The sequence below is a fragment of the Hyla sarda genome, chromosome 10 (genome assembly GCF_029499605.1).
Source record: "Hyla sarda isolate aHylSar1 chromosome 10, aHylSar1.hap1, whole genome shotgun sequence".
In the NCBI taxonomy this organism is placed as follows: Eukaryota; Metazoa; Chordata; class Amphibia; order Anura; family Hylidae; genus Hyla; species Hyla sarda.
Genome location: NC_079198.1, coordinates 70,386,578 through 70,494,077, shown reverse-complemented (window position 1 = coordinate 70,494,077; position 107,500 = coordinate 70,386,578). Strand labels below are relative to the sequence as shown.

The window sequence follows — 107,500 nt, the reverse complement described above, 5'->3', positions numbered from 1 at the left end:
GAAAGTCTATGTTGAAAATCTAGATTGTGAAGGCCATGGCAAAACCTTCAGTTTACGTCTCTTGATGTAATCCCCCGTGGATTTCGAGGTGTGTTTAGGATCATTATCCATTTGTAGAAGCCATCCTCTCTTTAACTTCAGCTTTTTCACAGATGGCATCAAGTTAGCATCCAAAATTTGCTGAAATTTTATTGAATCCATTTTTCCTTCTACTCATGAGATGTTCTCTGTGCCACTGGCTGCAATACAACCCCAAAGCATTATTGATCCACCCCTATGCTTAACAGTTGGACAGAGGTTCTTTTCATTAAATTCTGTTCCCCTTCTTCAAATGTACCTTTGCTCATTCCACCCAAAAAGTTAAATTTTAACCTCATCGGTCCACAGAACTGTTTCCAAAATGCATCAGGCTTGTGTATATGTTCATTTGCATAGTTCAAACGCTGATTGTTGTGGTGAGGACGTAGAAGAGGTTTTCTTCTGATGACTCTTGCATGAAGACCATATTTGTACAAGTATCTCTTTATAGTGGAATAGTATACCACAACTCCAGTGTCTGCCAGATCTTTCTGGAGGGATTGTGCAGTCAAACGTGGGTTTTGAATAGTTTTTCTCACAATCCTGCGAGCTGTTCTGTCTGATATTTTTCTTGGTCTTTGAGATTTTGCTTTAACTTCCACTGTTCCTGATGACTGCCATTTCTTAATTACATTCCGAACAGAGGATATTGACATATGAAAACATTTTGCTATCTTCTTATAGCCTTCTCCAGCTTTGTGAGCGTCAACTATTTTCAGTTTCAGATTTCTTGACAACTGCTTAGAAGAACCCATGGTGCTGATTGTTGGGGCAAGGTCAGATGAGTCTCGACAACACCTGTCCTTCCAAGATGATGATTGAGAACAATGCATGACACTGGCAGGTCTCCGCTTTGAAAAGGGGGCAGTGCATGCAATTCTGCGGATGCCATTTTTTTGTTTTCTGTTATTTTGAAAGTGTAAATGATGGAAATAAAATCTAACTTTTGTTGACATATTATAAGAATATCTAATCTGTAATTTTATGCCTTTTGGAGATTTTTCCATCTTTCCTTGGCTTCTTTATGCACATTAATACAATTTTTTTTCCTGGGGTGCCCAAACTTTTGATCCCCACTGTATATCAAAATCTGGGCAGAGGAAATGCATTCATCATAACATCAGGCAATTCTGGATCAGAATTGCCAAATAAGTCCTACTAAGCCCTCTCCCAGATGCTTCACACCTTTCCCCAGGAGTAATCCTATCATTACTCACCTCTTGAACCCCCCCTTTTCTCCTCTTCTCCCCTTCTCCCACCAAAGTACAAACATCTATTCAATCTCCAATAACAGAAGTACCTGGAATACAACCTTCAGATACTGTCTCCATAATTTATGGTTAATCTGTCTCTTTGGATTCTGAAGCAGCACCAGACACTGCCCCCTCAGTGGCTCCAGGGCCATTTCCATCAACCATTGCCTGCTTTTCTACCCAGCGATCATGGCTCGAATGAATGACTTCGGTTATACCCTTCTTTCCACCATTCTTCTTTGCAATGCCATAAATTTTACTCATAGTACTTGAAGCCTTTTGCTCACTTTTTGCTTGTACTATATTCATTACTCTTTCTATTTTTCCCTTTCTGTCCTCCCTCCACATTAAGGGCCACCTATAAGGCAGGGAAAAGGGGCAGCTACCCTGGGCCCAGTCTGTTGTACTTGAGTCTGTTGTACTACAAAAAAAATGCTTGTTCAAGGTTCACTCATAAGACTGCATATATTTGCTGCTTACTCCAATGTGGACCGCTTTTCACCCCCCCCCCCCCTCCGTGATCTCTAAGTTATCCCCTATCCTTTGGATAGGGGATACGTTATGTTTCACTTCACTACTCCTTTAAATGATGGTAAGTTTATGGTGTAAACACAAAAACCTAATAAGTTAGAGAAATCCAAAATCCCAATGGATTGCTGGAATATAGGTGAGCATATGGATCCAATAAATCATAATGACCCATGATGACTGCTGGAAAATAGGTAGGTATAAGGATACAATATGTCATAATGACCCAAAACATCTCATAACATCCTAAATCCATATAAAACATATGTGACCAAAACTTCTAGTTCCATCTTTGTCCACATAACACATATGTGACCAAATATGGAGGGTATATCAACCCCAATATGCCACAAAGTAAAGATTAAGGTCAGGAACCTTTATGCCTTTATGGTATGAGAGCCTACATATTGGAGGCTACTAATTTAGTTAGTAAAACACATATTCAGGTATGTATTAACAATATTTCCCTAGCGTCATTAAGCAGCACAATGTGGGGTGTCTCCACCCCTGTGAGCTAATTAATTAAATCAAATTAAAATCATAGGTACCTCCCATACAATGACTATAAAGCGCCCTTCTCACATCAGGACAGTGAGATTTTTTTCTGTCCTTATGTGAGCATGGACGCCCCAGAGCTCCCTTGCTAACCTTTTTTCTTTCTTGCAGGGTCCCTCTTGCGATTCCGGTGTGGGCCGCCATTTTGTTGTAGCCAGAAGTCACAGGCTGAAGCTCTAGTGCATGCGCACGCTTCTGGTTACAGGCCCCATCTTGTTGTAGTCCAAGGACCTGAGTAAAACGTTGCTGCATCACTTACGGTGCCACTGGAAGTTCATTTTGCTTGTGGCGCAGCAGTGAAGAAGCCAGGGAGTTTTCTGCATACCATTCTTAAAGACCTTATTTATTTAATCCAGGGGGCCTATTTCTGGTGCCTATTTAAACCCCTCCTGTGTATAGGCTAAGTTTCTTGGAGCCAGATAGTTTGGTATTCTGTGATTCCAGTATACTGCTATATTGCTTGGAGCTTATATTTCTTCTATAATTGTAGATTTCTTCCAGAAGGGTTTTTTCCTATCTTTAAGCTTGATATAGATGTTTTTCCTTATACTATATTCTTACCTAATAAGGTCCTTCTGAGATTTCTTCCATCGTTTATGCCAAAAGTTCCTTCTTTTGCAAATGTTAACCACGTAATTTCTCTCCCACAATTTTCTCCTGAGCCTAGAACTGCTCAGACAGACTTTGCAACCCTAAATCTGGTAAGATGTTTAAAGGGTAACTCTCATTAAAATTAATTTTTGCTATTGCATTCCTTATGGTAAATAAAAAATATTTCTAATATAATTTGTTTTAAAAAATGAAGTTTTCTATGTTTTATTTGTGCTTAAAAAAGCTCAAGAGCACATTTCCCCCATCTTATACACAGACTTAGGACCGAAGCCCAAACACAGGAAGTGCAGCCTGGAGTGCTGAGGGGTGTGTGTCCAACAACAGCATATGGCAATAAAGTGTAAGAGGAGCTATGATTGGATGAGGCTCGACACACACCCCTCAGCACTCCAGGCTGCGTTTGGACCTTGGTCCTAAGTCCGTGTATAAGATGGGGGGAAAATGTGCTCTTGAGCTTTTTTAAGCACAAATAAATCATAGAAAACTTCACTTTTTTTTAACCAAAGTATATTAGAAATCTTTATTTACCATAAGGAGTGCAATAGCAAAAATTAGTTTTAATGAGAGTGCCCATTTAAAAAGATTTATTTAGAGAGAACTAAATCCTTCAGAAGGTCAGAGAATCTTATTTTACATCAGGGGTCTAAGAAAAGTGCTAAGGCATCTAAACCTTCCATCTCCAGATGGATCTGTGAATGTATAAATTTATGCTATACCACCTAGGGGTTGGATGCACTGGAGTTCACAAGGGCACATTCTACTAGGTCCACCTCTTGGGCAGAGCGGAATTCTGTTCCTCTGGAACAGATATGTCAGCAACTTGGAGTTCTCCTTTAACATTCCTAAAACATTATAGGATAGATACTTTTCTGTCTAGTGAAACTCTTTTTGCTAAGACAGCCTAAAATTCTGCTATGCAGGAGTGCCCTCCCTAGGGGTTATTCTTGCTAGATCCCCAAATTGTGCTGCTGAGGGACGCTAGGGAAGACTAAATTTAGTAAGTTAATTTGTTTTCCCTTAGTCTCCTCAGCAGCACAAGCTACCCTCCCTAGTTGGTTTATTTGTACTTTATAATTTACTCACTGTCCTGATGTGAGCAGGGCGCTTTATAGTCATTGTATGGGAGGTACCTATGATTTTAATTTGATTTCATTAAAAAATCCCCAGTCCTAATTAGCTCACAGGGGCAGAGACACACATTGTGCTGCTGAGGAGATTAAGGGAAAACAAATTAACTTACTAAATTTAGTCATATCTCAAGGATCTGTATCAAAAGACACAAATAACTTCATAAAAACACAGCAAAGCAAGAGCCCTTATTAATACCCAGAGGTGCTTGGCTCTGTAATCTGAAGATCCATTTGGTTTCTTCTTTAAGTAACAAAACATCAATATTCCCTTCCGGGGACCCAGTTTAAGATGACAAAGACCAATAAAATTGAAGTTCTTGTGATCGACTACTGTGGATGGCCCGCTTAGGTCTGGTGAGTGGCGTATCCGCTGCTGTCTTATGTAGTTTTACCTACATAAAATTTTGGACATCCACATTGCCCATATATATATTATTTTTTTGATGCAGCAATTTATGAATTGCCAAATTGTCGCATGATGGCCATAATTTGATTCATATAACCACCATATGTGCCTACACCTCACTTCCTTCATTTCATCAGTAGGATTTGGAATAAAGAGGAGAGCATTCCTATCACTCTGATTGCGGGGATAACCACGCTGCCAAAAACGCTGATATAAGTTATTACTTTCTTGAAGAAATCGATCTTCTTTTGAACAATTCCTTTTTGCCCTGATATATTGGCCAACCAGAATACTCTTTTTCAGAGAATCTGGATGCCAACTATCCCAGTGCAACAGCGAATTGGTGGAGGTGGATTTGCGATAAATGTCAGTTTGTACAGTATATGGTTACGCTTATCTATATAGATCTTCAGATTAATTTGTACTCTTCTTCCTTAAAGGAGTAATCCAGTGGTGAAAAACTTATCCCCTATCCAGAAAGAGCCTCATACTTGGTACAATCGGATAAAGGAGCGAAAACCCTGCCTATGTAGGCCTCTCTGGCCATCACAACCAAATTACTGCCCTTATCACTGGGCTTTATGATAATTGTTTAATTCTCTCTCATGGACAGTAGTGCCTCTCGTTCCTCCTTGTGCAAGTTAGAACCAATCCTGTCCCATCTAGGACAGATAGTACAGATCTCCTTACTACCTCTATCTACAAAAGATCTCAAAGTTAGGAAACTGAACTGCGGTTTCATCTTAGATTTTGTTTAAAAAAAAAAAAAAAATCGAAAAAGGAGCCTTAATTATAACATCTACACCTTCAGTTTCTAGGAGATCATGCAAGGTATTTCTAGCCCTTTCTTTGCGTTGTAATATAGTCCTGAAATAGTCTCATGGAGTGTGCCACTTGTGAAATGCCAATTTTTTTAATATATATTTTTATTGATTTTTATTCCAACAAAAAACAGAAAAAAGAAAACCATTCTAAAGGACCCACCCTCTCCACACCTCCAACATGACCATAACATAGGAAATGTCAGAAAAGTTGAAACATATAGAAGTAGTCGGGGAGAGGCAGGCCCGCTGAAAACAACCGCACACAAAGACGTGAAGTGCCAATTTGCGTGCAAATAAATTTATATCTTTGATCCAAGACAAATGATCAAATGTAGGTACGGGCGTAAAGGATAATCATCTACTGATGAGATATATCTGTTTCACAGAGCTGATAAGATATTAAATATTTTAGTTTGGACGGAGTCCTCAAACCAATCAAGGATGCAAACTGCAGAATGCGCAAAATAAAATAAAAAAAGATAGGGGTCCGGGAACGCTAAACCACCATCCGACTTGGGTTGAGACAGTGTCTTTAACTACCCTATGATGAGCGTTAGACCATAGGTAACGGTTAAAAAAGACTCCGGTTCCTTTAAAAAAAAAAAAAAAAAGTCCTCGGGAGCACCACTGGGAGAGTTTGGTACAGGTAGAGCAGGTGGGCTGTATTTTAATTTTAGTACATTAATTCAACTATCCAGGAGAAGTCCTTCTGATACCACTTGAGAAGGTCTAATTTAAAGCGGGTGAAGAGGGGAGTAAAATTAAAGGGGTACTCCAGTGAAAAACTATTTTTTTTTTTTTTTTTTTTTTTAATCAACTGGTGCCAGAAAGTTAAACATTTGTAAACTTCTGCTTAAAAATCTTAACCCTTACAGTACTTCGCTGCTGTATGCTCCACAGGAAGTACTTTTATTTTTCAAATTTCTTTTTTGTCTGACCACAGTGCTCTCTGCTGACACCTGTCAATTTCAGGAACTGTCCAGAGCAGGAAAAAAAATCCCTATAGCAAACCTCTCATGCTTTGGACGGTTCCTGACATGGACAGAGGTGTTAGCAGAGAGCACAGTGGTAAGACTGAAAAGAAATAAAAAAATAAAAGAACTTCCTCTGTAGTATACAGCAGCTGATAAGTACTGGAAGGATTAAGATTTTTAAATAGAATTTACAAATATTTGTTTAACTTTCTGGCACCAGTTTAACCCCTTAACGACGCAGGACGTATATTTACGTCCTGCGCCGGCTCCCGCGATATGAAGCGGGATCGCGCCGCGATCCCGCATCATATCGCGTGGGTCCCGGCGCTAATCAACGGCCGGGACCCGCGGCTAATACCACACATCGCCGATCGCGGCGATGTGCGGTATTAACCCTTTAGAAGCGGCGGTCAAAGCTGACCGCCGCTTCTAAAGTGAAACTGAAAGTATCCCGGCTGCTCAGTCGGGCTGTTCGGGACCGCCGCGGTGAAATCGCGGCGTCCGGAACAGCTGATCGGACACCGGGAGGGCCCTTACCTGCCTCCTCGGTGTCCGATCGACGAATGACTGCTCCGTGCCTGAGATCAAGGCAGGAGCAGTCAAGCGACGATAATGCTGATCACCGGCGTGTTAATACACGCCTGTGATCAGGATGAGAGATCAGTGTGTGCAGTGTTATAGGTCCCTATGGGACCTATAACACTGCAAAAAAAAAGTAAAAAAAAAGTGTTAATAAAAGGTAATTTAACCGCTTCCCTAATAAAAGTTTGAATCACCCCCCTTTTCCCATAAAAAAAATAAAACAGTGTAAAAAAAAAATATAAAAATAAACATATGTGGTATCACCGCGTGCGTAAATGTCCGAACTATAAAAATATATCATTAATTAAGCCGTACGGTCAATGGCGTACGCGCAAAAAAATTCCAAAGTCCAAAAAAGCGTATTTTGGTAATTTTATAACATTAAAAAATGAATAAAAAGTGATCAAAAAGTCATATCAAAACAAAAATCATACCAATAAAAACTTCAGATCACGGTGCAAAAAATGAGTCCTCATACCGACCCGTACGTGGAAAAATAAAAAAGTTATAGGGGTCAGAAGATGACATTTTTAAACGTAAAAATTTTCCTGCATGTAGTTATGATTTTTTCCAGAAGTGCGACAAAATCAAACCTATATAAGTGGGGTATCATTTTAACCGTATGGACCTACAGAATAATGATAAGGTGTAATTTTTACCGAAATATGCACTGCGTAGAAACGGAAGCCCCCAAAAGTTACAAAATGGCGTTTTTCTTTCAATTTTGTCGCACAATGATTTTTTTTTCCGTTTCGCCGTGCATTTTTGGGTAAAATGACTAATGTCACTGCAAAGTAGAATTGGCGACGCAAAAAATAAGCCATAATATGGATTTTTAGGTGGAAAATTGAAAGGGTTATGATTTTTAAAAAGGTAAGGAGGAAAAAACGAAAGTGCAAAAACGAAAAAACCCTGAGTCCTTAAGGGGTTAAAAAAAAAAAAAGTTTTCCACAGGAGTAGCCCTTTAAGATCAGAAATACGGGACAGGTCCCTAGGAATCTGGACACCTAAGAATTTAAATGGAGGTGGTTTGACACTTAAACAGGAAGGTGCTACACAACCTTTGGCGTAAAAAGAAAAACACTCATGGCCACACTGAGTAATTAATTTTATAGTTACTAAGTTTACCAAAGTCCTCGATCACTGACAGCAAGGGCGGGAAGGACTCCTCCAGAGAGGAGATATAAAAGAGCAGGTCATCAGCAAAAGCTGAACATTTACAATGCACAGCCTCAATCTGCACACCCCGGATTGCCAGGTGAAGGCGTATAGCCTGCATGAAATATTCCATCACTAGAACATCTAGTAGAGGGGAAATGAGACAACCCTGCCATGAACAATTTTTGATGACCAGAGGGGGAAAAAGTGACCCATTCATCCCAAACCTTGCTGTGGGGCAATTGTACAGCAATAAAATATGCTCAAGGACCCCCCCCTCTCCACGTCCATACATAGTATTTCAAAGAATGGAAAAAGCTTTCTGCCCATCAGCGTTACACTGACAGGCTGTGATGGGCCACCCTGGGGGCCTTTGTCGGACCCCCAGCAGCCATGGTAAGCACCAGCATGCCATGATTGATTGTGGGGTGCTGATGGTAAGACAGAGGGAGCTCCCACTGTCAACAGTCTTACATGTTGCTGTTGCTATTGACCACGACTATAAGGGTTTACCTGACAGGATTTTTAAAAAGTTTACTTTGGTCCTGGATGGAGCCAGTCTGTGTGGGCCAACTGAGCTACTGCTGCAGATGTGGGTACACTGGGCAATACTCAAGATAATCATGACTTGTGTAGCCGTCATGATAAGGGAACATGTATATGCCTATGACAGTCGTTGAGGATCATATATCCTGTGTACTTGCGATTCATGTATGGTTTTTTTTTGTACTTTTTCTATACTTTTACAAAACGTTAAAAATTCAGTAAAAAAATTTTTTTTTTAGCAAGCTAAGCAAGAACATTTAATAAATACACAGACTTTCAGAAATATAAAGAACTTTATTATTTTTCCTAGTTTTGCAAATGGTAAAACAGCACAGTCATGAAAAACCAAACAGGACGCAATTTAAACAGGAGGATCTGACCTATTCAATATTGTCAGATCACTTTTTCCACTGTTTCATGTCACTTTCTAACAGCCAGCCATTCATTATTTGTATTGTTTAACACCCAGGAGAATAAGTTATAACTTGCCTCACAATGCACTCAAAACAAAAAAGGAAACAAAATCATGATCTTACTATACTTCAGTCAGCTAGGGGGAACTGACTTTCTTCAATAAGTCACTTCTGATTACAATGCAGCTTTGCTTTGGCAATAAATGTACATTCATACATACCCAATATGGAGATGCAGAAACCCACTTCTACATTGCAAAGCCACAGCAAAAAACTGCATATTTAGATGTGCTTCCTTTTGGCATGCATTTGGCCCAACCAGTAGTTGCAGTTTCTATGAAAAAAAAAAAAGAAAAAAAAAACCCTACAATTGCAGGGTTAACATGATTAAAAAATTCCAGTTTACACAATGGATCATCTTGCTGCAACTGCAAACAGCAACAGCAGTCAAAATGTACCACTGAAGCATAAGTATGATGTATACTGAACCCACCATTGTGGCTTTGTGGTACAAACATGAGCAACAGCAGCAGAGATTTTTCGAAAGCATGAAAGATTACAAAAAAAAAAAAAATATTACTCCAAAACATGTAAAATCAGTGGTCAAGTAGGCAAATGCATCATTAAAAGAAAAAAAAAAAGAAAAGAAAAAAACACAATAAATAATACACCATGGAAATCAACATTATCTCCACAATTATATTAAGTGCTGTTCCTCATATGGACTTTTGCAAAGGAAATCGAAATAGCCCTTGGACAATCAGACTGTATTTAGAGCCAACAGCACTACTCCTAAGGGTACGTTCACACGAGCAGACCCACTGAAGGACCTCTGCATGGTGGCTTTACATGTGCCTGCTCAGAGCGGCAATAAACCGCTGAAGCGATGTGCAAGTCGCCGCGCATGCGCAGTGTACTCTCACACAACGCGGCCACTCCCCTTGCTCCATGAGCCAGGCAGAGAGCAGCTGCGAAGTGTGAATATACTGCGCATGCGCGCTGCGACTCGCACATAGTGTGTCTGCTCGTAGTGGCGTATTACCGCGCCGAGCAGGCACAGGTAAAGCCACCGTGCAGGAGTCCTTCAGTGGAGGATAAAATACATTGTGGGTCCGCTCGTGTGAACGTACCATTAAAAAAGTGGAAGGATACACTTTTTGAAAACGCCCGCAAGATTCGCATGGGGCTACGGAGTTGCCGGGAGTTTTAAAGACGTATCCTGCCGCACAATTTTTGTAGTTGTGCTTTGAAGTAGAAAGTATAACAATAGAACTAAGGAAAATGACGGGCTGAAACTATAAATGACTTGGGCTGCAGTTCAGTACACTGGAAAAAGTCGCATTCAGACAGCCATAATACATCTCTGAAGGAGCCATATTTTTGATGTTTAGAAAAAGGATTGGATCAGTCAAGATGAGGAATAAAAAAAAAGTTTGGAAAAAGTCACAATCCTGTTTTTGGCACCAAGACAGGATTCTGGAGGTGTATGACAACTGTCATAGTCTGAACACGGCCTCTACAGCAATACTGTGTGGCATATATCTAGGCAGCAGGCAACTGGTTGGCAAGGACAAAAATGGATGTTTTGCATTTTTGCTTCTCTACATGATTTGGAGATGTTCTATATAATGTAATTCGATACATTTTTGGAGTCTGGATGTGGAGACCTTCATTTATCGCTAAAAACAAACAAGAACGCGATTTCTCCTTGCCGGCTTGTCGCTGCAGGAGATGGGCTCAGACTTTCTATAGTAATCAACTCCTGCAACAAGGTGATGGCGTGGAGAAACGTCACTCAGCTGAGCATGTTTCTCACTTGTTTTAGTAATCAGCTGGGGTCTCATCACCCAGACCACAACCATAGCAACTCTAAAAGATGTACATAATAAGTTATAATAAGAGATACAAGTCATGGATTCCATGGAAAGATCTGGCGCTACACAGTGTGACAGACATAGTACCCTGATAAACATTAAGACATGTTACATGAATGCCACGGCTGCCAATGGTTATTGATGCTCATGCAACAAGGCGTGAATTTACAATGGGGGAGATTTAGCAAAACCTGTTCAGAGGGAAAAAGTTGCCCATAGTAAGTAATCAGATCGCTTCTTTCATTTTGCAGAGGCCTTGTTCAAAATGAAAGAAGCGATCTGATTGGTTGCTATGGGCAACTTTTCCCTCTGAACAGGTTTTGATAAATCTCTCCCACTTTGTTTTGCAGATCCAGAGGAGAAAATTTGAATGAGCCGGATGGTTTTGTTGCCAGACTGAAAACAGTGGTCTGCCAAAATTTGAGTTGACCCGAGTCACTATCAGACTCACTTCGGCTCATTCAAATGAATGGGGTGCAGCGTGAGTCTGGCAGGGATACGGCAGCAGGCTAATTTTAAATTCTCCAGCTGGCATATCCCCAAAACGTGGTGTGAATGCACCCTTACACAAGAATAAGATGGAAAGGACTAATGCCACTACAAGCCACAATGAAAAAAACAAACACACAAGAAAAACAAAAAAAAGTGATGTGGTGACATCTAAGTGCCAAGAACTAGAATTTAGCTGAATTTCACTGTTCAAATGCAAAGAAGATTTGAAACAGAATGTATTATTGGACATAATATTAAATCCGTAGTCTGTTAATGAGCATAAGTAGGTGCAGTTTACATCTTCATCAGAATGATCTAGCTACACATGGACATATAAAATACTACCAATATAGAGTATTACTATGAATTTTATTCCCTTTTAAAGGTGGTAGTAATGTAGTAACACCCCGAACTGTGTGAAATATCAAATTGCTAGAAGCTTCTTCCACAAAATGTCAGCAGTCTACTAACTGCCGCTCTAGAGTATTCAGGCCAAGGCCGCCTACTGTATGCCATAATGCGGCAACATTTTCATGTCTGTATCAAAACATATATCCCCACAAATCCTGTGACATTGGTTTGGCCTAATACAACTGCAGAACGTCCCGGTATTGCAGATTATAAAATGTAGCCACATTATGATTGACTATCTAAACCTGGCCCAAGACTTAACATCAGCCTGTAGTCTATTAAGCAGCAGAAAACCAAGAGTTGTATGGCACTGCCCAGGTTTGTTAGATTACTCCTTGAGCCAATGGTAATCTATACAATAATAAGATTATATTGGGAAACTGCTGCATGAAGTTCATTCTTCTAACAAATGTTTTGCATTTGACATTTCTGGAAAAGTGGCTAAAGGGGTTTAGGTTCTCCCAGCAGTATGACAGATCCAGAGGTGGTCAGAAACTCAAAAACTATCCAGCATCTATCAAAAACAATTTCGATAAGTATTTTAGGCTGTGTTTCCACATAAAGCAATTTTGGAATTAGGCAATGCCCTAGTTTTCCCACCTCATCTCCGGTATGAAAAATAACCACAAAAGGCAGTGAAACCAGAGGAAAAGAAGGCACCAGCCAGAATGTTTATCAGAATTTGCAGTTTTTTCTCGTTACAGTAGATCTGATGTGAACATTTTAAAACCCAGACAGTCTTTATATCAAAAAGTTTTTTCTCTTTTTGTGTATTTTTCTTATTCCATTTAACATTAGGTTGTCGGTGGTGAACTTCTATGCCGTCCCCACCATGCTAGAACAATTTAAATAGCCATTTCTTTAAAAGGTATGATGTTAGCTGAACGACTTGAAAGCACAAAACATTGTGACTATTCTTCCAGCAGAAATTTAACATCTTCCTGTGTACACCCAGAGTTAAATAAATCACGACAAACACACAAAGGTAACAAAAATTCTAACATTGCTTTGACAGGACAGAAATATACATCTGAAGAACAGTTTTTTTTTTTTTTTAGAGAAAAAAAATAAAATAAAAAATTCAACCAAAAATAAAGTTCAGTTTCTCCAAAATCATCAGGGTCCATTACAAAAAAAGTAATGTCAATAAATATGAGTGCCAACATAGATCGAGGATGTCACAGGGTTATAACTCAGTCTTCTGGTTCTCTTCTGGAGTTTTCTGCGTCGCTGAATCTGAGAGCAGAACGAAAAGAAAATAGACAAGAAAGAAAGGACAATAAGAATTAAATGGTCACTGAAAACAATATGGGAATTTACACACTGCATTGCTATCTGTATGAGCCCTTCAAATGTCATAGCATGACTACATTTATTGACCACTTTATGAAAAGACACTATTTGGTTGTAGAGCCTTGGACAGCCTTTGGCCTTCAGAACCACAGTACTGTTGGTTCTGTTGGTCCGTGCAGGTTATAACAGCATCTTGCAGTTGCTGCATATTAGATGGAGGTAATAACATTCTCTGTTCTGCCCCATAATAGAAATGCTCTACTACTGTGTTTCCCAAGCCCAGTCCTCAAGTACCCCAAACATGTCATGCTTTTAGGATTTCCTTAGTAATATGTTTTTCTGGAAAAATATATATTTTAGGTTATGGATACTAGATTTATGGGGATAAAACATTGATCCAGGGATTTATTCTGATTGCCATACTGGAGTCAGGAAGCCTCTTTTTTTCTCCCCTTTCTCTGGATCAACACAGTAGGGTTTTAAGTTGAACTTGATGGACTGTTGTTTTTTTCAACCTTATAAAAACCATGTTGCAATGTTACAAGGTGATCAAATTACGATCAGTGCAATTACGATCAGTGGATCCCAGACGAAGGAAGTCTTATTACTTCCGAAACGCGTCGGATTTTTGTCCTCTTCTATCTGTAGTGACGGCACTAGCAGAGACCGCGAACTACCTGGATCCCGGAGGATTACGGAGCGGTAAAGATATCCCGTCCGTGTCCCACAGTATATCTACTACCGACACAGTGGAAGCCTGATACCACAGTAAGCTTATCGGAAGAATATATCCAAAAGGATCTACAGGTATTTTTCTTGCACCCCCATTTTAACAGGGAAATTTAAGTAAAAAAAATAAAATGTAAAATAAATGACTTGGACTAAATGCCACATCATCTCCCCAACTTCGTTTTCTTCTGCACCTCAGTTTGGTCCCATCCCCTCCAGTGCCACATCATTCCTTCCCTTTTGTCAGTCCCTGTGCCACATTTAACCCTCTCATTGCCACCCCCCATGTCTCATCATCCCCCCACGTCTCATCATTTCCCCGTCATAGACCACCACTAGCCATACAGACATTAAGCATTTAGTGCCTCCCCCACCATAATTTCCTCGTCTCATCATGTCCCCCATTATTCCCCCCCCAGCCTCATAATTTCCCCCTGTCTCATCATCCCCCCCCCCCCATCATGTTCCTCCTATGCAGTGGTCTTCAACCTGCGGACCTCCAGATGTTGCAAAACTACATCTCCCAGCATGCCCAGACAGCCAACGGCTGTCCGGGCATGCTGGGAGTTGTAGTTTTGCAGCATCTGGAGGTCCGCAGGTTGAAGACCACTGTATGCTATTCTTCCCCTCCCTCATCATTCCCCCTTTTCCCTGCTTTTCATAGTTTTTTTTTCTATTTTCCTTACCTGGCTGCGCTTCGGCTGTCTTGTGGGCTGCAGTGAGTGAAGCAGATAAGTGACATCCTCTCCCGGCTCCTTGCGCGGCATCAGGGATGTCACTTTTTGGCGGCAACTACAGGAAATAAAGTGATGTCACTGATGCCGCGCAGAGAAGCCAGGAGAGGACGTCACTCATCTGTTTCACTGACCGCAGCCCGCAAGACCCGCCGCCTGACCTGACCTGCCAAAGAGCAGCCAGATAAGGAAAAAAAAAAAAAAATAAAAAAAACTTTAAAAAGCAGGGAAAAAAGGGGAAATGATGAGGTAGGGGGGGAGGTAAGAAAAATTAAAAGTAAAACTGTCACTTGTTTTCTCCCGCACTAGCCACAGGTACTGGTGGATAGTGCGGGAGACGCTGATTAAAAAGGCAGATCCAGACAAGGTAGGGCTCATTTTAATCAGAGTCTCCCGCACTATCCACCACACCAGTACCTGTGGATAGTGCGGGAGAAAACAAGTGACAGTTTTCCAGAGCGGGGAGGAGACGCCGCTGGTCACTGATTTAAAGTGGCCACGGCCATGCTGCTAATACTTAACAAGCAGCCGCTGCTGCTGCCGCTTTAAATCAGTGACCAGAAGATTTATCGGCGTACAACATGCAGGCAGGCTTTTTGCCTTAAATTTAAGTTTTAAAAGTGCGTGTTATACGCCGATAAATACAGTATATATTAATTTGGCACCAATACTGTTACATGCCTGACTTATAGATCATTCCTTTTCTAGCACAGTGCACTTTACCTTCGCTAACAAGCCACTACCTTTTAGGAGAAAAATGCATCACCTTGAGAAGTATAGTGCCGATATATATACACACATTTTAAGACATACTTAAAGCAGAAAGTTGCACCTATTTGACCATATTCTTTGTACTTACAGCACAGTGCACCTTATCAACTATTCAACATTTACAGTTCATCGATTCCTCTCTATATACACCACTACAGACAGGTAACTGCAGACTATTGCACTTTATCACGATATCATTGCTTTTGCGATATATCGTGCAGCACTAATGCATATTTATATATAGTTGTTAGAAATAGCCTGAACAGTTGAATTTCTCTGCAGATTCACTGGCACATAACATACATACTCACAGTCTCCCAATGACCAGAGCATTAAAATTCCTCTGCATGCCCCGGATTACCTGCTTCAGAACCTTCTATCTCTAACATTTTCTCTTCCGTTGGAGGCTCCTTTGCAGGCTCCGGTTCACTGGGTGGCTCTGCTTAAAATAAATATTAAAAAGTCAAAAAGTTAATTTTTTTCTGTTGTTCTTTCTGCTCGAAAAGGATATAAACAGTCCAATGAGGAATGTACTGTATGTTAACCCCTTACGGACTCAGCCCATTTTGGCCTTAAGGACTCAGACAATTTAATTTTTACGTTTTCATTTTTTCCTCCTCGCCTTCTAAAAATCATAACTCTTTTATATTTTCATCCACAGACTAGTATGAGGGCTTGTTTTTTGCGCGACCAGTTGTCCTTTGTAATGACATAACTCATTATATCATAAAATGTATGGCGCAACCAAAAAAAACACTATTTTTGTGGGGAAATTAAAACGAAAAACGCAATTTTGCTAATTTTGGAAGGTTTCGTTTTCACGCCGTACAATTTATGGTAAAAATGACGTGTGTTCTTTATTCTGAGGGTCAATACGATTACAATGATACCCATTATTATATACTTTTATATTATTGTTGCGCTTAAAAAAAAATCACAAACTTTTTAACCAAATTAGTACGTTTATAATCCCTTTATTTTCATGACCTATAACTTTTTTATTTTTCCGTATAAGCGGCTCATTTTTTGCGCCATGATCTGTACTTTTTTTTTATACCACATTTGCATATAAAAAACTTTTTTAAAAAAAATTATAAAAAATTTATTAATAAAATGTATTAAAAAAGTAGGAATTTTGGACTTTTTATTTTCGTTCACGCCGTTAACTGTACGGGATCATTAACATTTTATTTTAATAGTTCGGACATTTACGCACGCGGCGATACCAAATATGTCTATAAAAAATTTTTTTACGCTTTTTGGGGGTAAAATAGGAAAAAACTGACGTTTTACTTTTTTATTGGGGGAGGGGATTTTTCACTTTTTTTTACTTTTACATTTACATTTTTTTTTTTACACTTGAATAGTCCCCATAGGGGACTATTCATAGCAATACCATGATTGCTAATACTGATCTGTTCTATGTATAGGACATAGAACAGATCAGTGTTTTCGGTCATCTTCTGCTCTGGTCTGCTCGATCACAGACCAGAGCAGGAGACACAGGGAGCCGCACGGAGGAAGGAGAGGGGACCTCCGTGCGGCGTTATGAATGATCGGATCCCCGCAGCAGCGCTGCGGGCGATCCGATCATTCATTGAAATCGCGCACTGCCGCAGATGCCGGGATCTGTATTGATCCCGGCACCTGAGGGGTTAATGGCGGACGCCCGCGAGATCGCGGGCGTCGGCCATTGCCGGCGGGTCCCTGGCTGCGATCAGCAGCCGGGATCAGCCGCGCATGACACGGGCATCGCTCCGATGCCCGCGGTTATGCTTAGGACGTAAATGTACGTCCTGGTGCGTTAAGTACCACCGCACCAGGACGTACATTTACGCAATGCGTCCTTAAGGGGTTAAAGAGGGTTTAATAGTCCTACCAGAGAACAGAAGGAGAAAATATTTGATTGTCATTTACCTTGTGTGCCCTCTTTTATGGTTTTCTCGGCAGTCTCTGTTGCATTCTTCTCGCCGTTGTCCGATTTTGTAGTGTTACTTTTCGGTTTAGGCTTAGGTTTAGGTTTGGAAAATTTTGCCTTGTTTAGAAGGTACTGGATTTCCCTGTCTAACGCAGCTAGCTTTTGCTCAATATCTTTAGACAACAAGACTGGTTTTTCAGTGGCAGGTAACTTTGCTTGTTCTGCCAGAGTTTCATTTTTCCATACCTGATTACAAATTAAAGAAAAATAAGCTCATTATATATTAAGTTAAAATGATGCAAATCATTTAACATCTGCTAACACTTTTTAAAGAGCAGGACAACACTTCAGTAATTTGTGCAGTTGACTATAGAGCAGATCTGGGCATTGTACGGCCCTTTGATTGGCTCTGACCGGCCCGCGCTGACTGTTGGCAATACAATGCCCAGGTCTGCACCAGCCTGTGCACTGAGCTCCCGTGCGATGACAGGAAGTGCATAATATATATATATATATATATATATATATATATATATATATATATATATATATATATATATATATATATATATATATATATATACACACATATATATATATACACACATATATACATACATATATACACACCGTATATACTCGAGTATAAGCCGAGTTTTTCAGCACGATTTTTCGTGCTGAAAACACCCCCCTCGGCTTATACTCGAGTGAACTCCCCCACCCGCAGTGGTCTTCAACCTGCGGACTTCCAGAGGTTTCAAAACTACAACTCCCAGCAAGCCAGGGCAGCCATCGGCTGTCCGGGCTTGCTGGGAGTTGTAGTTTTGAAACCTCCGGAGGTCCGCAGGTTGAAGACCACTGCGGCCTTCAACATCATCCAGCCCCCTCTCACCCCCTTTAGTTCTGAGTACTCACCTCCGCTCGGCGCTGGTCCGGTCCTGCAGGGCTGTCCGGTAAGGAGGTGGTCCGGTGAGGAGGTGGTCCGGGCTGCTATCTTCACCGGGGAGGCCTCTTCTAAGCGCTTCGGGCCCGGCCTCAGAATAGTCACGTTGCCTTGACAACGACGCAGATGCGTCATTGTCAAGGCAACGGCTCTATTCCGGGCCGGAAGCGCGGAGAAGAGGCGCCCCCGGGTGAAGATAGCAGCCCGGACCACCTCCTCACCGGACCACCTCCTTACCGGACAGCCCTGCAGGACCGGACCAGCGCCGAGCGGAGGCGAGTACTCAGAACTAAAGGGGGTGAGAGGGGGCTGGATGATGTTGAAGGCCGCAGTGGTCTTCAACCTGCGGACCTCCGGAGGTTTCAAAACTACAACTCCCAGCAAGCCCGGACAGCCGATGGCTGCCCGGGCTTGCTGGGAGTTGTAGTTTTGAAACCTCTGGAGGTCCGCATGTTGAAGGCCGCAGTGGTCTTCAACCTGCGGACCTCCGGAGGTTTCAAAACTACAACTCCCAGCAAGCCCGGACAGCCGATGGCTGCCCGGGCTTGCTGGGAGTTGTAGTTTTGAAACCTCTGGAGGTCCGCAGGTTGAAGACCACTGAGGGCGAATGATGAGAAGAGGATGATGAAGGGGGGGGGGGGGTGTGGGGATGATGAAGGGGGGTGGGGATGATGAAGGGGGGGGGTGTGGGATGATTACAAGGGGATGATGAAGGGGGGATGTGTGGGATAAGGGGATGTGTGGGATGATGACAAGGGGATGATGAAGGGGGGATGTGTGGGATAAGGGGATGTGTGGGATGATGACAAGGGGATGATGAAGGGGGGATGTGTGGGATGATGACAAGGGGATGATGAAGGGGGGATGTGTGGGATAAGGGGATGTGTGGGATGATGACAAGGGGATGATGAAGGGGGGATGTGTGGGATAAGGGGATGTGTGGGATGATGACAAGGGGATGATGAAGGGGGGATGTGTGGGATAAGGGGATGTGTGGGATGATGATAAGGGGATGATGAAGGGGGGATGTGTGGGATAAGGGGATGTGTGGGATGATGATAAGGGGATGATGAAGGGGGGGATGTGTGGGATGATGACAAGGGGATGATGAAGGGGGGGATGTGTGGGATGATGACAAGGGGATGATGAAGGGGGGATGTGTGGGATGATAAGGGGATGTGTGGGATGATGACAAGGGGATGATGAGGATGTTAATGACGGGTCTGGATGATGACAGGGGGGGGGATGAGGTATTTCCCACCCTAGGCTTATACTCGAGTCAATAACTTTTCCTGGGATTTTGGGTTGAAATTAGGGGTCTCTGCTTATACTCGGGTCGGCTTATACTCGAGTATATACGGTATATTTTATATATATATATATATATATATATATATATATATATATATATATATATATATATATATATATATATTTTATAATATATCTGTGTGTGTGTGTGTGTGTGTATATATGCGTCTGTGTGTTGTCTGTGTGTGTTTATATGTGTATTTATAAGTGCCTGTCTCTGTATGTGTTGTCTTTGACAGTGTCGGGGGCGGTTGAGCTGCCCAATCTGGGGGACAACTACCCGGCCCAATCTGGGGGACAACTACCCGGCCCAATCTGGGGGACAACTACCCGGCCCTTCACATTTTTTTAGTTTCTAATGTGGCCCCATGGAAAAAATAATTGCCCACCCCTGCTATAGAGGGAGCTGTGCAGTCACATCCGATTTACATCACTCTGATCATGTGATCACCATGGTGCACAAAAGCAGCTTGGTCTACGAAACTAGGTAAACTACAAAAGGGACAAAATGTTTTGGCAGTCTTCATGTATAATGCATGGCTGTCAAGTTTTACAAGGAAAAAAAATAAATAAATCAACACACTATATTAATATTCCCTTCTTGTTACAGTGATTTTGAAACCTCAGTGGGCACTTCTTGCAGGGATCACTCATCATCAGGGATAAGCTTGGTACCAGCAGTTTCTGGGGTTGGGGTTAGGAGAGTATACTTATATAGTTTTATGCCACCGTAAGCAACATTTTTTATGCCCAGAAAACCCCTTTAACTGAATGGCACCCTAGCAGTTATGTTGTAGGGGTGGGGATTGGGGCTAGTTGTGTGACAAAAATCCAACCCTCCATTCAAACATTTATATGCCACACTCACTATTGACCAGAGCGGCATTTAAGGGGTTGAAAGATCCAAGCTGTTAATGGCATGTGTTAGCTATAGTTATGATGTGCTGCATATAGCGAAGGCTTAACTCCTGTACTCTTAATACTCCACTTTCCCACTTCAAATTCATGTATGTGAATTGGTGATACGGGCTTAAAGGGGTACTCCGGCCCTAAGACATCTTATCCCCTATCCGCTGCTGGGGACCCCCCGCTATCTCGCATCCAGCACCCACCTCTGGGAGCTGCACACGGCGCTGCAGCCTCGGAGTCTGCCGGGTCACAACTATGGGGCCGGAGTATCGTGACGTCATGCGCCCTCCCATAGACTTGCATTGCGGGGGTGGGGCGTGGCGTCACACGGTGGCGGAGTTGTGACGTCGTGATACTCCGGCACCGTAGTAGTGTCCCGGCAGACTCAGAGGCTGCAGCGCTGCACGCAGCTCCCAGAGGTGGGTGCTGCATACGAGATAGTGAGGGTCCTCAGCAGTGGGACCCATGCGATCGGACATCTTCTCCCTTATCCTTTGGATAGGGGATAAGATGTCTTTGGGCCGGAGTACCCCTTTAAAATAATGTCTCCTAAGAATCAATAAAATGTGTCACAAGAGAATGTAAATTAGAAATGATAACCCTTTATCTTACCCAGGTGTCATTTATGAGCTTTTCCAGTGTATTTAACTCAACTTCTGTGAATATGGGATCATCATCTGGGAGCATCCTGGCACTCCTAAAGACAAAAGCAAATCGTAACATTAGATAACACCAGTGCGGAGACTTAACAAGTCAGACAACCGGTCCAGCCTAGAAAAAAAATTATCCAGCTGTAAAATTATTCATACGGGAGCTCCAACATGACTTCTAGAAGTTGCGATTTGCACACACACGAATCAGGCAGACCCTCTGGGGGGGGGGGGGGGAGTAGTACAAGCACTGTTCAAGCCAAAATCTGTGGCAGAAACCAAAAACTTAAACTCTGGGGTTCTGCCATGGATGTACTGCAGATCTGCACAAGGATTAACACAACTGTTCAGCAGAAAACAAGCATCAATATGAAAGCTCCTAATACAGTATATTGAGGGCTATTAGAGCCCACTGATGCAATCCATTATAAACAGCATACACTTTTATACAGTTCACTTACTTCAGAAATATGGAAGAGTGATTAAGCAAACTATCCAGGGCAGACAGTTTGTCCGGCCACTTTCTCCTCTCTTCAACCTTGAAAAATAAAGACTTGCAGGACTTCTTCAGTTCACTTAGCTTGTCTTTGAGCTCCTGCAATAAATAAGATATAGCTCACAAATGGAATAATCCTCAAGGACAAACTCCACCTAGAGTTTGTTAAATAAGAAAAATATTGGAGGGGGTCTAGGAGACAAACATCTGAACAGTGCTAAAAAAGCAATCAATGGCTCAGTATTTCCAGAAATTGACAGGCCCCAAGTTCACAGCACCAAACTGTTATTAAAAGCGTCTGACAAGCAATTCCCTTTTAATATGACATGCATACAGAACAAATGTCTATTAACTTGGATATAGGCAAATTAGATTATCAAAATGGCAGGGTGTTACATTTTACATCCCAGGTGTTTATTAAAATATTAAGACATTTTATAGTCTAATAATGAAACCTCTTCACAAGTAACATCTCACCACATGGTATGGATTTTGCTCTTCAAGGTAACCTGAAATTGATCATTTAATCTGCATTTATGTCATAATAAAAGCAATGAAATGTCAGATGTTTAAGATTGATAACATTAGTATGGTGCTGTCGGCTGGAGCTCAGAAAACACTTAATTCTAATTCTAATTGAGTACCTTAGTGGTTGCTGTATATCCCTCATCTTCTAGCCAGGTTGAGGCTTGGCTAAGCTTGCTTGAGATCTCTGCTCTCTGTTCTCCTGTAGACACTTTACGGAACTCATCCTGTTGTAGTTTGTCCTAAAGAAGTACATGGACTGCGTATAATGGGTAGCTCAGCAACAAACGTACACTCACTGCTAGTATGAGTACCTGTCATCAAACCATATTTTACTATTTTGCAGTGACAGTCATTTTACCCAAAAATCTACGGCGAAAAAAATAAATAAAATCATTGTGTGACGAAATTGAAGAAAAAAAATAAATAAAAAATAAAAAAAAACACGCCATTTTGTAACTTTTGGGGGCTTCAGTTTCTACGCAGTATAATTTTCGGTAAAAATGACACCTTATCTTTATTCTGTAGGTCCATAAGATTAAAATGATACCCAACTTATATAGGTTTGATTTTGTCGTACTTCTGGAAAAAATCATAACTACATGTAGGAAAATGTATACGTTTAAAATGGTCATCTTTTGACCCCTATAACTTTTTTATTTTACCGTGTATGGGGCGGTATGAGGGCTAATTTTTTTGCGCCGTGATCTGGTACCATTTTTGTATTGATCGGACTTATTGATGGCTTTTTATAAATTTTTTCATGATCTAAAAAGTGACCATAAATACGTTATTTTGGACTTTTTTTTGCTTGTACACCATTGAGCATGCGGTTTAATTGATCTAATATTTTTTATAGTTCGGACATTTACGCACGCGGCGATACCACATATGTTTATATGAAGAAAAGAACCAAGATGGCACTCACCATATCAGAGGTAACGGTAATGCTTTATTTCGGTGACCGGCAGACTACAGCATAGGGAGGAGGAACGCCAGGAGCGTGATGATAGATAGCTATTTCGTGCACCAGGAGCACTTCTTCAGACCACTCCCCCACTGTTGTCAGTGCCGGCACTGACAGTGGGGGAGTGGTGTGAAGAAGTGCACCTGGTGCACAAAATAGCTATCATCACGCTCCTGGCGTGCCACCTCCCTATGCTGTAGACTCACCGAAATAAAGCATTACCATTAGCTCTGATGTGGTGAGTGCCATCTTTGTTCTTTTCTTCATATATCCTACACTGAATTCTGGATTGAGCACCCTGCTAGAGAATATACGGATTAGGTGTCCAGTGCATCACTATTGGGTTCCCTGTAGCTTTGCCGAGCGCTCCGTCTTTCACAGTCCACATATGTTTATATTTATTTTTATGTTTGTTTTTAAAAAGTGAAAAGGGGGGTGATTTGGACTTTTATTAGGGAAAGGGTTAAATCACATTTATAAACTTTTTTTTTTTTTTTTTTTTTTTTTTACACACTTTTTTTGCAGTGTTATAGCTCCCATAGGGGACTATAGCACTGCACACACTGATTTTATACACTGATCACTGCAAAGCCATAGCTTTGCATTGATCAGTGTTATCGGTGGTTGATTGCTCAAGCCTGCATCTCTGGCTTGGAGCAATCAATCGCCGAACGGAGAGGCCGGAGGAAGGTAAGGGGACCTCCGCTCACGTCCTAGCTGATCGGGACACGGCATTTTCACTGCAGTGGTCCCGATCAGACCCACTGAGCAGCCGGGAAGCTTTTACTTTCGTTTTAGACGTGGCAATCGCTGCCGCGCTATTAGCCTCAGGTTCCGGCATGAGTTACATGCCAGGACTGACCCGATATGACACAGGGTCACTGCACTACCCCGCGTTATATCGCGGGAGCCAGCCAAGGACGCAAAAGTAGATTTTTTATGCTTACCGTAAAATCTCTCTCGCAGGGTCCATTGGGGGACACAGACCTTGGGTATATGCTCTTGCCGCTAGGATGCGCTGACACTAGGCTCCTCCCGGCAGGCTCTACCCCGCCTACTGGCCCTGAGCTTATCAGTTTAGTCTCAAAGCAATAGGAGGCAACCGACATAAAAGGAGCAAACACCAGCAAAAAGTCAGAGAGAACCAGAGGAAAGAAAAAAAAAAAATAAAAATCTGAATCACCTCTCGGACAGAACAAACTAAAAACTCTACCCAAACTGTGGGTGGGCACTGTGTCCCCCAATGGATCCTCCGAGAAAGATTTTACGGTAAGCATATCAAAAAAAAAATAAATCTACTTTTCCTCGGTCGGAAACCATTGGGGGACACAGACCGTGGGACGTACCAAAGCAGTCCCCGGGGTGGGGAGAAAAAACACTTAACCCAAATCAAGCAGAGGAGGATGCTACTGCCGCCTGCAACACCTTGCGGCCCAAACTAGCATCAGCCGATGCAAAAGTATGCACTTGATAAAACTTTGAGAATGTATGCAAGGACGACCAGGTGGCCGCCGTACAGACTTGCAGGGCTGAAGTCCTATTACGGAGAGCCCAAGAAGCCCCAACAGAACGCGTGGAATGCACTGTCACCCGAAAGGGTGGCACTTTTGCCTTGCGACGGTACGATTCCGAAATGGCCGAGCGAATCCACCGAGCAATGGTCACCTTGGAGGCCGGAAGACCCTTACGACTACCCTCAGGAATCCCGAAGAAGGAGTCCCCTTGACGAAAAGAAGAGGTGACGACAAATAAATCCGGACTGCCCGGACCACATCAAGGGGGTGAAGAGAACGCTTCTTGCCATTGGAAGGAGAGGGGCAAAAGGAAGTTAGAACGATCTCCTCGTTTACATGAAAGGAGGAAACTACCTTGGGCAGGAAGGAGGGAGGTGGACGGAAAACCACCTTATCCTGATGAAGCACCAAAAGGGGGGGGGGGGGGGGGGAACGGCAGGAAAGTGACGCCAGTTCCGAGACCCTCCGGATAGAAGGGATAGCAATGAGAAAGGAGACCTTCCACGAGAGGATACGAAGGGAGGCATCCCTAAGGGGCTCGAAAGGAGCCTCCCTTAAGCCTCCAAGCACCAGATTGAGATTCCACGGAGGCGTGGGAGACCGAAAAGGAGGGGCCATGCGGGCCACACCCTGCAAAAAGGTGCAGACATGGGAATTAGAGGCCAACTGCCATTGGAAAAGGATAGAGAGAGCAGACACCTGACCCTTAAGAGAACGTAGGGTCAAATGTTGATCCAGCCCCGCCTGAAGAAAGGCAATAAGACGTGGAAGGGAAAAAAAAATAACCGGAGAGAAGTCTTGAGCCTCGCACCACCGAAAATAAGCTTTCCAAGTGTGGTGGTAGATCCTGGCCGAGGAAGGTTTGCGTGCCCGAAGCATAGTACGGATAACCCCCTCAGAAAACCCGCGGGCCTTCAAACCGCGGTTTCAACCGCCACGCCATCAAATGCAGAGACAGTAAATTGGGGTGGCAAAGGGGACCTTGAAAGAAGATCGGGACGAAGAGGTAGGCGCAGCGGCACGTCGTCGGCCCACGTCTGCGTACCACGCGCGTCTGGGCCAGTCTGGGGCCACTAGAATGGCGGAGACTCCCTCCAACTTGAGTTTCCTCAGAACCCTGGGCAGGAGGGGAAGAGGCGGAAACAAATAAGGGAGTCTAAAAGGACATCAACAGGATGACCAGAGCATCTGTCGCTAGGGCCAGGGGATCCCTCGATTTTGCTACAAAGAGGGGAACCTTCCTGTTGAGGAGAGATGCAAAGAGATCCACATCTGGGATCCCCCAACGATCGCAAATCTTAGAAAACACCTCCGGGTGGAGAGACCACTCCCCCGGATCCGCCGAGGAATGGCTGAGAAAGTCCGCTTCCCAATTGTCCACGCCCGGGATGTGGATTGCTGACTGAGCAGGGACCCGAGCCTCGGCCCAGAGGAGAATCTTGGAGACCTCCTCCATCGCCGAGCGACTCCGGGTGCTGCCCTGACGGTGATATATGCAACGGCTGTTGCATTGTCCGACTGAAACCGAACCGACTGAAATCGACCCAGAAGGAGACATTCCCAATGGAGGAGGCAAAGGAAGATTGCCCGAAGCTCCAGAATATTGATGGGGAGACGGGATTGCCCGGGGGACCAGTGACCCTGGACCGCCATGTCCCGAAAAACCCCTCCCCAACCCATGAGGCTCGCGTCGGTGGTGACGATCTGCCACTGGAGGGGAAGAAAAGACTTCCCCAGAATAAGAAGGAGAGAGTGGAGCCACCAGAGAAGGGACTGACGTATTGCCAGGGGCAGGAGAATCTTGCGATCCAGGGACAAAGGGGACTTGTCCCACCTGCCCAGAATGGCCAGTTGGAGGGAATGATAATGAAACTGGGCGAAGGGGACTGCTTCTATGGCAGCCACCATACGGCCCAGGACCTCCATGCAGAAGCGAATCGGGACCAGGGTGGGGCGCCTCAGGCGACGGACCCCCACCTGCAGAGAGCGCCTTTTGTCCAAGGGAAGACGAACCCGGGCTACTGCGGTGTCGAAAAGGAGCCCCAGAAAAATAAGGGACTGGGAGGGGAGCAGATGTGACTTCTCCCAGTTGATGACCAAGCCGAAAGCGGACAGGGTGTGAAGTGTGATCTGTAGGCTCTCCAAACTCTCGGACCGAGAGGGGTCCTTGATTAAGAGGTCGTCCAGGTAGGGAAGGACGGAGATCCCCCGGCTGTGAAGGATGGCAATGACCGCCGCCATGACCTTGGTAAAGACCCTGGGAGCCGTGGCCAGACCAAACGGGAGCGCCACAAACTGAAAATGACCCTCCGGCACTGCGAAACGAAGGAAACGCTGATGCGCCGGGAAGATCGGAATGTGGAGATAGGCGTCTCGGATATCCACTGAGGAAAGAAACTCGCCCTGGTCCATGGAGGCCACCACAGACCAGAGGGACTCCATCCGAAAATGACGGAGGCGTAGATGGCGATTGAGCAACTTGAGGTCCAGGATGGGACGGACGGAGCCTTCCTTTTTGGAATAGAACCCTCACCCGCGTTCCCCCGGAGGAACCGGCACAATCACCCCCTGGGAGAGGAGAGAACGCAGAGCCAACTGAAAAGCCACCAAGGGAGGGGACTGAGGAGGGTGGGATCGAAAGAAACAGTGTCTTGGGAGAGAAGATAATTCTATGCGGTAGCCTCCTGAAATAACGTCTCGCACCCAGGCATCCTGGACCTGAGACAGCCAGATGTCCTGAAAAAGAGACAGCCGCCCTCCCACCTGACGCGGGTGGGGGCGCCCCTTCAGGAAAAGGAAGGCTTACAGGTACCCGATTTGGCAGTGAAACCTCCAGATCGGTTGCCCGACTTCCATGATGGACGTGCCCTAAAAGAGGGTGCTCTGCGAGGGGGGGGCTGCGCCTGTTTGGAGGAGCGACTCGGAACCGCTGACCGAAAGGAAGTCAACTTCCGGCGGGGCTCCGAGCGCCGAGCCCTGTTCTGTGGAAACAGAGAACTCTTACCTCCCGTAGCCTCAGAAATAATCTCATCCAAACGTTTTCCGAAGAGGCGGGAACCCGAGAAGGGTAGCTCCGTCAGAGACCTCTTCGACGCAGCGTCGGCATCCCACACAACCACATGGCGCGACGAATTGCAACCAAGTTGGCCGAGGCAAATGCCGAACAGCGAGCGGATTCCAAAGTGGCTGAACAAAGGAAATCGCCTGCTTGAGAGAGCTGCTTCTGCCAGTTCTTCCCTGGAAGTTCCAGCAAGGTCCCCCTGGCGGAGCTGGGAAGCCCAAACTGACAAAGCTTTTGCCACCCAAGTGGAGGCAAAGGTGGGGAGAAATGAGGCCCCAACGGCCTCAAATGCGGACTTCGCTAAATTTTCCATTTTCTTGTCCGCCGGATCCTTAAGGGATGCTGCATCCGCAAGGGGCAGCGTAGTGGACTTGGACAGGCGGGAAACCGGTGGAACAACCTTAGGCGGAACCATCCACTTAGTGACTAGGTCCTGAGGGAAGGGAAAACGTGTTTGCACCTTCTTGAGTGCGTCCAGCACAGTGTCAAACTCTGCATGAGAGCTAAACGCCTTGGGAGCATGCCGAGATCGGCGACAGGAGACTTCTGGATTAGGATCCGAAGCACTGGGGTCCTCCAGATGAAAGGTGTCCCTTATGGCTGACACTAAACTGTCCACCACATCGGGCTTTGTAGAGTAATCCTCATGATCCGAGGCGGAATCTGAACCTTCTTCTACCGCCTCCCCTGAGGAGTCAATGGAGGCAGCCCTCGCCGGGGGTGAAGGAGACCTAGGATGAGAGGACGGAGACCTAGAATGCCGACCCGGAGAACGACTCCTAGAAGCTGAGTTACGCCCCAGGGCCGGGGAGGGAGAGAGACCTACGAAATGAGGGGCCGCCCTGGACCTGCTCCCGTGAGGAGCCGGAGGGAACTACCTTAGCGCACTTAGAAGCGCGGGAAAAAGCGGTTCCGGGGAAACAGAGCGTGAGCCCCTAGAGCCTTGCAGGGATGACCTCTCCAAGGCCAAAACCACCGACTTAGAGACCTTAGCCAAATCAGATATCGACCGGGAAGGGGAAAAAACCCACTCTGGAGGGGGGGCGGTTCCCACGTACTCTGCTGAAGCCTCCGGGGCTCCAGAAACGGATGGCAAAGACAGTTTGGAAGAGCAGGCGGAGCAGGAAGATTCAGTAGAACCCACTGGAAATTTGTTGGTCTTACAACCCACACAAGCATAGTAGGTGACCAGAGCCGTCTCCTGTCTGGGCAGTGGGTCGGGTCTGGGGTCGGACATAGCTGGAAACTAGTGACAGCTGAGTGCTGAGGAAAAAAAAAAAAAAAAAATAGAACAATCTCACCCTGTCTGTGTCCCAGAACTGGAAGCAGATGGCAGCCCCCTTATCCTCCGAGAGGAAAAGAGAAAGAGAGAGAGCAGGGTGGGGGGGGGGGGTAGGAGCCAGCCACTAGCAAGGCAGGCCGTCTCCCAGAAGCAGCCTATTGGCTGAACAGTAACCCCTGAGCGCGCACACCAGCACCTAGGGGTCACGGATTAGCCTAAGCCCCCATTGGAGAAGCTGGCGGTGGGTGGAGACTCGGCACACGCGGCCAAAGCTCCGGCACCACGACCGCCATGTCCCCGACTCAGCCGGAGGAAAAAGGTAGCCGTGCGATCCCTGCAGCGGTCAAGCACATCACATGCAGGGAGGACGGCGGCAGAGAGAGCCGCCGTGCGCGGCTCAAAATTAAAGTGACAGCCGCGCGATCCCAGCTGCGGCTGAAGAGACCGCATGCAAGGAGAGGCGCCGGCTGAGGGAGCCGCCGTGCACGGCTCAAAAACGAAACTAACAGCCGTGCAATCCCTGCAGCGACCGGTCGGACCGCATGCAGGGAGACGCCGACTGCACTAGTAAAAATACACGCGCTGGCAGGGGCGGGGAAGGAGAGGGAAACGCTGACCCGGCGCCCTGACTTATGGATGCCTGCATCGCGTCATGCTGCTACAGACCAGGACGAGCAGGGGGACCTGGACCCAACGGTGCTACCCCAGGTGCTGGCCGTTGGCAGGAAGGGGTTAACGGTGCATTTGTATATTATGACCCGTGCCCCTTAGCCGCATATGGGGGGGGGGGAACAGGTAGCGCCATGCTCCTGAACCCCCACCTGAAAATAGTGACAAAATAAAATGAATGAAAGAAACTAAAACAGTCCCTAATTATAAAATAAGAAAAAATAGAAGACCAGGTCTGGAGAAATCCAGACCTGTGTCTTGCCTCCTAGGACACTAAGCTTAAACAGGTAAGCTCAGGGCCAATAGGCGGGGTATAGCCTGCCGGGAGGAGCAGACTTTTTTTTTTGGTTTGCCTAGTGTCAGCGCCTCCTAGCGGCAAGAGCATATACCCACGGTCTGTGTCCCCCAATGGTTTCCGACCAAGAAATATACGTCCTTGGTTGTTAAGGGGTTAAGAAGCTCTGTATCATACCATACCCTTCTCTCATATTCTCATATTATGGGGGAGATTTATCAAAATCTGTGCAAAGGAAAAGTTGCCCATAGCAACCAGATTGCTTCTTTCATTTTGCAGAGGCCTTGTTAAAAAATTAAAGAAGCGAGCTGATTGGTTGCTATGCGCAACTTTACCACTGGACAGGTTTTGATAAAATCACCCCTGCGTAAGTAAGTGGGCATTCCCCAGCAGGCACGACATGACTGAAGCTGGCGAGAGCTGTGCCTCACCATGCCCTGTCCGCACTTCCCCAAGTTTGGTCTCCTGCCAGGCCGGGAGGAGACCAAACTAACTGTTTGATTTTCAGCAGGGAATAGAACAGAGCCACCTAGTGGCCTTTTTTTTCAATCACAATAAAAACATAAAGGTTGTGAATTTTAACAGCAAAGTGTCTTATAATTACATAAGGAACAAAAAGTTAGTTTAGTGACAGGTACTTTTTAAACCTCCCTCTTATCAAACCTATCATTATGTATAGTACCTGTGTCTCAAATATAAATGCTTCTAAACTATTTGCAGCTTTTTCTCTCTCGTGTTTCTCTAGGTCTCGTTCAGTGAGCTCCTGCAACCTAAAAAGGCAAGGGAAGAAATTACTCTTAATATTCATTTTTTTTTTTACAAATTCAAGAAGAGTACACTGCATCCCAAGTGTTAATCTAGAAGCATATGTAGTAGTCAAATCAGGACAAATCAGGGACATTTATCCAGTTTAGAAAAAAATAATATTTTCATACTCCCATTAGGATATTCTCCCCATTAGGAGTTAATACATGGGGGGGAAAAAATATATAAATAAAAATAAATAAAACAGCAAAAATCAGCTCACCTCCCTGTGCACAGCAGTTAGTCCTACAGTTGCTCAAGAAAACATTGCAACTGGCTTGCAAAAACCCTTATTAACAAAGATTCCAACGAAGAAAAATCTTGCACTCTGGGTAAAACTTACACATAGCTGCTTTTTGGGTTTTGCATCTCTTTCAAAACTCATTGATTTGACTAAGCACTGGAGTCATTTTCCTTGTGGTACTGCTGCAGGGAAACAGTTACTGGTACAGGTTTCCCCACAAGTTTTAGCTAATTGCTGAGGGTTCTAGCAGGGGACACTTGTGTCCTTAACTCATTGCCAAGGCATATTTCTAACAAGGAGGGATTGTACAAAGCAGAGAACCCAAATAAAGAGAAACCGGGATCAGAAAAAAATATATATAAAAAAATTAATAAAATAAAAGCATTGTCAGGTGGGTGTTAATTTCAAGACAGGGGTGTGAATATGTGAATATGAGGCTAAGGGGTCATGAATCAAGCTAAGACTCCCCTGAACCCAGTGTTCACTGCTCTTTTGGAAATTAAGTTCCAGCCTATTTGACTAAACATTGGGAAGGGAGATAAAACCTCCATGCAGACGAGACAAAAAAAAAATAAAAAATAAAATAAAATAAACTGTCTTGAAGGGGTATTCCAGGAAAAAAGTTTTTATATATATCAACTGGCGCCAGAAAGTTAAACAGATTTGTAAATTACTTCTATTAAAAAATCTTTATCCTTTCAGTACTTATGAGCTTCTGAAGTTAAAGGACAACTGCAGCTTTAGCAAATTAGGGCCCAAATGTAATAATATCACAAGTTATACAAGTTTCTAAATGGGATCAATTACCTGGCTGGTCCCGTTTCTCCGCTATGCCGCCACCGGAAGTCATCTCCTGGTTGACGCGTAGCGTCGACCTATTATTCTCTATGGAGCCGCCATCTTGGTCGACGCTACGTCACAAATGGCCATAATGCGCCGGGGGATTGCTTCACTCCCCCTGCCGCTCGTCGTGCCGGCCCCTCTCCTCCTATCTTATAAATATTCATAATGTTATTATGCGCTCAGCCCTGATTGGCTGAGAGCACACAGTAGGGGCCACTAGTGCTGGGCGGTGTCAAACGTGCCCCCCGCGAGTGCGACCGCTAGCGGGGTCCCTGTGCCCACTAACGGTGTCACAAGAATGCCTCCCACGAGCGCTACCATCACCACTAGCGGGGTCCCTGTGCCAACTAGCGGTGTCACAAGAATGCCGAGCGCGGCTCTGTTCCCCGTCCTTGTCAGCTCTCAGGGTACGGGAACAGATTTAAAAGCCTTGCGCCTTTAAGGTTGTTTTTTTCTATCTAAATCCTCTCTGATGACACGTGTCTCGGGAAACGCCAAGTTTAGAAGAGGTTTGCTATGGGGATTTGCTTCTAAACTGGGCGTTTCCCGAGACAGGTGTCAGAGAGGATTTAGACAGAAAAGAACAACCTTAACTTCAGAAGCTGATAAGTACTGAAAGGATTAAGATTTTTTTATTGAAGTAATTTACAAATCTGTTTAACTTTCTGGAGCCAGTGGATATATAAAACATTTTTTTTTCCTGGATAACCCCTTTAATTTAATGAATCAGCAACAAAAACCATGTTCCAGAAACCGCAATCATGAAGATGACTCCTATGGTTTACCCTGAACACCACTGATCAGACCTGACAACAGAAAAACAGGGGTGTATATAGGCATGACTAGATAGGGCTAGTCTTCACCTCTTATTTCACCCATACTCACTTTTTAACACATTTCTTCACTTGTTCTTCTGCAAGATCTGGTATATCATTAATTGTCTGATCTGCTCCTATTTCATCAACAAGTTTCTGCTTCTTGGGAGGAGGTGGTTTTATAGGCTCCTCTTCTGGTGTCTTTGCGGACTCTCCTTTCGCTGTTTCTTCTTTATCCTTAGTATCCTAGAGGAGTCAAAAAAAGCATAGATTTTAACAGTAGTCCAGCAGTTGATAGTTCTGGAAACACCTCAGTAAAACAGTATCAAGAGGTTATCAACATGAACATATATGGCATATCCACAGATTCTGCACCCACCTTCTTATTCAGGGAATTAATGAAGCGGTGGCATATCTTGTGGATAAGCCTTAAACATCAGTGTTGGGAACAGTACTTTGAATTTTGTGAGTTACCTTGTCCTCTACCTTTTCACCCTCTTTTTGCTCTTCTGCTTTTTTGTCCTCTGCTTTAGCGTCTGAATCCTTTTGCTCACTAGTTTGTGTTGTTGACTCCCGGTCATCCTCTTTTGTGGCCTCAGTAGGCACCTCCTCTTCTTCCTGTAAATATTTAAAAAATAACACTGAAGGGTTTAGGATCTGAGGAAGATGCAGCAAATTCATGTAAAAATAAAATAAAAAATATTTAAAAAAATTGCACCCCCCCCCCTTTATGCCAAACCTGCCACTTGCAAACAAGTGTGCTGTGCACTCCAGCAAAGAATGTGGAGCTACTGCACCCCACCGCATGTACCACATCTTTTGTGCCATTTAAATATTATTGTGGACTCCAGCCCAGAGCTTTCCAGGATTTGTGCCCGATACATGGACAGCCACCGAATCGTCTGATTTATTGAAAGGCATGCACCACTTAAAGGGGTATTCCAGGCAAAAAAAAAATTATATAATCAACTGGCTCCGGAAAGTTAAACAGATTTGTAAATTACTTCTATTAAAAAATCTTAATCCTTCTAATAGTTATTAGCTTCTGAAGTTTTCTGTCTAACTGCTCAATGATGATGTCACGTCCCGGGAGCTGTGCATGATGGGAGCTGGACAGCTCCCGGGACGTGAGTCATCAGAGAGCAGTTAGACAGAAAACAACAACTCAACTTCAGAAGCTAATAACTATTGGAAGGAATAAGATTTTTTTTTAATAGAGGTAATTTACAAATCAGTTTAACTTTCCGGAGCCAGTTGATATATAAAAAAAAGTTTTGGCCTGGAATACCCCTTTAATAAATCCAGCACGGCTGACAGGGCTAGGATTTTACACAAGACTGGCCTCTGATGCAATATATATATATATATATATATATATCTTGATTTACCTGAGAAGAGCCCGGACCTCAATACAGCTTTGGGATAAAATGGAGTGTAAGAACACACACACACACACACACACACACAATAGCTTAGCTTTGGAAGTAAAGTACATATGAATGTGACGTTTGTCTGACCTGGACAGTGTCTGTGGCATTCTCCTTACTCTCTGTGGTTGAACCTCCTCCAAATAAACTTGAAATAGTATTTCCCAGCTCTGTAGAGGGCAAAGCAATAAATTACTTAACTATACAGTATTATATAATGATACAAAGGTTTTTGACCTACAGACACAATTTAGGTACTTTATGTAGTCTTGAGGAAAAGAAAAAAAATTTATCAAAAACATCAAGTGCTCCTATTGATACAGTAGGTTTATCATTATCCTCCCGTTGTTATTTTCAGTTTCCCACTGGGTCTCCAGTCTAGTGGGAACATAACATTAAACTTTCACACTCGCAGTCTTCAGGGCATTCTCCTAGTCAACTTAAAAAAAAGGCAGAGGCGCCAGTGTCAAGAGTTCATCTAATTTCTCTTAAAATTACTGAAATTGCCAGAATTAGCCAACTAACCACATTAGACTATGTTCAGCATGCCTGTTTGCTTCTATAAAATTAGCTGGATAACAGTGGGGACAGACTAATCCCTTATGGACTATGACAAAGGAACAAAAAGAAGAGTGGTCACCATCAAAGAAATATATTTTCATACAGTTTAGTCCATGCAGGCAAAGCTCCACTTACTTGTCAATGTTGATTCTTGCTCAGGCTTCTCTTCTACTACAGTCTCAAAAACAGCTTCCACCTAAACAAACATGGGCATTAAAACAAAAAAAGCAAAAAAAAACACCACAAAAAATTTTTTTTTTTAGAATTAGGTAAATAGGTCTAGTATTTAAAAGGGTATTCTACTGTGGAACATCTTTAAACTTACCATTATTAATGCAAACACTCAAAAATATAGGAAAATATATAGTGAAATTCTGCTAAACTGACATCCATGAGATTGTCAAAAGTCGATTTTTTATGCTTACCGTAAAATCCTCTGGGGGACACAGAGACCGTTGTTATATCTTGCTGACACTAGGCATACAAAAAGAAGGTCGGCCCCTCCTGGCAGGATATACCCCGCCTACTGACTGAGCTAATCAGTTTAGTCCCAAAGCAGTAGGAGAGGACCGACAAAGAAACCAGCAGGCGTCTGAGGGAACCAGACAAATAATTTAAACACTACCCCTCGGACAGAAAACCAAAGCCATAGTAACCAAAAAACAGAAGGGTGGGTGCTGTGTTCCCAAATGGATCCTACGATAAGCATAAAAAAATAAATAAATAAATAAAAAAAAAGTACTTTTCTCGGTCAGCTCAATTTGGGGGGGGGGGGGGGGGGGGGTTCAGAGACCGTGGGACGTACCAGAGCAGTCCCCACGGTGGGAAAAATACCCAGGGTGGGCCAGTGTAGGGAGGACCTCTCCAAGGCAATCACCACAGAACGAGAGGCCTGAGCCAAGTCGGATATAGAATGGAAGAGGGAGGAAACCCAGGCTGGAGGGGCGGCCGAACTGACCGGGTCTGGAAGACCATCAGGGGTAGAAATAGCAGGGGGGTCTGGTGGAGCAGTGGTGCCGGCAGAACAAGAGGGTTCAGTAGAACCAGAAATTTTTGAGTTAAAGCTTTACAAGTGTAATAAGTAACTAAGGGCTAGTTATCTGTAGGGAGAGAGGAACAGTTCTGGGCATGGACCACATCTCCCAATTCTGTCCCTAAGGCAGCTGCTGAGAGTAGCATTTTTGCCCATTGAGAACTACGGCTGATGAAGAGGGCTCTGTGATTGGCCCTGCAATAACCCCCTATGCGCACGCACAGCACTGATTGGGGTGCAGTTTGCGCCCTTATGCCAGCTTCGGCGGCCCTGGGTGGGCGGAGCCAACGCGCACCGGGCCGCAGAAGTAATATACAGCCCAGTCCCTAATGGCGAACGCATATGCGCCGGCAGGTGAAGGGAGGGAGTGGGCGAGATACTGTCAGCAGCTACGCTGCCAAAACGAAAGTAAGAACGGGCGCCGAGCGCCCGTAAAGATAGATATGCGTCGCGGCTGCCTCTTGCAGCCGCAGTAATACTGTGAAACACCACGCACACACACACACGATAAACTGAAACATACATGTGCCTGCTCAGCCCCAGATATAATAAAGAACCCCCAATAAAGGAAAGGAGGGAAATCCCTCCTGGCCAGCCCCAACAATCCCCATATAGAAAAGTGGGCCAAAAACTGGGGGTCTCCAGATGTTGAAAGTCCTCCCTAAAGAAAAGAAAAAGAAAAAGAAAAAAAAAGGCGAAATACTCACCTTAGTCAGAAGAACTTACCTCATGAAGTCTTCCCAATGAAGTCTTCAGCTAGCTTTTGTCACCTGCATTATGACGGGCTACCATGTGTGAGCGAGGCGAGTAGGGAGGTGGGGGACCCAGACCCATGAGGTACAACCCCAGGCGCTGACCGTCGGCGAGAGGGGGTTAACAGTACATAAACGCGATGTCTGTGCCCCCTCAATCGCAATGGGGAAACAGTGAGCCACAGTTCCTGAGTCCCCACCTGAAAACAGGAAAGAAAAAGGAATAAAAAAAACTAACGTCTCCTAATCCTAGGAAAATAAATATGAGACCTGGTCTGGGGAGAACTCCAGACCATGTCCACCTCCTTAAGACACTAAGCTAAAAATTATTACCTCAGGTGCCTGTGGGCGGGTATACCCTGCTGGGAGGAGCCGACTTTTCTTGTTGCCATAGTGTCAAGCCTCCTAGTGACAGCAGCATACACCCATGGTCTGTGTCCCCCAATGGAGCCGATAGAGAAAGGCAGCCGCCAAAGGAGAACGAGGAAGACCGGATCGGAAAAACTGGTCCCGGAGAAAAGAAGCAAACTCTTTCCGGTAACCATCGGATATGACATCCCGAACCCAGGAATCCTGAACCTGTTCTAGCCAAATGTTCCAGAAAAGAGACAGACGTCCTCGCACCAGAGAAGAGGTGACAGGTGGGGGCATCCCTTCAGGAAGAGGAAGGCTTACGGTTAGCAGACTTGGCTGAGAAACCGCCAGTACAGTTGTCTTGCCTCCAGGAAGGATGTGCTTTGACATAAGGGGGCTTTCAGTGCTTGGGTGGGCACCTGCTTGGAAAGACGACCCGATGCAAAAGGACTGAAAGGGACTTAAAGAAGCAGTCTTCCGACGGGGGTCGGAACGGCAGGGTTTGTTCTGCCGCAGCAGAGAGCTTTTACCTCCAGTAGCTTTAGGATATGATCTCATCCAGCAGTTTCCCAAAAAAGAAAAAAAAAAATCCATCAGAGGAGTGCCAGACAGGATGCCTTGGCGCAAACCGAAATGGCCTTGGATACCCAGGCTGAAGCGAAGGTAGGTAACAAGGACAAACCTGCCGCTTCAAAGGCAAACTTTGCAAAGTTCTCTATCTTCTTGCCCACCGGATCCTTATAAAGGACGCTAGATCCGCCAGAGGCAGAGTAGTCGACTTGGACAGACGCAAAACCAGAGGATCAACTGCCGGCAGCGTTGACCACTTGGAAACCAGATCCTGAGGGAAGGGAAACTGAGCTTGTATCTTCTTGGTCCCCTGAAAAAGTCTATCCGGATGCTTCCAAGCAGCGTCTAGCAAGAAGTCAAATTCAGCATGAGAGCTGAAAGTGGCGAAAAAAAAAACTTCTGGGTCAGTATCCAAAGTTCTTGGGTCCTCTAGGTTAAACGTGTCCCTGATGGCTGACCCCAAACTGTCCACCATATCAGACACAGCAGAGTGCTCCTCTTGATCCAAGGTGGCGTCTGACCAGCCATCTGCTAATTCCCCTGGAGAGTGGGAGGGTGCGGAGGTCGCCTTAGACTGAGGCATTTGACCTGGAACGGCGAGTTGGAGACCTGGGAGGATCACCAGAGGAGCGGACCCTAGAGCGGGAGCACTGCTGGTGAGCTGGGGAAGAGGATTGAGATCTATAGGAAGAATGGCTATCCCGATTACGTGGCTCAGGAGAAGAGCCTGAAGAAAGCACTTTTGGGCGATTGTGAGAGCTGAAAGTGGGGGTCCGGAGAAACTGAGCAGGACTCCCTGGGGGAAGAGCCAGATCAGAAGTCGACTGGGAGAGGGAGAAAACCCACTCTGGGGGGGGGGGGGGGGGAGGCCTATAACGTGCGTTCCGGGGGGGCCTCCTGGGAAGCAAGTAGGGTAGGTGGATTTAGTGGAACCACCAGGCATTTTGGTCTTGCAGCCCACACAAGAGTAGTAGGTGACTATGGCAGTGGCCGCCTGTCTGGAAGAAGGTTCGGGCCTGGGGTCGGACAAAGGAGCTAGTTAACAGGGAGACTGCAAATAAGATGGAGCACCCAGGTCCTATGTCCCGCAGCTGGAGCTGAGAAGCAGGCTGAACTGTCCTGAGACCGGAGCTGAAGAGGCAGACATCTGAAGACAGATGGTCTGCAGAGGATGGAGGGGGGGAAATGTGAGCTGCCCAGACCCAGGAAGTGACCTCCACACCAGGATGGACCCCATTGGAGGAGACGGGGGAGGAGTAACATAGTTCATAAGGTTGAATAAAGACCAGAGTCCATCAAGTTCAACCTATAACCCTAACAAGTCCCTACTGAGTTGATCCAGAGGAAGGCGAAAAACCCTCATACTAGGAGGTAAAAATTCCTTCCAGACTCCAAATATGGCAGAATAAATCAAGGTTCTGTCCCTATAAATCTAGTATACATAACCAGAGATGTTATTATTCTCCAAAAATGCATCCAGACCCTTTTTGAACTATTTTACAGAGTTCACCGCAGATGAGTTTTTACCCCATCTTGCGCACTGCTCGCGAAAGTAAAGTGCGGCCAGCCGCGCTATCACATTCCTGCTGACAGGGACTGCGGTTGCACGCTGAAAAAAAGAAGTACAGGCTGCTGCCAGAAGTAAGCAGTGTCGGGGAGAGGAAAGGGGTGGGGTTCCCCCGCGACCCCCCGACAGTGCTGATAGTGAATCACTATCCCCAGCCCCAGAAATAAAGAAAAATGTCCCCAAATGCCCTGAAAGACAGAGAATGAGTGAGGGGGGGGGGGGGGGGTAATTGAGGAATATACTCACCCTACATTCAGCCACACTCACCTAAGAGGTTTTCAGCCAGCTATGGTCACCTGCATCATATCAGGCTGAGACAGTGGGAAGGGGTTAACAGTGCATCCTCTATGCTCTGTGCCCCTTAGCCGCATATGGGGGAACAGGTAGCGCCATGCTCCTGAACCCCCACCTGAAAACCAGAAAAGAAAAGAGAGAAAACCCTAACTGCAGGTCCTAGCTAGAAAAAAAAAAAAAAAAAAAGACCAGGTCTTGAGAACTCCAGACCTGTGGTCTGCCTCTTAATGACACTAAGCCAAGACTGATTATCTCAGAACAAGTAGGGGGGGGGCTGGTATATCCTGCCAGGAGAGGCCCAACTCTTTTTGTATGCCTAGTGTCAGCAAGATATACCCACAGTCTGTGTTTCCCACTGGAGCCGACTGAGAAAAGGGTTTTTATTTAAATATGCCCATTCTGCCAGATAAAAAAAAAAATAAAAAAAAACTACTCCCCTCCAGCACTCCTAGGGTGCCTCCAGTATTGATGCTCCAGTCCTCTCCTTTTCCTGCTCCTGGGGCTCAATAAGTCACACTGCAGCTCAGCAAATTGCTGACAGCGATTGGCTTAGCAGCAATATAAAATATTGGACCAGGGCTCCAGAAAGAAGACTGGGGCTGAGCTTAATTTGTCACACTGCCACTTAGCCAATCATTAGCCAAGGTGGGACACTGCTGTGATCAGTGATTCACTGAGTTACAGCACAACATATGTGCCCCCAAAAGCTGGAAAATAATGCCACCGGAGAAGTGATATCAGAGGCGCCACAGGATAACTGGAGGGGAGTAGAGGTTTATATCCGACAGAATGGGCATATAAAAAAAATACATACATTTAAAAAAACAACACACAACACCAACCTCTCGCTGCATAACCTGTTTAAGGAGAAGCACAATCTTCTTCAGACGCTACCAAACATCTACTCTTGTAAATTCCTGTTCATTCAGCACAGGACTATTTATTGGCATGGTATATTACTATGTTATTTGGACTCTTACTGGACAGCCCAATCATAAATTGTCACTGTCTAAAAAAAAATTACAGCGACATAAAGAGGATTAAGGATTGCCGAGGCAACTAAAATCATGGGGATGCCCACGACAAGGAAATAATTCTACCGCTGTACAAATCACTAGTCAGACCACACATAGAATACTGTGTACAGTACTGGGCACCAGTGTACAAGAAAGATATAATGGCGCTGGAGAGGGTTTAAAGACGGGCAACCAGGGTAATACAGGGAAAGATTATCAGAACTAGGGTTATTTAGTTTAGAAAAAAGAAGGCTTAGGGGAGACCTAATAACTATGTATAAATACTGTATATCAGGGGACCATTCAGAGATCTCTCCCATGATCTATTTATACCCAGGACTGTATTCATACAAAGGGGGCATCCACTACCTCTGGAGGAAAGAAGGTTTCTACACCAGCACAGATGGGGGTTCTTTACTGTAAGAGCAGTGAGAGACTGTGGAATGCTCTCCCGGAGGAGGTGGTCATGGTGAACTCTGTAAAAAGTTAAAAAAGGGGCCTGATGCATTTTTGGAGAACAACATCGCTGGTTATGTATACTAGATTTATAGGGACAGAACGTTGATCCAGGGATTTATTCTGACTGTCATATTTGGAGTCGGGAAGGAATTTTTAACTCTAGTATGAGTTTTTTTTTTGCCTTCCTCTGGATCAACTCAGTAGGGATATAGGTTGAACTTGATGGACTCTGGTCATTTTTCAACCTTATGAACTGTTACAAGTGTGCCAACATTACAGCTTACCCTGTCAAGGCTGAGTATTCCACTTTCATCCATGTTGAAGTGTGCCTTGATACCTTTAGATTCATAGTCAGCCTTTTTCAGAAAACTCTCCCCAACTCCACTGAGTTTAACAGTAGTAAGGTTCTGTGATCCAAAGATTCTAAAGTAACAAAAATGACATGTTAACAAGACATACCTATAAGCCCTATGGCAAAAGTATTGTTTAGATTGACATGTGAGGTAGAACTGAGTGATACGACTCACTTAAGATCTTCAGTGTCCAGGAAGCTCAGGTCACCATAGTTAATATTGAATTCAAAGTCATCAGTGTATCGATTAAAGGTGATCACTTTGCGCTGTGGGTAGGGTGCCAGCCTCTGGAAGAGAATTCTCTTGTTGTGCTTTAAGCTTTTTACATTTTCTTCCTCCACTTCGCGAGTAAACTCCACCTGAAGAATACAAGATTCCATGTAACATAAGAACTTCTAATTATACCTGACACTTACAACATGCCAGATTATAAACTTTACCTGTATTGGAAAAACAGCAGCATCTCTGACTACAAATGGCTTCACTTTAAATGCTTTACTCAGAGCAGCTGCCTGATAGACAGCTCCCATTGCAGCAGCTTCATCTGCATTTATGTTCTTTCCCAGCTCCTCCCTGTAAAAAATATATATATTTTTTTAAATAATAAAAAGTGAATAAGACAGACAATAAATATTGTTAAAAACCATATTTTCATACACTTAAATGTCATTTTCTCAGAAGAAAAAAAATAAAACACATCAGACACGTCAAATGTTTTGATCGGGTTGGGGACAGAGACCCCCACCAGTCACTAAGCACTGTTCTCTATATCTTGGTGCTTGTTGCATAAGAAAAGCTCCATAGAATTATCTCCTATGGGTCTCCTGCAACAAGCAGGAAGATTGGGAGAGAAACTCTCAGCTGAGCGCTTCTCAGTGGGAGTCTGCACATCCAGGCACTAAATAAAAAAACTTTAGTTATGACTCTATGGTATGTTCAAAGTTCTTTTAAATGGACTCTCTGCCAACAACCCTCTCCCAAGACTTGCAACCACAGCTGAACAGCTTAAGATTCAGAAATCGGACCCACAGCTATTAGTTGGCCGACTTTTTTTTTCATAAAGGGGCTCTCTTAATAAGACAACTTCTTTATTATGGCACTGAAACAGCAGTCTTGTTGCCCCATACTCACTTGCCCACAGCCTTAAGGAGCAGCTCTTGAACTTTAGGGATACGAGTGCTACCTCCCACTATAATGACCTGATCAATTTCATCCTATTAACGCAAAGAAAACAAAAACATTTTAAAATACAACACAACAAATATACAGAGGGTCAGGATAAGTGTGTTCTTCTCACCATGTTCATCTCAGCACTACTCAAAGCTTTCTGCACAGGAGAAGAAACTCTTTCCAAGAGATCCACACAAAGATCTTCTAGTTCCTGTCGAGTTACTTTGGCTTTAAAGTCAATATCATCCATAAGTCCTTCAATCTGAATACCAAGATAATATTGGACGTGTAAATACAATATATGATTGCCTTCCAGTTTTTTCATTTTACATAACTGACAAATAGGTTTGAAAACATTGTACCTGTGCCATGTGATCATTGTTGGCACTCAAGATGGTCTTCACACGATTTGCCTCCTTTAGTAACTTAGCCATTGCCCTGGGATTCTCTCGAACATCCTTTTTGGATTTCCTTTGTTCATTAAAAAGCTTGGCCAAGTGGTCTCGAAGCCTCAGGTCTATTTCAAAGCCACCAAGAGAACGGTCAAACCTATTTTGTATACAATTTCAAATTAAGTTGAGAGAAAAAAAAAAAAATGGGATATGTCCATGAGATTTTTTAGAACTTAAAATCTACATTGCTTAAATGGCAAGAAAACAATAAAGCACCAATAGGGACATTTATCAAAATCTGTGTGGAGAAAAAAAGCTGACCAGTTGCCCATAGCAACCACATTTCTTCTATTATTTTTTAAAAGGCCATTGAAAGATGAAAGCCGCACTCTAAGTGGTTGCCATGGGCAACTGGCCAGCTTTTCTTTTGCACATGCTTTCATAAATCTCCTTCTTGCCTAGTTTGGAGTAAAGCATGTAGACAGTCTTCGATCCAGTCTGGCTTTTGACACTGATCACATAGAAACGGTCCAAAGACAGGTTACAAAAACATTGGAAGGTCTGAAGTATAAAACATATCAGAAGAAGTTATCTGAAGAACCTATGTTTCCTATAAAAAATTTTTATACAGTTTACATATGGTAGTAGGGCTGCAAGGATTTAAAGGAAAACTGTCACCCTGATTACCCACACTAAACCCAATACACAGGGTTATAGCGTGGGTGATCAGGAGTGCAAAGAGGGGTCACTAACCAAATTCCATCCAGTGGCTCCTGTGATACTGCCCAACGAACGTCCCGTTCTCAATTCAGTTATCTGCGCACTGACTCCTGAAACAATCTGCCTCTATTAGTATATTCAAATTTTGCGCTGCGCTCTGAGGCAGTTAGTTTGCAAACAGCTCTCATGTCCTAGTAATGTGAGAGCTCTTCTTGCCAGAGCGCTCTGCTACTGTGCCAGAGCATATTCACTTCGGCCTCGGAGCGCAGCGCTCACGTGACATGCGACTCACATCACTAGGACATGAGCTGTTTGTAAGCTAACTGCGCTTGCGCTCCTGCCTCAGAGCGAAGCGCAGAATTTAAATATACTAATAGAGGCAGATTGTTTCTGGAGGCAGAAAGAAGCAGTGGGGCTGACAGCAATCGGGGCCCCGCCTCCTGCGCGCAGGTAACCAAATTGAGAACGGGACTTTCGTGGGGCAATATCACAGGGGCCACTGGATGGAATTTGGTAAGTGACCCCTCTTCGCACTCCTGGTCACCAACACTATAACTCTGTGTATTGGGTTTAGTGTGAGCGATCAGGGTGACAGTGCGCACCAGAAGCAGGGTACCACTGCAGTACTGACCCCAAAAGGAAGCCAGAGGAGCAGGATATAAGCTTTGCATCATAGGAAAGGCTACACAAGTCAAGGAACCGTCCCTTTTCACTGTCCTTACTGCGGCTGTTACCAGGAACATGAGCATTGTGGCTCTGCAAAATAGTAAGCTGGGATGATGGAGACTGACTGTTGCACCACACTCTCTAGGGGTATCTAATATACTGGGTCTCATGCATACACCTTATTAGTGAATTAAAACCAATTTCTATTTCTATGGGTGGACACTAGGGCTGCACGATATGTTTTGGGCCTAAAAATTGCTATTTCGATATGCGATGCGATATAAAAAAAAAAAAATTTCTCATGTCCAATCTCCCCCATTTCACCCCCCCCCCCCGTCACATTCTCTTCCCCCCCATCACAATCAGCCAACTAAACGATTATGAAAATAGTTAGTTGCAGCCTTATATGGTTGGTAAATTCACAGTAAGTGAATGCATAAGCATCCTTACAATCCACAATATCTGCAATTTACCAGAGAAATCTAATGCATTATGGGCCTGAGTGGAGTGGAGTTTTCTTTGTGGGTTTCAATTCCCTACAAGCATTTTCCCACGGTATTTACTAAGGTTTCCCTACATTTTACACTTTTCCCTATGTTTTGTCAGGTTTTCCAGAACTCACATTCACCACATTTTCTGTGGAAACATTAGCATTTTGGGATTTTTTGTAAATGTTGGGGACACGCAACCTTTTTGGTGGCCAACGCCGTTTTCCCAGATGGCCACTCCCCTTTTTCGGATTGTCTGAGTAAACAATGGAAAGTTTGTTGGTTTTTTAATTTTTTTGCCGAGAATTCTCCACAATGCTAAAATTCTGATGCACAACCTGACAAAACAGGTCGGGTTAACAATAGTAAATCAGGGCCCGTGTGTCTTATCTCCTTCATTTTTTTGTGAAAAACCAGCTCATTCCTTACCAAACACCTCGAATTTGAAGCTGTGGCTGAATGCCTGACTCTTTAGTCTTCGTTGTCTGATAAGTCACGATAGTGCATGTTGTACTCCTTGATCCCATATCATAAAACATAATATTCTGCAACATCCAAAAAAAAAAAACAAACTTTTTTTTAAACATTTCAAGCAACTTAAAATATGAAGTTACTCCTCTTTACTTCGAATCACCTGATTTTTTATATATATATATATATATATATATATATATATATATATATATATATATTATATATATATATATATATATATATATACACATACATACACATATATACACACACACATACTGAGAGTCAGGTCCATAAATATCAGGACAGCGACACAATTCTAACATTTTTGGCTCTATACACCACCCACAATGGATTTGAAATGAAACAAACAAGATTTGCTTTAACTGCAGACTGTCAGCTTTAATTTTAGAGTATTTATATCCACATCAGGTGAACGATGTAGGAATTACAACAGGTTGCATATGTGCCTCCCACTTGTTAAGTGACCAAAAGTAATGGGACAAATGGCTTCTCAGCTGTTCCATGACCAGGTGTGTGTTATTTCCTCATTATCCCAATTACAATGAGCAGATAAAAGGTCCAGAGTTCATTTCAAGTGTGCCATTTGCATTTGGAATCTGTTGCTGTCAACTCTCAAGATAAGATTCAAAGACCTGTTACTATCAGTGAAGTAAGCCATCATTAGGATGAAAAAACAAAAACAAACCCATCAGAGAGAGCACAAAAACCATTAGGCGTAGCCAAAACAACTGCTTGGAACATTTGTAAAAAGAAGGAGGCACCGGTGGGCTCAGCAATACGAAAAGACCAGGAAGACCAAGGAAAACAACTGTGGGGGATGACTGAAGAATTCTTTCCCTGGTGAAGAAAACCCCCTTCACAACAGTTGGCAAGAACACTCTCCAGGAGGTAGGTGTATGTGTGTCAAAGTCAACAAACAAGAGAAGATTTCACCAAAGTAAATACAGAGTGGGAGATTTATCAAAACCTGGTCCGAGGAAAACTTGCCCAGTTGCCTATAGCAACCAATCAGCTCGCTTCTTTCACTTTTAGAAAGGCCTGTGAAAAATAAAACAAGCAATCTGATTGGTTGCTATGGGCAACTGGACAACTTTTCCTCTGGAGAGATTTTGATAAATCTCCTCCAGAGTGTTCACCACAAGATGGAAACCATTGATGAGCCTCAAAAACAGGAAGGCCAGATTACAGTTTACCAAACGACATCTAAAAAAGCCTTCAGGCTGGAATTCCACTGGAGGTTTTTGCCCTGCGATTTTTGTTGTTTAAAAATGCCAGAAAAAACACCACAGTTTTTCCCTGCGTTTTTACCTTTCTGTGGAATTTTTTTTAATGATTTTTTTATGTAGTACTACTACTCCCAGCATGGAACAAGACTGTTCCATGATGGGAGTAGTAGTACCTGTACTGTAGACATATCGCCCCGGGTGACAGTCTGACACCCGATGCGATCGTTCATAATATAGCAGTGATGTGGCTCTATACAGTGCTCACATCTCTGCTCTATTCACATCACTGGCCGTTCATATTTCCCACCCAGAGCTGTGATTGGCTGCAACCATCTGGCCAATCACAGCTCTGAGGAAATGATGAATGAATGAGCGGCGGAGGATCGCAACGAACCTCGGCGATCTGTCAATAAGTACAGGTAACTACTACTTCCATCATGGAACAGTGTGTTCCATGCTGGGAGTAGTAGTACCACCTAAAAAAATGTATAAAAATAAATAAAAAAGTGAAAAACACGCACACACTACATTTTTATTATTGTTGGCTACATCTTTTGCGCTCTACCCGCTCATATAAATTGATCCCTGTTTAAAAAAATTTATAAACATGTCGTAATAAAGAAAGATACATTTCATTAGGCACAATTTTTTCCATCACTCCTGTATCTTTTATTAATTTTTTATGGTACCCTACGAAATTGTAATAAGAAAGGTATCTCCATCATTTTTTTGGATCGCTAAAGTCCAAAAAAGAATAAACACCTGCAAAAACGCAAAATTTAAAACCAACATGGCGTTTTTGCTCTCCCATAGACTTCTATGGGATAAAAACACCACGATTTCAGGGCAAAAAACGCCAAACTAGGTTTTTGCAGGAGTTTTGAAAATCCAGCCTCTGAGCCAGAAATTGCTGAAAAATGCCAAAAAGATTTTTAAAAAAATGCCAAACTGAAAAACGCCAAGTGAATCTGGCATGTTGCAGTTTACCATTGACTTACAGCTAACATCTGGACGCAGCGTTTTTCCACTGAAAACGCAGAGTGGGAAAATTGGCGTTTTTGACGGCGTTTTTTGCAAAATAAATAAATAAAACCTCAGTGGAGTTCCAGCCTCACAGTTCTGGAACAACATCCTATGGACCAAGATCAACTTGTACCAGAGTGATAGGAAGAGAAGAGTATGGAGAAAGAAAGGAACATGATCCTAAGCATACACCTCATCAGTAAAGCATGGTGGTGGTAGTGTCATGGGGTGGACAAGTATGGCTGCCAATGGAACTGCTTCTCTTGTATTTATTGATGATTTGACTGCTGACAAAAGAAGCAGGATGAATTCTGAAGAGTTTCGGGCAATATCAGCTCATACCCACGGTCTGTGTCCCCCAATGGAGCAGACAGAGAGAGTTTGATTTAGGATTGTTCTGTCCCATTACTTTTGGTCCCTTAACAAGTGGGATGCACATATGCAAAATTATCTATCTTTCCATCTCTCTATCTACATAAAACTCTTTAAAGAGACCATGTGGCCTGTCCTAACATGTCTGTTTTTTGTAAATACTTGCATATCTATAAAATAACCATTCAGGAACCTCTTTTCTCATAGCTTTGTGTTGTGCTGTTCCAGTTATTTTTCAGCAACTGGGTGTGATCAAAACTGTGCCCATTGGAACCAGTTTTTTTTCCTTTTTCTTTTAACCCTTAAGGACCAGGGGTTTTTCCGTTTTTTTTTAACTTTAATTTTTCCTCTTTACCTTTAAAAAATCATAACTTTCAATTTTCCACCTAAAAATCCACATGATGGCTTATTTTTTGCGCCACCAAGTGTACTTTGTAATGACATCAGTCATTTTACCCAAAAATCTACGACGAAACGAAAAAAAAAAAAAAAAAAAAAAAAAAAACATTGTGCGACAAAACTGAAGAAAAACTATTTTGTAAGTTTTGGGGGCTTCTGTTACTACGCAGTACATTTTTGGGTACAAATGACACCTTATCTTTATTCTGTAGGTCCATACGATTAAAACGATACCCTACTTATATAGGTTTGATTTTGTCGTACTTCTGGAAAAAATAACTACATGCAGGAAAATTTATACGTTTAAAATAGTCATCTTCTGACCCCTAACACATTTTTATTTTTCCGCGTATGGGGGTTAATTTTTTGCGCCGTGATCTGAAGTTTTTAGCAGTACCCTTTTTGTATTGATTGGACTTTTTGATCGCTTTTCATTCATTTTTTCATGATATAAAAAGTGACAAAAAAAATACACCATTTTGGATTTTTTTTTGCGCGTACGCATTGATCGTGCGGTTTAATTACCGATATATTTTTTATAATTTGGACATTTCTGCTAGAGGCGATACCACTTTTTTTTTTTTAATGGGAAAGGGGGGGGGGGGGAGGGGTGTTATCCTAACTTTTATTAGGGAAGGGGTTAAATGATCTTAACTTTTCTTCCACTTTTTTTTGCAACGCTATAGTTCCCATAGGGGGCTATAACACTGCTCACACTGATTTTTAACATTAAAGGGTACCTCTCATCAAATACACTTTTGATATATTTTAGATTAATGAGTGTTGAATAACTTTCCAATAGCATGTTAATGAAAAATATGCTTCTTTCTATTTTATTTTTCCCGATCAGTCCTGTCAGCAAGCATTTCTGACTCATGCTGGAGTCCTAAACACTCAGAGCTGCCAGCCTGCTTTGTTCACAGACAAACAGGCTGTGAACAAAGCAGGCTGGCAGCTCTGAGTGTTCTCCATTGTGAACAAAGCAGACTGGCAGCTCGTAGTGTTTAGGACTCCAGCATGAGTCTGAAATGCTTGCTGCCAGGACTGGTAGGGAGACCCCTAGTGGTCATTTCTTCAAAGTGGAAAATTAAATAGAAAGAAGCATATTTTTTAATAACATGCAATTGTAAAGTTATTCTGCATACATTAATCTATAATATATCAAAAGTTTTTTTTCATGAGAGGTACCCTTTAATCAATGGTTTCTCATAGGAAACCATTGATCGATGATTCTGACGCGTGACTGCTCATGCCTGGATCTCAGGCACTGAGCAGTCATTCGATTGGACACCAGGAGGCAGGTAAGGGGACCCTCCTGCTGTCCTACAGCTGTTCAGGATGCCGTGATTTCCCCGCATCAGTCCCGAACAGCCCGCTAAGCTAGCTGGGGGTAGTTTAGTTTCACTTTAGACGCGGCGATAAACTTTGAACGCCGCCTCTAAAGGGTTAATAGCGTTCAGCACCGCGATCAGTGCCACGCGCTATTAGCCACGGCCCGACCCGCTATGATGCAGGGCCACGCTGTGTCCTCGCGCTCTAGAATGAGAGCGGACTCAGGGCGTACAGGTACGCCCTTGGTCCTTAACAGGTTAAAGGCCACTGAAAAATGGTTGCTATGAGCAACTGCTCCACTTTCTCTCTGCACAGGTTTTGAAAAATCTCCCCCATGATCATACATAGACTGTATATACTTAATCATGTATACAAACAAACCTGAGCCGTTGAGTTTATATCTTTCCTTCGGAAAACGCCATAATTCAGAGCCACTGCAGTGTTATCATTTATAAGTTGGAGCACCTTGAGACCAGCTAGCTTGGCAGCTTGGAGAACAGCTCTGCGTTCTGCCTGATTGAAGTAGGCCGGGACAGTGATCACTATATCTTTTACTGGTTGCTCTAAAGAAAATGATAAATAAATAAGCATATATAATACTGTCTTGACTTATAGTTGGTTCATCATGTGTCCTTAAAACAACAATTTACACTACTCTAGACATCAAAGAGCAACAGAAACCAGATTAAAAATATTGCAAATGTGAATAGAACCTAAAAACTCTTGTTAGAGAACACATAGGATGCTGCTGGAAATCCTGGGCCAGTCCTACATGAGTGACAGCTTTCTCTATATAACTGTGCAAGTAAAAAAAAGTAAGGCTGGGTTCACACTACGTTTTCTCCCATACGGGAGCGCATACGACAGGGGAGAGCTAAAACCTTGCGCTCCCGTATGTCATTCATTTCAATGAGCCGGCCGGAGTGAAACGTTCGGTCCGGTCGGCTCATTTTTCCGCCGTATGCGCTTTTACAACCGTACCTCAAACCGTGGTTGACCACAGTTTTAGGTCCGGGGGAAAAGCGCATACGGCGCAAAAATGAGCCGACCGGACCGAACGTTTCACTCCGGCCGGCTCATTGAAATGAATGACATACGGGAGCGCATACGAAGGCATACGGGAGCGCGAGGTTTTAGCTCCCCCCTGCCGTATGCGCTCCCGTATGGGAGAAAACGTGATGTGAACCCAGCCTTAGTCAGTTTGGTCAGTTCATTTCGATCTAAGGGTGCATGCACACCACGTTTTTGCTATACAGTTACTGTATACGGTTTCAAGTTAAAAACCGTAAGGAACTGTATAGAAAACTGTATGCATTGACTTAACATTGTAAACCGTATGTCAAACGCATCATACGGATTAGTCCGTTTTGCATCTTATACGGTTTTGTCAGGTTTTTTTTTTTTTTTTTTTTTTTATACCTGTACTCAAAACCATAGTCTACCATGTTTTTTGGTTTGGGTGAAAAACTGTATTAAACTGTATACATTTGTTTTTTTTAACATATGAGTCAATGAGAACCGTACAGAACTGTATGTGCGTACGGTTCCATCTTGTTTTCACCATACGGTTTTTTGACTTTGCACAGTTTTTTTTCTTGGAATTTCAATCAAACAAGTGAAACGTTATTCAAAATGGAGTGAAAAGTTAAAAAGGTATAGGTTTCTTCTTAAAACTGATGCAACCGGACAAATTTTCAATCCGTATACGGTTTTCAACCGTATATGGGTTAACATTTGTACACGTTTTGATACAGTTTAGTCCGGTTTTGAGGAATCAGTTTTTCATCAAAAACCTGATACGGGTACCGTCTTGCAAAAACGTGGTATGCATGCACCCAAAGACAAGGAGATTAAAGGGGTACTCCTGCCCTGAGACATCTTATCCCCTATCCAAAGGAAAGGGGATAAGATGTCTCACTGCAGGGGTCCTGCCGCTGGGGGTCCGGCCGTCACGCCCCCTCCCATAGACTTTCATAGCGGGGGCAGGGTGTGACGTCACACGGGGCGGAGTCGTGACGTTACGATACGATACTCCGGCCCAGTGGTCGCCACCGGGCTGTTTGTGAGCTGGCACCGCGGCGTGCAGCTCAAACAGGTGGGTGGCGAATACAAGATTGCGGGGGTCCCCAGTGGCGGGACCCCCACGGTGAGACATCTTATCACCTATCCTTTGGATAGGACATATGATGTCCCATGGCCGCAGTACCCCTTTAAATGTGATGGGTTCACTTTTAATTAATTAAAACATGAAAATGGATACACCATAAAATTATTGTATATGCATAAGATTCAAGGCAATAAGAAATATTCATTTATATACAGTTTACCTGCAAATTCTTCAGCTAGTGATCTGGAGTAGTTTAGGATCATGGCTAGCAGTTCTTCTGGGGAATAAGTCAGTTCCCTGGAAACATACAATCAAAAGCATGGCTAAGTAAATTGTGGAACATATATTTTTTGTTGCCTCAGTTGAATGATACACACCCCCTCCCCCCCCAAGAAGAAAAAAAAATGAAAAAAAAAAGAAAATAAAATAAAAAAACTGAACCATAAATGTATTGGTTTAGTAATACTTACTCTGAAAGCTTGAAGAGCACTGTGCCCCGATCTTCATCTTTAACAACATTGTAATCGGGGAATTGGTTTTTAAAAGCCTCAACCTGTGGGTTCTCTGCACGTTTTCCTAACAAGTCCTGGAAGAACCGAAAGGTCGCCTTGGGGTTTTTAGCTGCCTGTGGGAAAAAAATAAAATCACTAATAAGACAAAAATAATTTAGCTTAGATGAAAAAGCATAGAAAAGTGCATAATGACTACAGGTAACTTACCATCCCAACAGCACTATCCCCAAAGAGACGCTCATTCTCTTTTAAAGTTACAGCACAAGGTGTTTTTCTTCTCGACTCCCTGAAAAAAAAAAAAAATTAAATAAAATACACATTAGATGGCACTTCCTATGTTATTTGGGCAGACCTTGTTGAGTCATGAATTAAAGAGGCACTGTCATTGTTAAAAACTTTTCATATATTGCAGGACTTATTATAATATGACATTTCACAATATACACCTATTAAACATTTTTTACATTTTCACCTGAAATTTAAGCTCAAAATAGCCACCACTAGAGGTCGCCTGTCTTTTAGCCAGACAGACTAGTCTAGATTGTACAGCATACTGGATACCGGCCGTAAAGCATACCGGTATCCAGTATAGGAGATTTCTATTGAGTGTATGCAAAACTACAGATAAAGGATGTGTGGACATGCTGGGAGCTGTAGTTTTACAACAGCTGGAGGCAACACTGCTCTAACACAGTTATTTACAAACATTGCAGCTTCAGTTGTTACTTAACTACAAACTCCCAGCATGCTGAAATTGTCAAAGAATGACAAAGAAGTTGATCAGACATTCAGGAGTCTGTGAAAGATGAATGACACACATTGTGACCGCTATGCTGATTAGCATCCAGCTTTACTAGGAGAAGATAAAACAGATAGAACATGTATTCATAAAAATGCTGTACTTTTATCTAAAAAAAAAAATCCTTGCACTAATTTTATAAAGATCTATTCTTATATTTATACATTTTATCCTGTTATGAATTCACCATAATGTCTTCTGATTACTGCAGGCAAGCTCCAAGTATCTTCCTCTGACACATGACACAGCATAAAACCAGAGAGGAAAGGGTTACAGAGTAGAGAGTACTGATTGGCTGACTGCCCAGGCTTGCTCCTGTGAGGGAGACAGACTGACACGCCCCCTCCAGCCTGCACAATGAAAAAGTAACTCGCCAGCAGATAAATGCTTATATCTCTGGATATATAGGTTCAAGACACATACAAATTATATGGACATGATCAGGATTGGGTCCTGAGTAACATATCACTTTTTTCTTTTTGCACTATGACAGGTACGCTTTAAGCCAGCAAGGAATGCTGGCTGAATTCAGCTGTGAAGCCTGCAGTAGAGTTAATGCAGTTCTTGACTAGACTACAAGCTATGATCGAGTAATTCAATTAATTTTCCCAAACTGCAACCAAAATGAATAGTAGTATGTGCCTTCACTGCTCCTTTGAAATCAATAAGTGTTACAGAAGCTTACACACGAGGCTTTATTTTAGGCTATGTTCACATGGTGTAATGTCTGCACAAAAAAAAATTTCAGTGTGGACATTTCCCTGACAACGGAGCGCTAACAGAACATGCTGGCACTAGGATGGTTCAGAAATGCACCGTCTCATAGATGGCAATGCATTTCCCTGCCAAATCTGCAGAAAGAATAGACATGTCTATTCTTTCTGGCATGGAAATGCTGCCGTGTAAACAGTGCAGCAGAATTCCGCCGTGTAAACATGGCCTTTCATTTATTACCCATTTAACAAATAGTCCATCAAATGTCTGATTGGCAGGTGCTGGCAAACAGAATCTCTATCATTCAGTTGTGCCATCTACATAAAATACAATAAAAGGGGATGAAGGAGATCATCTTCATTGTGTAGGGATGGTGCCAGGTTACTACAACACAGGTCCGGTATACTTCATTAGGAGCTGGGCTGAAGTAAGCCAGCGCTAACATTATACAATGAATGAAGCCATTGCTTTCAACCCCTTTCGCTGTCTACACGCCAGGTCCCAGAAAACCCCTTAGGGTATATCCTGCATATATTTAATGCTGTAGACTTCAATGTACACTAAAATGACTGAAACCTCATATCTGCAGCATCAAATACCGTATTTATCGGCGTATAACACGCACTTTTAAAACTTAAAATTGAAGGCAAAACGGTTGCCTGCGTGTTATACGCTGATAAATCTTCTGGTCACTGATTTAAAGCGGCTGCTTGTTAAGTATTAGCAGCACGGCTGCGGCCACTTTAAATCAGTGACCAGCGGCGTCTCCTTCCCGCTCTGTAAAACTGTCACTTGTTTTCTCCCGCACTATCCACAGGTACTGGTGGATAGTGCGGGAGACGCTGCTTAAAATGAGCCCTACCTTGTCCAGATCTGCCCTACCTTTTAATCAGCATCTCCCGCACTATCCACTATCCACCTATCCACTCATCATTCCTCCTTTTCCCGGCAGTTTTTTTTTTTTTTCCTTACCTGGCTGCGCTTCGGCAGGTCAGGTCAGGCGGGGGGGGGGTCTTGCGGGCTGCGGTCAGTGAAGCAGATGAGTGACGTCCTCTCCTGGCTTCTCTGCGCGGCATCAGTGATGTCACTTTTCATTTCCTGTAGTCGCCGCCGAAAAGTGACATCCCTGATGCCGCGCAGAGGAGCCGGGAGAGGTCACTCATCTGCTTCACTGACCGCAGCCCACAAGACAGCCGAAGCGCAGCCAGGTAAGGAAAAAAAAAATATATGAAAAGCAGGGGAAAAGGGGAATGATGAGGGGAAGAATAGCATAGGACAGTGGTCTTCAACCTGTGGACCTCCAGAGTTGTAGTTTTGCAGACCACTGGCATAGAAGGAGCATGATGAGACAGGGGGAAATGATGGTGGGGGGAGGCACTAAATGCTTAATGTCTGTATGGCTAGTGGTGGTCTATGACAGGGGGAAATGATGAGACATTGTGGGTGGCGATGAGAGGGGTACATGTGGCACAGGGACTCAAAAGGGAAGGAATGATGTGACACTGGAGGGGATGGGATCAAACTGAGGTGCAGAAGAAAACGAAGTTGGGGGGGATGATGTGGCATTTGGTTTGTCATTTATTTTACATTTTATTTATTTTTTTTACTTAAATTTCCCTGCTAAAATGGGGGTGCATGTTATACGCCAGTGCGTGTTATACGCCGATAAATACGGTATATGCAGGATACTGTACCAGTAAATACATCCTTAGGTTTTTCCAGTCAGTATGCTGTTTTTTTTCTGACTAAGAAGACTTACTTGTTTAAAACAATTTCCATTGGAACCCCGGGTTTCACAATTGCAATTTTCATCCATTCAAATCCCATATCCACAGACATGACAGCCACAGACCCTGAGGAGGAGAAGCACATCATGTTGTAAAAAGTATGCAAGTACAAATACAGATATCTATACATACAATATTGGGGGAGATTTAGCAAAACCTGCCCAGAGGAAAAGTTGTCGAGTCGCCCATAGCAACCAGATCGTTTCATTTTTCACCGGGCTCTTTAAAAAAAAAAAAAAAAATAAAAATGAAAGAAGCGATCTGATTGGTTGCTATGGGAAACTCAAACTTTTCCTCTGTACAGGTTATGATAAATCTCCCCCATATATTTAGCAGTCAGGGTACGTTTAACTGCTCAGCAAAAGATTCTATACAGCATCTAGATTCACTAAACACGACAAGCCCCTTACTTTATTGCAGTCAACTGATCGCTGCAGGGACGGATTTACCCAGCGACTATGTGGTACTACCTATGGATGCTCCATGAAAACATATCACATTTATATGGTTTCTGCTAGGTATGGCCGATAATCATGATTTTGGGCATTTTCGGTATCGGCAATTACCTTGCCGATAAGCAGATAATGCCCCGCCCCCACCGCACCGCGTCCGCTCCCCCCCCCCCCCAGACCCGCCACACCGCGTTGCGTCGCACCCCCCACCGTGATGCTGGGCGGTATACCGGTATGGATTTTTGCCCATACCGCTATACCGGTCGGGCCCCTCCCCCACCCACCGAGTCAATAAAAAAATTAAACTTACCCGTAATGGGGGTGGTCCAGGCCATCCATCGTTCCTGTAGTGTCCGGGGGCATTCCGGGTGAAGAGTGAACCGGTCCGGGCTGTCCTTCTCCGGCGGTCATCTTCTCCACTCCGGGCAGGGTCTGGCCTAGTACAATGCATAGACGCCGCTACGCCGTGACGTCAGGTGCGTCGCTGTGCACGGGCGTGCACAGCGACGCACCTGACGTCACGGCGTAGCGGCGTCTATGCATTGTACTAGGCCAGACCCTGCCCGGAGTGGAGAAGATGACCGCCGGAGAAGGACAGCCCGGACCGGTTCACTCTTAAAGCACCCGCTTTAAATCAATGATCTGAAGCGGTGTCGCAGGGGGTTAAATAGCCGATAACTCATACCGGAATATCGGTTTAAGTTATCGGCCCTAAAAAAACGATATCGGTCGATCCCTAGTTTCTGCCACACAACTCTTCATGTATAGCGGTATAAAAGTTTATCAAAGAAAAGGCAAAGTAACCGGCACTGCTGTATAACGGCAATAGACATGCAACAGGTGAGGTGAATGAAGCAAGAATCCTCCCGGGGTACTACGTCCAGAACAGAACAACTTCAAAATCCACATGAAAAGAAATGTAGACTGCACTCACCAAGGAAACGCTTCAACTTCTTTATTGTACTTCAACCATAATGTCAAATCATGGAGACGGTGTCAGACAGGTAACATGGCGGAGACGCCGGGGAACCAGCGTGGAGGCAACAGCTGCATCGCACTTCTTCAGACCACTGAAGAAGTGCGATGCAGCTGTTACCTCCACGCTGGTTCCCCGGCGTCTCCGCCATGTTGCCTGTATGACACCGTCTCCATGATTTGACATTATGGTTGAAGTACAATAAAGAAGTTGAAGCGTTTCCCTGGTGAGTGCAGTCTACATTTCTTTTCATGTGGGTATAAAAGTTTAATCTACGTGCAGTTATCTATTTGGCACTACAAAGCAAACAGGAAACAATGGATACAAGATGCCAGGTACACAGACCCACCCTCCTATGTGGCCTAGTAAAATCTTGTTTAGACTTCACAGATCCTGCCACTTGTTATGGCATTTGTCTGTAATCAAAACTCTATATCAGTGGTCTTCAGCCTGCGGACCTCCAGATGTTGCAAAACTACAACTCCCAGCATGCCCGGACAGCCGTTGGCTGTCCGGGCATGCTGGGAGTTGTAGTTTTGCAACATGTGGAGGTCCGAAGGTTGAAGACCACTGCTATATATATCATACAGGCACAACTTAACATGACATCCCACTACATAAAAGTAAGGCTGGGTTCACACTACGTTTTTCAACTACGGTTCCCGCATACGTTTTCTATCAAAAACCGTATGGGAAAAAAATGGATGGAACAGTATGGGAAAAAGTAAACCGAATGCGTTTTTAAACAGTATACTGTTTTTATAAGTGCATACAGTTCCGTCAGTTTTTATAGAAAAAAAAACCCATACGTTTTTGAAAATTTGGTCCATTTTTAATGGGTCTTGGGTGGGGACTTTAGGATTAAAATGCGCATGTGCAAAGTAAAAACGTATACGTTTCTCCCGTATGGAACCGTATACATGTGCGTTTCCCATTGAGGTCCATGTTAAAAAAAAAAAAAAAAAACATATACGGTTGCAGTACGGTTTTTAAACCTGAGACAAAATTGTGGTCAACCACGGTTTTGACTCCGGTTTAAAAACCGTACTGCAACCGCATAGGGTTTTTTTTTTTTTTTACATGGACGTCAATGGGAAACGCACATGTATACGGTTCCATACGGGAAAACGTATACGTTTTTACTTTGCACATGCGCATTTGAATCCTAATGTCCCCACCCAAGACCCCTCCCATTAAAAATGGACCAAATTTTCTAAAACGTATGGTTTTTTTTTTTCTATAAAAACTGACGGAACTGTATGCACTTATAAAGACAGTATACTGTTTAAAAACGCATACGGTTTACTTTTTCCCCATACTGTTCCATCCGTTTTTTTCCCCCATATGCGGGAACCGTAGTTGAAAAACGTAGTGTGAACCCAGCCTTAGCCATATTGTGGTCCATAGAAGGCAAAGGCACAACAAAAAAACTAAAAAAGAAAGCTAATGAACCTGGAGAATTAATTCACCAATGTATCCTAAGTGATAAAGTGAAATAGGTGGGGGGGGGGGGGGGGCGCGGTAGCTCACTTTTCATGGTGTGGTTGCTGAACATATGGACTATTCTACCCAGGAACATAATGGATCATTGTAGAGCCATGAAGTAACCTGAAGTAGATCAGGTCTCCATTTGCAATGCAGAGTAGTGTGATCCATTGTTCCCTGTAAGTAGATATGGCATTCTGGGGAAAGGTCAAAAACAAAGCTGAAGAAAAGCTCCGACTCCCATCACTACTTAAGTCAATGCAGAATATTTTAGGGTTTAGTCGTACACAGCTTTTTTGACGTAGTTTTTCACTCTTGTTTCTAGTCAGTCAAAGCCAGGAGTGAATTTAAAAGCACAGAGAAAAAAAATAAAGGAAGGACTTCTAAATCTACCTGCTGGTCCACTTCTGGCTTTGGCCAGAACTAAAAATTAAATAGAAGTTTAAAAATAAAAAAATAAATACAAAAAATAAAATAAAAACAGCATGTTTTGAACTTCTAGGTCCTTAATCATGGTTAAGGACCTATAGATTCGAAACGCATTGGCGTTTTGCATAGTTTTAGCATTTCTATTTTGCTACACTTTTTAATATGACCTAATACATTTGAGATTTTAATCAAATTATTATTATTTTTTTTTTTTTGGGTGGAGCTGGATTGCCCAATTTTTTCTTTTCAAGTTTACCGACATTCACCAAGGAAATGGCTTGGCTTTGATCCCTGCTTTCTTCTACAAATGGATGCATCCAAGTAGTTTCAATACTAAATGGTGGCGAGCGGGTTTACATGTTTTTTCTAAAATTATATATCAAAACATGTTAGTTTGACAAGGTAAATGGCATAATAAACAGAAAAACCAAAAATGTATTTATTTTTTTTCTTCAATTTCACCTTAGGTTATGGAAAAATATAAAAAGGGGTAATTACAAAAGCACAATTGGTCCCGCAAAAAAAATAAAAAAATAAAAAACAAGCCCTCATATGGGTCTGCAGATGGAAAAATAAGAGTTATGGCAATTATAGGTTGAAGAGGAAAAAAAAACAAGAGTGCAAAAACGAAAATTGGCCAGGACAAGTAGATTGAGCTCCCAATTTAGTCCCTTGGACAATTTTATTTTTTTTTTTTTGGGCTATTAAGATCAATTTTGAACGCTGTTTCTAAAGGGTTAATATAATGATCGGTACCGCGCGCTATAAGTCCAGAGTCCCGGCTTTCGTTATTCGCCAGGACCGACCCGGTATGACACGGGGTCACGGCGTGACCCTGCGTTATATACCGGGACCAGGTGCAGGGCGTACAGGTACACCCTGTGTCCTTAAAGGGTCACTCATTAAAACTAATTTTTGCTATTGCACTCCTTATGGTAAATAAAAAATATTTCTCATATACTTTGTTTAAAAAAAAAATAAAATAAAAAAAATTAAGTTTTCTATGTTTTATTTGTGCTCAAAAAAAGCTCAAGAACACATTTTCCCCCCAACACATACACAGACTTTGGACCAAAGTGAACACAGGAAGTGCCGCCTGGAGTGCTGAGGGGGGTGTCCAGCCTCATCCAATCATAGCTCCTCTCACACATAACTGCCATATGCTGTTGGTTGGACACCCCCCCACCCCCATAGCACTCCAGGCGGCACTTCCTGTGTTCGGACTTTGGTCCAAAGTCTGTGTAGGAGTTGGGGGAAAATGTGCAAATAAAAAAAACATAGAAAACTTCATTTTTTTTAAACAAAGTATATTAGAATTATTTTTCTTTTACCATAAGGAGTGCAATAGCAAAAATGAGTCCCAGTCTAATATACTTTGCCAGCAATTTACTTTAACATAACTGACATAACTATTTGATTCAATAGACTAACATAGTAATCCGCTCAACTTCTTGGACCCAAAATGATCATTTGCTCACGAGTCCCAGCCTTCAGAATAGGACTAGTAAAGCCAAAAAGTCTATCAAAGCATGAGGGCAGGAAGCCCAACTGTATTGTTTCCATTACCATGAAAAGACTTTTACTGTGTAAACATTGACCGAAAAAGTTATACACTAACAAGGACATCCTGCCTGAATGTAAAACCAATAGAGGCAGGTAATCTGTGAGAACAGGACACCTGCTCCTACTGTAGCCAATGATCTTCCTGCACAGGGCCAGAATGCATCAGGTCAGCCTCCTCTAATTCTAGGCACACTGCCGTCTTAAAAAAAAAAAAAAAAAAAAAAAGACACACACACCATCTGCACATTAAAAAGGTCTCATTGATTACCAAAAAAGGTTAATAGATTTCAGGCATGAATAGAAAAGTCAACATATAAGCCATAAAATAACAGAGCAGAAGAATGAATCATTGCTACTTCTTTAAAAGCGATAAACATTTGTATCTTATGCCATTTTATTGTACGGGAAAGCTGGTTTGCATCACTTTATGGCAGTTCTGGAAGGGTTTCGCAACTACTCTGCTTTAGGGCTCATTTACACAGATGGATCTGCAGCTTATTTTTATGCTGCAAATCTGCCGACAATGGACCCTACAGAGCTGGCTCCTCTATGCCTGCTCATAGCGTTAATCCTCCGCTACAAGCAGACACACTGGGATGGGCGAGTTGCCGTGCGCATGTGCAGTATACTCTAGACATCAAGGCTGCTCTGGGCCTAGCTCAGGGAGCAGCCGCGGTGTGCGCGAGTATACTGCACATGCGCGCGGCAACTCACACATCGCAGTGTGTCGGCTCGTATCAGCGGATTGCCGCTATGAGCAGACACAGAGGAGGCAGCACTGTAGGGGCCATTGTCGGCAGATTAGCAGCGTAAAATATGCTGCAGACCTGTCCGTGTGAATGAGCCCAAAGGGTAAATTCACACAGCATATTTTTTATTGGTTAAAAAATAAAAATAATAAAAATTCATTAAAATGATGTGGCAGAAAACAATGTATACCTTCATATTTCTTCCATGTTATTGCTCTCCATTGCTGCAGTTTTGGATGCAGATCCCCTACCACCACACATAGTCATGTTGGCACCCCTGAAATTTCTCAAGAAAATTAAGTATTTCTCACAAAAAAGGATTGCAGTAACATGTTTTTCTATACATGTTTATTCCATTTGTGTGTATTGGAACTAAAACAAAAAAGGGAGAAGGAAAAAGAAGCAATAAATAAAAAATACAAGGGAAAAAAAAAAAAGACCAAACTTTAAAAATGGTCTGGACAAATTTATCGGCACCCTTTCAAAATTGTGGAAAAATAAAATAGTTTCAAGCATGTGATGCTCCTTTAAACTCACATGGGGCAAGTAACAGGTGTGGGCAATAAAAATAAAAATCACACCTGAAAGCAGATAAAAAGGAGAGAAGTTCACCTAGTCTTTGCATTGTGTGTCTGTGTGCGCCACACTAAGCATCAACAACAGAAAGAGGATAAGAAAACGGTCTGAGGACTTGAGAACCAAAATTGGGGAAAAATATCAACAATCTCAAGGTTACAAGTCCATCTTCAGAGATCTAGATTTGCCTTTGTCCACAGTGTGCATTATCTATAAGTTTGCAACCCATGGCACTGTAGCTAATCTCCCTGGGCATGAAATAAAGAGAAAAAATGATGAAAGTGTCAACGCAGGATAGTCCGGATAGTGAATAAGCAGCCCCAAACAAGTTCCAAAGATATTCAAGCTGTCCTGCAGGCTCAGGGAGTATCAGTGTCAGCGCAAACTATCCGTCGCATTTAAGTGAAATAAAACGCTATGACAGGAGACCCAGGAGGACCCCACTGCTGATAAAGAGACATAAAAAAGCAAGACTACATTTTGCCAAAATGAACCTGAGTAAGCCAGAATCCTTCTGGGAACACGTCTTGTGGACAGATGAGACCAAGATAGCAGCTTTTCATGAGGAGACCATATCATTCTACTGTTTAGCGAAAACTGAATGAGGCCTACAAACAAAAGAACAGTACCTACAGTGAAATATGGTGGAGGTTCAATGATGTTTTGGGGTTGTTTTGCTTCCTCTGGTACTCGGTGCCTGAATGTGTGCAAGGCATCATAAAATCTGAGGATTACCAACAGATTTTGGGTCGCACTGTAAAGCCCAGTGTGTCAGAAAGCTGGGTTTCCAGCAGGACAATGATCCCAAACATACACAAAAAGCCCCCAGAAATGGATAACAACAAAGGGCTGGAGAGTTCTGAAGTGGCAGCAACGAGTCCAGATGTAAATCCCATTGAACACCTGTGGAGAGATCTTAAAATTGCTGTTGGGAAAAGGCGCCTTCCAATAAGAGAGACCTGGAGCAGTTTGCAAAGGAAAAGTGGTCCAACATTCCGTCTGAGAGGTGTAAGAAGCTTATTGATGGTTATAGGAAGTGACTTATTTCAGTTATTTTTTCCAAAGGGTGCTCAACCAAATATTAAGTTAAGGGTGCCAATAATTTTGTCCAGACCATTTTCAGAGTTTGGTGTGACATTATGTCCAATTTGCTTTTTTTCCTCCCTTTTTTGGTTTAGTTCCAATACACACAAAGGGAATAAACATGTGTATAGCAAAACATGTGTTACTGCAATCCTTTTCTGTGAGAAATACTTCATTTTCTTGAGAAATGTCAGGGGTGCCAACATCTACGTTTGATTCTAATATGTAGCAGAAAGAATGCATGCTGCAGTTCAGGGTGAACCATGGAGAGTATTTCAATAAAAACCATAAAAGGCATATTCCCTTAGAACTGTAGGCAAGATGGAAATGAATGTTGAAAAACCACAAAGATGTATTTGCTCTTCCAATCTCACTGTGGATTTTTTAAAATAAAAATGGAGGATTTAAAATAGCCCTTCTGAAGATCAGATAAGTGCAGGTTTCAACAGACAATCTCCTGGTCAGCAGGATGCAATCTGATGCTCAAGGTGATAAGTACAGTCACTGCCGTTTCTGCAACAGCTGAATACAGAATCAACAGAGCTCAACGGCCCACACCCCGGAATCTACAGAGAAACCTACAATAAATGTAATCGGGAAGGCAGAAGATACAGAGGACATGCCCTGAGCATGGGTTCCTGAGCAGAATTGTCTAGGAAGGTGTAAGGCTGGGTTCACACCATGTTTTTGCAATACAGTTCCCTTATCAGGTTTTTAAACGGATTCCTCAAAACCGGACTAAACTATCAAGATGTGTGTACCAATTTTAACCCATATAAGGTTAAAAACTGTATATGGTTTAAAAAAAAATGATGTCCAGTTGCATCAGTTTAAGAAAAAAAAAACGTATACGTTTTTAACTTTTCACTGCATTATGAATAAAGTTTCACTTGTTTGATTGAAATTCCAAGAAAAAAAAAAACTGTGCAGTCAAAAACCGGATGGTGAAAACCAGATGGAATCGTATGCACACATACAGTTCTGTACGGTTCCCATTGACTCCCATGTTAGAAAAAAAATTTAATAAAGTACACAGTTTAATACGGTTTTTCACCCGGACCGAAAAGTGTGGTAGGCTACAGTTTTGGGTACGGGAAAAAAAATAAAAATAAATTTGACTAAACTGTACAGGATGCAAAACGGACACAACCTGATGCATCTTTTGGCATACGGTTTTCAACGGAGAGTCAATACATACGGTTTTCAATACGGTTCTATACAGTTTTCACATTGAAAACGTATACGGGAATTGTATTGCAATAACTTGGTGTGAATGCACCCTAAGTAATGATAAATCGGGGAAGGTGTGAACATGCCTGCAATGCTAAAAACACAGCCAAGAAACATACTCTAATTAGGGTGCATTTACATAACATTTTTGGACCGGCGCCAAATCTCATTCATTTAAATGCATCAACCGGAGTCAGATAGTGACAACTTTTTGCCTCGTATCTGGTTTTGTGGCCGGAATGAAAACCCATGATGTAAATGCACCCTAAGGGTGCGTTCACACGGAGTAAATGAAAAGTAATTCATGGTGAAAAAAAAATTTTTATTTTCACGCGGAATTGCGTGTGGACATGGGGGAGAAAGAAGTGAAGGGTTTTTCAGCCAATTCCGCGCAAATTGCCCGCGAAAACGATGTTGGGCGGAATTTTTTTTTCTACCATTGATTTCAATTGATTTCTGCTAGCGGATTCCGCTTGAAGAATGAACATGTTCTTTCTTCAAGCGCAACGGAATTCAGCGTCGGAATTCCACTAGCAGAATTTCCGCAGTGTGAACAGGACAGCGGAAATAACATTAAAGTCAATGGGCAGAGGAGATGTGCATTAGTTTGTAGCGGAGAATTCAAGAGGAATTACTCGAGTAAATTGCTCTTGAATTACTCAGTGTGAACGCACCCCAAGTCTGGGACAATGTTTTCTTACACAAATACAAATTTATAGCACATGCATATCTGTACAAGTAGAAATCCAGTATAGGGTCAAGGAAATGGAAAATATAAATAACTGTACAAAAAAAATTATATATTATATATAAAAATTCTACAAACAACTGAGCAAAACAAAACGTAAACATACATAACAAAAAGATGTTACCCGTCTCATAAGGAACATTTATTTACAGTGTACCCCTAGTGCAGGCCCCGAGGGTGTGGGGCGTAACATAGCGATTGCTTCTTTGGTGTTTCTAGTCTTTGTGCCATGCAGGCCTTGCAATGACATAGCACATTGACCCCAAATTATTAATCTGCCTGAACCCAAAATGGTCTGGCTTTGCCCATAAAATTGAGACTCAAGTTAGAGAGAGCAATCTGCACATTTGGATAATAATACATCTACTTTAACGCTTTAAAAAAAAAACACAGCCACATTTCATTTTTGAGTGAGTTTTTATTTCTCCTCCCCCTATATTCCCTGGGTCCATTGTAATGACAGCAGTTGAATAAAGACTAAAAAAAATTCTGTTTTTTTTTTTAAATTATTATTTTTTGAATATTTTTTTCCCCCTCCATTCAACTCATCCAAAACAGGCACCAGACAGACCCTATTCAAAATCAACTGGACCCACTGTTGCCTGTCTGGCTGTTTTTCTCTGTAACAAACGGAGCTCCGATGCAGTCTTACTTCCCCAATCTTCCAGTTATTGGTATGGAGTGAAGAAAGAAAAGCCACAATGCCCATGTCAAACCATAGCTGTCAGAGCAACAAAAACTATACAAAGTTGATTAATCCCTGTGCGCGTACTGCGGGGGTCGGCCACACCCCCTCAATGTAAGTCTATGGGAGGTGGGCGCCCCCTCACATAGACTTACATTGAGGGGGCGTGGACTGACATGAGGAGGGAGTGGCCAGCCCCCGCAGCACGCGCACAGCGTTCGGAACTGAATGTTCCAAACACGGCCGGAAGGCTGGCCAATGGAGTACCCCTTTAACCCCTTAAGGACTCAGGGTTTTTCCATTTTCATTTTTTCCTCATCACCTTCTAAAAATCAAAATGCTTTCAATTCTGCACATAAAATTCCATATTATGGCTTATTTCTTGCGCCACCAATTCTACTTTGCAGTGACAGTCATTTCACCCAAAAATCCACAGTGAAACGGAAAAAAAAATTCATTGTGTGACAAAAATGAAGAAAAATTGTCATTTTGTAACTTTTGGGGGCTTCCGTTTCTACGCAGTTCATTTTTCTGTAAAAACACCTTATCTTTATTCTGTAGGTCCATATGATTAAAATGATCCCCTACTTCTATAGGTTTGATTTTGTCGCACTTCGGGGGAAAAATAAATAAATAAATAAATCACAACTACATGCGGGAAAACGTATGTTAAAAATTCTCATCTTCTAACCCCTATAACTTTATTTTTATGTGTACGGGCCGGTATCAGGGCTCATTTTTTGCACCGTGTATTGATTGGACTTTTTAGTCACTTTTTATTCATTTTTTCATGATATAAAAAGGGACCAAAAATACACTATTTTGGACTTTGGATTTTTTTTGTGCGCACGCCATTGACCGTGCGATTTAATTAACGATATTTTTATAGTTGGGTCATTTCCACAAGCGGCGATACCACATCAGGTTTTTTTTTTTATGGGAAAAGGGGGGGTGATTCAAACTTATTAGGGAAGGGGTTAAATGACCTTTGTTAACTTTTTTTTTCAGTGTTATAGCTCCCATAGGGACCTATAACACTGCACACACTGATCTCCTATGCTGATCCCTGCAAAGCCATAGATTTGCACGGATCAGCGAGATAGGTGCTTGATTGCTCAAACCTGTAGCTTAGGCTTAGAGCAATCAATCGACGATCGGACGCCGCAGAGACAGGTAAGGAGACCTCCGCATGCGTCCCAGCTGATCGGAACATCACGATTTTATCGCGATGTCCCGATCAGCCCGACTGAGCTGCCGGGAAGCGTTTACTTTCGCTTTCAGACGCGGCGGTCAACTTTGATCGCCGTGTCTGAAGGGTTAACAGCACGTGGCACAACGATTGATGCCGCGTGCTGTTAGCCCAGGGTCCCGGCTCTGATTAGCAGCCGGGACCGACCCGGTGTGATGCGGGGTCACGACGTGACCCCGTTTTAAACACCGGGACCGGGCATACAGGTACACCCTACGTCCTTAAGGACTTAGTCCATTTTGGCCTTGAAGATACAGATCATTTTCATTTTTGAATTTTCATTTTCATCTTTTGGCATACGGTTTTCAATGGAGAGTCAATACATACGTTTTCAATATGATTCCATACGGTTTTCACATACAAAACGTATACGGGAACTGTACTGTAAAAACATGGTGTGAATGCACCCTAAGGCTAGGTTCAGACTACGGAATTTCCGACAGAAATTCAGTTGTAAAATTTCAGTCAGAAATTCCGCTAAATTGTATAGTGTAATGAATGGGTTTCCGTTCACAAATTCACACTTCGGAATTTGTGAAGCGGAAAATCCGCTTTGAAAATCCGCTTAGAAATTTCCGCCTGAAGAAAGACGTTGCTCTTTCTTCAGGCGGAAATCCGCACGGAACACATTGCAGTCTATTGGAGACTGCAGTGTCTGCGCGGTCCTAGCGCCGACTGATTCAGCCGGCGCTGGCCGCACTCGGAATCTCTGGGCGGAAATTTTCTGCCTGGAGATTTCGTAGTCTGAACCTAGCCTAACTCTTATTTTTCCATCTTCAGACCCATATTAAGGCTTTCTTTTTTTGCACGACCAATTGTACTTTAAAATGACATCTTTCATTTTACCATAAGCGTTTTGGCGCAACCAACAAAATATTTGTGTCAGGAAATTGAAAAGAAAATCCGCAATTTTACAACTTTTAGGGAATTTGGTTTTTACGTAGGTCACTATATTGTAAAAATGATTAACGTGGTAAGAATGATATATAAATTGGCTAAGTCTTTTTGTTAAAATAAATAAATAAATAAATAAATAAAAAAAGGTATACATAAAAAATGTATATATCTATAACTTTGTTATGTTTCCATGTACGGGAGTGTATGAGAGCTTATTTATGCTCCGTGATCTCTAGTTTTTCACGGTACCATTTTTGTTTTGATGGGATTAATTGCTTTTTACACAATTTTCTGATCCATGATGATCCAAATTTTTTTTTTTTTTTTTTTACATTTGTATTTGAAATTGTATTGTAATCTGTATTTATTTAGGCTTATTGTGCAGAAAGCATAGTTTATAGAAATTCTAGTAAACATGCTGCAGGGCCCAGATGAGTAGTCACGAAGGGTGGTCCCAGCCGCTGCTCTTCGCCCCCGTCTCTGAGCGACGTGTCTCTCAGTCTGCAGGACAGAGCAGCCATCAGGACCTGCCCCCATGACTTCTTACCTGGGTCCTGGTGGAATTTTTAAACTATGATTTCTTTGAAACCCCCGGGCGTTGCAAAGTAAATCATTGTGTGCCAGGATGTCACTGCCTGCACCAGTTTTATGCTGCCGGAAGTTTGGGCAGCAATAAACTGGAGACAGGTTTTCTTTTATGTACAGAGCTGTGCCAAGGTTCTTTTCTGGGATAAAGAAATGGAGATTTTCTGAATAAAAGGAATAAACAAAAATGCAGTGTGAAGTAGTTTTATACATTTCAATGCTGGATGTTGGTCTCACCATTTTAAGAGGAAGAAAATAAAACCAAATTTACAGCCAGAAACAATCAACTACTGTAACAAGATGGAGGCCAGCCACAACAAAACTAAAACCTTTTCCCTGTGGCGCCCCTAGAGACAGAAATGATATTGCTCTTATTTAAAGACTTCCTGACAGATCCCATGAGTTCCTGACAATGTACATTTTTATGCCTCCATCACCTATATTTATTATAAAAATACCTCATTTCATTAGCTCACAATATTAGAAATCCTCTCAGAGGAAGGGGGCGTGTCCCTCTTAGTGGTGGTGGGAGGTGATTGGTGTGTCTGCTCATGCAGCCTTGTGTATGAGTCATCCCTTGTCCATGACTCATAGACATGATGCTGCTGCAGGACTGGTTAGTGTCCAATTAGGTAGGGGGATCCCTAGTGGTGGGATGTTTAGGAGCTATTTTCTATATTAAAGAGGTACTCTGGGGCTAAGACATCTTATCCCCTATCCAAAGAATAGGGGATAAGATGCCTGATCGTGGGGGTCCCGCCGTTTGGGACCCCCGTGATCTTCCATGCTGCACCCCGTTAGAATCAGTCCCCGGAGCGATCACGGGGACGTAGCATAGTGACGTCACGGCTCCGCCCCGTGTGACGTCACGCTCCGCCCCCTCAATGCAAGCCTATGGGAGGGGGCATGACAGCTGTCACGCCCCTCCAATAGACTTGCATTGAGGGGGCGGAGCGTGATGTCACTATGCTCCATCCTCGTGGTCGAGATGGACTCAGCCTGAGGACCTCCAGCGGTATCGGAAGCCGCTAAAGGTGGGTGTTGCATGGTAGATCCTGGGGGTCCCCAGCAGCAAGGCCCTGGCGATCTGACATCTTATCCCCTATCCTTTGGATAGGGAATAAGATGTCTTAGTGCCGGAATACCCCTTTAAATATTCAAAAAACACTTTCAAAACCATATTACAAAAGGTCTTTAATTTTCTTCAGTAACAAAGTGTTTTGATCTGACAGTGCCCATTTAAAAGTGGTTCTCTCTGTATTTGTATTCAAGGATCTGCTTGTCTCCAGGGGAAATTGGAGAATTTACAATCTCTTTCATGAAGGCCTAAATGTTACCGTATTTATCGGGGTATACCACGCACCGGCCTATAACACGCACCCTCATTTTACCAAGAATATTTGGGTAAAAAAAGTTTTTTACCCAAATATCCATGGTAAAATGAGGGTGCGTGTGTGCGCTTGTATACCCCGATACATCCCCAGGAAAGGCATGGGGAGAGAGGCCGTCGCTTCCCGCTTCTCTCCCCCTGCCTTTCCTGGGGTCTAGAGCGCTGCTGTCGGCCCTTCTCTCCCCCTGGCTATCAGCGCCGCTGCCCGTTCTGTCCCCCTGACTATCGGTACCGGCGCCGATAGCCAGGGGGAGAGAAGCGGCGCCGACAGCCAGGGGGAGAGAAGGGGCAGCGGCACCCATTGCCGGCGCCGCTGCCCCATTGCCTCCCCCCATCCCCGGTGGCATAATTACCTGGGTCGGGTCCGCGCTGCTGCAGGCCTCCGGCGTGCGTCCCCTGCGTCGTTGCTATGCATGGCGCGGCGCACTGACGTCATGCGCCACGCCGTGCAGCGCATAGCAACGACGAAGGGGACGCATGCCGGAGGCCTGCAGCAGCGCGAACCCGACTAAGGTAATTATGCCACCGGGGATGGGGGGAGGCAACGGGGCAGCGGCGCCGGCAATGGGTGCCGCTGCCCCTTCTCTCCCCCTGGCTATCGGCGCCGGTACCGATAGTCAGGGGGACAGAACAGGCATCGGTGCCGATAGCCAGGGGGTGAGAAGGGCCGGCAGTAGGGCTCTAGACCCCAGGGAAGGCAGGGGGAGAGAAGCGGGAAGCGACGGCCTCTCTCTCCCTGCCTTTCCTGGGGCGGTATCGGCGTATAACACGCACATAGACTTTAGGCAAAAAATTTTAGCCTAAAAAGTGCGTGTTATACGCCGATAAATACGGTATATAGATTGATTACATGTTGTGATGATTATTTATCATTATAAAAGAACATATTCCTTACTCCTGGAAAAATGACAGAAAAATTATTTCTTGAACAATGTGTAACTCATATGTAAACCAAGCTTCTGTAATGTCATTGTCACATCGCCCGCAGTCTTACCTGTCTGGGAGGGCAGCAGGATTACTAGAAAAACCGAGAGGAGTGCGCATAGCGTCCACGTCCGGAGCCCCATTCTGCAGGGGTCAATCTACAGAATATATTCACCTGTATAATGGAGAACAAAAAAGGATACATGAGCAACTAACTTAAAAATATTTACTTCTGTAATACTTGACTGATCCCTGATCAATCCTAGATAAACAAAAGATCAGCACCAAAAGCAGAGAATACATGGGCCACGGAAAAGGCTCTAGAGTCTGGTCTCTACTCCTTGGACATCCTACAGGTCACATTTTCCCTGTTGCACCCGCATAATTTTACTTCTTTTCTTAAAAGGGGTTATCCAGGGAAAAAAAAAATTTTTTTTTTATATATCAACTGGTTCCAGAAAGTTAAACAGATTTGTAAAATACTTCTATTAAAACATCTTAATCCTTTCAGTACTTACGAGCTTCTGAAGTTAAGGTTGTTCTTTTCTAAGTCCTCTCTGATGACACGTGTCTCGAGAACCGGCCAGTTTAGAAGGAGTTTGCTATGGGGATTTGCTTCTAAACTGGGCGGTTCCCGAGACACGTGTCATCAGAGAGCACTTAGACAGAAAAGAACAACCTTAACTTCAGAAGCTCATAAGTACTGAAAGGATTAAGATTTTTTAATAGAAGTAATTTACAAATCTGTTTAACTTTCTGGAGCCAGTTGATATATATATAAAAAAAATAAGTTTTTTCCTGGAATACCCCTTTAACTTCCTTCTGTGACTCCATTTCCAGGAAATTACCGTACACTATAGCAGTGGTCTTCAACCTGCGGACCTCCAGATGTTGCAAAACTACGACTCCCAGCATATGCTGGGAGTTGTAGTTTTGCAACATCTGGAGGTCCGCAGGTTGAAGACCACTGCGCTATAGTTTATCATTGCCATGCGGTGGAAGTTAAAGGGGTACTCTGGGGGGGGGGGGGAAATACATTTTTCAAATCAACTTGTGCCAAGAAGTTAAACAGATTTGTAAATTACTTCTATCTTTACGCCTTTCAGTACTTATCAGCTGCTGTATGCTATGACACCTCTGACTGTTTCAGGAATTGTTCAGAGCAGGAGAAAATCCCCATAGCAAACCTCTCCTGCTCTGGACAGTTCCTGACTCTGACAGAGGTGTCAGCAGAGAGCACTGTGGTGAGGCTGGTAAGAATTACACAACTTCCTCTAGTATACAGCAGTTGATTAAGTTCTGAAAGAATTAAGATTTCTAAATAGAAGTAATGTACAGATCTGTTTTAATTTCTGGCGCCAGTTAAACACAGTTTTTTCCTCTGGAGTACCCCTTTAAAAAGGTATGAAACCCCCCTAATTCAAACAGTAAAAAAGGGAACCAGTAATCTTTAGGCTATGTTCACACTTTGGAATGTCCACACACAAAATCTCATAATATACAGGCACTAGGAGCGCACGAGAATGCGCTGTCTCATAGACGGCTATGCAATCCATTGACCGCAGAAAAAAATTCCAAGGTGTGAACATAGCCTTAAAGGGGTATTCCGCCCCTGGCATCTTATCTCCTGGCTCTGTGTCCCATGATCAAGACAAACTCTGAAAGTAAGACTGTGGAGCGTGCCTTGATTGTGTGACACAAAGCAGGGAGACGAGCGTATTGGCATGCTGACTTCTCCTGGCTTGTTCTTCTGTTCGGCAGAAATCTAAACACTAACATCATAAGATGTTAGATCGCCGCGGTCCCGCTGCTGGGGACCCCGGAGATCGCCGCTGCGGCACCCCGCCATCATTACTGCACAGAGCGAGTTCGCTCTGTGCGTAATGACGGGCGATGCAGGGGCCGGAGCAGCGTGACGTCATGGCTCCGCCCCTCGTGACATCACGGCCCGTCCCCTTAATGCAAGTCTATGGCAGGGAGCGTGACGACCGCCACGCCCCCTCCCATAGACTTGTATTGAGGGGGGGGCGTGACGTCACGAGGGGCGGAGCCGTGACGTAACGATGCTCCGGCCCCTGTATTGCCCATCATTACGTGCAGAGCGATCTCGCTCTGCGCAGTAATGATAGCAGGGTGCTGCAGCAGCGATCTCCGGGGTCCCCAGCAGCGGGACCCAGGCGATCTGACATCTTATCCCCTATCCTTTGGATAGGGGATAAGATGTCTAGTGGCGGAGTACCCCTTTAAAGTGTACCTGTCACTTTAAAAATTTTGATATGTCCTATCGACATGTCAAACGTTTTGAGTGGCGAGGGTGTGAGTGTTTAGATTTCTGCCGAACAGAAGAACAAGCCAGGAGAAGTCAGCATGCCAATACGCTCGTCTCCCTGCTTTGCGTCACACAATCAAGGCACGCGCCACAGTCTTACTTTCAGAGTTTGTCTTGATCATGGGACACAGAGCCAGGAGATAAGATGCTATGAGAGTGCAGACTTCTCCCGGCTCGTTCTCCTGATAGGTGGAGGTCTGAACACTCAGACCCCCTCCAAACAAGACTTTAGACATGTCGATAGGAAATGTCAAAAGTGACAGTGTCCATTTAAAAATAATAAATCATGTTAGAGCGCAGGATGAGCTGAACAGATTGATTATATATATATATATATATATATATATATATATATATATATATATATATATATATATATATATATATATATATATATATATATAAACTTTGCGGTGAAAGTTACAGAATAACTTTTTTTCACATTAACCTTTTCTCATAGATATGCATTGAAGGGGTACTTCTTGGAAAGCTTTTTTAATATAATAATAATAATAATAATAATAATAATAATAATAATAATAATAATAATAATAATAATAATAATAATAATAATACATATATATCCAACTGGGGCCAGAAAGTTAAACAGATTTGTAAATTACTTCTATTAAAAAAAATCTTAATCCTTCCAGAACTTATTAGCCGCTAAATACTACAGAAGAAATTATTTTCTTTTTGGAACACAGAGCTCTCTGCTGACATCATGACCAAAGTGCTCTCTGCTGACATCTCTGTCCAGAGCAGCATATGTTTGCTATGGGGAATTTCTCCCACTCTAGACAGTTCTTAAAATGGACAGAGATGTCAGCAGAGAGCTCTGTGTTCCAAAATGAAAAATTTCCTCTGTAGTATTCAGCAGCTAATAAGTACTGGAAGGATTAAGATTTTTTTTTAAAGTAATTTGCAAATCTGTTTAACTTTCTGGCTCCAGTTGATTTAAAATAAAGAAATAAAAAAAAGATTTCCACTAGAGTACCCCTTTAAAGGAGAGCTTGTCAATCACGGATTAACACCGCCCACTTGACTACTCAGCCCAAAATGAGCAGAGATTTACATGAATAAAATGACAAGTTATCCTGAAACTTCTCTCATAAAACTGTATATTGGTCTACTCAGCTCCTCCTGCTCTATAACATGATGTCTGCAGATTGGACTGTATTGTCAATGTGAACAGGTTCCCACATGTCAGATAAGTCATCTGTGGAACTTGTGGCCCCAGTGTGATCGGTGATGGGATTTCCAGGATCCAGTGTAGAATAATAAGGGGGGGGGGGGGGGGGGGGTCTGCCATAACCCAGCACAGACTGAACCATACTGATGGAGATGGCAGGGATCACACCTCTGTATATAAATAACCATGCAGGGTGCCCGGACTAGATGGATTCTCCCAGAGGGGCACACGTTAGACATGCAGGTGGCGATGAAGATGGTGGTGGCCCTCCAGCTGTTGCAAAACTACAAGTCCCAGCATGTCCGGACAGCCAACGGCTGTCCGGACATGCTGGGACTTGTAGTTTTGCAACAGCTGAAGGGCCACAGTTTGGACACCACTGCCATGAATGAATGGGTACAATGGAGCCCATATACACATTGGGGGAGATTTATCAAAACCTGTCCAGAGGAAAAGTTGCTGACTTGTCCACAGCAACCAATCAGATCGCTTCTTTCATTTTTCAAAGGCCTTTTCAAAAGTGAAAGAAGCGATCTGATTGGTTGATATGGGCAACTCAGCCCCTTTTCCTCCGGACAGGTTTTGATAAATGTCCCCCATGTGAGGGGTGTGCAGACGTCATCAGATAGCAGGACACATGACGTCACGCCTCTATAGAAGACACCTGGTGGTGTGTGTGCCCGGTGTGGCAGCACTGTATGGTAGCACTGGCATTGGCCCCCTGTGTCATCACCGCCCTACAGAAACGTGCGCGTCCATATAACCCCACTGCAGGTAGCGGCCACACATACAGTAGCCCTGCAGCACGTCAGGCGCGCCCTCTCACCTCCGGTCCGTAGCTCGGCGCAGTGTGGCCGGTGTGTCCGCGCTCTCCGGACTATGCTCGCCAGTCACTCTGCAGCTCACTCACCTTTTTCTGCTACGGAGCCGGAGTGTCGCACACAGGCCTGAACGCGGCGCACGCTGATTGGTGGATTTACCGGCAGCTCGAGCGTCACCAAGCGCGGACCTCCAGCCAATCAGACTGCGCAGATTTTTCCGTCTTCCTCCTCTCATTGGTCCACGTTTTTTCGAGGCGCTGATTTGTCCACGACCCTCTGACGTCACGCACTCATACAGCATGTGTGCCCTGTGCCTGACATGTGGGTGTTTACAGATGTGGACTCTTTTTTTTTTTTTTTTTTTTTTTTTTGGGGAGATGATAGTAATCTGGATCTGATCTGATGCAATGTGGCCGCAACTAGTGTGGGAGACCTGGTCCTGACCTGTCACGGCCATAGGATAGCGAGTGCTTTAATAGTGGATACAAAATAGGGGTCTAGCCGGGAGCAGAAGTTGCCTATATTTTTAATGATCCCCAACCTATGGCTTTCCAGCTGTTGCAAGACTACAAATCCCAGCAAGCCTGGAGAGCCACAGGTTAGAGATCATGGATGTGGAATTCACAAGATAGGAATTATTTTACTGTAAACCTCTATCATGAAATCCGTCCAATGCCCTATGGTAATAAATGACATTGACCCTCATTTACTAAGACTGGAGTGTCGGTTTGTGTTTTTGCAAGTCCTTTACTCCTTTTTTTTTCTGATGCTATTTACTAATCTGTCGCCCAATTTCCCTTTCTTTCTGTCGCAGGGTTTTTTGTGTCGCACAAAATGTATTCTGTGCGACAGAAAAAAGTCTCTGCAAATTCTGACCACATTAGTGCTTGTACTACTACCCCCATCATGGAACAGGGTCTGTTCCATGTTGGGGGTAGTAGTAGAGGGGCTGAGGGATTGATCGCATCGGGTCTCACTTCTGGGACCCGATCCGATCAGATGTTATTAAGCAGGGGAGCGGGCGGCATGTTTCGATCCCCTGCAATGTACAGTAAACTTTCATTTTTAAATTTCCCACCGAGGAGCCAATCATGGCCCCTGGCAGGGTTTTAATATAGAAGCGCTGTGGTGGGCAAAGATGTATAGAATCGCTGGGGGGGTATATATCTAGCCCCTCCAGCGTTTCTATATATCTTTCCCCCTGCTGCGCTATATCAAACTTAGTGCCCGCTGCGCTTGAATAAATGTACTGCCCCCCCAGCGCTATTATATATCTATACTGACCCCCACTGTGCATATTTATATTTATACTGACCCCCCCCCCAAGCTGCGCATATTAATCTTCATCTTCTCCCTCCCCTGGCTGCCAATGAATGAAAACTCTATTAGCGGGGGAGGGGAGGGCTGCTGCCCGCTCTCGCTGCTAAGAGTTTGTCATTCATAGCGGGCAGCAGCTGTATATCATGCTGTGGGGGTCTGACATATGGATATATGTCTGACCCTCACATCATACATATACAAATGCCGGCTCACCGCTATGAATGACAAGTAAGCTATTAGGAGCAGCAGCGCGAGCCTCCGCTCCCTGCACTGCTTTACTTGTCATTCATAGCGGTGAGCCGGCATTTGTATATGTATGATGTGAGGGTCAGACATATATCCATATGTCAGACCCCCACAGCATGATATGCAGCTGCTGCCCGCTATGAATGACAAACTCTTAGCAGCGAGAGCGGGCAGCAGCCTTCCGCTCCGCCGCTAATAGAGTTTTCATTCATTGGCAGCCAGGGGAGGGAGAGCATGAATATTAATATGCGCAGCTGGGGGGGGGGGCAGTATATATATATATATATATATATATATATATATATATATAAATATGCGCAGCAGGGGTCAGTATATGCGCAGCGGGGGTCAGTATAGATATATAATAGCACTGGGGGGGCAGTACATTTATTCAAGCGCAGCGGGCACTAAGTTTGATATAGCGCAGCAGGGGGAAAGATATGTAGAAACGCTGGAGGGGCCAGATATATACCCCCCCCCGCGATTCTATACATCTTTGCCCACCACAGCGCTTCTATATTAAAACCCTGCCAGGAGCCCTGATTGGCTCCTCGGTCCCGGCCATTCAGGGCTCCTGGTGGACTGGTGGGGAATCTCAAAATGAAAGTTTACTGTACATTGCAGGGGATCGGAACATGCCGCCCGCTCCCCTGCTTAATAACATCTCATCGGATGGGTTCTCAGAAGTGAGACCCGGTGCGATCAATCCCTCGGCCCCTCTACTACTACCTCCAACATGGAACATACCCTGTTCCATGCTGGGGGTAGCAGGATTCACTCCGTTTTGAGGAATTTACCGACAGCTCTGAGCTGTCGGTTTTCTGTGAAGCAGAGCTCACAGGTTTTCCTGTGAGTTTTCTTCACACTCGGAGTGTTTTTTCTTTTTTTGTCGGGAACACGCCCCTTTTGTCGGGAAAAACGCCCCTTTTGTTGTTTTTTTTTTTTTTTTCACTCTGAGGGATTCTGATTTTGTCGGGTTGTGCGCCAGATTCTGGCGCAAATTCTGGAGCAGACAGAATTCTGGCGCAAAACCCAACAAAAAGTGTCAGGATCCTGTTAGAGGGCCATTGTCTGCCATATAGAAGTCTGTTGTAAGGAAAACCAATTTCCAAAATATTATTTGCCACTGTACCCTTTTTCAGAATCTATTAAAGGGAACCAATTGTGGTAGGGCCTTGGGGGTGTAGTGTAGTTGGGGTGTTGCTTCGGTATATAAGGGGTTAATTTAACCCCCGTCACTCGTGACGCCAGGGCGAGGGTCAATACGCTGAGGTAAATCTTCGGCCCACCACCACCCTTCCCTGAAACGATAGGTGCGTGATTAAATGAATGAAGGTCCACAATAGAGATGAACTTGTATAAAGTTTACTGAAGTACTTGCGGTACATCCAATTAACAGCAACAGTCTTAGCAATACAGTCTCTATGTAGTACGGCAGTGATTGACAGATGCCGCGGACCATTAGCTTTTCCAAAGGACTAGAAGAATTAAGATTGATGCAGAGATCCGTCCGGATTTAGGGGTTTGTTTAGGTCTGGTGATCTTGCAGACTTAAGAGGGATTTGAGGCAACTCACAGTTTTGTAAGATGGCCATTGCCGCAAGGCTTGGGCCTAGTCACTGCTGACGACAGCCGCGCAGATCCTCCTCTATCAGCAGCCCACGAGGAAAGAGAGATGCTGCTTGCTTGACAGCACAGGAACAAGAGCGCGAATAATGGCCGCCGCTCTCTTATATGGGCAGGGGCAGGGCCGTTTTGGATTGATCCGAGTCAGCTGTCACTCACCGTTACAATGCATGGTGGGCGATCACCTGACTTCCCCAAAGGTCATTGAACCATAAACCATAGAGTTTTGGAACGCATCACGTGACCCGCAGGTCCTGCGACACTACAACAAGGTAAGTACACTTTATATACATATATACACTTAGAATTTGAATAATTTCAACTATTGAAGGGGTGACTAGGGGCTAACTATAGATGAGGACCCCACCGGTACCTAGGGACTCTGACTTTGGGGACCTCACCACAAGGTAACGGATGCAATCTGGTTCCGGGATACCACACAATCATCAGATTTTATCTTATATAATGCTTGGCAATGCTTAATATAGGGTAAAATCTTTATCCTCACCATCCCCGGGGGACGCTCCTGCCCCCAGGCATGGTGAGGGTATGAAGTTATAAACCAGTCACTGCCGGTGTGAGGTGTTTTTTTGTGCCCCGTGAATTCCTGCGTCCGCTCCTCTCCCAGCTCTCCGAAGATTTCCGAAGCTAGAGCTGGGGGAGGGCAGAGCAAAGGGAGAGAGAAGGTACACGCCCCCTCCCTCATCTCCCCTCCCTGAGGTCAGGACGGATGCAGATCTCCATGGAGAGAAGTACACGCCCCCTCCCTCCTCTCTCCTCCCTGAGCTCAGGACGGACGCAGATCTCCACGGAGAGAAGTACACGCCCCCTCCCTCATCTCCCCTGCCTGAGCTCTGTCTGTGTTTACTGTACACGGGTTGGGGATTCATACACTGCAGGGACTGGGAATAAATCTCTGACTGGGGATGATTTCTATGTGAGGAGGGGGGGGTCCCTGTTATGTGTGTGTATGCTGGGAGTTGTAGTCACTGTTATGTGTGTATGTATGCTGGGAGTTGTAGTCCCTGTAAGGTGTGTGTGTGTGTGTGTGTGTGAATGCAGGGAGTTGTAGTCCCTGTTAGGTGTGTGTGTGTATGCTGGGAGTTGTAGTCCCTGTTAGGTGTGTGTGTATGCTGGGAGTTGTAGTCCCTGTGTTATGATTCGGCAGGCTGGAGGTGGATCCTCTGTGTCAGAGAGGGATTGGCGTGGACCGTACCGGTGGACCGGTTCTAAGTTGCTACTGGTATTCACCAGAGCCTGCCGCAAAGCGGGATGGTCTTGCTGCGGCGGTAGCAACCAGGTCGTATCCACCGGTAACGGCTCAACCTCTCTGACTGCTGAGACAGGCGCGGTACAAAAGGACAAGGCAAGAGCAAGGTCGGACGTAGCAGAAGGTCAGGGCAGGCAGCAAGGGTGGTAGTCAGGGGCAACAGCAGAAGGTCTGGAACACAGGCTTTGGACATACATTAAACGCTTTCTCTGGCACAAGGCAACAAGATCCGGCCAGGAAGGAAAGGGGAAGTGAGGTTATATGAGCAGGGAGCAGGTGGAAGCTAATTAGACTGATTGGGCCAGGCACCAATCATTGGTGCACTGGCCTTTTAAATCTTAGAGAGCTGGCGCGCGCGCCCTAGAGAGCGGGGCCGCGCGCGCCAGAATGTGACAGCCGGGGACCGGGACGGGTAAGTGGCTTGGGATGCGATTCGTGAGCGGGCGCGTCCCGCTATGCGAATCGCATCCCCGTCGTCAGTGTCAGTGCAGCGCTCCCGGTCAGCGGGTCTGACCGGGGCGCTGCAGAGAGGAGAACGCCGCGAGCGCTCCAGGGAGGAGCAGGGACCCGGAGCGCTCGGTGTAACACCCTGCTATGTGTGTGTATGCTGGGAGTTGTAGTCCCTGTTATGTGTGTGTGTATATGTATGCTGGGAGTTGTAGTCCCTGTTAGGTGTGTGCGTATGCTGGGAGTTGTAGTCCCTGTTATGTGTGTGTGTATGCTTGGAGTTGTATTCCCTGTTATGTGTGTGTGTGTATGCTGGGAGTTGTAGTCCCTGTTAGGTGTGTGTGTGTATGTATGCTGGGAGTTGTAGTCCCTGTTAGGAGTATGTGTGTGTGTATGCGGGGAGTTGTAGTCCCTGTTAGGTGTGTGTGTGTGTGTGTATTGTTAGGTTCAACCCCAATAGGTCGAGATGTCTTCTGTCGGCAGATTCCAAATAGTGCGTGGAAACCCTGTATGGGGCTGCAGTCACCCAACTTTCCTTCCACCGCTACCTGCCATTCAAAATCACGACACAAACACAAGTATTGTCTCTGTAAGCTGAAGGCAGAACTGGTCTAGCCCTTTTTTCAAGTGTATTTTATATAGCCAATTTTCAATAAGGCATGCGCAGTAAACTCTACATTGTACAAACACAAAAAAATATAAATCTTTGGCATAGTCAGTAGAAAGTTGAAAAAAAGATACATTGCTTAAGCTGGAATATAATGAACCATTGTTTCAAGGACGCATCTGGGATAGAAAAAAAAGATAAGAGTGTCTGCATTCTTGAAGATAAGGTGCCCATCATCTCTAGTTCAAAAGTTATTTATGTAGAAATCATAAGAAAACCAAGAAAATTGATTCTTCCTAATACAAAATGGATTCTCCTCTACCCAATTCCATAATTTCCCCCTTTGACATCATCATCTGAAAGAACTGGATCCTCCAGGTCAGGTGTACAGCAGGCCTTTCCTCAGGTGCTATCCCAGACCGCGAGTTGTCTGAGGGAACCAAGTCTTCTTAAATTGGCTTCATCCCCTGAATAATGGACCAGCATCCTCACCAGGAAGAGTGTTTCAGGTGTGATGTCAATCTGGAAACAAAAGTAAAAGAGAGGAGACATGAGAACCTGGAAACAAATGCCGATCATTATTTCTTCTACATCCTGGGAAAAACAGCATAAAATGTTTATATTCACCCATTCATTTGAAGTAAACAATACTCAGTACTTGCTGATTCTATATTTACAGCGACTTATGGATATCATCAAAAGCTTTATAACTAAATAAGATAAAAGAATAACAACTGCGACTTGTAATATAAAATGTAAGGCACCCCCTATCCATCCTCCAATACCTTTCAACCAGGTAGCTGGTTTCATTATGGAGAAAGTGTCTCCCCACCACTTATCTTTATTTTTGTCATTGTCTTTAGCGTACTGTTCCCTTAGTTTTTGTATGTTTTCAAGTTGGTGGTGCATCTGGATGGTACTTGTGGTGTCTATGTACTGTAGTGACAGCAAGTGGGGACTATAATCTGGCACATTCCCCCTTGAGCAGCTGTGAGGTAATCATGAACTATTGCGTGCTGGTTAGTCACTCTCATCAGCTGATTTTGTACAGACACAGAGGTGTTAGTGATTTCCAGAATGTCATATATTTGGTCGTCAAGGTAGTCAGTGGCCTCAACTAACTTGTCCCACATTTGCATCATCATGGGGTATACATTATACAAAGAGAGTGCTGAAGAGTTTATTGGCTGTTCCCATCTGAACTACGTGTGGTCTTCCATTCTCTCTTTCCTTGTTGTCTGCTGCTCTCTGGTATAGCATGTGTTTTGGGACTGCTCTCATGTCAACGTCTTTGTTGGGTATTACAAAAGTCGAGGGAGTGAGTCTGGCTAGGGTGCATGTACCATTAACCCCTACTGGCAACCACTTGTATGCCCCCCTTCCACATACCCAATATGTGTCTCTTGGGAGTTCCCAATATGAGGAATGTTGATTTATCAGTTTGTTACTTATGTCAATCAGTCTTGAGGCGTTAGTCATGTAGCACCATCCAGGTTTCTGTCCTAATGTACCACAGTAACCTACATCTGGGTTATTACATGTCGGGTCATAGGGCTTGTAATATGAGGATTCACTACATTTTTGATGTCCTGTCATGTTATGACACTCTTCTCCAGTACCTTGAGGGAAAAGTGTATTATTCAGCCAGTTTTTGTCATGTAAGCACCTCTCTATTTGACTAGGCTTAAATGTATCAGTACTTACAGATGTTCTGCTAAAATTGACCTTTATCCTCTGTGTGGGTATTCGTCCTAGGTCTAGTATTTGTATGACTTCACGTGCTACCCAGGAGCCCCCCTTAAAGGTCAGTATCTGCTGTGGTCCTTGTCCAAAACTGCTCAGGTTTCCCTGCCACCAGGGTTGCCCAATCTAAGGCATACTCTGGGCAGATGTAGGAGCATGTGTGCATATCCAGCAATCTTTCACTGTGAGATTTTGTGCCACCATTAAGTGGTGTTTCAAGAATTTGTTACCTGGATGCTTTTCTAGGTTGTGGTTGTGATGGTTGTGATGTAACATATTTCTAGGTTGTGGTTGTGATGGTTGTGATGTAACATATTAGACAGTTAAACAGAAACCAAAGTATTGTCATGATCAGATACCGTCCTTTTGCAGTGTGATGCATGAATCCACCTGGCTGTAGTCAAGAGGACTTGGTATGGTCTTTTAAATCAGGGCTCGAGGTTTCTTTACATACACGTAGTCTCCAGGCTGTAAAGTGTGGGTTCCTTCAATGCTGTCCGGATCTGGGAAGGAAAGACAACACTTGCCCACATGTTAGTTTCAGATATTTTCATAAGAACTGCACATATGAGGACAGATTCTCATACTAAATGTTATAACTATAATACATCCTCCCCATGGGGTAGGCCTCAGGTCAGCCTAAAGAGATCAGCACACACCAAGACAAAACACATAGCCTGAACAAGAGGTCAAGCTTATGTAATCTACCTGGACTCTACAGCAGACAGAGTGGTTTTGGGTATACTTTCAGGGGGCTGGTATAGTCCTCCCTGGATTGTATAAAGCACAGGTCATATAGGCTTAAAGAAAAGCTACTACAGTAGTGGAGATACCAGGGGCTATCCAGGATTTGTCTATGACTTGCAGCATGGCCCCTGCAAGTCATAGACATGTGTTTTACCATGTATTACTTGGACTATCATTGGGAAACAGAGTTCTAGGCAGGCTGACTTTTGCAGAAGTCCCCCATATGCCGTCTTTCCTCCTCTGTCCCTTAACATCCTCCAAGATTTTTTTTTACAACAACATCTGCCTGTTATGAAGGTTTTTTTTTTCCACGCTCACCTTCACGTCTCTGACAGATATCACTGGCAGTGCGGCGACTGCCTCTGTAGTGGTGTCAGCAAACTCATTATTTTTGGCTTCTAAAGTACCAGTCTTCATATGGGGCCTAATTCTGACAATTCCCACCTCCTCTGACATTAGCAGCCCCTTCCATGAGTGCTCCAACTCTTCTGCATCTTTGATTGGTCTGCCTGAAGAGGTGAGAAAGGTCTCCCAGATAAGTCTGTTATTGGTTTTACCCCAGCCAAGTCTGTAAGCTCCAGTTAGTGCAGCCAACTCATTACCTTTCTGCCCTGGGCAACAAGGTAGAGTTCAGTTCTTTTTGACTACTTGGTGTAATGCAGAATGCATACCCCATGAAGAATCATGTAAGAACCCTGCTGTCTCCTGTAACATTAACTCTATACAGGCATTCATCATCATCATCATCATACACAGAGTTTGTTATTAAATTATGCCCCTCTCCCATCATCTCTTCCCCCCTCTGAATCCAGTCATTGTCCACCAGAGAGCAATGAAGCTGGATTCAAGGGCACAGTTATCTAGTGTAGAGAGGAGTGTACTGGAGGGGAAAGAAGCCCAGACTACCAAGCCGCTACAAGTCAGTGAATGGAATCAACAGGTTGACTCCCTCTCACAAACCAAAATGTAATTCTGAAATTATCTCAATCTTTCACAGGAACAGAATTTTAACCCAATAAGACAACAAGGTTTCAACACCATGGCAAAATTACGCAAAATAAAAAGGTGACTTAATATTTTTATCATAAGAGATAAACTACATTTAAATAAACACAAGAAAAACAAAGGAAAACAAACTAGGAATGCCGCTCTCACACAGAATGTCTTGAGAGATAAAGACAGGAAGGGGGGCTGCCCCCCTCTGCAGCATCGAGCTGTTCACACACAGGTTAGAATGCTGTGTCAGCTTTTACATGGACTGACCGTAAAGACTCAAAAATTACAAACACAAAAAGGGGATTCACATAGCAATAAATCACAGATTGCATGACAACTAGTCACCAGCCTATTCCTGAACTACAATACAAGGGTGTTAAACAGAACAGCATAAGCAAGAAGAGGCAAGGGTTAAATGACTAATCCAAGAATGATCAGTGACATACAATTAGATACAGATAGGGAACACTAAAATATTAAACAGATATCGTGACAGGATCAGGATTAGTAAAAAAAAAGTCACAAAGACCTAGTGTTCAAACACAAACATTGAATATTATCTTTGGAGATCAGAAATCACAACCAAACAAAACTAATAGTGACACAAAGATATATATATATATATATATATATGCAGATAGGGTCAGGCTGCTCACCACTCTCGTGTTTGCTGCGCTATCTCGTGCTGCGGACACCGGTACCGCTCCCGGCTTAGTAGAACCCTCACAGAAAAGAAAACGTCCGGCACTCGAGAAAATGCAGGTAAAACTTGTCAATGGCTTTATTCACACGCTTAGGCAGGACACAATCTGACGCGTTTCGCACCCTCAGGTGCTTAGTCGTAGATAGACATACACTCAATAATGCAGGTTAAAATACACATGAGTTTGGTCACATGACCACATGAATCTTAATTAAAAACAGTTGGTTACAAAACATGGCATTGGGAATCATGATCACATTTAATCGTTCGGAGAGAGTTCACACCAGGATGAAATTAATGCGGCTTTAAATTATGTAGAATAAAACGTAACTGCTCTAGTGAGACACAATTTAAAATTGCGGCAGAGGAACTTCATACTAGATTGGAACAGAGGGGTTATAGTGAAAAAATATTAAAAAAAGCAGAAATAAGAATAGAAGGACGGGGACGCGAGGAATTAGTATCCTATTCTAGCAGGCATCAGAATAGAAGGGACTCACATAAGGTTGGAGACAAATCAGCCAAAAATATAATCGAAAATGAAAATGTAAATTCGAGTAAAGATAGACCACCATTTTTCGTGACCTCATACAGCACCCAATTTGGGCAGATTAAGAAAATAATAAATAGATATATTCCGGTATTAGAAACAGACCCAATATTAAGAGACTTATTATCAGAAGGTATTTCTATTGTGTCTAGGAGAGGCCCCACTATTGGAACCAGAGTCTCACCCAGTCTATTTATTAGTCAAAAGGAAAATGTAAAGGATCGGGACTGGTTGAGGAATATAGGTAATCGCAAATGTGGTCATACCAGATGCATCACATGTACACATATGGTGAATTCAAATACTGTAACGTCTTGCACAACGAATAGGACATACAATATACACCAATACATCAATTGTAACACTAAATCCATTATATATGTAGCCACATGCATTGCGTGCAATTTGCAATATGTAGGATGCTCGGGGAATTCACTAAAAGTGAGGTTCAGGAAACATATTACGGATGCTAAAAGTAGTTTGACAAACATGTCTATGCTGTCACGTCACTTTAGAGAGTCCCATTCAGGAGACACTACCCATTTACGAGTATTGGGAGTAGAAAAAGTCACCTTAGGACCTAGGAGAGGCGATCTCAGAAAGAAATTATACAATAGAGAGGCACATTGGATGTTCCTCTTGGGAACAAGATTCCCGCAAGGATTAAATAAAAGATTGGATTTAATGTTAACGTGTGCATAAATGGAATAAGTAAATATGGTGGATGTATACAACTTATCATTAATCACGCAAGTTTAGCCCCCGGTCTAATTTACATTCTTCGTTTCTTGTGCACATATAATAATTTTCGAATTGTTGTAAACTATAGGGGGATGTTCACACGGCGTGATGCATATCATGCGGTTATCGATTTATATATAAAAATATCTCGGATTTTGATGTTTAGATATAGTTTAAGTGCGTATTTCGGTAAATATGTACCTCTAAACCAATATGAATATCGGTACATATAATAAATTTTGAATTGTCGCAAATTATAGGGGGTTGTTCACATAGTGTGATACACACCATGAGGTTATTGATTTATATATAAAAATATCTCGGATTCTTATGTGTAGATATAGTTTAAATTGCTTATTGCGGTTAAATATGCACCCCTGAATCAATATGAATATCGGTAGTATTGGTAGATTAGCCTTTGAACTATTCAAGTTTGAAATTTGAATGTTACTTGTAATGTGAAATTTAAAGCCGCATTAATTTCATCCTGGTGTGAACTCTCTCCGAACGATTAAATGTGATCATGATTCCCAATGCCATGTTTTGTAACCAACTGTTTTTAATTAAGATTCATGTGGTCATGTGACCAAACTCATGTGTATTTTAACCTGCATTATTGAGTGTATGTCTATCTACGACTAAGCACCTGAGGGTGCGAAACGCGTCAGATTGTGTCCTGCCTAAGCGTGTGAATAAAGCCATTGACAAGTTTTACCTGCATTTTCTCGAGTGCCGGACGTTTTCTTTTCTGTGATATATATATATATATATAAATCCAATCCTGGGGTGGTGGCGATACATAGATGATGTGTTCCTCATTTGGAGCGGTTCCGGCGATTCTCTTCTTGATTTCCACACTTTTCTGAATACTATCTGCCCGCATATCCAATTTACTTTGAATTCATCTTGCACCTCTATACAGTTTCTGGATACACTGGTCTCTATTGATTCTAACAAACTATCTACTACTCTTTTCTCCAAACCTACTGATTGCAATTCCATTTTACATTTCACCAGCCAACACCCTAAATCCATGATTAAATCTCTACCACGGAGTCAGATGCTCCGAGCTAGACGCATTGTTAGTAAGGAAACAGCCATTATGCCCATTCTTGACACCATGGCCTCCAATTTTATCCAACGTGGGTATCCCCAAAAATTGGTTTCACAATGTAAAAGTTCTGTACTTGCTCATGATCGAAAGTCACTGATTTATGATACTTCTCCTAAAAGCTCTGCAAACCGCATAGCTTTTGTCTCTCAATACAATGAGCAATCTCACCGTGTTTCTGAGATCGTCAGAAAACACTGGCATATATTGAAAAGATCATTTCCATCCATCAGTGACTTTCAATCACCACCTTTAATGTCCTATAAGCGGGCACCAAAACTTCGTGATAAACTTGTTCGGGCCGATATTGGGACACAGTCCTCTACTCGACAACTGTATTTAACTGTCAAAAGTCAAGGTTGTTACCCCTGTTGCCACTGTATAAATTGTTCAAAAATGGTCAAAGGGCCAACATTCATTCATCCACTACATGGCAAGACCTACAAGATTAAACATTATCTTACTTGTTCGTCTAAATTTGTTATTTACATTCTTCTATGTCCATGTAACCTCTTATATGTGGGAGAAACCACAGGGGAATTTCGTACACGCCTTAATCAACATCGTTATACCATCAGGAAGGGGAGGCGAGATCTCCCCGTCCCCAACCATTTCGTCGAATGTGGCCACTCAGAGTGGGACCTTCGTTTCGCTCTTATTGACCACATTCCCCCTCTTAAAAGAGGAGGCGATCGCATCGCTGCCCTTCATCGTTGCGAACTCAGTTAGATTTTTGAGTTACAAACACTCAAACCCAACGGCCTTAATGTGGACTTCCCCATTGCCAATATTTAATCATTATACTTATTACTCATTAACTGTCACGCCCTTAGCCTTCGTATAGTGTCACCTGTAGTTATGCTATGAATATACTGTGTAAAAAATTCTTTTGAGATTATAATCTCCTCTTTTTTAATTTCACTTTATAGAGACGGCATGACGGAACCTGCATGAACATTCATTCTCTTCATCATATGTTATGTCTGGGAAACAGAAGCTCAACCGGAACCTATATTGTTTTCATTATGTGATTTATCATCCATTAATTATACCCATTACTTTGATTTCTCTATTACTTCTTTAATAAACTCTTTTGTTTATATTATTTAGTAATTTTATCCCTTCGAGCTATGGATGTACAGACTCTATGTTAGATGTGTCTTTGCACAGTGGGTGACCTAATCATTTATTGCCCTAACCATTTAGACCTGTCTAGGATCGATCATGTATGTGTGCATGGATGTGGGACACTTCTGGCTAGGGCTACAAATATGCCACTCCCAATTATGGGACTGGTGGAGACTGGGGTGTTTCCCATATATTATGGGTTACCCCCAAGCCTCCCCGCTGTCGGGTTCCCGTACCAGTTCTGTTTCGGGCACTAGACTTTACACCTAGGGAGTCCAGAATGCAGTGTCCGGGTTGCATATGGCTTCCTGTACGTTATGGGTCCTGGTCTATTACTCTTAATGAGTCACATTATTTCTGTGGTAGTTTTTATATCTACCATTTTGGTCCCCTGAACGTGCAGACACAGATCGAGTCCCTTCCTATGACTACCTTTTATTTAATTTATTTTATTGATTTCTTCTATTTATTTTTCTTTATTCATTTATTTTTTATTCTTCATCAGTTTTTTCACTTTCTTCATTTTTTCATTTTTTTCATCATTTACTATATTCCTTATTGTGCCATTTATTTACATTTTTGCTTTTTGATGCGCCACTATTGGTTGCTGTTTTTTTGCATCTATATTATACTACCCCCTATCTACTTCTTTAATATGATGGATGTGGAGCACCCTTTGCCCAGCCTTATCCATTTTGTACATTGCCCTTAATCGAGCCCTCTAGTATGATGGCTACGGAGCATTCTCCGTTTTACTGCGCATGCGCCAATGCGCTTGTTTCCGGTTGATCTCCTGTGCTTCCGTTTACTCTGTACACGCCCGGTCGCGCCTGTCACAGGGTGATGACGCAGCCGGCGTTTGTTTTCCGCATCAAGCAGGTTCCGCCCAGAGCTTCCGTCCATGTGAGTCACTTTTATGTTATTATTATGCTTATTGTATATACATTTGCACGTTTTTTATACCACCCTGTATCACTATTGACATGTTCTATGCCACTGTATGTACATTGGATTGAATATTTGTACCGATCGTGAGATCGCTTCTGTTTTCTTATGTATTATGATTCTTATGCAAATGTGTGATGTAATGATGATGTCACAGTCTCCACCATATTTATACCACTACTTGTACACTGTGTGTTTGCTTGATAAAGGCTGCAGGTACGCAGCTGAAACGTTGCCTTTGAACTAGATGAAATAAACGCCACTTTTATTTTCATCTGAACTTGGAGTGCTGCAGTTTTCTTTTGGAATATATATATATATATATATATATATATATATATATATATAAAAATTTCAGACACAAAAGCTTATCAGTAGCCTTCTAAAACAACTTCACTTGAGAGATTATATTCCGCTTCATTCAACTAAAACATTGCATACTCCAGAATTTCCACTAGTCCGGCAACTTCCACATTTACTAAAAAGTATTCACCAACTATCCCATAAGGTAAACACTTATTTCCTTGTCTACAGAATGTGACGTACAAGCCCCTCCTCTTGGAATGCCATATTTAGACCATAAAGGTATCATACCTCACATAAGAGGAGAAGAGAAAAAAAGAGTTTCATTTCACGTTCTCTACCATCACAAGACTCACTTAAAAATGTAGCATGTTGGACACACCATGTCCTGCATACACAGTAGACAACACAACTTGACAAACCAAACAACTTGTATGGCAATAACAAACATACACATAGATTTCACAGAAAACTTCTATTTTCTTTACTTAGCTTCTTCTTTAAGTCAACTTAACTTGTCAACATTGTCAACATTCTCATAAGCTTCTGTCTGATTACTCAGTATTCCATCACTGTCACATTCTGATTTCATTCTTAACTCCGTACATCCCTGTATTCCTGCTATAGCATTACTTTCCATCTCTTTCTTTCTGCAATGCTTTCCCAAAACTCTACATCTAACTGTTTCTCATTGCTGACATGGAATTCTTTCATGAGCTTCTCTAACTGGACTACTGCATTCTTGCCGTGCAATTCTGCAAGGATGGTTTTAAGAGCGTGTATCTGGGGTTTTCCTTCATTCCTGGACATTAGCTGACCCATCCTTATCCGTCCGGTCCTAAGTAGCTTATTGGGGAAACCCGTAGGTGTCTTTCCCCCGTTGCCGTCCTCTTAGGCGACTAATAGGTTAAAAAGGCTCTCCTGGCCTTTACCTGATTAAAAGGCTCTCCTGGCCTTCCAACGCTACCTGCCATTCAAAATCACGACACAAACACAAGTGTTGTCTCTGTAAGCTGAAGGCAGAACTGGTCTAGCCCTTTTTTCAAGTGTATTTTATATAGCCAATTTTGAATTAGGCATGCGCAGTAAACTCTACATTGTACAAACACAAAAAAATATAAATCTTTCGCAAAGTCAGTAGAAAGTTGAAAAAATATACATTGCTTAGGCTGGAATATAATGAACCATTGTTTCAAGGACGCATCTGGGATAGAAAAAAGATAAGAGTGTCTGCATTCTTGAAGATAAGGTGCCCATCATCTCTAGTTCAAAAGTTAGTTATGTAGAAATCATAAGAAAAATAGAATACAGTCACTGAGACCAAGAAAATTGATTCTTCTTAATACAAAATGGATTCTCCTCTACCCAATTCCATCAGTATGTATGCTGGGAGTTGTAGTCCCTGTTAGGTGTGTGTGTATGCTGGGAGTTGTAGCCCCTGTTAGGTGTGTGTGTGTGTATGCTGGGAGTTGTAGTCCCTGTAAGGTGTGTGTGTGTGCGTATGCTGGGAGTTGTAGTCCCTGTTAGGCGTGTGTGTGTATCCTGGGAGTTGTAGTCCCTCTAAGGTGTGTGTGTGTATGCTGGGAGTTGCAGTCCCTGTTAGGTGTGTGCGTGTATCTTGGGAGTTGTAGTCCCTGTAAGGTGTGTGTGTATGCTGGGAGTTGTAGTCCCTGTTAGGCGTGTGTGTGTATCCTGGGAGTTGTAGTCCCTGTAAGGTGTGTGTGTGTGTATGCTGGGAGTTGCAGTCCCTGTTAGGTGTGTGTGTGTATCTTGGGAGTTGTAGTCCCTGTAAGGTGTGTGTGTGTGTATGCTGGGAGTTGTAGTCCCAGTTAGGTGTGTGTATGCTGGGAGTTGTAGTCCCTGTTAGGTGTGTGTATGCCAGTTGTTCCCAACCAGGGAATGCTGGGAGTTGTAGTCCCTGTTAGGTGTGTGTATGCTGGGAGTTGTAGTCCCTGTTAGGTGTGTGTATGCTGGGAGTTGTAGTCCTTGTTAGGTGTGTGTATATGCTGGGAGTTGTAGTCCCTGTTAGGTGTGTATGCTGGGATTTCAAGTCCATGTTAGATATGTGTTTGTATGCTGGGAGTTGTAGTCCCTGTTAGGTGTGTGTGTGTGTGTGTGTGTATGCTGGGAGTTGTAGTCACTGTTAGGTGTGTGTATGCCAGTGGTTCCCAACCAGAGAATGCTGGGAGTTGTAGTCCCTGTTAGGTGTGTGAATGCTGGGGGTTGTAGTCCCTGTTAGGTGTGTGTGTGTGTGTGTGTGTATGCTGGGAGTTGTAGTCCCTGTTATGTGTGTATGCTGGGATATGTAGTACCTGTTAGGTGTGTGTATGCTGTGAGTTGTAGTCCCTGTTAGGTGTGTGTACCCTGGGAGTTGTAGTCCCTTTAAGGTGTGTGTGTATGGTGGGAGTTGTAGTCCCTGTTAGGTGTGTGTGTATCCTGGGAGTTGTAGTCCCTGTAAGGTTTGTGTGTGTGTGTATGCTGAGAGTTGCAGTCCCTGTTAGGTGTGTGTGTGTGTAGGTATGCTGGGAGTTGTAGTCCCTGTTAGGTGTGTGTATGCCAGTGGTTCCCAACCAGGGAATGCTGGGAGTTGTAGTCCCTGTAAGGTGTGTGTATGCTGGGAGTTGTAGTCCCTGTTAGGTGTGTGTGTGTATCCTGGGAGTTGTAGTCCCTGTAAGGTGTGTGTGTGTGTGTGTGTATGCTGGGAGTTGCAGTCCCTGTAAGGTGTGTGTGTGTGTGTGTGGGTATGCTGGGAGTTGTAGTCCCTGTTAGGTGTGTGTATGCCAGTGGTTCCCAACCAGGGAATGTTGGGAGTTGTAGTCCCTGTTAGGTGTGTGTGTATGCTGGGAGTTGTAGTCCATGTTAGGTGTGTGTATGCTGGGAGTTGTAGTCCTTGTAAGGTGTGTGTGTGTATGCTGGGACTTGTAGTCCCTGTTAGGTGTGTGTATCCTGGGAGTCATAGTCCCTGTAAGGTGTGTGTGTGTGTGTGTGTATGATGGGCGTTGTAGTCCCTATTAGGTGTGTGTGTGTGTATGCTGGGAGTTGTAGTCCCTGTTAGGTGTGTGTATGCCAGTGGTTCCCAACCAGGGAATGCTTGGAGTTGTAGTCCCTGTTAGGTGTATGTATGCTGGGAGTTGTAGTCCCTGTTAGGTGTGTGTGTATGCTGGGAGCTGTAGTCCCTGTTAGGTGTGTATGCTGGGATTAGTAGTCTCTGTTAGGTGTGTGTATGCTGGGTGTTGTAGTCACTGTTAGGTGTGTATGTGTATGCTGGGAGTTGCAGTCCCTGTAAGGTGTGTGTGTGTTTTTATGTGTATGCTGGGAGTTGTAGTCCCTGTTAGGTGTGTGTATCCTGAGAGTTGTAGTCCCTGTAAGGTGTGTGTGTATGCTGGGAGTTGTAGTCCCTGTTAGGTGTGTGTGTGTGTGTGTATGTTGGGAGTTGTAGTCCCTGTTAGGTGTGTGTGTGTGTGTGCTGGGAGTTGTAGTCCCTGTTAGGTGTGTGTGCATGCTGGGAGTTGTAGTCCCTGTTAGGTGTGTGTATGCTGGGAGATGTAGTCCCTGCTAGGTGTGTGTATGCTGGGGGTTCTAGTCCGTGTTAGGTGTGTGTCTGCTGGGATTTGTAGTCCCTGTTAGGTGTGTGTGTGCTGGGAGTTGTAGTCCCTGTTAGGTGTGTGTGCATGCTGGGAGTTGTAGTCCCTGTTAGGTGTGTGTATGCTGGGAGTTGTAGTCCCTGCTAGGTGTGTGTGTATGCTGGGGGTTCTAGTCCATGTTAGGTGTGTGTATGCTGGGATTTGTAGTCCCTGTTAGGTGTGTGTATGCTGGGAGTTGTAGTCCCTGTTAGGTGTGTGTATGCTGGGAGTTGTAGTCCCTGTTATGTGTGTTTGTATGCTGGGACTTGTAGTCCCTGTTATGTGTGTGTGTATGCTGGGAGTTGTAGTCCCTGTTAGGTGTGTGTGTATGCCGGGTGTTGTAGTCCCTGTTATGTGTGTGTGTATGCTGGGAGTTGTAGTCCCTGTTATGTGTGTGTGTGTATGCTGGGAGTTGTAGTCCCTGTTACGTGTGTGTTTGTGTGTGTATGCTGGGAGTTGTAGTCCCTGTCAGGTGTGTGTGTGTGTGTGTATCCTGTGAGTTGTAGTCCCTGTAAGGTGTGTGTGTGTGTGTAAGCTGGGAGTTGTAGTCCCTGTTATGTGTGTGTATGTTGGGAGTTGTAGTCCCTGTTAGGTGTGTGTGTGCTGGGAGTTGTAGTCCCTGTTAGGTGTGTGTGTATGCTGGGAGTTGTAGTCCCTGTTAGGTGTGTGTATGCTGGGAGTTGTAGTCCCTGTTAGGTGTGTGTATGCTGGGAGTTGTTGTCCCTGTTAGGTGTGTGTGTATGCTGGGAGTTGTAGTCCCTGTTAGGTGTGTATGCTGGGATTAGTAGTCTCTGTTAGGTGTGTGTGTGTATGCTGGGAGTTGTAGTCACTGTTAGGTGTGTGTGTATGCTGGGAGTTGTAGTCCCTGTAAGGTGTGTGTGTGTGTGTTTGTGTATGATGGGAGTTGTAGTCCCTGTTAGGTGTGTGTGTGTGTATCCTGAGAGTTGTAGTCCCTGTAAGGTGTGTGTGTATGCTGGGAGTTGTAGTCCCTGTTATGTGTGTGTGTATGTTGGGAGTTGTAGTCCCTGTTAGGTGTGTGTGTGTGCTGGGAGTTGTAGTCCCTGTTAGGTGTGTGTGCATGCTGGGAGTTGTAGTCCCTGTTAGGTGTGTGTATGCTGGGAGTTGTAGTCCCTGCTAGGTGTGTGTATGCTGGGAGTTCTAGTCCCTGTTAGGTGTGTGTGTATGCTGGGATTTGTAGTCCCTGTTAGGTGTGTGTGTGTGTGTGTGTGTATGCTGGGATTTGTAGTCCCTGTTAGGTGTGTGTATGCTGGGAGTTGTAGTCCCTGTTAGGTGTGTGTATGCTGGGAGTTGTAGTCACTGTTAGGTGTGTGTGTATGCTGGAAGTTGTAGTCCCTGTTATGTGTGTTTTTATGCTGGGATTAGTAGTCCCTGTTATGTGTGTGTATGCTGGGAGTTGTAGTCCCTGTTAGGGGTGTGTATATGTATGCTGGGAGTTGTAGTCCCTGTTAGGTGTGTGTGTATGCTGGGATTTGTAGTCCCTGTTATGTGTGTGTGTGTATGCTGGGAGTTGTAGTCCCTGTTATGTGTGTTTGCATGCTGGGAGTTGTAGTCCCTGTTAGGGGTGTGTATATGTATGCTGGTAGTTGTAGTCCCTGTTAGGTGTGTGTATGCTGGGAGTTGTAGTCCCTGTTAGGTGTGTGTATGCTGGGAGTTGTAGTCCCTGTTAGGGGGTGTGTATGCTGGGAGTTGCAGTCCCTGTTAGGTGTGTGTATGCTGGGAGTTGTAGTCCCTTTAGGTGTGTGTATGCTGGGAGTTGTAGTCCATGTTAGGTGTGTGTATGCTATTGTTTCCCAACCAGGGAATGCTAGGTGTTGTAGTCCCTGTTATGTGTGTATGCTAGTGTTTCCCAGCCAGGGTATTCTGGGAGTTCTAGTCCCTGTTATGTGTGTATGCTAGTGTTTCTGAACCAGGGAATGCTGGTAGTTGTAGACCCTGTTATGTGTGTGTATGCTAATATTTTCCAACCAGGGAATGCTGGGAGTTGTAGACCCTGTTATGTGTGTGTGTGTGTGTGTGTGCTTGCTAGTGGTTCCCAACCAGGGAATGATGGGAGTTGTAGTCCCTGTTATGTGTGTGTATACTAGTGGTTCCCAACCAGGGAATGATGGGAGTTGTAGTCCCTGTTATGTGTGTGTATACTAGTGGTTCCCAACCAGGGAATGATGGGAGTTGTAGTCCCTGTTATGTGTGTATGCCTGTGTTTGGGAGTTGTAGTTTTGCAACACCTGGAGTCACCCTGGTTGGGAAACACTAGTGTATGCCCTGTAGAGATGTGGTGAACTACAACTCCCAGGAGACTACAGAGGCAGTATGCTGGTGTTATACCACAGACTGAAGACTCCTGAATGACACATGCTGTGAGTTGTAGTCCCTTTTGTGTGTGTATGCCAGTGTATCCCAACCAGGGCTGAGTTATATTAATTTGCTGTGTATAACACGGGTTTCCTCGGGCTGCAAGGGGAGGACAAGCTGCACGGGCTGGTTTCTGCTTTTTCATTGGGTGTTCATTAGCCCCATAAAGAGGACATAGAAATGCATGGGGTTTGAACAGGACATGAACATCACTGTATGAACCCTGTGCATTTCTATGTCAGAGTTCATACAGGAAAGCAGAAATGCACGGGGATCATACAGGGACATAAAAATGGCCGGGGTTCATAACGGGAGCAGAAATGCACAGGGTTCATACAGAGAAGCATAGATGCACAGGGTTCATACAGGGAAGCATAGATGCACGGAGTTCATACAGGGAAGCAGAGATGCATGGGGTTCATACAGGGAAGCAGAAATGCACGGAGTTCATACAGGGAAGCAGAAATGCACGGAGTTCATACAGGGAAGCAGAAATGCACGGAGATCATACAGGGACGTAAAAATGCATGGGGTTCATGACAGGGGAGCAGAAATGCACGAGGTTCATACAGGGAAGCATAGATGCACGGGGTTCATACAGGGAAGCAGAGATGCATGGGGTTCATACAGGAACGTAAAAATGCATGGGGTTCATGACAGGGGAGCAGAAATGCACGGGGCTCATACAGGGAAGCAGAGATGCACGGGGATCATACAGGGAAGCAGAGATGCACAGGGTTCATACAGGGAAGCAGAGATGCACGGGGTTCATACAGGGAAGCAGAGATGCACGGGGATCATACAGGGAAGCAGAAATGCACGGAGTTCATATAGGGAAGCAGAGATGCACCCCGTATGAACCCCTTGCATTTCTACGTCCCTGTATGAACCCCGTACATTTCTGCTTCCCTGTATGAACCCCCTGCATTTCTGCTTCCCTGTATGAACCCCGTACATTTCTGCTTCCCTGTATGAACCCAGTGCATTTCTGCTTCCCTGTATGAACCCCGTGCATTTCTGCTTCCCTGTATGAACCCCGTACATTTCTGCTTCCCTGTAAGAACCCTGTGCATTTCTGCTCCCTGTATGAACCCCGTGCATTTCTGCTTCCCTGTATGTACCCCGTGCATTTCTGCTTCCCTGTATGAACCCCGTACATTTCTGCTTCCCTGTAAGAACCCGGTGCATTTCTGCTCCCTGTATGAACCCCGTGCATTTCTGCTTCCCTGTATGAACCCCGTACATTTCTGCTTCCCTGTATGAACCCCGTACATTTCTGCTTCCCTGTATGAACCCAGTGCATTTCTGCTTCCCTGTATGAACCCCGTGCATTTCTGCTTCCCTGTATGAACCCCGTACATTTCTGCTTCCCTGTATGAACCCCGTACATTTCTGCTTCCCTGTATGAACCCAGTGCATTTCTGCTTCCCTGTATGAACCCCGTACATTTCTGCTTCCCTGTAAGAACCCCGTGCATTTCTGCTCCCTGTATGAACCCCGTGCATTTCTGCTTCCCTGTATGTACCCCGTGCATTTCTGCTTCCCTGTAAGAACCCGGTGCATTTCTGCTCCCTGAATGAACCCCGTGCATTTCTGCTTCCCTGTATGAACCCCGTGCATTTCTGCTTCCCTGTATGAACCCCGTGCATTTCTGCTTCCCTGTATGAACCCCGTGCATTTCTGCTTCCCTGTATCGACCCCGTGCATTTCTGCTCCCTGTATGAACCCCGTGCATTTCTACGTCCCTGTATGAACCCCATACATTTCTGCTTCCCTGTATGAACCCTGTGCATTTCTGCTCCCTGTATGAACCCCGTGCATTTCTGCTTCCCTGTATAGACCCCGTGCATTTCTGCTCCCTGTATGAACCCCGTGCATTTCTACATCCCTGTATGAACCCCATACATTTCTGCTTCCCTGTATGAACCCCGTGCATTTCTGCTCCCTGTACGAACCCCGTGCATTTCTGCTCCCTGTATGAACCCCGTGCATTTCTACGACCCTGTATGAACCCTGTACATTTCTGCTTCCCTGTATGAACCCGTGCATTTCTGCTTCCCTGTATGAACCCTGTACATTTCTGCTTCCCTGTATGAACCCCGTACATTTCTGCTTCCCTGTAAGAACCCCGTGCATTTCTGCTCCCTGTATGAACCCCGTGCATTTCTGCTTCCCTGTATGAACCCCGTGCATTTCTGCTTCCCTGTATGAACCCCGTGCATTTCTGCTTCCCTGTATGAACCCCGTGCATTTCTGCTTCCCTGTATGAACTCCATGCATTTCTGCTTCCCTGTATGAACCCCGTGCATTTCTGCTCCCTGTATGAACCCCGTGCATTTCTGCTCCCTGTATGAACCCCGTACATTTCTACGTCCCTGTATGAACCCCGTACATTTCTGCTTCCCTGTATGAACCCCGTGCATTTCTACGTCCCTGTATGAACCCCGTACATTTCTGCTTCCCTGTATGAACCCCGTACATTTCTGCTTCCCTGTATGAATTGAGATGCACGGGGTTCATACAGGGAAGCAGAGATGCACAGGGATCATACAGGTAAGCAGAGATGCACGGGGTTCATACAGGGAAGCAGAGATGCACAGGGTTCATACAGGGAAGTAGAGATGCACGGGGTTCATACAGGGAAGCAGAGATGCACGGGGATCATACAGGGAAGCAGAAATGCACGGAGTTCATATAGGGAAGCAGAGATGCACCCCGTATGAACCCCGTGCATTTCTATGTCCCTGTATGAACCCCGTACATTTCTGCTTCCCTGTATGAACCCCCTGCATTTCTGCTTCCCTGTATGAACCCCGTACATTTCTGCTTCCCTGTGTGAACCCCGTACATTTCTGCTTCCCTGTATGAACCCAGTGCATTTCTGCTTCCCTGTATGAACCCCGTGCATTTCTCCTTCCCTGTATGAACCCCGTACATTTCTGCTTCCCTGTAAGAACCCCGTGCATTTCTGCTCCCTGTATGAACCCCGTGCATTTCTGCTTCCCTGTATGTACCCCGTGCATTTCTGCTTCCCTGTATGAACCCCGTACATTTCTGCTTCCCTGTAAGAACCCGGTGCATTTCTGCTCCCTGTATGAACCCCGTGCATTTCTGCTTCCCTGTATGAACCCCGTGCATTTCTGCTTCCCTGTATAGACCCCGTGCATTTCTGCTCCCTGTATGAACCCCGTGCATTTCTACGTCCCTGTATGAACCCCATACATTTCTGCTTCCCTGTATGAACCCTGTGCATTTCTGCTTCCCTGTATGAACCCCGTGCATTTCTGCTTCCCTGTATAGACTCTGTGCATTTCTGCTCCCTGTATGAACCCCGTGCATTTCTACGTCCCTGTATGAACCCCGTACATTTCTGCTTCCCTGTATGAACCCCGTGCATTTCTGCTCCCTGTATGAACCCCGTGCATTTCTGCTCCCTGTATGAACCCCGTGCATTTCTACGTCCCTGTATGAACCCCGTACATTTCTGCTTCCCTGTATGAACCCGTGCATTTCTGCTTCCCTGTATGAACCCTGTACATTTCTGCTTCCCTGTATGAACCCCGTGCATTTCTGCTTCCCTGTATGAACCCCGTACATTTCTGCTTCCCTGTAAGAACCCCGTGCATTTCTGCTCCCTGTATGAACCCCGTGCATTTCTGCTTCCTGTATGAACCCTGTGCATTTCTGCTTCCCTGTATGAACCCTGTACATTTCTGCTTCCCTGTATGAACCCCGTGCATTTCTGCTTCCCTGTATGAACCCCGTACATTTCTGCTTCCCTGTAAGAACCCCGTGCATTTCTGCTCCCTGTATGAACCCCGTGCATTTCTGCTTCCTGTATGAACCCCGTGCATTTCTGCTTCCCTGTATGAACCCCGTGCATTTCTGCTTCCCTGTATGAACCCCGTGCATTTCTGCTTCCCTGTATAGACCCATGCATTTCTGCTCCCTGTATGAACCCCGTGCAGTTCTACGTCCCTGTATGAACCCCGTACATTTCTGCTTCCCTGTATGAACCCCATGCATTTCTGCTCCCTGTATGAACCCCGTGCATTTCTGCTCCCTGTATGAACCCCATACATTTCTACGTCCCTGTATGAACCCCGTACATTTCTGCTTCCCTGTATGAACTGTTACGCCGAGCGCTCCGGGTCCCTGCTCCTCCCCGGATCGCTCACGGCATCTCTCTCCCTGCAGCGCCCCGGTCAGACCCGCTGACCGGGAGCGCTGCACTGACATTGCCGGCGGGGATGCGATACGCATAGCGGGACGCGCCCGCTCGCGAATCGCATCCCAAATCACTTACCCGTCCCGGTCCCCGGCTGTCATGTGCTGGCGCGCGCGGCTCCGCTCTCTAGGACGCGCGCGCGCCAGCTCTCTGAGACTTAAAGGGCCAGTGCCAATGATTGGTGCCTGGCCCAATTAGCCTAATTAGCTTCCACCTGCTCCCTGGCTATCACCTCACTTCCCCTGCACTTCCTGGCCGGATCTTGTTGCCTTGTGCCAGTGAAAGCGTTTAGTGTTGTCCAAGCCTGTGTTACCTGATCTCCTGCTATCCATTTTGACTACGAACCTTGCCGCCTGCCCCGACCTTCTGCTACGTCTGACCTTGCCTCTGCCTAGTCCTTCTGTCCCACGCCTTCTCAGCAGTCAGCGAGGTTGCTAGTGGATACGACCTGGTTGCTACCGCCGCAGCAAGACCATCCCGCTTTGCGGCGGGCTCTGGTGAACATCAGTAGCCTCTTAGAACCGGTCCACCGGCACGGTCCACGCCAATCCCTCGCTGACACAGTGGATCCACAACCAGCTAGCCGAATCGTGACATGAACCCCGTGCATTTCTACGTCCCTGTATGAACCCCGTACATTTCTGCTTCCCTGTATGAACCCCGTACATTTCTGCTTCCCTGTATGAACTGAGATGCACGGGGTTCATACAGGGAAGCAGAGATGCACAGGGTTCATACAGGGAAGCAGAGATGCATGGGGTTCATACAGAGAAGCAGAGATGCACGGGGATCAAACAGGGAAGCAGAAATGCATGGAGTTCATATAGGGAAGCAGAGATGCACCCCATATGAACCCTGTGCATTTCTACGTCCCTGTATGAACCCCGTACATTTCTGCTTCCCTGTATGAAAACCGTGCATTTCTGCTTCCCTGTATGAACCCCGTACATTTCTGCTTCCCTGTATGAACCCCGTGCATTTCTGCTTCCCTGTATGAACCCCGTGCATTTCTGCTCCCTGTATGAACCCGGTGCATTTCTATGTCCCTGTATGAACCCCGTACATTTCTATGTCCCTGTATGAACCCCGTGCATTTCTGCTTCCCTGTATGAACCCCGTGCATTTCTGCTCCCTGTATGAACCCGGTGCATTTCTATGTCCCTGTATGAACCCCGTACATTTCTGCTTCCCTGTATGAACCCCGTGCATTTCTGCTCCCTGTATGAACCCCGTGCATTTCTACGTCCCTGTATGAACCCCGTACATTTCTGCTTCCTTGTATGAACCCTGTGCATTTCTGCTTCCCTGTGTGAACCCCGTGCATTTCTGCTTCCCTATATAAACCCCGTACATTTCTGCTTCCCTGTATGAACCCCGTGCATTTCTGCTCCCTGTATGAACCCCGTGCATTTCTACGTCCCTGTATGAACCCCGTACATTTCTGCTTCCTTGTATGAACCCTGTGCATTTCTGCTTCCCTGTGTGAACCCCGTGCATTTCTGCTTCCCTATATGAACCCCGTACATTTCTGCTTCCCTGTATGAACCCTGTGCATTTCTGCTTCCCTGTGTGAACCCTGTGCATTTCTGCTTCCCTATATGAACCCCGTTCATTTCTGCTTCCCTGTATGAACCCCGTACATTTCTGCTTCCTTGTATGAACCCTGTGCATTTCTGCTTCCCTGTGTGAACCCCGTGCATTTCTGCTTCCCTATATGAACCCCGTACATTTCTGCTCCCTGTATGAACCCCGTGCATTTCTACGTCCCTGTATGAACCCCGTACATTTCTGCTTCCTTGTATGAACCCTGTGCATTTCTGCTTCCCTGTGTGAACCCCGTACATTTCTGCTTCCCTGTATGAACCCTGTGCATTTCTGCTTCCCTGTGTGAACCCTGTGCATTTCTGCTTCCCTATATGAACCCCGTTCATTTCTGCTTCCCTGTATGAACCCCGTACATTTCTGCTTCCTTGTATGAACCCTGTGCATTTCTGCTTCCCTGTGTGAACCCCGTGCATTTCTGCTTCCCTATATGAACCCCGTACATTTCTGCTCCCTGTATGAACCCCGTGCATTTCTACGTCCCTGTTAGTGTTGAGCGGCATAGGCCATATTCGAATTCGCGAATATTCGCGAATATATGGACGAATATTCGTCATATATTCGCGAATATTCGCGTTTTATTTTCGCATATGCGAAAATACGCGTATGCGAAAATTAACATAAGTGAAAATTAGCATATACAAAATTAACATACGCGAAAATTCGCATATGCGAAAAGTAGCATATGCTAATTTTCACATATGCGAATTTTTGCGAATTTTTTTGCGCGCCAGTCTCACACAGTAGTATTACAACCTTCTTTACACCACACAAGCTGGAAGCAGAGAGGGGTGATCACTGTGATGTGTACTGTGAAGGAAAAAAAAAAACGAATATTCGTAATTACGAATATATAGCGCTATATTCGCGAAATTCGCGAATTCGCGAATATGCGATATTCGCGAATAATATTCGCGAGCAACACTAGTCCCTGTATGAACCCCGTACATTTCTGCTTCCTTGTATGAACCCTGTGCATTTCTGCTTCCCTGTGTGAACCCCGTGCATTTCTGCTTCCCTATATGAACCCCGTACATTTCTGCTTCCCTGTATGAACCCCGTGCATGTCTGCTTCCCTGTGTGAACCCCGTACATTTCTGCTTCCCTGTGTGAACCCCGTACATTTCTGCTTCCCTGTGTGAACCCCGTGCATTTCTGCTTTCCTGTATGAACTCTGACATAGAAATGCACAGGGTTCATACAGTGATGTTCATGTCCTGTACAAACCCCATGCATTTCTATGTCCTCTTTATGGGGCTAATGAACACCCAATGAAAAAGCAGAAACCAGCCCGTGCAGCTTGTCCTCCCCTTGCAGCCCGAGGAAACCCGTGTTATACACAGCAAATTAATATAACTCAGCCCTGGTTGGGATACACTGGCATACACACACAAAAGGGACTACAACTCCCAGCATGTGTCATTCAGGAGTCTTCAGTCTGTGGTACAACACCAGCATGCTGCCTCTGTAGTTTCCTGGGAGTTGTAGTTCACCACACCTCTATAGGCATACACAAGTGTTTACCAACCAGGGTGCCTCCAGGTGTTGCAAAACTACAACTCCCAACATTACCTGGTTGGGAAACATTGGCATATACACACATAACAGGGACTACAACTCCCATCATTCCCTGGTTGACAACCACTGGCATACACACACATAACAGGGACTACAACTCCTAGCATTCCCTGGTTGGGAAACACTGGCATACACACACACACATAACAGGGAATACAACTCCCATCATTCCCTCTTTGGGAACCACTGGCATACACACACATAACAGGGATTACAACTCCCATCATTCCCTGGTTGGGAAACACTAGCATACACACACCTAATAGGGACTACAACTCCCAGCATACACACACCTAACAGGGACTACAACTCCCAGCATACACACACACACACCTAACAGGGACTACAACTCCCAGCATACACACACACACACACACCTAACAGGGACTACAACTCCCAGCGTCCACACACACCTAACAGAGACTACAACTCCCAGTATATATACACACACACCTAACAGGGACTACAACTCCCAGCACACACACCTAACAGGGACTACAAAACTCAGCATACACACACCTCACATGGAAATCATCCCCAGTCAGAGATTTATTCCCCAGTCCCTGCAGTGTATGAATCCCCAGCCCGTGTACAGTAAACACAGACAGAGCTCAGGCAGGGGAGATGAGGAACAGTGCTCTAGCTTCTAGACCTGCGTCCTCCGAGCTCGGGGAGGGGTGATGAGGGAGGGGGCGTGTATCTCCTCTCTCCCCCCTCCCCCTGCTGTTTCGGAAATCTTCGGAGAGCTGGGGGAGGAGCGGACACAAGTCTTCACGGGGCGCAAAATTCCACCTCACTCCGCCCTCTCCACACGCGTTGTTGATTAGGACACATCCGTTACGACCTGTACGCCTACTAACCCCCCCCCCCCCAACTGAACTCCCCGCCCCTTCAACCTAATAAGGCATGGTCACGTGGTCCAGTGACGTAGTTCCGGAGAGCAGTCGCTCAGTTGTGTCGTCGTTTGTCCGGTTAACGAGTATGGGGGCTGCGGAAGCGGATAGGACCTTGTTCGTAGGGAACCTGGACCCCAGGGCCACAGAGGAGCTGCTGTTCGAGCTTTTCCTGCAGGTTAGGAGGCGTTACCGCCCGCGGGTGTCTTGGCTCCCCCTCTGTAGTTACCGCCCGCGGGTGTCTTGGCTCCCCCTCTGTAGTTACCGCCCGCGGGTGTCTTGGCTCCCCCTCTGTAGTTACCGCCCGCGGGTGTCTTGGCTCCCCCTCTGTAGTTACCGCCCGCGGGTGTCTTGGCTCCCCCTCTGTAGTTACCGCCCGCGGGTGTCTTGGCTCCCCCTCTGTAGGCAGGAGAGTACCTGCGGTCACTCGCTCTTGTCTGTTGTGTATATAGTTTGCACATGGTGTTTCCTGTGTAGGTGAAATGCGGTATGTATGTATATCTATCTCACAAACAGCAGTGACTAATCACCCATTTCTGCCTCCCCAGCCGGTGCTATAAACCGGACATGCAGGGAGTTATTGTTTTGCTGCACATTCAGACGTGCAATTTTCTTTTTTGCCCTCAAGATGGCAGTGTGGAGTAAAGTAACGCTTCTTGTAGACGCAGAGCACACGGGCTTGTTTTCTGAGTCTAGGGGAATTATTCCTATAGAACATTACCTGGCATTGAGGGGGAACTGCCGTGCCGTGCTGTGCTCCGTATACCTGCACGTCTGTGCCAATATTATCCTAGACGTGTTCTGCCTCTTGGAATCTATGGGATGCATGTAAGGGTGGGTTCACACCACGATTTTTCTATACAGTTTTTGGATACTTTAAAAAAAAAAAAAGTATGCAACCGTACAGCAAACCGTGGGTGTAGACTTTCCATTCAAAACCGTATGCACCATATTGTAGTCTCCATTTTTTTTCAAACCACACGTTTTTTACTTCCCCCTTTATTTTTATTTTGGTCCAGGTGAAAAACTGTATTGACCCCTTTGTTTTAAAAAAAAAAAATTTTTTTAAGGACCATACAGAACTGTGTGTGCGTACAGTTCCATCCAGTTTTTACCATACGGTTTTTTACTTTGCAGTTTTTTTTCTTGGAATTTCAATCAAACAAGTGAAACTTTATTCATAATGGAGTGAAAAATTCAAAACATATACTTTTTTTTTTTTTTTCTTAAATAGGTGCAACCGGACATATATGGACGTATATGGTTTTCAACTGTATAGATAAAACTTTGTACACACGTTTTGATACGGTTTGGTCAGGTTTTGAGGAATCCGTTTTTTTTTAATCGAAAACCTGATGGGGAAAAAAAAAACTAAACTGTATTGCAAAAACGTGGTGTGAACCTATCCTAAGGCTGCATTCACACCACGTTTTTGCAATACAGTTCCTGTATCAGGTTTTTGATGAAAAACGGATTCCTCAAAACCGGACTAAATTGTATCAAAACGTGTGTACAAACTTTAACCCATATATGGTTAAAAACCATATACGGTTTGAAAAATGATGTCCGGTTGCATCTGGGGGGCCCCCGGGGAGCTCTGTGGAGCAGCTCTTTCTTTCACAGGTGACTGTAAAGGCAGAGTGCATTGGTAGGTGCTGGATGTTCTACGCTGGGACTGAAAACTCCCAAATAAAATGATTAAGAGGGTAGAGACCAGTACTCTTGTCTGCATAGTATATATGCAGTGTGAATAAGTCCTTATACAAAAGTACAAACCTTAGATTGTAAACATTGTTTGTATTGTTTATAGTTCTGGTTCTTGTAACTTTTTCCCAGGCTGGTCCTGCAGTGAGTGTTAAGATCCCTAAAGACAAAGATGGCAATCCAAAACAATTTGCATTTGTAAATTTCAAGCATGAAGAATCTGTTCCATATGGGATGAGTTTGTTAAATGGAATCAAACTGTTTGGAAGGCCCCTGAAAATCCAGTACAGATCAGGTAAATAGTTTTGACTTGTTTTCTCACAAGTATTAAATGGTTTTATCTATACGTCTCTGATGGTGAGATAACAAGAGTCTAAGGCCATGTTCAGACGTCAGAATGGATAAGCTCTGTGCAGATGTTCTGCAGACTGAGAGCGGCTGCATGTTATGGACCACTCGGGAATGCACCATCTCTTAGATGGTATTGCGTTCTGTGTAGAGTCTGCAGAAAGAATGGACATATTCATTCTTTCTGTGGACACCAAAATTTGAATTTGCCCATCACCCTATGACAACACCCTTGGAGAATGTTCTTCCTCGGGACAGGAAATGTTTAAAAAATGAGGTATGCATAAAAGGTCAGGCAATCCCGTCACCTTCAGTTCAGTTTCCTGTCCCTGGCCTCAATGTTTAGGGCATGGAAATTCTGCTATGTACACAGCAGAATCCCAATGAAATAAATGGGACTCTGCTGCTGTGGAATCTCCATGCGGAATTGACTGAAAGGGTGTTGCATGATGGTCTAAAATTCTCTTTATATTAACCCCTTAAGGACCCAGCCATTTTACACCTTAGGACCCGGCCATTTTTTGCACATCTGACCACTGTCATTTTAAACATTAATAACTCGTTTATCATTCTGATTCCGAGAGTTTTTTTTCGTGACATATTCTACTTTAACATAGTGGTAAAAAATTTTTTGGGTAACTTGCATCCTTTCTTGGTGAAAAATCCCCAAATTTGATGAAAAATTAGAAAATTTAGCATTTTTCTAACTTTGAAGCTCTCTGCTTGTAAGGAAAATGGATATTCAAAAATATATATATTTTTTTTTAATTCACATATACAATACGTCCTACTTTTTGTTTGCATCATAAAATTGACGAGTTTTTACTTTTGGAAGACACCAGAGGGCTTGAAAGTTCAGCAGCAATTTTCCAATTTTCACAAAATTTCCAAAATCACAATTTTTCAGGGACCAGTTCAGGTTTGAAGTGGATTTGAAGGGTCTTCATCTTAGAAATACCCCATTATAAAAACTGCACCCCCCAAAGTATTCAAAATGACAGTCAGTGTTTTAACCCTTTAGGTGTTTCACAGGAATAGCAGCAAAGTGAAGGAGAAAATTCCCAATCTTCATTTTTTACACTCGCATGTTCTTGTAGACCCAATTTTTGAATTTTTACAAGGGGTAAAAGGAGAAAATGTATACTTATATTTGTAGCCCAATTTCTCTCGAGTAAGCGCATACCTCATATGTCTATGTAAAGTGTTCAGCGGGCGCAGTAGAGGGCTCAGAAGGGAAGGAGCGACAAGGGGATTTTGGAGAGTACGTTTTTCTGAAATGGTTTTTGGAAGCCCCTATGGTGCCAGAACAGCAAAAAAAACACATGGCATACCATTTTGGAAACTAGACCCCTTGAGGAACGTAACAAGGAATAAAGTGAGCCTTAATACCCCACAGGTGTTTCACGACTTTTGCATATGTGTGTGTGTGTAAAAAAAGAAGAAAAAAAATTTCTCTAAAATGTGTTTCCCCCCAAATTTCACATTTTTGCAAGGGTTAATAGCAGAAAATACCCCCCAAAATTTGTAACCCCATCTCTTCTGAGTATGGAGGTACCCCATAAGTTGACCTGAAGTGCACTACAGGCGAACTACAATTCTCTGAAAAGGAGTCATATTTGGCTTTTTGAGAGCAAATTTTGCTCGGGGGCATGTCGCATTTAGGAAGCCCCTATGGTGCCAGGACAGCAAAATAACCCCCACATGGCATGCCATTTTGGAAACTAGACCCCTTGAGGGACGTAACAAGGGGTACAGTGAGCATTTACCCCCCCTGGTGTCTGTCAGATCTTTGGAACAGTGGGCTGTACAAAATTTTTTATTTGCACAGCCCATTGTTCCAAAGATCCGTCAGACACCTGTGGGGTGTAAATTCTCACTGCACCCCTCATTACATTCCGTGAGGGGTGTAGTTTCCGAAATGGGGTCACATGTGGTTTTTTTTTTTTTTGCGTTTGTCAAAACCGCTGTAACAATCAGCCACCCCTGTGCAAAGGACCTCAAATGTAAATGGTGCACTCTCCCTTCTGGGCCTTGTGCGCCCCCAGAGCACTTTGCGCCCACATATGGGGTATCTCCGTAGTCGGGAGAGATTGCATTCCAAATTT

At 44.1% G+C, this 107,500-nt stretch overlaps 2 protein-coding genes across 5 annotated transcripts in view; one reads left to right on the top strand and one right to left on the bottom strand.

Moving 5' to 3' along the window:
• Positions 1-9,401: 9,401 nt before the first annotated feature.
• Positions 9,402-74,783, bottom strand: HYOU1 (hypoxia up-regulated 1). 4 transcript variants are annotated; one of them, XM_056542364.1, is made up of 25 exons: positions 74,653-74,783; positions 70,292-70,396; positions 55,173-55,266; positions 52,108-52,186; positions 51,859-52,013; positions 51,609-51,685; positions 49,663-49,844; positions 44,861-44,976; positions 42,528-42,714; positions 42,293-42,427; positions 42,127-42,209; positions 41,436-41,568; positions 41,170-41,354; positions 40,927-41,065; positions 34,733-34,793; positions 34,127-34,206; positions 33,084-33,227; positions 32,680-32,855; positions 30,586-30,673; positions 22,235-22,357; positions 21,556-21,689; positions 21,057-21,141; positions 17,281-17,527; positions 15,725-15,805; positions 9,402-13,072 (listed from the first exon to the last, which is right to left on the bottom strand). In XM_056542364.1, exons 2-25 carry the CDS (start codon positions 70,362-70,364, stop codon positions 13,023-13,025), a joined length of 2,907 nt encoding a protein of 968 aa, XP_056398339.1. In that variant the 5' UTR covers positions 70,365-70,396; positions 74,653-74,783; the 3' UTR covers positions 9,402-13,022. The 4 variants fall into 4 exon arrangements, with proteins under 4 accessions (XP_056398339.1, XP_056398341.1, XP_056398338.1 ...); XM_056542366.1 differs by having other exon boundaries at positions 15,675-15,805; positions 74,569-74,689; XM_056542363.1 differs by having other exon boundaries at positions 74,569-74,689.
• Positions 74,784-103,005: 28,222 nt separating this feature from the next.
• Positions 103,006-107,500, top strand: part of RBM7 (RNA binding motif protein 7) — a 14,101-nt gene continuing 9,606 nt past the window's right edge. The window contains exons 1-2 of the mRNA XM_056543340.1: positions 103,006-103,521; positions 105,180-105,342. Of these exons, the coding sequence (XP_056399315.1) occupies positions 103,357-103,521; positions 105,180-105,342 (328 nt within the window). The 5' untranslated portion in view covers positions 103,006-103,356. The remainder of the gene's footprint in view (positions 103,522-105,179; positions 105,343-107,500) is intronic.

Bases quoted from the DNA above. Each gene is read 5' to 3' on its own strand.
- HYOU1 (XM_056542364.1), bottom strand. From the start codon at position 70,364: ATGGGGCTCCGGACGTGGACGCTATGCGCACTCCTCTCGGTTTTTCTA. The intron at 41,569-42,126 runs GTGAGTATGGGG...TATTTTTTACAG, and splicing joins CTCCTTAAGGCTGTGGGCAA to GGAGGAGCTGGGAAAGAACA. The intron at 41,355-41,435 runs GTAAAGTTTATA...TGTATTCTTCAG, and splicing joins CTGCTGTTTTTCCAATACAG to GTGGAGTTTACTCGCGAAGT.